Source organism: Citrus sinensis, chromosome 1 (assembly GCF_022201045.2).
Source record: "Citrus sinensis cultivar Valencia sweet orange chromosome 1, DVS_A1.0, whole genome shotgun sequence".
NCBI lineage: Eukaryota > Viridiplantae > Streptophyta > Magnoliopsida > Sapindales > Rutaceae > Citrus > Citrus sinensis.
Window position 1 is genome coordinate 21755776 of NC_068556.1, and position 110821 is coordinate 21866596.

At 34.8% G+C, this 110821-nt stretch overlaps 16 protein-coding genes, 1 long non-coding RNA gene and 1 pseudogene across 26 annotated transcripts; 4 read left to right on the forward strand and 14 right to left on the reverse strand.

Moving 5' to 3' along the window:
* The first annotated feature begins 6865 nt into the window (after positions 1-6865).
* On the forward strand, positions 6866-10470 carry LOC102612821 (peroxisomal adenine nucleotide carrier 1-like). Of its 2 annotated transcripts, none has more exons than XM_006489267.4 (5): positions 6866-7328; positions 7882-8113; positions 8816-8962; positions 9369-9583; positions 9710-10470. In XM_006489267.4, exons 1-5 carry the CDS (start codon positions 7186-7188, stop codon positions 9987-9989), a joined length of 1017 nt encoding a protein of 338 aa, XP_006489330.1. In that variant the 5' UTR covers positions 6866-7185; the 3' UTR covers positions 9990-10470. The 2 variants fall into 2 exon arrangements, with proteins under 2 accessions (XP_006489330.1, XP_006489331.1); XM_006489268.4 differs by having other exon boundaries at positions 6871-7328; positions 9423-9583.
* Positions 10471-10769: 299 nt separating this feature from the next.
* Positions 10770-13115, reverse strand: LOC102612520 (uncharacterized GPI-anchored protein At3g06035-like). Its single transcript, XM_006489266.4, has 2 exons — positions 12744-13115; positions 10770-11508 (listed from the first exon to the last, which is right to left on the reverse strand). The coding sequence occupies exons 1-2, from the start codon at positions 12817-12819 to the stop codon at positions 11006-11008; spliced, it is 579 nt and encodes a 192-aa protein (XP_006489329.1). The 5' UTR covers positions 12820-13115; the 3' UTR covers positions 10770-11005.
* Positions 13116-15667: 2552 nt separating this feature from the next.
* LOC102612220 (glucose-1-phosphate adenylyltransferase large subunit 3, chloroplastic/amyloplastic) lies at positions 15668-19387 on the forward strand. Its single transcript, XM_006489265.4, has 15 exons — positions 15668-16000; positions 16437-16550; positions 16624-16797; positions 16876-16968; positions 17043-17126; positions 17242-17297; positions 17475-17568; positions 17652-17764; positions 17851-17923; positions 18015-18095; positions 18216-18302; positions 18535-18639; positions 18724-18830; positions 18932-18992; positions 19068-19387. Exons 1-15 carry the CDS (start codon positions 15770-15772, stop codon positions 19167-19169), a joined length of 1575 nt encoding a protein of 524 aa, XP_006489328.1. The 5' UTR covers positions 15668-15769; the 3' UTR covers positions 19170-19387.
* Positions 19388-20048: 661 nt separating this feature from the next.
* LOC102611725 (DEAD-box ATP-dependent RNA helicase 58, chloroplastic) lies at positions 20049-23398 on the reverse strand. Of its 5 annotated transcripts, none has more exons than XM_006489263.4 (10): positions 23097-23395; positions 22877-22970; positions 22564-22677; positions 22308-22430; positions 21722-21826; positions 21374-21532; positions 21204-21272; positions 20914-21003; positions 20500-20640; positions 20049-20355 (listed from the first exon to the last, which is right to left on the reverse strand). In XM_006489263.4, exons 1-10 carry the CDS (start codon positions 23345-23347, stop codon positions 20080-20082), a joined length of 1422 nt encoding a protein of 473 aa, XP_006489326.1. In that variant the 5' UTR covers positions 23348-23395; the 3' UTR covers positions 20049-20079. The 5 variants fall into 5 exon arrangements, with proteins under 5 accessions (XP_006489326.1, XP_006489327.1, XP_024948158.1 ...); XM_006489264.4 differs by having other exon boundaries at positions 22564-22673; positions 23097-23151; XM_025092390.2 differs by lacking the exon at positions 21204-21272 and having other exon boundaries at positions 23097-23397.
* A 2247-nt stretch (positions 23399-25645) lies between these two features.
* On the forward strand, positions 25646-28839 carry LOC102611424 (E3 ubiquitin-protein ligase RHF1A-like). The gene is made up of 8 exons (XM_006489262.2): positions 25646-26058; positions 26433-26479; positions 26575-26637; positions 26759-26861; positions 26978-27276; positions 27693-27800; positions 27888-28233; positions 28497-28839. Exons 1-8 carry the CDS (start codon positions 25933-25935, stop codon positions 28506-28508), a joined length of 1104 nt encoding a protein of 367 aa, XP_006489325.1. The 5' UTR covers positions 25646-25932; the 3' UTR covers positions 28509-28839.
* A 2576-nt stretch (positions 28840-31415) lies between these two features.
* Positions 31416-33837, reverse strand: LOC102611135 (peroxiredoxin-2F, mitochondrial). The gene is made up of 5 exons (XM_006489261.4): positions 33549-33837; positions 33390-33419; positions 32515-32673; positions 31893-31987; positions 31416-31734 (listed from the first exon to the last, which is right to left on the reverse strand). Exons 1-5 carry the CDS (start codon positions 33768-33770, stop codon positions 31629-31631), a joined length of 612 nt encoding a protein of 203 aa, XP_006489324.1. The 5' UTR covers positions 33771-33837; the 3' UTR covers positions 31416-31628.
* A 359-nt stretch (positions 33838-34196) lies between these two features.
* Positions 34197-37283, reverse strand: LOC102610829 (3-dehydrosphinganine reductase TSC10A). Of its 3 annotated transcripts, none has more exons than XM_025092180.2 (4): positions 36538-37283; positions 35934-36081; positions 35442-35732; positions 34197-34512 (listed from the first exon to the last, which is right to left on the reverse strand). In XM_025092180.2, exons 1-4 carry the CDS (start codon positions 37066-37068, stop codon positions 34487-34489), a joined length of 996 nt encoding a protein of 331 aa, XP_024947948.1. In that variant the 5' UTR covers positions 37069-37283; the 3' UTR covers positions 34197-34486. The 3 variants fall into 3 exon arrangements, with proteins under 3 accessions (XP_024947948.1, XP_015389165.1, XP_006489323.2); XM_015533679.3 differs by having other exon boundaries at positions 34197-34572; positions 36538-37277; XM_006489260.3 differs by lacking the exon at positions 34197-34512 and having other exon boundaries at positions 35434-35732; positions 36538-37282.
* A 3085-nt stretch (positions 37284-40368) lies between these two features.
* Positions 40369-41580, reverse strand: LOC102610339 (hypothetical protein). Its single transcript, XM_006489259.4, has 3 exons — positions 41475-41580; positions 40930-41114; positions 40369-40837 (listed from the first exon to the last, which is right to left on the reverse strand). Exons 1-3 carry the CDS (start codon positions 41578-41580, stop codon positions 40592-40594), a joined length of 537 nt encoding a protein of 178 aa, XP_006489322.2. The 3' UTR covers positions 40369-40591.
* Positions 41581-42621: 1041 nt separating this feature from the next.
* Positions 42622-46669, reverse strand: LOC102610024 (NEDD8-activating enzyme E1 catalytic subunit). Its single transcript, XM_006489257.4, has 9 exons — positions 46224-46669; positions 45954-46117; positions 45442-45644; positions 44479-44711; positions 44333-44395; positions 44181-44237; positions 43928-44049; positions 43633-43750; positions 42622-43164 (listed from the first exon to the last, which is right to left on the reverse strand). Exons 1-9 carry the CDS (start codon positions 46317-46319, stop codon positions 42877-42879), a joined length of 1344 nt encoding a protein of 447 aa, XP_006489320.1. The 5' UTR covers positions 46320-46669; the 3' UTR covers positions 42622-42876.
* A 140-nt stretch (positions 46670-46809) lies between these two features.
* On the reverse strand, positions 46810-52189 carry LOC102609525 (protein trichome birefringence-like 11). 2 transcript variants are annotated; one of them, XM_006489255.4, is made up of 4 exons: positions 51177-52098; positions 49541-49930; positions 48352-48510; positions 46810-47648 (listed from the first exon to the last, which is right to left on the reverse strand). In XM_006489255.4, exons 1-4 carry the CDS (start codon positions 51620-51622, stop codon positions 47282-47284), a joined length of 1362 nt encoding a protein of 453 aa, XP_006489318.1. In that variant the 5' UTR covers positions 51623-52098; the 3' UTR covers positions 46810-47281. The 2 variants fall into 2 exon arrangements, with proteins under 2 accessions (XP_006489318.1, XP_006489319.1); XM_006489256.4 differs by having other exon boundaries at positions 47431-47706; positions 51177-52189.
* A 4995-nt stretch (positions 52190-57184) lies between these two features.
* Positions 57185-61598, forward strand: LOC102608672 (ATP-dependent (S)-NAD(P)H-hydrate dehydratase). The gene is made up of 12 exons (XM_006489252.4): positions 57185-57380; positions 57587-57872; positions 57980-58056; positions 58147-58256; positions 58342-58465; positions 59154-59216; positions 59352-59515; positions 59901-59962; positions 60128-60194; positions 60845-60895; positions 60999-61127; positions 61204-61598. Exons 2-12 carry the CDS (start codon positions 57617-57619, stop codon positions 61229-61231), a joined length of 1131 nt encoding a protein of 376 aa, XP_006489315.1. The 5' UTR covers positions 57185-57380; positions 57587-57616; the 3' UTR covers positions 61232-61598.
* A 214-nt stretch (positions 61599-61812) lies between these two features.
* On the reverse strand, positions 61813-64876 carry LOC102608957 (stem-specific protein TSJT1). Its single transcript, XM_006489253.4, has 5 exons — positions 64539-64876; positions 62804-63044; positions 62580-62700; positions 62381-62490; positions 61813-62164 (listed from the first exon to the last, which is right to left on the reverse strand). The coding sequence occupies exons 1-5, from the start codon at positions 64739-64741 to the stop codon at positions 62129-62131; spliced, it is 711 nt and encodes a 236-aa protein (XP_006489316.1). The 5' UTR covers positions 64742-64876; the 3' UTR covers positions 61813-62128.
* A 9773-nt stretch (positions 64877-74649) lies between these two features.
* Positions 74650-76354, reverse strand: LOC102608377 (probable aquaporin NIP7-1). Its single transcript, XM_025092226.2, has 5 exons — positions 76102-76354; positions 75584-75808; positions 75299-75493; positions 75124-75185; positions 74650-75041 (listed from the first exon to the last, which is right to left on the reverse strand). Exons 1-5 carry the CDS (start codon positions 76270-76272, stop codon positions 74822-74824), a joined length of 873 nt encoding a protein of 290 aa, XP_024947994.2. The 5' UTR covers positions 76273-76354; the 3' UTR covers positions 74650-74821.
* A 9905-nt stretch (positions 76355-86259) lies between these two features.
* Positions 86260-87726, reverse strand: LOC102609916 (probable aspartic proteinase GIP2). The gene has a single exon (XM_006489518.3). It carries the CDS (start codon positions 87723-87725, stop codon positions 86367-86369), a length of 1359 nt encoding a protein of 452 aa, XP_006489581.2. The 5' UTR covers position 87726; the 3' UTR covers positions 86260-86366.
* An 887-nt stretch (positions 87727-88613) lies between these two features.
* LOC102608082 (probable aspartic proteinase GIP2) lies at positions 88614-90060 on the reverse strand. Its single transcript, XM_006489250.3, has one exon. The coding sequence runs from the start codon at positions 90026-90028 to the stop codon at positions 88766-88768; it is 1263 nt and encodes a 420-aa protein (XP_006489313.1). The 5' UTR covers positions 90029-90060; the 3' UTR covers positions 88614-88765.
* Positions 90061-91595: 1535 nt separating this feature from the next.
* On the reverse strand, positions 91596-92984 carry LOC102607786 (probable aspartic proteinase GIP2; annotated as a pseudogene).
* A 2417-nt stretch (positions 92985-95401) lies between these two features.
* LOC102607106 (uncharacterized) lies at positions 95402-97810 on the reverse strand. 2 transcript variants are annotated; one of them, XR_001509188.3, is made up of 2 exons: positions 96923-97810; positions 95402-95933 (listed from the first exon to the last, which is right to left on the reverse strand). It is a non-coding gene; the product is annotated as an uncharacterized LOC102607106 (long non-coding RNA). The 2 variants fall into 2 exon arrangements; XR_003061940.2 differs by having other exon boundaries at positions 96044-97810.
* A 5470-nt stretch (positions 97811-103280) lies between these two features.
* LOC102606815 (probable aspartic proteinase GIP2) lies at positions 103281-104769 on the reverse strand. Its single transcript, XM_006489246.4, has one exon. The coding sequence runs from the start codon at positions 104733-104735 to the stop codon at positions 103428-103430; it is 1308 nt and encodes a 435-aa protein (XP_006489309.1). The 5' UTR covers positions 104736-104769; the 3' UTR covers positions 103281-103427.
* Between the last annotated feature and the right edge of the window lie 6052 nt (positions 104770-110821).

The window sequence follows — 110821 nt, forward strand, 5'->3', positions numbered from 1 at the left end:
GACCATCATGGGAAACATAGTCAATGTATTGTTTCTTTTGCTTGTGAGGCATTGCTGAGTGAAAATTTGAATTATCAAATCTTATAAGTTTATTTGTGCAATTTTTTTTATACATGTGTCATGAACACTAAAGGGAGAAAAATAAAACTTGATGGCTGAATATGTGAGAGACACTTCAATGAGACCACTTAATTAGTTCATACATACAATTTTAATAAGGAATCTCTTTATGCCAGTACAGAGAATATTTTTCAACTTATACATGAAACTGTCTTGTTAAGAATCTTATGAGATCTAAATAATTCTATCAAATCACTGTAATTACTACTATTTAAATAAATAGGCATAACAATTGTATATTGTTTAATCATTATTTATATTCTTCTACAAGTTATTTATTTAGGCTTGTGCCACTTATATTCTTTTTATAATTGAATTGCTATTTTTTATCTGCTTGTAAGATATTTCAATGATCTATGATTTTTTTTATAGCTTAACAAATTTGAATGATTTGTTTGTTTTTTAAACTGAATTGCTAAAAAAAAATTAAGTTGTTTGCATTTTTAATATAAAAAATTTAAAAATTAATATTTTTACATTTGTGTCTTTATAAATTATAAATAATAAACAAACAATAAACATATAAAAAAACTTAAATAAGATAATATATTATCATAATATAAATTATGTTCAATTAAATACAACCTTTATATTCTAAATTAGTATATTTTAATCACCTTTTTTTGTAGTTCTTGATGTTTTTATATGAAAAATATTCATAAATGAATTATAAAGATAAATAATACTAATTTGAAGAAAATAAAAAAATAAAAAATAATAATGGTCTACCACTATATTATCACAAGTTATAAAAATTAGTAATAATACTAATTATTAAATTTTATTTAGGTAAGGATGAAAATTAATTAATTAGATAAGGATGTTATGTTTTAGAAAATATTTTTTAATGATATCATTAAAAAATTTTAGGTTAAGAAAAAAGTTTTAAAAAAATTGGTTTAATAACTTAGTATATTTTCATAATATAAACGAATTATAAAGATAAATAATACTAATTTGAAGAAAATAAAAAGATAAAAAATAATAATGGTCTACCACGATATTATCACAAGTTATAGAAATTAGTAATAATGCTAATTATTAAATTTTAGTTAGGTAAGGATGAAAATTAATTAATTAGATAAGGATATTATGTTTTAGAAAATATTTTTTAATGATATCATTAAAAAACTTTAGGTTAAGAAAAAAGTTTTAAAAAAATGGTTTGATAACTTAATGATTAAAAATTTTCATTAAATTGAAAAAATAAAACAGATTTAATGACTCAACTGATTGAAATTAAATCAATTAAGTCACTAAGTCAAAAGAACAAACAACCCTGTTTTAATATTCACTATTGAATTTATTTAATTCGATAAACAACTAATTAAGTTAACAAGTAATATTAAAGTTGGTGGTGTTGGCTGATGGTTATAGTTTTTTTCCAATTAATTGAAATTTTAAATCACAAACAAAACTAAAAATTAGTGTGTGTATACATATACATACATATATAGCATAAACTAGGGCATTTCTGACATGGGATCAGTTTGTTGTTGAACAAAAAGGAGTGAATGTTAAATCATTCTCTTCAATATACATAAAGCTTATGTGGGTTTCCTTGTGTTCCGTCGCCCAAGGGAATGATTCTTGAACATTTTCTTTATAAACCTCTTCTTTATATACATATATTCAACAAGATCCTAATTTGTTAAGCTGTAGCCATCTTTAATTTAATTACAAGTAGCAGCATCTATATATATAGATATAGTTGGGAATCCAACAAACCATTGTATAAATGTTTGGAAATTTTTGTTTCACTCACGATCTCACAAACAAAAATATCAAACAAATAATAAATTAAAAATAGATCAAGAATAAAACCAATCGCATAATACAAGAATTTACGTGGAAAACTCGTGTATTGGAGAAAAATCACAACCGCCAAAGATGACAACAGAAAAATCTATTATGTGAAAAATCATTATAACCAATCTATTTTTTCTCACACCCAAAACTCCAATAATACTTATCTCTCAATAAATTTACCGTTTCTCTCCCATTAGAAATTGTTTATTTATAGAGAACTCATTGTTGTGTTATGTCAATAAGTGAACCTAATCTTCACATATATAGTGATTATTTCTTTTAGAAGAATATACCTCTTTAATGAGTTAAGTCCAAAGAAGAAATTACTTATTCCGTAAATAGAAATCTTAATTAAAAAAAAATCCTAAAAAATCCTTACTAAAAAGTAAGATGTATTTCCTAACATATAACAACAATTAATTATGACCATCAAGACGTAACAAATGACAAAAATATCAAAGCCGTAATATGCATATAGCTTCTGGAAGGGTTTCATTATTTCCCTTTTATTTATGTAATTGAATACCTCGTATCCTTTGAGCCAATAGATCAAATAATGCAAGTCAAGTTTATTTGTTTATTAAAAATCTTCACAATAACTATACAAGAAAAAGAAATGAGTTTGTTTGAAAGAATGAGTATTTGCTTCTGGCTGCTGAAACATGGTGAATGAAATATACTACCACTAAAATTATATACATCGAGCACAATCGATCATCTAAGAATACATTATTTTTTGTGAGAAAAAATTAAAGCATGTTCAGGTAGCCAACATGATTCAAATCAATTGTAAGCTTTTATTTTTGCTCTGCAAGATGAAAGGAGAGCAAGACGATACAAATCCAACGGCTGAAAATTAATTCGAGAATCAGATCCAATTCTATCAAAGATAGAGCCAGGATCTTTTTTGTTTTTTTTTTGGTCAATTATAACCCGGTACTGGAAGAATTTTGAAACAAGTTTCTCAATCTAACCTTACCAACAAAGTGTTGGCTCCATTGGCAATGGAGTCCCTTTAAGTGGCTTGACTGGGTTTGCTCCCCAGTTCGAGTCGCAGGGAAGTCGCCTTTGTTGGGAGAACATGTGCCTCTCGGTTCGAGCGGAGATTTCTAGTCTGGGTTGTGGTACGGGCTTAAAGGTGCCTTCCACAGTTGGCCCTTCCCATGATATCTCGTGGTAAAAAAAAAAATAATAATAAATAATAATAAATAAATAAATCAAAAGAGAAAGGATTCAATAAGCTGAACTTTAGGAGAGTAAATTTACTTAAATAAGCAAGCCGTGATTTGCCTCCAAACCGCTACTTTTTTCTTTCTTTTCGGGTGGTCAAAATCGTTCAACACGTTGACGCAGCATTGCGAGTAAGGCCAGAAACAACAGCTGTAAAAAGACAGTTCCCTCCCAACCGATCTTCTGCAAAGCAATTCCAACTTGTTGCTCTTGAGATGATAGCTATATATCATGTAGCGGTTCCCAAGAAAAATGATGTCAGAATTGGGGTGGATAATATAGATTCTTGTGTATCCAAATTCACGCTCCGCAGCAGAATGTATAATATTCCTCCAATCATCCATACAAATTGAATGCTTCAATGTCCAGAAACTTGTACCGCCAGCTGCTTTACTGCCGCCATGGCTGTTGTTGTGGTGACGATCATCAAACTGCCAAATCAGTAATTTGGATTCGTTGCGGTTGGCGTAATTCAATACTCCTTTGCACAATTCAATGACTCCACGACCATAAGGATAGTTCTCGTCCGGGACCTCGACGATCTCAACCTCCGTCGGGGCTTCGATATTGTAGCATACAATCGTGCCCTGATCAGTTATGCTATACAAAATGCCACCCCGTGAGTAGACACTTCGCATTACAAAAAAAGGAATATGCCCGGGGGGTTTTAGATTCAGCTTGGAAGTAATCCAAGTTTTGGTTTCGGAAGAAAATATTTCCGCCTCCGACACCATGCGTGCCCTCACAAAGCGAATGATTTTGTAGTGCGACGAATCTCGAGGATCGAAGGCAAGCGCGGCACCACCCGTAAGCACACGTTCACGGGCTTTGGGGATTGCAACACACTGTTTGGTTAAGGGGTTGCACACATAATAGTGATGTTTACAGAGGCTGCTGCCCAGTAGAATCAACCCATTGCAGCTGTCAAATAATTTGTAAGGGAAGTATTCGGATGGTAAGAGACTCGTTAAAGACTCCACGAATACTTCACCATCGTTACCACATCCTTCATTTTTATCAGAATAGGAAAAATAGTTCATACAATCTTTCGTCGAGTGAAACAAAAAACCAGAAAGAGGAGAGGCCCGCAAAATTCTCGGAATACAGACATTAGAAATAAGGTTGCTCCATGCTTTGGATACAATCTTGAACCCAGTAACACTCTTTACGGGCAATCGACAAAGAATCTCAGTTATCAAATCTTCTGGCAAGTTTATTTTTTCCATTATTTTCCTATACCTGTATACCATACAACCCCAAAAACAATGGAGGGAGAAAAATTAATAATACTTGATAGCTGAATCCCACCTATGTGAGAGAGGCTTCAATGAGACCAACTTTATTCATATTAGTTCAGACATGCAACCTTAATCAGGAATCTCTTTATACAGTACGGAAACTACTTTTCTAACTTGTATAAAAGGAAACTAAATTTGTAAGAATCGTACGAGATCTTATATCGGAAAACTAAATCTTTAAGAATCTTGCGGGATCTATATAATGGTATCAAATCACGGTAACAACTGCAGTTTAAGTAAATAAGATATAATCAATGATTGCTAGTCAATCACTAATTATATTCTTATTACAATCCTTTTTTATTCAATTAGTCAAATAAAAATTACTTGAAAACAACTCATTTAGGCTTCTGCGACAAAGCATTATATATAACAAATAGAGTTAATTGGAAAAAGCACTTTGAGGCAGCCATTGGCATGATCCAAATCAATTGGAAGCTTTTATATTAGGTTTGCAAGATGAAAGGACAGCAAGAGACATTACAGATCCAACGGCTGAAAACCAATGCAAGATTCCTTTTATAGGTCTGTACCTAGTCTTATAATTATATTAACCCATATCCTCTTGTGTCCAGTAGTGGAAGAATTTTGAAACAAATCTCGGTATCAATCCTCAAATAACTACATAATTAAACAAAAAATAGAAAAGATTCAAAGAGCTGAACATTAAAAGAGTGTAAAAGCATGTTGTGATTTTCCTCCAAAGACAGGTACGACCTCTGTGAATTTTACATTCAAAGGTTTCGATAATTACAATATTTATATATTTATTCTTTCACAATTATTATTATTAGTAGTTGTTAACATATTCATGCCAATATCAGGTTCCAAGAAACAATATCAAGCTTTTAATTGATAGTAGATTGAATTGGAGTGGAGACTGGCCTTGCGAAGACACTAAATTGATTAGTCCAGAATAGATTCTGTTAGAAAAAATAGCATAATTAAAATGGCCATTTTAAGGCCAATTTTGAGTGAAATGAATATCGGGGAAATATTCTTATAAGGATGATTTTAAATCTCTTCCGTAAACTTCTCACAGCAAATCATAGAACTTTTTTATTGGTACTGGGGTGAATGTGAAATAGGATCTCAAATATCACCTATTGGTTTAGAAAAATACAGGAAAAATTAATTTGGTTTTTCCCTTTTTTATTGCATTAAAATTTAAGTGAAATTAAATCTGGAATGTGTAACAACAATGTCAATCTAGATATTGATCGCAATAGCAAGAGATTAAAGGAATATTAAGGATGATTGTGGCCAGTTTTATGAGAAAAAAATACAACTTAAAAGGTCATTACAAGTGAATTAAAGTTATAGATTTTATTCCAAAATTAAATTCAAATAATAAGTTCAAGAGTCAATATTTAATTTTTTTAGACCAAAACGCCCTCCGCAAATTCAATAATATGGCTTCTAAATCATTAGCTACACACATTAAAGAAAATCCTTCTTTTAAAAAATTCTCTCTTCAATGTGATAGGTTCAAACATTAATTTGAAGTCCCTGAAATAGTGAAGTTGTGTTGTTGAGACTGTTTGAATCTTTTGTATCCTAGGAGATAAATGCCAATATAACCTAAGCATAAGGTGGTGAATCTGTTTTGAGGACACTATAACTTTACGGGTCTCGAGTTTTGCTATAACATTTTTTTGCGAATTATAATAATTTGATGTTATTTTCAATTTTGTCATGAGAAACTAGTAACAAATACGTAAGTGGCTTATTAGTAAGTTTAACTATTTTAGGAAGGTTCTGCCAAAAAAGTTGTACATAGTCTAAAAAGTTTGAATTTTAAGTGTGACTATTTGTGACCATTCTAATCTTTATTTAGAATGTAACTAATGTATTTTTTGCATACAACATAAGTTGTCTTATATCACTTATTATTTGTGTTTTTGTAGCAATCTTAAAAATATTTTTTTAAATGTTGAATTCAAATTATCTCGAATTAAGCCAACATAATCATGTTGATGGGAAATTTGTTTAGTAGGAGGCTAATGTTGAGAGCAGTGAGATTATAGGACAAATCACTTAGGATAAACCTCCTAAATTTTAAATTTCCTAGGATCCCAAGATCTTAGGACAAACTAGTTAAGATAAACCTTAACAATTAAACTTACTATTAAAGATCCTGAGTTAACTTCAACCTTAAAAATCAATCATGAAATCAACTTACAAGTGGAGTAGAATCTTTATGAGGAAGCACCATAAACATGAGACATAAATAGAAGAAATTAGTAAAATTAACGAACCATCACCAGATTTGCCAACTTAACAGAAGATAGCTAGATTTCACGAAGCTGAAAATTGATTGGAGCAATTAAAAGTCTATATACTGAAAAGTCAAAAGGGTGGTAGCTTGTTTGTAAATATTTGTAAAAGCTTTTGAGATAGAAGAATTGTTTATATGTTTAAAGAGAGTGTGCGAAGAGTGCCGGGGCAGTCCCGTTTGCGATACCCAAGATGAATCAAATCCAGACCCAGTCAGCATAAGCCAAGCCAATAAATTTGTTGCTTCAAAAAAAAAAAAATCGTCACTTTCAGCAGTTCCCTCGCTACGCACTCTTGTCCCTCTGGTCTTTCTTAGCTTTAGCTTAACTTAGCTCACCATCCCATTTCTAATCTTAATAGCAGCAGCTCTTCTTACCCAACTGCCTCCTAAATTCATGGACATTTAGAAAGGAAAAAAAAATTCTAAATTCTCAGATAAGACAAAACAAAGATGGGGTTTGATCTCGAATCTTTGTCTGATGCGACTTCAGGAGCCATTGGAGCTCTTGTTAGCACTACCATATTGTACCCTCTTGATACTTGCAAGACCAAATACCAAGCTGAAGTTAGAGCTCGCCATCAGCAGAAGTACAGGTTGCTTTTCTTGCTTTCTTTCTTTTTGGTGCCACATAGTTCTTCTTGATATTTTTATATATTCTACTATTTGTTTTCTTTTAAATGATTTGGGTGTTAGCTTCTCAGTTTGTTTCAAATGGTTTCTATCTTCTGTATATGACATATGTTTTGCTCATACATGAATCTTGATGTTATTTCATTTGTAATTGTTGTGCTTGACAACTAACGTCTGCCAATCACTGAAATCCACTTATTCCTGACAACTAGTGATTTCATTTCACAGCAGCTCTGGGTTGAATGACTTAGGACCTTAAATATGATACATAGCTTAATTGATTCATAATGTGATTATGTTAACTAGTTTGTTTTAGATGTTAAAAGAGAAATAGAAATTGAACTTGAGGTTCTTTGCACTGCAATCACATGTTGTGCTCATTTGTTTCTAGTGACGTAGCGGATACCTTACGTTAAAATTTTACGGCTCAAAATTGAAGTGATTGCATTGTTGACCATTACAGAAGAGCCAGCTCTGAGATAACACTGTTCCATTTATTCGTTCTGTTTTATTCAGGAACATTTCTGATGTTCTTTGGGAAGCTATTTCTACGCGTCAGGTTCTTTCATTGTATCAGGGACTTGGGACAAAGAATCTGCAATCTTTTATCTCACAGTTCATCTACTTCTATGGGTACAGCTTTTTTAAGAGGCTGTACTTACAGAAAAGTGGTAACAAGAGCATTGGAACAAGGGCAAACTTGATTGTTGCTGCAGCCGCTGGGGCTTGTACTGTTATAGTGACGCAGGTCAGTAAGGGATATTTTGAAGCTTTTCTTCTTATTGGCACATGCATCCGTTTTATATGCAATTCATTTTAATGGCTTCTTTATCTATGGTTTCGATTGATAAATGGAAGCTGTCTAGATTAAGATTTCAAGTAGAAATCTGCTGTCACTCTGCACTTCGGGTCCTCTGATTGAGTTGCTGATTAGACATAGCAGGAAAGCAAATGCATAATCCCATGAAATCCTAGGAGAAAAAAGAAATGGAATGACAGAGTGGCTGCCAATGCTATTAAGGATTCAAAAACAATTGCCTATTGATTCATGAATTCAGAACAAAAGGGTATGAGATGAGTTTACAGAACAGATGTTAGTTGACAAAGCATGGAATTTTGTTACTGGTTGGAGATGAGTAATTTCCAACACACCTCAGCAGCGTGTGAACCTCTATACATTTCTCTCCTTTTTTTTTCCCCCCTGAGTTTAAATACAATTTTGACTAAATTTTCATTTCATTATTCATGTAATGTTAGGTAAACCTCAAATTCAAATGCATACTTTCAAATACTCAAAATCAAAACATAGCATCAGGAAATTGCATGTGTTTTCTTGATTACTTTCTAGGCGGCAATCACATTTCCCTCAGTGCCTACAACTTTTAGGTGCCAATGACTACTCCCAAGTTCTTGTGTGGGGTTCTATTATCTAACTTTGATATTCTTTCAGCCTTTGGATACAGCATCCTCGAGGATGCAGACAAGTGAATTTGGGAAATCCAAAGGGCTTTGGAAAAGCCTTTCGGAGAGCACTTGGAGTGAGGCATTTGATGGTCTTGGCATATCTCTTCTCCTGACATCAAACCCATCCATCCAGGTAACTGAACATTCCTTTTCTATATTTTTGTATGCATGTCTCATGTATAGAATAATTGGTTTAATTCAACTTATATTAGATGTTGGAGGTTGTATTAGGACCACTGTGATTTTGCTTTGTGAATCTACATTGTAGTTTATTAAAAAAGAAAAAAGAAAAAAAAAAGAAGAGATTCATGTAAGATTTTAATTTACATTACATTTAGCACTACGACAGGTTTGTAAGTATTGAAGAGCAACACTTGTAGCAAAATAAAAATAAATGGAGAACAAAAGTAAAACAAGAAATAGCAGCTAGCTCATGTGGCTTGTCATTCTACCCTAAACTCTGTTCAAAATTTGTAGCTTCCATTTCAATTTTGACTATATAGTTTCTCTGATCCATTATAAAATATTGGTTTAGGTAGAGATTACCTTGCACGGATAGAAATGAGCTGAAACAAAAGTTTTGTGTTACACAGTACACTGTTTTTGATCAGTTGAAACAAAGACTACTGAGGAGGCGGCTGAAGAGAGAAACTGGAAAAGAGCCATCTCCAGAAGCTCTTCCAGCCTTCTCTGCCTTCTTTTTAGGAGCACTCTCAAAGTGTGTAGCCACCTTCTTGACTTACCCAGCTATCAGGTACAACAGTTTTATTAAGCTAGTCTGCCCCAACAGTTTGGATAAAATTATGCAATACATCCTTTGTCTCAATCATTTGACAGCTATGCTGACAAAATTACAAAATTAAATATGAATTGCGGCCAGGTGTAAGGTCATGCTTCAGGCTGCAGAATCAGATGAAGATGGGATCAACCAAGCTCCACAAAGAAACAAAAATACAGTTTCAGATGCACTCTGTTCCATTTGGAAAAGAGAAGGTCCACTGGGCTTTTACAAAGGTATACAGGCACAGATCCTAAAGACTGTGCTAAGCTCAGCATTGCTTTTAATGATAAAGGAGAAGATCACAAAGACCTCGTGGGTTCTATTGCTTGCACTTCAAAAAGTTCTTTCTACGACCCGTGGTAGACTGAAGAGTGCTTAATCAGTGGGAGAAGTTTATCTTAATATGGACAGGAGGCCAGTTTCTGTTTCCTGAAGAAAAAGTCTTATTGTAGCAGTAAGGACAATAAATTATAATTGGTTTAAATTCCAGTTCTCTTCATTTAGGTACTACACCTGATTCAGCACGAGTAAGCTTATTGAATAAAGAATCATCAGATATGAAGGGAATAAAATGGGGGAGAACCAATATGCAGATTGACTCGAACTCTTTAAGGCAACTGCCTTTAGATTGTACACCGAGCTGGCTTGATCCAGATTCTAAGCCAATTTGTGCTAATTAAGTGTTGTATCACCAAACAGCTGATAAGTATTTCTTAGGTTTTTTAGAATAGATTGTGTTATTGTGTATGTCCTCGATTTCCTTCACTAATTGAGGATTGAAACAAACGGTTCTATGTACCAAACCCATGGAAGCTATTTAGAATTATTTGCTCAATTAAGCATAATATTTCATTTTTACAGTCTTATGGAATTAAGTAAAAGTTTTACTGTAAAGAATGGAAAGAACAGGACCCGGACCCCATATTGCAGCTGCATCAAAATGAGTCAGCTATATGATGATTGCACTGATTCTTATGAAATGTTTGTACAGTGCGACCTCAGGAATAACCGATGGTAATTTGTTGCAATTAAACTCTCATAACCACTGACTGTCAGGAGATTAATATATAAATGCATTGATTGCTTCGGTTTTGGATATTTCGGTGGTTATTGGACATCAGAAATGCATGGCATGGGAACATAAGAAAAGAAAATGAAATATCCAAACAATTCTCTCATTCCCAACCCTCACAACCAAGTTGAAAGGTTTAAAACTTGAAAATACAGTATACAATAAAATGAATTCTGTTATGATGAGTGGGAAACAAATGTCTGAAAATTCCATATTTCCTATTTTATGGAAATGGCCAAAACCATTCTCTGTATCTATTGCAGCCTTTTGAGTCGTGATAGCCAAATAAAAGTAAAAGAGATGGAAAAGAGCCATTAGTCAATTTAAAAGATCATTAAAGCACTGATCAACCAGAAAAGCAAGCAGTAAATCAAACCAATATTGGAAAACAAACTGGCTGCATTGTATGGCACATAGCTCCCTTCAGGTGTACTTGTGGTCAAAATAACAACAATCCAGTTGTCTTCAGAACCAATACCAGCTCCTTTATACTTGGTGTCATTGAGACTATCAGAATACTGAGACTTGGTGAAGTTTGAGAGCACAAGGCTAGGTTCCAAGTTAGGGACGCAAGCGGGCATGACAATTCCATCCCTGGTGTTGGAGACATTCAAGTGGCATTTGGCTAGAAGGTCTGGGTAGTTGGACAACTGTTTCTCAGTGCCAGGCACTGTGTTAGCACCTGTGCTGTTTGTGCAGGGTTGATTCTTGAACTGATCAGCTAATTCATCAGCAAGGCACTCTGCATTCTTATTTTTTGTTAAGGATGTCAGGTTTAAGGATTCTCTATAGCTGTTAAGGCCTTGAAGCAGCGTGTCCTCCTCATCTACAGAGAATAAATAAAATGTCAATTGAGGGAGAGAAGCTTTTCATGTCATAACTTTAGTTGCTTAACAACAAGACAGTCAAGTGTTATATGGACATCAAATCAGAAATAACTTTAGTCACCTGTGAAGATTTATCATCATAAACAAAGGAAGCTAGAGGCTATTACTTAACTTCAATGGGAGAAGCTCCAAGATGTCCAGGAAGCTATATGTATGTAATCCATATGCCATCTCTATTACAAACTTCTAAATAACAATGAGTAGCAACACATTTGGAGCTATATTTTGTCTCGTGGAGTTACAAAAGTTGCAAATCACATCTTTGATACTATCAATCCGTTAAAACCAAACCATATGCAAACAGAATAATGTCTATCATTGTTATTAACTTCAGTTTGCAAATCAGTATTCGTATATCATACAATTCAGTTTCTTCCATTTCGAGAAGTGGTTTATAGATATCAGCTTAACCGAAAACAAGTTCCATTTGGAGAATTTCTGTGTTTCTTATGTCATCCAAGAAAGACAATCAAACAGAAAACAAATCACTAACAATAATATTTGATAACCATGCAACTCTAGGTCTTGTTTAGAGTATCAGAACCGACTAATGCGAATGCAATCTCATTCCTAACCTCACTTTAAAGTTCACAATCTAAAAATCCAAACAAATAGAAGAACTTCGTCAATTTTTCCGTGATACAAACACGACAAGGTACAAGCCATCTATAAACACCCCCCTCGCAGCTACACCTTTTTTGGGTTCAAGTTCCATTTTTTTTTTTAAAATAAAATTGTCTCTCACTTCCCAAGTTCGATGGCATCACCAAAAAGTATGAAGCACATTACCTTTACATCATAATAATGCATCAAGCATTCCACAGATTTTGATCAAAAGCAATCGTTTACATCTTATCAGTATCTGATCTTTAGGGTAATATAAAGGAAGAAAATCACAAGCAACCAGCATATAAAATTGTTGTTACAGCACAATTTTATGTTGGATCTAATGCCGTACTAACAGCGGCAGGCCCTAAAAAAATTAAAGGAAGAATTAAGGGTTCAAATGAAATTTACGCACTTAGTAAAGAGCATTGCTTGGCAAGGCAAAGAAAGCAAATACCCAGATCGACATATGCTGAGCAGATCTCATAAGAATAGGAGCAATTAAGAGAATAAAACAAAGAGTAACAAACTTAGAGAGGGTGACAGAAGCGAAGAGAAGCTTACTTACCAGTGTCGCATTTGACAAGGAGATTCATCGAGAGGAAGGAGACAAGTAAGAGAAGATGAAGCCATGGAGACGCCATTTTCTTGTTACTTCGTGTTGGTGATGGCGATAATGGTGATGAACAGAAGAAACCTGGTGTTGCCAGATGCTTTGCTTCTTTTGAAAATAAAGTGATGAGTCGAGTGACAGCCTGACAGGGATGTTGGATTCTGTAGCTGTCGTTCTTTACAGAAAATATTATTCGTTGGGTCGGTGCTTGAAAGCGAAGGGTTACTGGGAGGTTGTTAAGAGAGTCCAACGACGTCGTTGTCTTCTCAATTCCGTGCTGAAAAGTCTACTCTCCAATAAACTCGTAATTTTATTTCCATCTTATTTAAACGAGAAATTTGTCCCAATTTTCACTCAAGAGCAAGATTGTATCAAGTGGGAGAGCTTACATAGAATGAGTTTGTCATGTATAATCGAAGTATTGATGAAATAAATTTTGTTGGATTAATTAGTTTTTCTTAAATTTCTATTTAAAGAGATTTCTTTTGAAATATTACTTACATTACAATAAGATTATAATATATTGTTGAAGGTTGTTAAAACCTTCGTTTGTCCGAATCAGACAATTTAAAGAACAAACAGATAGAAAGTTAAACTTGCTTATCTTCAGAACTTTGAAACTAATTGTTATCTTTTGAAGAATTTCACGAACTAGATTCGAGCGTGTAACTACAAAAGGTATTTTGACGCCAAAGTCAATGTCGCGGAGAATTTTTGGTCACGTATCTTTCGTTGAACTTTCTTTTTTTTTTTATTTGAACCACGAGGTGGTCCTGAGTGGGCCCCAACTGTGGGAGGCACCTTTAAGCCCTTACCACAACTCAGACTAATCCCCGCTCGCACCGGGTCGGCCCATAAGGAGTAAAGTACTGGCCAAAGTGATGACTCCATACGACAATGGGACTTGAACCCCTAACCTCTCTTAAGGAGTGAGAGTGCCGAACCACTCACACCAACCAACTTTGGTTTTTCTTTGAACTTTCTTTTATTTAACCAAAAGATCATTTCTTATCCGTTTTACTCGTTCAATTTTACTTCATTATATTTGATAATCATTTTTACTTGTATTTATACTCTGAACACATGATTTAGTTAGTAATCACGTCATTCTTTCTTATTAATATTTTTTAGTTTGACCATCGTTAATTATCTCTTAATTTTTTGTATAAAGTACTGTGCAGTTTCCAATTCGCGATCAAAATAAGTTATACCTATGTTGATTTTTAATTCAAAATCAATGTAAGTTGTTTCTGCATTGATCTTTTAATCTGAAATTGGTGTAAGCTATTTCCGTTATATGAACTAATAATATTTGCCGGACACATCGTGCGGTGTAAGTAGGGATGGCAAAAATCCCCACGGGGACGGGTACCCTCGGGGATTTTCCCCATTCGGGGAGGGTACGGGGAAAATTTTTTACCCAATTTTTTATTCGGGGAGGGGACGGGGATGAGGTGGAATCCCCATCCCCTACCCATTTCCCCATTTTAATTTTTAATTTTATTTTTATTTTTAAAATTACTAATAAATAAATAACAAAATTATAAATATTGTTAAAAATAATAAATATCAAAATAGTTGTATGTTGGGAAAGTGGTCACCCTTTGCCGAGAATTAGTTGAAGAGTATTAATTGAAGTTTTCACCAACTGTTTATTGCTTTGATTATACTGGTAGTAGTTCTTCTACTAGATCTACAGGGGATTCTTATAAGAAAGCAACCAAATGGATTATAGGTTTTGATGATTATGTAAACAATGGAGATTGTGCAGTTGTTGTAGATGAATTAGATTCATATTTGGATGAGAAAGTTATACCTCGGATGGAAGATTTTAATATTTTGAGTTGGTGGAAGACAAATGCTAATAGGTATCCTACATTAGCTCGAATTGCTAGAGATATTTTGGCAATTCCAATTACAACAGTTGCTTCTGAATCAGCTTTTAACACTAGTGGTAGAGTTGTGAGCCCATACCATAACAGACTTCATCAAAGCACATTGGAGGCCTTAATGTGCTGTCAAAGTTGGTTACGAGCTTACAATAGCGGTATGAGTTTATTTTAATATGATTAATTTAAAATCGAAAATAAAAAAATGTATTAAACTATTAGTTATTCGGGGACCGGGGACCCTCGGGGATCCCCTGTTATTATTCGGGGAGGGGATGGGGATTCTCTCAAGCAATTCTGACGGGGACGGGGAGGGGACGGGGACATATGTAAAATATCGGGGATGGATATGGGGAGATTGGTCCCCTCCCCTCCCCTCCCCATTGCCATCCCTAGGTGTAAGTGATTATATTTCTTGACACTTGCAATTGTAGTATACGTTTCTTTTTAAAAAGTACAGCTGGGTAAAGCTCAAATTTAATTTTTTTAGTCCATTACTTCTTTAAAATTCGAAATAAGTACTTAGCCATGACATATATTACATTATAATATGATAATATTTCAGTTGTAAATGCGAGTATGTCTTTATTAGTTATAGCAATGATACTGTGCATAGACTGTTGAAGATTATCATTAATGTCTTGCAAGATGTTACTCAAGTTATATACATTTGAAATTTGAAAACAATGTAGGACGTAGAGACAAAAGCATGGTCCCCTTGTTATGTATATTTTCCTGGTCTGAGTTTCCACTCGCAACAAAAAAAATCTAAAGACGGTGTACTAGTAAAGCGCCAGCGAGCTTAAGGATATATATTCCTTGATTCGTAATTATTTACAAACTAAGAGGACACGAACGTGATCCCGATACTTACTCGGACCGCCACACAGAGTCCACGAACACAAAAAATTGGTGGCTGCGATTGAATTTGGATAACGTGTCCAATCTTCCAATAGCGTGCATGAATATGCATTCACATTCCATGTAAGCAAACTCCTATTGAGTCTCACTCTTTACTACATGTATTTTTTAACATACAAGTGCTTTGTTGATAATTTTGAATTACAATTTTCTCCTTGAGAGTTCAAGAAAATGGCACTCTCGGCCGATGGCCGGTTTTCCCTCTCAGCAACCGGCCAGCTACGTGGCGCGACGGGATTGGCAGCAGGGAGCAGGAACTGGAGGCTTGTCAAGTCTTGCAATGGAGAGTTGATGGGCACAAAGCTTAATACGAATGCAAAACATCGAAATGAGGCTGGTAGCAAACTCGTTCAGAAACAAGTTTGCATGACTCTTACGGCTGACATAGCAGGCGAGTCCAAGGTGAGTGAACGATGTGTCGTTTTAAAATGCTGACAGCTGAGATTGTATTAAGCTTTCAACCGAACGACATTTCGTCCGTTGCAATTTTCATTGAACGACGTAATGTACTCTTCCAATTTAAGCAACTGTTACCCCAATGCTATTTTAATGTTATCAATTATTCACTTGATTGAGAAGCTTGATTTTGTAAAGGTCCAAATACTAGTATTTAAACTTATGCAATTTTACAATCACCATAGACATTTGATGGTGTATGCATCATCTTTAGATAATATATAATTTTTTCTCAGCGAATCTGTGATTAGTGATTATTTTGTTAATTAAAAATGTCAAAGTAATAAAATCTCAATTATACATTCTCATAAATTCACAACACAATATCCTTAACTTATAATATGTATCATGCATGTTTGTTTTGTTGGGGGCATGCATGTAGTTAAGAGATTTGGAGATGGAGAAGCGTGATGCACGCACAGTTGCAGCGGTCATTCTGGGAGGAGGAGCTGGGACCCGTCTCTACCCTCTCACTAAACAACGTGCCAAGCCTGCTGTAAGCATCTTTTTTGAGTACTCTTTCTTCATTAAGTTCTAAGCATTGCAAAGTTGACAAATGTGTATTGTAGGTTCCAATTGGCGGTGCATACAGGCTGATTGATGTGCCAATGAGCAATTGCATCAACAGTGGAATTAACAAAGTCTACATTCTCACTCAATACAACTCAGCATCACTCAACAGGCATCTTGCTCGTGCTTACAACTACGGCAGCGGGGTAACCTTTGGAGATGGATGTGTTGAGGTAAAAGTAAATTGTTTGTTTCAGAATGCTTTAATTTCCCTTCGCTAGCTGATGTTTCAATTGACTGGGAATTCACAGGTTCTAGCTGCCACTCAAACTCCTGGAGAAGCAGGTAAAAGATGGTTCCAGGGTACTGCGGATGCTGTGAGACAATTTCATTGGCTTTTTGAGGTACCCAATACTTTATTTTGGTTGATGATTCATGCATATTTGTGACTCTTAACACAATCCCGATCTTGCCGCAGGATCCGAGAAATAAAGTAATTGAAGATGTCCTGATTCTATCTGGGGATCACTTGTATAGAATGGACTATATGGACTTTGTCCAGGTAGAGCATGACATGCAGTTTTACTCGAAAAATGTTCAGAGTTCATACGACATGTGCGTTTGTTAGGATGATTTTTCGTATATTCAATTACTAAGATTCGTTTCTTGATTTCCAGAATCATCGGCAGAGTGGTGCAGACATCACTATCTCTTGTCTGCCTATGGATGACCGGTACGCCCTTGCTTTTAGCAAAATTCATATCAACTCTGAAACATATGAACATTTCAGACTTTGTGGATAAATTCAAATTTAATAGTTTCTGAGTAGCTTCTGCAAATACATCACACAACTTGGCATCTTTACTGTTGCTAACTCAATGTTCATTTACAATGTCTATTTTCATGATAGTCGTGCCTCAGATTTTGGTCTGATGAAAATTAACAACGAGGGAAGAGTCCTTTCTTTCAGTGAAAAGCCTAAAGGGAAAGACTTGAAAGCAATGGTAACGTTATAAGTTTCTGATTCATTTAAATTCTGAATCATGACCCTGGTTTGAGCGTTGTGCTAAGTTTGTGCATGATATAGGCAGTAGATACAACAGTTTTGGGACTTTCTAAACAAGAGGCTGAAGAGAAGCCATACATTGCTTCCATGGGTGTGTATCTCTTCAAAAAGGAGATACTTCTTAATCTTTTGAGGTACCCTAAAATTTTAGCTTAACATATATCAACAATAACCAAGGAGGTGATGTTAAACTAAGTGTTGCTAATAGCTGTTGAATCAGATGGCGTTTTCCAACTGCGAATGACTTTGGATCAGAAATAATCCCTGCATCAGCCAATGAACAATTCTTAAAGGTCTGTGTTTGGTTTAATATCTATGTGAGCGGTAGAATCAAAACTAATTATTTGGTTCAGTCAGAGGCTCTAATACAAATATTTTGACTAGGCTTATCTGTTCAATGATTACTGGGAAGATATAGGAACCATCAGATCCTTCTTCGAGGCAAATCTTGCCCTCACTGCGCATGTAAGTATGAAATCTACATAAAAATCACTTCATCTCATTAGCTTTTAATTAATGTGCACGTCTAAATAAACAGAAGCTATTCTTAAAACAGGGGATCTGACATTTCTTTGTGACTCTCAGCCACCGATGTTTAGTTTCTATGATGCCACAAAGCCAATCTACACGTCTCGAAGAAACCTACCACCATCGAAGATTGATGATAGCAAGGTTAGTAAAAGCTATGTCTTCACCTTGCATTTTAAGCTTCGTTTTCAGAAAAATTATGTTTCAAGCATCTTCTTCGTTGTTAATCTAACTATTATGGGAAAATCGTAAAAGATCCATAGGCAGATAATTATACAAATATTCTGCAAAAGAATTGCTACCACTGGCTGCCAGACCTTGGAAGACTATTAACACATTTTTAAGTGTTTTGACGTTTTTCCAAATTCTGTTGCAGATTGTTGATTCAATCATATCACATGGAAGTTTCATAACAAGCAGCTTCATAGAACACAGTGTCGTTGGCATCAGATCTCGAATCAATGCTAACGTTCACTTAAAGGTTAGTCCGGCAAATCCTCTTTGCAGGAGAATTTGGAAATGTAGTAGCTTGTGCAGTGTAATTTGTATGACCAAATAAATGCAGGATACGATGATGCTTGGAGCTGACTTTTACGAGACAGACGCTGAAGTAGCATCACTACTAGCTGAGGGGAGAGTTCCTGTTGGAATTGGTGAAAACACAAAAATAAAGTATGAACAACTTAAACCTATTTGTCACATTGTTGAAACGAAATACGATTCTTCAACTATCTCTCGTTTCTCACTGCTCTGATAATTATGTTGTTGTGCAGAGAGTGCATCATTGACAAAAATGCCAGAATAGGGAAGAATGTTATTATTGCAAATTCGGAGGTATGACTTGTTTACACATTCTTCCATCAACATAAGATTTTTAAGGATCATATTTCTTACTCCATGGATTTACAGGGCATCCAAGAGGCTGATAGATCTGCAGAAGGGTTCTACATCCGCTCAGGGGTTACCGTCATATTGAAAAATTCTGTTATCACAGACGGATTTGTGATATGAAAGATATTTCCGTCCATCATCTTTTGCTTGATTAGGAGTGCAATCAAGAAAAATTTGTATGAGATGAGATATGTAGCCATTATGCGGGCGAATGAGAAGTATAAATGTGATAAGCCTGAGGACGATTGATGTTTATTGCTGTAAAAACACAATCCTTGATATTCAGGGGCAAGAAGGGGGAAAATGATGAAAGCAAGTTTCTTTTTTTGAGAAGGAAATCACCAAACTGAAAATTAATTAGGCAATAATGTTTTCTTGACAATCTTGGAGAACGCAGAAGTCCAATAATTGCCGTTGAAAGGAAATCCTGTGGGGTTTTCAGCTAGCACATACTTGGGCTAAAAGTTGATAATTGTTTGCATGAATCCTACATGCATTCGCGACTTTGAGGATCCATTAATTTATAGATTAAAGAACGCAAAACAAAATCAACAGTATCTCGCAAAGCGTTTACGATGGGTGGGCCTATTTTTAACAAGGCAAACTTAGACTATTGCTTAAAAGTAAAACCCATATTATATGATATTACAATTAATATTTACAAATTAAATTATTACTGAGTATGGTTTACACATCAATTTTTATGAAATACTGTCCAAATTTAAGCAAGGGAAATCTAGGTATCAGATCAAACAATAACTACTACATATTTACATCTAACCTATTTTTTAGCAAAAACCAAGGTCTAAATAAGAAGATTACCGGCTTGCTTGATTATTACATTTTACGTATATATTGGTTTTTTCTTTCAAATACGTTTTACGTATATATTAGTCCTTCCTTTCAAATTCTCTGTTTCTAAAGATTTGCTATCAAATTTCACTTTCTTGTCTTTTCATATGGATGAGCACAGCAACTTGATGGAATGCAAAAAGCAAGAAACAATAAGCAGATTTCCTCTGATTCTATTTTAACATTGAGTCTGTAAAGTAAGCTCTTCAGATTTAAACTTCAGTTCATTTTCATATCTTTGCAAAACAAACAGCTCCTCTGATGTTATGATACTGGTAACAGTCCATTTCTCGTCTGAAAATGGTTTCCTACCTGTTCTCCCAGCTCGATGAAGATAATCTATAGCAGATCTTGGCAGATCAAAGTTGTATATGTGAGTTGTTTCCGGCAGGTCAATCCCTCTAGCTGCTATATCTGTAGACACAAGCAGATAGCCTCCTCCTTGTCTCACTTCCTGTATTAAGAAATGGAAACAACAACACATGTAAACCCAGCCATTAAGGAAAAATGCACTTGCCTTTACCCAGTTAAAGAACTGAAGCACTAAAGAAGATATTATCCATCCAAAAGAAAAAAGAAAAGAAAAAGCAGAACTTACTAATAGTGAAGCTGCTCGTGAGTTGAAATTCATCTCTTCTTCCAGAAGAAGGACGTCTGAAGAACCTTTGTATGAATTGCTCAGGAAATCGACCAAAAGAGTTGTTGAAGGAGCATTTCCAGCCTTCTTTGACTTCTCAGACTGCAACACAACGCCAATCAAATAATTATCCAAATGATGGCCACTAGCTCTCTTTAGTTGAGTCAATATATAAAAAAAGTACTTAAACAGCATCAAGAAGATAATAGATTTTCAGCATGCCAGATGGAATTTTATTTAAAACCAAGCAATATCATATTGATGATCAATTGATAAAATACCATTGAATAGTGCAAGATGAAACAGATTTTACATGTGTTTTATGATAAAATTCAAAGAGTTAGTTGAACAATTCAAGAAAAGGACACACTGTACCTGCTCACCGACAAAAATAATGCCAGACTCAGGTGCATCAGACTGTATTAAGGATAGCAATGTTTGATACTTCATTTTTTTCCCACATATCTGTTAAGTAAAATGGTATCAGCACCATCTGTGTCTGGTCCAATATATGAATAAGGAACAGACAAATATAGTAGGGTGATTTAGGAGAGAAGTAATTGGGGCAAAAAAAAAAAAAACTGCAGTCAAAAACTCTGAAAATGAGTTGCTAACAGCCAAAGAGAATATGTAGTAGAATAAATATCAAATATAAATTTGCTTACCACAAATCTATGATGCAGACATGAAGGCAATGGTTTTATTGCATTTACATGAACATGAACCACATCACTCTGTAATAAACATCCAAAATCCAAATGCATGTCATACAACCAGTGGCAACATTGTAATACTTATGACAAAGGTTTCATAAGAACTAGAACCAGTGAAAAACCTTGGTCCACTTCTGTTGTATGCAGTTGTGCAAGAACCGTCGGTGCTGAGGAATTGATGCACTGGCGAAAACAGTCTGACGGTTATTGCACGATGAATATGATGCCAACAGCTTTTTAAGAGAACTGACTTGTTTTGATGAATTGAATAAGAAATCAACCTAACAAAATAAAAAATCCAAGCACAACATTACAAAGAGACACTTCATATTTAAGAAATTCTATAACTACAGGAAACATGCTTAATCAAAATTTTGAACCGCCTGTTATTGACTTGATAACCAACAAATAACCATTCAAAACAAACAATAATCCATATTTATATGCTTCTAAAGAAAAAAGCCACTTACCTCATCGATAACCAGAACTTGCACAGACTCCAGTTTGAATATATGCTTCTCAATTAATTGGCACAGACTTCCCATCGTTGCTACTACTATTGTTGGGGGCTCTGCCTGAAAATTTTGACCACAGAATTAAATGCCCCATATCATAAAGACACAGTTTTTTAATGTTTCATGATGCCATCCCTAAAGACAAAAGCAAACATGGACAACTGAGAAATTCCTCATCATTAATGAGTCATAGGCAAGGTTATTGCAAGGTTATGAAGAATATTAAGAACCACAATTGCAAGTTGTTTTATAATAAGTAATAACTGAAAATATTTCTTCAGAGCTATCTTAGCTTTTCTAACACTGAAAAACAAACAAAATTTTCACCAATTTAGACTACGTATTGCAGCATTATTCAATGCTTTTCAGCACAAAAAGCATTTTAAGTCAAGAAGCCAAATTAGAAATATTGGACTGTAAAATATATTTGTCCTCTACCGATTGGAACAACTGCTGTGACTAAATTATCACAGTTTGAGAGATTAGAGAGTTTTAAGGCTCAAATGACAATTGCTTAATATGAAGTCAGAGAATACAGCACCTTAAGCCAACTCTTGTGTCTTCTCAACATTCCTCCATCTAAAAGAGCCATCACAGTACATGGCTTGTGCTCCAAATCAGTATCCGACGGCTTTGCAGCCAAAACCCGAGCAACTTTTGTAACCTTATCCGAAAGAAATAACAATATTACCATGAATCATAAAACAAATTAACCACTTGTTTTATCCATATTTTCAAAAACGCCCTTTACTGCCAAAAATAATTTCAAATTCAAGGTCACAAAATGATAATCTTACTTGCATGCCAAGTTCGCGAGTTGGCACCACAATTACTGCTTGCACAGCAGACCTTTGAGCATTTACTAGCGAAAATATCAACAGCAGGTATGTCAGCGTCTTCCCAGAGCCTGTCTAGAAGATGAAAAGAGGGAGAAAAATACATTAGTGTCGTCAGCAACTTTATTCATTTCTTTAATGAGTAATCTTTAGCTTTGAGCTGTCGTGCTTTAATTCACAGTTGTAAGTAGAATAACTAGCCGTAAATATAAATTTACTCACCAACGATACTTTCAGAATTAATAAATCATGTAAAATTAAGTTAGTTATTAACCTGAGCATGAAGTATGCAATCCCGGCTCGAGAACAGAACAGGCAGCGCTTCGCGCTGTATATCCGTTGGTAAAACATATCCAGTCTCATCCATTCTGCGAGCGTTTCAATTTTTTTTAAATAATAAAAAAAATACTAGCTAACTAGCTTGACTGCTAAGTTTAGGAAAACGAAATAATATATTGATTATTTAAAACGAGTGGCTCGTTTCGGAGACTCACCTGCGAAGCACGTGCTCGGGCACATGACCTTGGCATAATTCACGCAGAGTCAAGGAGTTGTTTCCGGTTCCGGCAGCGAGTTCTTCAATGGAGACTGCCGAAGAGCTGAGAACGGCTCGCAAAGGTTTCCAAGAAATTGATACAGGTAAGAAAGCTCGGTTTGTAAATTCGATTGAATTTGGAGAAGATAATTTGTGATTAACTCTCGTAACAAGAATCGTATGAGTAGCTGAAATGGCAATGGCAGCCATTTTCTCTGTTCTTTCTTGTTTTTCTTCTCACTACAAACTTGTTGAAGTTTGGATTGTAAACGGGGAAATTGCGGTCTGCATTCGCAATGCGTTTGGGCCTTGGGCTCAATTTCATACACAAGCCCAAACATTAAGTTGACTGGTCAAGGCCCGGCCCATCATTTTACTCCGGCCTCCTCGAAACCTGTACAAGAGAAAGAGCGGAAGCCATTTCTGCGGATTCCGGAATTTGAAATTTTGGATCGTGCGAATGGGATCAAAGACTATTAGAGGACGGAGACAGGATCGTCAGCTAGTGTGAGTTGACAACGCGTGCAGGCTCCTCATCGTCATCGAGACAGGATCCAAAGACTTTTTTTTGTTTTTACTTTGATTAATTTTTCAATCTCGCATCTTTTTTTTTTAATTTTCATCGTCAGCGTCGCCGGTCTGCTGGTTCCTTATACATGGTGGCACCCAATTTGGACGGTCAAGTTTAAAAGAATAAACAACACGAATTGATTTTAAAAAATAACCGTGTTTGACTTCCAATATAAGATTTTGTGGGGGAAAAAAAAGAGGGTTCAGTTTCCTTCGACTAGTCGGCATAGTATCGTATTAATTAAAAAAAATTAATGTTATAATGTTATATGTATTGAAAATAATACAAAATATACCAATAAAATATTCTTGTAATAATAGTGTATTTTTTGTGTTATCTTTTTGTACTTATATAACACTGTTGTAATTACAAAATGAATTTTATGTGGTCGATTACTTTATTCTTCGTTGTAATTTAATTTTTCAATGTATTACAAGAATATCATTGTCGATTTGTCGTGTTGTGCTGATCGAAGTTAGTTTTAACTTCTTGTGATTGCGTTAGAAGAATTTAATATGGATAAAATATCTTATTATAAGAATTTAATTTCGTGCACAATTTTGTTCAAAATTTAAGGGTAAATTTCTTTTTTTTTTTCTTTTTTAAATACATAGCAACGAAGTTAGTGTTTGTTCATAAAAAAGCATTTATATGAATCCAATTATTCATTTCTTTTTTTTTGGGAAATTTGTGATGCGGTACCACAGTTGCATCCAGCCGTTGGATGTTTGTGAACCTCACTAATTCAAGTGCATCCAACGGTTGGATGCAACTGTAGTACGGTACCACCATAATTTGATTTTTTTTTTTTTTTACAATCACTTATTCATAAGTTTGACTATCTGTCAATGACGCTTGTTCTAATATTAGATGCGACTAGGGTATCCCATGTGAGGTACCATACGTAGTTCGGCCTCGCTAATGCTTACTAAAAATTACATCCGAATTTGTTATAACTTTATAATAGTTAGTTCTCATACCTCTGTTTTTTTTTTTTTTCAAAAAGAAATTATTATTATTAAACAACTCGTTACGTAAAATCTATATTTTAAACGGTCCTTGGTGGGCCACAAATTAACTGTCATCTTTCTCTAATTTCTGCTTTCTTTTTTGGCCGAAAGTTCATGCCTTCTCATTTTCTCAAACTTTATGCATTTGTTGATGACTTTCGACGTAACCGAAAAATGAAATGATTTTGTATTTTGAATCAAGTTAAAGCATGATGAGTCTTCAAAACCAAGAGTGCGTTCTCGGTTTCATGTGGGATGCAAGGAAGATAATTGATTAATTAATTATTGGATTCTAGAATTCGAGTTCGTTAATGACTTTAAAGTAATTGTTGGTCTGACCTAGCGTGAAAAGTTATAAGACACTTTTATTATTGCTTTTAATAAAATTTCCCACAACAAATAAATATATAATGCCACCAATGTCATAACCTAATAATAATAATAATAATAATAATAATAAGATTATAATTAACAAGTTTCATGATATGTATAATTATTGAAAGTAATACTAATGATTATAATCTTACTCTCAATTATTATATGTTATTTATCTATTAAATAATAAATTTCATAATTAATAATTTTATTATTTTATTATTTAATAATTAAAAATTATAACAGTTAGTATTCAGGTTGAGACTTAACTATTAAGATCACTAACATTATTATTTTTTTAAAATATAGATGATGGCATTTATAAAATATTTAGCGCAATAATTAACCTGCTAACTTGATTAGAAAACAAAGGTAACAAAATTTGTTAATTACGGAAAGAATTTAAATAAGAGGAAATTAAAATAAAAAAATAAAAAATATGTCAAATAATCAGGAAAGATTGCAAGCCACATAATTTGTGAAAATAAATAAAAAAAATGAAAGAAAAAGAAAAAGAAAATAAAAGAAGAAATTGAAAAGGAAAGCAAAGGGGGAGAGTGAGGAGTGGGGTTGGGGGAGGAAGATTGATTCCATTCAAAACAAAAGCGTCTGATTCGGATAATTTTCCTGCGCTCTTTTCATATTCTTCCTTTTACTTTTCTCTCCATAATTCTTTTCTTCTCTTTGACCACCCGCTCTCTCTCTCTCTACACTTTTCTAGGGTTCCTTTCCTTGCTCACATTTCTCTCCAATTCCCCTCCATTCATTCATTCCTTCATAGACTCACTCGTCGTCTTCACTCAGAGTCTCTTCCCGTTCTCTCACCCTCTCAATTTCAAATGGCCAATTTCACAGCTTCATCCTCCGCCGGATCATCGTCGTCTTCCGTAGCTGCCCTCGATGATTCCTTCGAAGACGCCTGCAGTATCTGCCTCGAGCCTTTCTCCACTGACGACCCCGCCACTGTATGAAAAAAATCTCTTGCTTTTCTTTCTTTTCGATGTTTGCTCTCTCACCACCGCTTTTCTTAAAATATGCAGTTAAAACGTCGCCGTACTTAACTGTTGGATTAGCATTTCTGTCTGAAAAACTATTTATTTGGTCTCCATTCGCTGATTCTTTGAAATCATTTTTTTTATTTTGCCCGCTCGAACACACCATGGGATTGATATGAATTGTTATGGTCTCTGTCGTTTGATTTGCGTTTTTCTGTTTCTGGAATTATTTGGTTCATTCAATCATGAGACTGTTACTTGAGGATTTGAAGTAATTGGTTAATCCAAATAGAACTCTAGGTTTGAAGAAGCAATAACCTTTAATGCAATTCTGCTTGTTTCAGGTTACCAGCTGCAAGCATGAATATCATCTTCAGTGTATTCTTGAATGGTAAGCTCTTGTAATTATGTTTTGGTTGTATTCCACTGTGATACTCTATAACCTGATAAATTGAATAACTCTAGTTGAATCCGTCTCTCATTTAGGTCACAGAGAAGCAAAGAGTGTCCAATATGTTGGCAGCAATTTGTCCTGAAAGAACCAGCCTGGTACATGACGTTCTTTTTAATAGCTTTACTTCACCGCATTCAGATGTCTTTATTTGTCCAGCGTCGAATGATGAAGGAACATAGTCTCCGTTTGATTTTAGTTTGTCTTTCTATACTGTAGCCAAGAGCTTCTAGCTGCCATCGAGAGTGAAAGGCTTTCCAAGTCAAGGCCTATAGCTTCTGCTGCTCCTGTTACTTTCCCTGAAGATTTTGATAATGGGCCGGTGATTATTTAGTTTGGTTTCAAATTAAGTTGTCGACTTTTTATTTTGAAAAAAAATTTGTTTGGCGAGATAGAGTTTATTATTATACCTCTAAGATGCGAGATGGGATATTTCAGGATGGTACTTACTTTGATTACGATGATATGGAAGCACGTATTATGCAGCATCTAGCTGCTGCTCGCTATTTTCGCAGAAGAGAGATGCAGAGATACCCTGCACTTGATGCTTCCCAAGTGGTTGATTCTAGTTCTGCTGCAACTGCTTCTTTAATGCTGCCAACAAATGCGAATTCACCTAATTTTTGTCATGGGTCATCTGACACTGATATCCCAACTTCTGTCATAAGATCAACTGACAATGCTCAACCTCCCTCATCTGATCCTGGTACTAACAGAGATGGCCCTTTTAAATCCAGGTATTTGTTCAGAACTCAAAAGTCCAATTATTTTCCATATTTCAGATGTTTTCAACTAGCATTTGGCTGGCAAAGCCAAAGAGGTTCTTGAAAAGGATAAAGAAAACTAGAATTGGCTTGGAATGCTAAATTATTCCTGTAAAAGATTTTTCAGTGGTGCAGTGAAATAATAGTCAGCTTGGGCGGAAGTAAGAATGATTTCTACCCACTTATATAAGCTGATCTGCATTCTTTTTTCCCCATTTGTTGTTATTTGTATTTTTGAAACACTTGTTGTTGTCTTCTTCTTTTACAAGTGGATCCTTAGAAAGCTTTTGCTTCCATTGCACACGTTTTTGTAATCATACATTCATTTCATAGATTTCCATTGTTTATATATATGTTTCATATGATTCAATGGATCATTTTTGTTTCAGAGTTTTCTTCAGACAGTCACCACCTGATAGTCCAAGGAGGCCAAACCCTTCTGAGGTATTCTCCTTCTCAGAGTCTGTAAAATCGAAATGGTCTGCTGCTTCAGCCAGGTAGATTTTCTGCAACTTGGTTCCCTTTGGGATTGGTATTTTATATGTTTCAACTTGTCCATCTGAATTGTGTTTGTTTCTTAACAGATACAAGGAATCAATCTCAAAAGGTACCCGCAGTTTAAAGGAGAGGCTGCTTTCTCGGAACACCTCAGTTAAGGAATTAAGCAAAGAAGTTCAGCGAGAGATGAGTGCAGGAATTGCTGGTGTTGCAAAAATGATAGAACGCCTAGATCTTGCCTCAAAGCGAAGTGGAACCCCTGCCCCTTCTTCTGCTAATGCAGGGGGGCCATCCAGTGCTTTATTTAAAGGAAAGGGTGTACAAGAGAGTGCCGTGAACAGGAGAAGTGCAGAAGTTGCTCCTGATTTAATGTCAGCTGCACCCTCAAATGTCACTGGTACCAATTCAGCTCAATTGGAAGTAGCACATCAGGTTATAGAACTTCTCCTCTGCTGCTCTGTTGCTCTTTTTTTTTTTTTTTTACTTTTTGATATCTCTTTATTACTTCCAAATGCTGTATGGCCATTTGACTGCATAGAACACCCCATTTTGAAATAGCTTTGAGATCCAAGCTTGCCCATACTTGGAGAAAGTGTAGAGAAAAGAAAGTTTACCTTTATATCAATTTATTTAATTTTAATAAAAAAGATGTGACTCATGGCTGGTTATGATAGACGTTCTTTTTCTGTTGGCAGAGAGGACTCTGATGCTGAAGAATGGGGGACTCGTTGCTAACCTTTAATATGTTAATAGCAATGCAAGTGACGGCAGTGAAGAAACCAACATGGTCATTGGTCGGCGTCCTGCATTGCCACCGTATACAGACTAAAAACTTTAGTCAGTCAGTAAAAGCTATTTCAGCACTAGCCTGTAGAGTTACTTTATTATCACTTTTATTTTGAGGAAATCAAGGTAGAAATCCTAGAGAATTGGGCATTTCCTCCACTGGCTTTTATTGATTGCACTTTCTATTTTGTTAACAAACTATGTTCTGCTCTGCCTTAGACTGATATAATCTATTTTCAACATTTAGCTTTACCGTAATCGTCTTATAAACTGATCTAGCATTACATTATCAGGTAAGCTTTATCCCCATAGCTTATCACCAACTATATATTTATATTGGTGAGGAAGAGCAGATACAAAAACAACATTATATATACACGAAATCGTCGTCTCTGGACACTTTTGGACCTGTGGTTGTGACCTGATTTTATTCAGTACACTCTTTCTGTCCTTCACCTGCTCTTATAGTATTACACAATGCACCGGGTACAGAGTACACCCTTCCAATGGAAAAAATAACGCGCGGTTTATATATATCTATATATATATATATAAATATATATAGTACTGTTATTTACCCCGAATTTACACCCTAAATGTAAAACGCTACTTTTGGTTTCATTTGCTTTTGAAAAGCACGTGTTTCAGTTTACTTTTTCCTTTTAATTGCCAGCACTTGTGTTTCAGCAAGGAATACTGCAACGCAAATGTGTTTGCTTCCCAATTCATCACTTCATTACACTGGCTGAATCTTGTAATCAATCGCATGTTGACTTGTTAACGAATTTACAATAAGATTAAAGAAAAAAATTAAAAAAGTGAACAACTGCAGTTTATTATTCTTCTCCTTAATCATGTATGTAACTCATACATACAAATACAATGAAATCAATCCATCAAAATTGTTCCATGCACAGGAACACAGAGTAAACAAAAACAATTGGCGACTGTCGTGTAACAGAAAAAAGTAAAGGAGATTTGTGTGGTTCGTCAAAAAAGCAAGAAAAGGGATATGAGGAACTGATTTGTTATCTAACAAAGTAAAAGAAACAGAGAGAAATAAACATGTGTGTGTAACAGAGAAAAGCAAAAAAAAAGAAAGTGTTAAACTGAAACACGTGCTTCTCAAAAGCAAATGAAACCAAACGCAGCGTTTTACATTCGGGGCGCAAATTCGGTGTAAATAACTTTTTCCATATATATATAGGATCACGATCAACTCACAAGATCATGCATGACTACCAAGCCACCTGCTTGGTACATAACTTGTGAGCAACTTCAACGATACAATACAATATAGGATGCCTTTGGAATAAAAATTGGATAATTGTAATTTTTAAATTATAGTATTAAAGTGTTTAATAAATATTAGTTGTTATAGTTTGGAATGTATGTTAATATGATTTTTCAGTTGTATGATGGGAAATCTATTATATCTTTAATAATTTTATTAAAATTATTATTAAAATTTTATATTTACTATATATTATTAATTTTTATTTAATAATTACAATTTTTTTTTACAGTAACTGTAACTTAAAAATTACAGTCCTTCAATTCAAAATCGGATCATAGGCATTGTACCGTAAATATACAATGATAGATCGGTAACATGCTCGCCAGGCCGAGCTAGCGAGCTGCCCTATTCATTGGCGCTTCGCTCCCTAGTGTCTTGATCATGTCCTCCAGCGTGGATGCTACCTGCAACAGGGTCCACACAGGCCCCAGTCAATGGCTACATACCACAATATCTAATACCGTTGGATTGCTCAGTATAATCGTTCACTAATTGATGTTAACTTCATGATAGAGCTTCCTTCTCTCATGTGCTTCAAAGCACGCCGGGACAGGAAGAACTGGGAGAAAATATTAGTTCTAAAGACCCTTTCCAACGGGGTCTCGGTGATACCATCATCCAGAAAGAATTAGTCATGTTCTGCTGAGCTCAGCTGCATTATTCACCAGAATATCAACCTTCAAACTTCCCGTACCCATTGACAACTTGATCAATTGCCCATTTGCAATTCTCATCAAATCCGACATGGCAGGTACAGCGATGGGTCTTTTGCATATCACTCGTCTTAGCAACTTGTTATCACTCGTCTTAGTAACTTGAAACATCAACAGCAGTAGTAAAATTATTTTAGTAACTTGAAACATCAACAGCAGTAGTAAAATTATTTTAGTAACTTGTAACATTCTATTCCGATTCTAAAATAAAGTAAATACATCGTGACAATATAATTCCTTTTGATTTCAATTCTTACAGTTCGAATAAATATTTTATTCTATTCTTATTTCAGCTCATTCTCATTTAATGCATTCTCGTTACCGATTAGTAAACGTTCCATAAACTTATTGCAAGTCCTCATATATGTATATATATACAATTTTTAAATTCAAAAAATTTAAAAATAGATCAAATTCCAGCCGGCCACTTCATCAGAGGCTGATTACATGACAAAGCACAACAAAGCTGGCGATAGTGGGTTGGGTTCAAGAGCAGGCATTTATCGATTTGGTCAACAATAAGAAAGGTCGTATGACTGAAATTTTTTGGATAATCCCCGAGGTCCAAAACCAACGCAAGCATTTTTCGAAAGTGAGATTTCAACACATCTCCAGATTTTGTAATGTCATGCTCATGCTTTAGCCAAATTTGCTTTCGTGAATAGTACAACTGATCTATGGCTGCGTCCTATGCCAGTAGAAATAGTTCATGTATTCACAGCGTTGAATGAATAACAGTGCTAATTTCTTATTAAAAAAAGGGGGGAAAAAAGACAAGAGGCATCTATCTTTAAAAGCAAATGAAAAACAAGAGGCAATTCTCTCAAACTGCTTTTACCATAAACTTATTCACAATGTAGGAACAACCTTATTTTTAGAGGGTTAACAAAGTAAGAAAGATAAACACTAAAACTAGATTGGAGCAACATTTCCAAGTTATTATTCGCGGACCTTCTCTGCTAAGAGTAATTGAAAAACATGCTATACGCATACAAAAGCTTGAATCGATGGCAAACGATACTGAAACATATTTAGATCTGTCCCAAAATGACATCAGCACCAGAAACCTTCATGTTCGATGGTGCTTCCTCTACATTAAGAGCCTTAATCTTCCCATCCTCTACATATGCTGACCACCTGTACAAAAGAAAAGTGAAAAAAAAAAGGCATTATCTTAGTAAGTGAAATTATGAAGTTAAATCTAAACAGACTATTCATGTCTTGATTGGATAATATTTAGCAAATAAGGTAATAGACTTGTTAAACTTTAGTATATTAAATAATTCAAAGAATACCTTTCAGAGCGAGGACCAAGCAAAGCAGCAGAAAGATCTTTTCCCAAGTCCAAGCTCTTGTGGAAGCTTCCATCAAAGTCACCATAAAATTCAATCTGTTAAAAGCATGAACAAAAAACACATGATATTACTAATGGCATATCAACCACAAGTCATTCAAAATAAAGAAAAATAAATAACAACGCAAGTGCTGTATCAGCCTAATAGGATTTTAAACTATAGTATTTATAACCTGCATAACTCAATGATTCAGAAGACTAATCAAACACTCTGTACTGAGGGAGTGGAAACGATAACAAAATCTACAACCAAAACCTGGTATTTTGTCTCCTTCGACTTTAGATGTTCTAGGTACTAAATATAGGGTAGACTTGGTCTAGAACTTATTTTTATTGCCTTGGACAAGGAGGATATGCTGAAGACAATTATAAGAGCCATATCAACCACACCCCTCATTAAGGAAGAAAGCAATTGAGAGGAAACATATCTGACTAACCAGTTATAATACTCAACTAAACGACAAAAATTAAACCAATAATATTATAACAATTGTGAAATAAAATCGCTAAGGCACCAAAATTCTCTTGAAGCTAAGAGAATAAAAGCAAAGCAAATAACTTACAACATCTTTGGCTTGAAGTTTCTCTGCCCAGCCATTCATAACGTATGGATCATTAACGGCCACACAAATTACAGAATCAATCCCTTTAGCCTTGAACTTGTCAATGTTATTCTTGTAACTAGGGACATGCTGATTTGAACAAACTCCCGTATATGCACCCTAGAAGATGGTAAGATGCCAAGCAAAACATAAATCAAGAATAAAAGATATTTGTCTATGTACAGATCAGTATCTTTTGGGTAACTTTATCTCTTCCAAAGTCTAAAAGTAAATTCTACAACATCTATAAAACGAATTTTACCATCATGTTTGAAGAAAATGTTGTGTTAAGTCCTTAGTGGAGCATCAGCATTTTTATTCTATGAACACAAAAACAATCATGTCGGTTCAAATAACAGAATTATATATTGTCCTGTGAAAAATTATCAAACAACCTTGTATTTACTATAACAAGAAAAATCAATAAATCAATAGATAAATAAAGATAAAATGCTTTGTGCAGAAGCTCTCAAATTCCACTTTATTCATTTAGCTCAAGCACTAAACCCCAAGCAGGAAACATATTGAAATCACATTGACAAGTTTCAACATTCCATTTCAACCAGGGAAAATTGGTCCTTTACTAATTATAACAAGTCAGCTAATTATGCCACTAAGAGAACAAACTCTTGCTATGTTAAGCTTCCGCTTTTAAGCAAAACTCCTTTTAGCAAATGGGCCACACTTATCACACTAACCGTTCCATAAACTCAAGCATCAACACAGACTTCACAAAATCATACACACACTTATTAATTGTACCAACAAGATCCACCGAAATTGTTCATCAAACAAAAAATTTATGTAAAAGTATAATTTGTTATGGAGTAACTTACAGGGAGCCCGAAAATGACTACTTTCTTTCCCTGAAAATGTGAAAAATAAAACATAAGTTCAGTCAAGTAAACAACATCATAAAGAACTTTACTTTAAAAAGAAAATAAAATGAAATGAAATTAGAAACCCAATTAAAAAATGAAAAGTAAAGAAGGAACCTTGAAAATGTCTTTAATAGGAGTGGTGGCGAAATTGGAAGAGACACCTTCGTCCCAGGTCCGAGCTTTCTGGAGAGAAACATCCTGCGCGGCAGAGACCATGTCACTGCCCACTGCAACCGACGCATACGCTCTTGATGACGTGGGGATTCGAAGGCTATCGATCACTGACCTTATAGCATAAGGGCTGCTTCGCTTCAGTATAAGTGACGCCATGCTCATGATGATAGCGTGCTTTCTCGATTGTCGTGTTCTGCGGTTCTGACTTACGGGGATGGTATTGAAGTATTAACTATTAACCGGTCTTTCAAAATTGGGTTTATAGTCTATATACCGATGGGCCTCGAAGTGACCAAATGAGTCCACCAATTGTAGCCCCTTTGCCCCATTTTTTTTAATTTTTTTCTAGGAATATGAATATCATCTCATGTATGTAAGTGTAACAGCTTATGCTGAATATTTTTACAAATTGTATTATTTATCTATATGTATTAATATTTTATTATTTAAAGAAAATTATTTTTTCCAAATATTTAAAAATAAACTCAGGTCATTATTAGCACAATTTGCATCACAATAAAGATAAGATACCTAAAAACTTTTTTATGGCAGGTATAAGTAGATTTGTAATGTAACAACATCAAAAAGTAATATAAAGAATTACAAAATTGTTTTTTATTTGAATAACTGATTTCAATTCCAGCCCATAATTCTTCTTATTAACGGTCTAATGACTCTCAAAGCTGCAGAGTTGATATGTTCTATGCATTTCAATTACAACGCATTATCCACCTGGATGGTTGCCCATATTCCATCTGCCTAATATTAGAAAGTAGAAACCAGAGGTGGCATGGAATCTTGTTTCTTCAAGACTGATCCTGAAATCAGTTTGAAGTCCGAAACTCAAACTCTTAGAGATGTTCACCAATCGTAAGGACTCAGAGGTCTGCATGATTAACACCTGCTGCAATCCAGCAACAACATGTAGCCATATCAAACACCAAGGGCTTCTAATTCCCTGACCCTGAAATGAAAAATCATTCAAGACCATCGCATTTCAGCAACAACTCTCATTTCCAAAAATGAAAACAAAACAGCATCCTAAATAGAATAAAATCTATCAGTTGAAGAGATCATTCCTTTCTACACTTCAAAACCATATCAAAATGCAAACATTGCAAAGTATTCTCAGCACTTGAGTAAGACTATTGACAGTCATAGAGAGAGGGAAAAAAAATTACCAAACATAGTTATTCTTCATTGGCAATAAGAAACATAATTGCATATAGTATTCTACCTCTGATACCTAGAAGATGAAATCATTCACTTTTTCCTGTAACAAATCTAATGTAGCTCATTTTTTCCTTTACTAACTTTTTCGATATAATCGTGCATTCACTATCCAGCGGTTTTAATTGTAGATATAGATCCTAGCATGCAGCTTAGCAAACCCTCAACCACCATATCCTAGAGTGAAGTTCATCAAGAAGGGAAAAAAAAAAAACTGGCAATTATGACTTAAGAAAAGATGATAGCAATTACAGACCAGTTTGAATTTGGGTAAGAAGTAGATTTTACTCATACTTTATGTCCTTGGCAGATATCAACGAGAAATATTTTTTTATCGAAATGAAAATCATCAATAATAGCAGAAAAATTCAAACACATCCCATGGTGAGCACAATGAATTGATACAAAAGAAGTCCAGTCTACTGTAATACTTAAACGACCAAGCAAAACCAAGGCTGTTTTGAATGCATTAATGATAAAACTGGAACAAATACAGATCTCTCAGTCATCTGCACTTCCTTTTCTTAATCACTTTAAAGGGTACACTCTAGTCGTAAAAGAGAGGATAGCAACAGTGAAATTATAATTGTGTAGATTACTTACTTTTCCCTTGTGCATGCCACTTTTCTATGCTTCCGTACCAATTCCACTGGAAGCATAGAGCAACAAAGCGAATCAAACCAGCGGCAACCACTTCAACAAATGCCATCAGGACTGATCTCTGCGGAGACAAACCAGCAGTTGCTATGGACAGCAGGAATCCCTCAGAATTGCAAGGCACAATGAAGCTACCAGATTTGATGCCATCTAGAGCTTTCTTGGCAACTTCATCAGCTTTCATTGCACCAGATGAGGCAGCTATAATGCTGGTGAGCCGTGGTCTTCTCTTGTTTTCTGCAATCAAATTGCAACCTCTAAGTTACAGCAAAAGCACAATGAAAATCTGCAAAATCAGAACTAGTTACGATTTGATGACATATTATTAGTTCCCAACCTTAAAGGCATTACGTGCTGTGGGATTACCTAGCAATTCAGCTGAGAGAAATACAGAAAAGACCACGAAACATAAAAGAAGTTTACAATTAGAAACAGTACCTTCCTCTAGACCGGGAGTTTCTGTGTCCGGAGGAAATATAAGAGAGACATGAATGTCATCTGCAATAACCTCTTGTTGTAATGCTTCTGCTAAACCCCGTAGGCCAAATTTACTAGCTGAATAACCTGTGTAACCATAAATACCCACCTATCCACAAGAGAGCACCAAGTAAGCAAAATTGCCCTGATAGCTCGCGCCAACTTGTCACATGGTACCCACCATGGCCTTTGGCAGACTGGCTCGCATAATTTGTTTTCATTTATTTCCTTCATATTGGTATTTTTGTTAGGCCAACACTTTCATGTCACTGTCACATCAATTTATACAGATATATGTTGCATATAGTGTTACTGTTATAGGGAGAAACTACCTAATTAAAAGAATAAGTACCTAACTACAACTACGCTTACAGCATTACAAATGTATTGTCATTATTACAAGTTATTGATTACTAATCACAAGTTTATCGCTACATGTACAAACTTAAGTTTTAGCATGGAATGCATAACAATGACATGAAAACTGGAGAAGCAGTAACAAAATTTTGTGACGGTCGTAACGTATAACTATCCTGGTATTAAAGAGAGACCACTTTTATCCTACCTGACCGGCCTGAGAGGACATTAAAGCGATGGAAGCGGGGCCACCATTCTGCCTCTTCTTTATCAACGGCAATGCAGCTTTGATCATATGGAAACTTCCAATGATATTGACATCAATCATGAGCCTCACCTCATCCAATGACTGCACCTCCAATTCTCCAGGCACGAATACGCCTTGATTGACCACCAACACGTCGACGGGCCCGGCCTCATCGAGCGCCGTCTTAACGGCGTCAAAATCCCTAACGTCCGCGGAATATGTGGCCACCTCGATTCCGGTGGCGAGCTGGATCGATTGTTTCGCTTCTTCTAGTTTTTCGCCGGACCGTGCCAGGATGGAGACCCGGGCCCCTTCTTTTGCGGCCTGATGCGCCAGGGCCAGGCCGATGCCGCTGGATCCCCCAGTGATGAACACGTGGCGGTCTTTGATTGGGATCCTGACGGGCTTGGGACGGACGATGAGGTACAGTAATAGGAGGAGAGTCAGTGGCAAGAGGAGGACGAGGAAACCAAGAAATGAAAGAGCCGCCATTGGATGGTGGCGATGGAGTGTAAAAGCACGGCGATGATGCGTTTGATCTGTGAGAGTGCTGGAACTTTGACTCTTGCTGGCCTGCTGGGTGTAGCGCGGTCTTGTACATATGTTGATTCGCCCGTCTAGATCTTGCCACGTAATTGACGGTTACATACTTTCACGCAGATTCCGATGAATTGAACCAATCTAACATACGACTTGTCGCTATTCGTGAGACATTGTTGACATGGACTTTCGCTATTCGTAAAACATTGTTGACATAGAGTTTAAGGAATGGATCCCTAAGTTACACGCGTATAACTTATAATTTTCTCGTATGAATAATAAATGGATCCACATCATTCATTATTTATGTGAGAAAGTTATAAATTATATGTATGTAACTTAGCATTAGTCTTAAGTAATTCAATATTAAAAAATACTTGCGATTTAAGCTGGACGGACTGCGGAGGTAATAATTAACATGTGAATGACATATAATTTGTAAATTAGAAAGCAATACGACATGTAGCTTCAATTAAGCGATTTTCTTTTTCTCTTAAAATTGTTCATATATACGTGCGTGTGTGTATGTATCGGAGTTTGGATACATATATTTTATAGTATAGTCCAAAAATCTGCTAAGCGTTAGCTTAAAAACCTATTTCCACAAGTATAAGGGGAGACATTGGTATAAACATAATTTCTTTTTGAATAGACTCTCTCGTTCATTAATTAGATTTATTAGGCAAGCACTTTAGTTAAGAGATATACAAAGTGAAAGTTACGAATAAAAGATCATACACCAGACGTAGTTAAACCCTTTTTCCATAGACAATGACAGGGGAACTAGAAGAAATATTCCGTGTATCTGTAAGAGCTAAAAATAAATATAATTTTGGGATCAAATAACTCATCTACTTCTAATTATTGTTATTTTGATAATAATAAGAAGCTTTTTGAGACCCTCTCTATTCTATTCATGTTCCGTCTTCAGCAAACAATTAATTGCAAAAGATAAACAAAGCTATAAAAAGCCCTCCTGTCTGTCAATTACCTAATTAACTGGAAAATGGAAACAAGGTACAAGTCTTCTCCCTCCATCTTACGTACTTGACCTTCACCGACAACGACGAGTACTGATTTTTAGATTGCATCTTTATTTTAAAAGCGCATGCATGCGCACGCATTCGCACACACATATAATTATTCGTAAGTGCGGACACATTCATTTTTATTAATACAGACACGTTGTTAAGTTATACAATTTAATAATACTAAAAACTGATTCTATTAAGTTATATAGTTTAAAAGTACGTCTGTATAGAAAATAATAAGGGCGCTCAAACTAGACAAATACTATATATATATAGAGAGAGAATCCTTTTCTAATATGGATGCACTTTTTTTTTTTTTTTCATGTAAACACGCTCTTAAATAATTTAAGAGAATTAGTTTTTAACTCTCTTAAACCGATATAAACCACCTCTCTTGAGTGTCTAAAGGGTCAAAAGTTATCTTAAGACTTAAACGCTAAATCTAGCACACTCTTCCAATTCTTCAACTATACATACACTTATTGGTCCGCCCAACTTGTGCCGTAACCACTAATCAGTTAGCTGATAACTGATAAATTAATACACCACTTTAGTTCTAGCCTCCGTTTCTGTTGTTAAGAATATTTTTCAAAGCAGATTATTTATTCCACGTCTGAACATTTAGACTGCGTCATATTCGAGCTATCAACCATCTAAGCAGGGTTTTGACTTTTGATCTTAAATATCAATATATTTAAGGGGGAAATTTTTGCCTTGCTTGACTGGCTTTCCAAAGCCATTAGCTGATTATTGTAGACCAGTACAGCCAGTAGCTTCAAATTTCTTCTTCAAAACGGTGAGTGATAAAATTGATTAGCCTGGAGACATGGAAAAGTCCAGGTTGCTGGCCGGGTAAGGAACTAGAGCAAGAGCATGCAATTTTATTTTCTTCAGAAAATATTGAGTGCGATCTTCAAATTCTGCTGTTGCTGCATCACTAGATGTGCCCACTGGTCTCCTATTTTTTCTTTATTTTGTGAAGCTAGTGGGGTGTTTGAGATATGGAGAACAAATTGTGTGGGAACTCACTAGATATCCATCATTTTCATTTTAATAATTCACCGAATGTTTGATGTGCTAATCTATACAACTTATTCAGCACTAGATTTTATCTGCTTTAAACAATATTATCAATAATATATAACATCAAGGCAAATATTCCCCAGCCAACAACTTTGTATTCCTTTTTTTTTCCCCCTTTATATCTTCTCTTTGGAGTGACATTAGGGACCCCTTTAAAATTTAAACCATGAGAGTAATTTAGAGGAACCAAATTAGCCATCTAATTGATTAGGTTTAATTTGGGTTCTAAGTTCTTCACACATTAGGATCTCAAACAAAAGCGAAAGGCAGATGAAAGCATGAAGGGTTGTCATTTTGGGAAAAGGAATATGATGGTGTATCAAAAATGGAAATTAAAAAAAAAAATGAGCCCTAAAAAAGATTATGGAAACCATGAATATTGATGGAAAATGACTTCAACAGGACCCCGCGTACATATGTTTGATTTGAGGGAAACCGCACTGGCCTAATGCAAAACTAAACTATAGGTGATGAATTAATGTAGACGCATCAAGGTCTAAATTAATTTAGTGATACTGCTGTTCGAAGAAATATTTATCATCAATGATTGTGGCACATTAAGTGCAAACCATTTTTATAAAAAGTACTTTCATGGCCACTACTTATACTATGAAAGCAAATGGGGGAATTGGATTCTTAGCTTTATTAAATTTTAAGTTTCTTTCCACACACACAGAGACCCCAAAAAAAAGAATAAAAAGGTGTTATCAACCAAAGCAATATGATTAAAGAAGATTGAAAGACTAGATGATTACTAATATCATGATTACAAGGAAGAACTCTTTCTTATTACCAAATCGCATTTTTACAGCTAGCTTGCAAGTTGATACAGCCTTAATAGAATCCAAAGATATGAACGGGAGCAGATTTAAGATATGTTGTAAATATCTTTCGATTTTGAGCTGTGTTTGCAACTAGCCATTCCCTTCCAATATTAGACACTGGTGGTACAAGAAGTTGTTTTTCTCTTCTAATCAAGTGTTCAATATCCAGTGGGATGTTTATATGATATAGCTAGCATGAGGAAAGGTGAAGGAATCACAAGAAGAACTGACACAACTGGCTAGTAGAACACTAAATAATGAAAAAATTAATCGCTTGCTTATACTGAACACATGAAAAGCTTAATCCTATATCATAACCGATAACAACCAGACATTTTAATCTCATTATTAAGAGGTAGAAACTTTACTTTGTGTACTAGGTGCCCCAAGGCCAGCTAAAGAACAGCTTAATTTAATTCAATGTACATATCACTGTAAAAATATGTAAACAAATTATGAAACCATAATAAAATCCTCGCCTCAGCACTTTATTGATGAAGGGATTAATTAGTTATGTACTATTAAAGTAAACAATTCTTAGCCCTTGTTGGTGTTAAAAGAATTGTTATAAGATACTTGATGAGAATCAACTGTTCTTGCTTTATTATGTTGCCTGTGAGATTTTGATGAGTTGCATGAACTGAATCTTCCTTGTCTGTGCTTCCTTCTAGGTTGTGTTGACTGAGGGATAAAAACTCCAGTTCCTTTGCTCTCTCTTCTGCAGCTTTGCTCATGGTAAAATGGAGATGGTGCTGCTGCTGCATAGCTTGCTCTGGAGAAACCCTGAAAAATCTAACCTACTTTAGCTTAAGCCCCTCCTGCATTCATACACTACACTAAAAGCGTCGATGAATCTACAAGAAAATTACATGTACCTGGAGGGAAACTGAAGGGCAAGTTGCAACGGGGTCCTCCTCGTCGTCGTCCATGATGAGCAGAGAGATTTGCTTGCTCAAGTCTGCAAAGAGCAAATCGTCTTCAACTTCCATAGTTACTGAAACAAGCTTCCGCTTCACTGGAATAGAAATTTTGTTTTGGCAGAAAGAGCAGAGTAGGAGAACTTAGATTTTGCACATATGCGATCTTGAAACCTCAGCCGTTTTTTCTTTTCCCTTCCTTTTTTTTACCCCTCCCTTCTCCAATGCATGGGATATAAGGGTTATAAATAAGCCAGGGAAAGGGAGAAGAGATGATGGTTTTTTAAGTTAAAAGTTAAAATAGAATGTGCATGTGGGATGGCGGGGTCCTCAAGTGGCAGTTGGCCAATCTGGCTAAAGGCCCACAGGAATCATGGAGTTGTGTTGTGATACTATCCAGTTGTGGGATGAAAAATATAGATGATGCTGAGGGAAGCAGCAAGCAACAGCCCACTCCCCAGATATCTAATCCAAGATAGGCTCAATCTCTGATAGTATTATACTTGGTTGTAAATGGGTGGCTATATCAGTTTTATCAACTTTGCCATCCTCGCACTTATGGGGAACAAGGTATGGTCCAAAAATACGTAGTCCACAAAGATCGTACATGGGTTACCCAGAGCTAGACATCCCGATACAGTAGTTGTTTGATCGTTCTCAGCTACAAGTTAGTCAAAGGATCTATCTTTTTGAAACCCTGTTTGTTTTGTAGGACCAACTCATTAATGTGACCTCTAAACCTGAGCTCTCCACATGATCGATGGGTCGTCACATGTTACTGTACACCATAAATGTTATATCTGCTGGTAAAATAATGAGAGAGAGAAAGGATCACAATCACATGCATTAACAACCGTGTGAGTCTAATCAGGCGGCTTATTCTTTGTTCTATGAACGTCACCCTAAGCCCACCTACATGAACTTTTCTTTCACTAGAAAGCAGAAACTTGAATTACAGAAGATAAAGGAGTCATTTGGTCCACACGTTTTGCCGGCTGGCAAAGGGACCCGCCCATATGCAATAACATGATGGTGCATGGATCGATTTGATGTTCTTTCCAAATCTTTGATTTTCATTTTCGCATTTATTGGACGTAACTTTAATCGTTACGTTTAATTCCTTGTTTCTCGGAGCGGAAATTCAGTTTGCGAGAAATTATATAATTCATTAAATAAATAATATTATAATATGTGTATATTTAATGTAAAAAATTATTATATAAATTATGATTATGTTAAATTTAAATACACATTACATTCATACATTAATTAATTATAATATATCAAAGATATTTTAAAATATCTCCCAACATAATATTTATAATATTTAAGAGGTATTTTAAAATTTCTCCCAGCAACCACCGGCAGGCTCATGGCTTATGCTAATCTTGGAAAAGCCGGCATCAACGCTAACAATTAATTCAATGTATTAAGCTAGGAAAAGACATTACGCTTGAAGGATGCTTGGGCTTTCCTTCTTCACTCACAATGCTGTCTTGGATCTCAAATCTCCAGAAGATTATGATGCCCAGGTAAAAACAGGCAAATGAAAATGCTTGATGTCACAGAAGAGTGTTTTTTAGCCTCCTACTAACTTTGTTTTCTCCTTTAGCACAACTTAAAGTTGACCCCAATTGTGAGATAAGATCATAGGACTATATCCAAATGCCATAAATGAACTCAAAAATTGTGTTTGCGCATCGATGTTTCCTTGGTAACATAATCACATCTAGAGAAGATCTGTGGTAGAACAGAATGTAGAATTAAAATTGTTACCAAGTACAAATGTAACCAAACTCGCCCGTTCAATTCCTAGTTTTCACTAAAGATAACTTGACAGGCACAGCATCCATGTGGAGCTTGGAAGAGCGCTGGTTTCAATAAAACATTGGGGCAGCGTGTAAATTATGCCCCACCAGCCATATCCATATCTGTAACCCCATCAACTCCCCTGAATACAACACGCAATTTCCTCAGGCACGAGGTTTTCTTATCACTCTGGCCTGTTACACCAGTGACATGAAGTATATCCTTTGCAACTTTATCCATAAGGTCATAAAGTGGTAGGCTTAGGTTTGATCGGGTCATCTCTTCCAGAACTGGAGGAGCCTGCATGTACAGATTCTTCCCTTGGTATGTGACACTTGCTTTTGCTAACTGCAGCTTAGGATGCTCTTCAAGTAGATTAATGAACTGCAAAAGGTACAGTTAACACACTATGTAAACAAATAGATATTACAAAAAGCAGAACTTTGTTGTCAGCTTCATGCACTTTATACAAAAAACAAGCCAATGGGAATCATAATAAATCAAAAAGGTCAAGATCTGGAGGTTAGAGCAAAATTTTCACTTTGTTCATGGACCATGACTAGCTATCACTCTGCACTTGACAAATTTTTAGAACTCCCCATGGGCCCACCTCTCAAAACAAAATATTGAAAAAAAATAGTGGAAAATAAAATACTGTGATGCCATAAGTACCCTGAGGTAAGCCCTATTTTCTCAAGCCAAGACACTGCAGCTGAATTAAGTGACCAAATATGCAAAATGCGGAAAGATCCCATATATCATCAGAAAGAAAAGAACAGTTATGATGGGAAACAGTATTGCCAATGAAAACAAACACAACAGAAGATAGATAGCCAAGATATAGAAAATGACCTTTTCTAGAGTAACTGAAGTGTCCAATTCAATAAGAACACCTGGACCACATACAAGACAGTCCTTGTCCTTCACGAATTCAGTAACTTTTATGTGTAGACCTGCAACACCATTATAACTGCACAAATATATATATTTTTTATAAGAAAAATTAATACAGTCAGCGCACACTTGTAGGTACAGAGAAAAATCCAAAACCCTAAAATCTCTCTCCTTAACATTTTACTTCCAATATTAAGAAAGTAACTACATAAAGAATTGCATTGCTGATGCAAAAAAAGAAAGCTGGGCATACGTTAGATAATTCGATAGAGTTTTGCTGCATCCTGATGCAATCTTCAATGTTTCAAGAGCACATGCTGCTGATATAATTGCATTGGTGGAAGCAATAGCTGGTATGATGTTTTTCACAACACCCTGTAAACAAATCAAGAACTTATAGTCTGTAGCAGAACATGGTATCAAAGACTTAAGACTCTTGAATGTGATATTCAGGAAGTGTAATTTCAAACAAAATTTACTTTTTATCTTCATAGAATGTACTATACCTGAGTCAGAGAATATGTAACTCCAGGAATGCCAAAAAGCTCAGCTCTCTTGACGGCCTACGGGGAGGGGGTATCGCTAGGCATTAGTCGGGGGATCAATAATGAAAATCAATATCAATAGAAACATCACTCAGTAGCTCCATATAGTTAACCTCGGAATAGACCCACTGCATATGTTCCGGGTCATCTGGATCAAAAGACTTTCCACTGTGCACCTGAATTAAGAACCATTATAATATAAGCAGTAAGCCAAATCATCACTTGAAGATATAAAGAGCAAAAAATGACAACATATTACCTCATCCCACTTGATTAAATGGGCATATTCAATACAATGAGCAGCTGTTCTAGGGGTTTCCGCAAGAGTGCATAAAGGAAACTTCACTTGAGGGGGGAAAAGCCAGATGGTACACTCAAAGCACGGTGTGACTCCTGGTATAATAACCCTTGCATGACCCTTAAAACCTTCAGTACCCCCATCTACCATGGGTTTGATTGTTTCTTCTCGTGGCTTGTCATCAGTCTCATATTCTGAATTTATGGGGATGAAAAAAAGGTGAGACACTACATAAACTCAAGCAGAATATAGGGTGTACTTTGAGAATGACGATTTTCAGCTTTAAGGAAGCATGAGATAAGATATTGAGGTTAAATTATTAGATTCATAACTTGGAGGTGGTATCATACAAAAGAATATAAATTTCAAATATGAAAATATAAAGGTCCAAAAAACCCTGACAGGCATAGATGAGGAATGAGTGAATCTCTAGGCAATTGCCTAAGCAGTTACTCCAACGTATATAATTAGTGGAAAACCCAGCCGACATAAAGCCACATCTGTCACACCCATATTGGTATTGCTCTGCATAAACTGCATTCATCTGCGGTCACTCTAAGGACGAAATTTCCTCATGTGCATGCCACAAGTGTCAGTGTCAGGGCTCCTATGGCATTCGTGTCTAATGCCATGCCTCATAAAGTATGCTCATTAGATGAGTCAAACCATAGAGAAATTTAAAGGAGGAAGAGGAGGAAGAGAAAGTTGACTCCAAATATCGCCTAAATTGATAAGTGAAAGAAATTGAACTATTTTTGTAGGAAAAAAATAATAATAATAATTCCAACATCAGCGGAGGTTAGTAGGTTCTAGACTACAAGCAAAGCAACTCATCAGAAAGAACAGCCAAATACAGGCACCAAACAGAATCGGGCATGAATGTAGAGAGACATACAACATGAATGAATAAGTTAAAATACGCACCAAGAAAACTACATGCTACAGCATTTATATAGCTCCGAGCCTCGATGGAATCGAGACCAAGGACAATGATATTAAAATCATTGTAAAATGAAATGTCTTTATCCTCAATTCGGCAAAAATGTGGGACAATATTTACACCACTAACTCTCTCCATGACACGCTTTGCTGCCACCTCTGCCTTTGGCTTACCAACATCTTCCATCCTACAGAAACAACAGCAAAATTACAGTATAATTTTCAACTGATAAATTTTATCGCATATGCAACCTTCTTCATGAGTACCTAATCCTTCCTACCTTCACTTTTTAGACTTTAAATGGGAGACATGTTGAACGAACCAAAGCTCACAATTTTATTCTTAAACAATAACATGTCTTAAGCTCAAGTTTTTGGCAAAACATATTATCTAACAGAGCAACAAGTAGCTGAATATCATCAATCTGGGTCTAATTTCCAAAAAATAACAGAACAATAAAAGAAATAGTCATGAGATTGAATTAAAGTTGAAAAACCTGAAAAGAAACTGGCGATTGAGATTCGAAACTTCGATACGGTCCATATCAATGACCTCTAGGTTTTTAAAACCCGATAAAGCTAAGTCTTTCAACAATTCGCAGCCCAATCCACCGGCTCCAACAACCAAAATTCGCGCATATTCTTGTAAGTCATCTCTCAACTGCAACAAAAATAATTGCAAAAAAGAAAAGGTTAAAAAAACGAAATTGCAGGCACATCGTTTCTTAAAATGTCGCAACGAGAAATTTGGAAGAGAGGCGGTTTACTTCTGCGCCGGGTTCGAAAGTGGGGCCCACGAGATTGCCGGCTCGGAGTAAGAGCTTGTCTAGGTCTCGGGATCGGCTCGGTGCCGTGTCAGCCATTTGCAACAATTCTCACACTCGCTTACTATCACTGTATTTGGTTCTGATTTAGCCGTTGCGAAAATATGCTGATAGCTTGGCTTTGACGCTGGGTCTGTGAGTGGGGAGTGTCAGCTGTGAAGCTTTTAAACCTCCGCCTTCTTTGCTCTTTTTTGTAATTTTAGTTTTGAGTATGGACCGGAAAACGGGCTCATGGGTTTGAGATTTTACCCAGAATTTGGGAGCGTCGCAGAATAATCATATGCTTTATGAACCAAAGTAGCTTTGAAGTGATTTACTTAAAAGAGGAGGATTCATTATGACATAAAGACCCATCAATCAATCTTTATATGATATACACATTCCATGTACTTGCTCTCAATTTATCAGGACGCAAATTCAAGGGAAATTTTGGAAAATAATCAAAATTTACTAGCTATTGATTATTTTTGCAAACTGCCCACATCTCTCCTGTGGCAAAAACTGTCCCTCGTTAGCCTTACACTGCGAATTTTTCATCAAGCAACAACTATAAAGCAATTGGTAAAATTGCAATTATAACTGTCTTTACACTAGTCTTTGAGCTATACTAAGTCAGCAAAAAATTTACAATTACATGTTATTTCTAAAAAAAATAAAAATAAAAATAAGATGAACTAACAAAATAAAAATAATACAGTTCCATACTCCAATCCAAAGAATCCCTGTCCTCTCACCAGCCCCTAAAACTATGCCTCCCTCCTTTCTTATAAACAGCCAGCCATTAAATGGAATAGAGATCAGTTCGGTCCCTGAAGCTAATCTGCATCAACATCAAAACCTCAGAACTGCATCAGATCCCTTGCCGCAAAACTATAACAAAACTCTCTTTACATGTTATGTCCCTTTTTGATTTGCTGGATAATATAAATCACACTATGTGCAGAAAACTCCCATCTGCCACAATGGCATTGGCATTCAACTAAAAAGACTTTCCTCAACAATCAAGCCTGTGAGCTATAAGTTGATGTGTTCGATGCATGAGTAGTCTTGCACTTTAAGAATAGTGCATAGAGTAGCTCATTCCAAGAATCAGGGACACCGGGCAGGCACCAGTGGCTGCAGTCCTGCCGATGAATGGGTGCAGGGCTTGCTTTGGGACCCATATAATAGAGAGATGAATGCCCATCTTTCCTTTGAGCAGTCATATAGGTTACATTTAAAACATCAAATTTCCATGTGCTTGTGTTAGCTGATAACACATCAGTCACCATTTTGAACTGGACCCAAGTTTCAGGTGGCACCAAAGACGTTCCAAGTTCTGGCAGTGTCTCCATGTGACAACTTCCCCCAGTCCTCCAATCTCCACCTCTGCGATGTGTTTGCTAATTTAGCTCCCAAGTATGGAAAGCATAATTTCACATAAAATCTAAGCAAAGGTTAGAATCCTAACCCACTGTGTCTATGACAACCTTTGTCATATCAAGCATCGGTATAAAGGATTAGACTAAGAATAACTTTGTGATAGGATAGATATAAACAGAATCATAAAGGATTAGACCAAGAACAACTTTGTGATGGGATAGATATAAACAGAATCATAAAGGATTAGACTAAGAATAACTTTGTGATAGAATAGATAGAAACAGAATCCTAATTCCCAAGTAACACCATTAATTCCTATCTTGCAAACTGATAGCAGAAACAATCAATGGGTTAACAAAAGATGAATGTGATGTGAAAGCTTAAGTTGTAGCATGGAATATTGCATCAACATGTCAATCACATGCACAAAGACAACATATTTTAACAAGCCTGCATAGTTGAGCAGTATGGACTATCCTGGCATAATCCTACTGACGTAAAAATTCCAGCAAATTCAAATAAAGAATGTATTGCTCAAGAACTAGTATGAGTTTGAATTTGATGCTCAATCCAATTACAAGATTTGAGTATTTTGCTCGGTCTCGAGACATAACAATCTAACACAGTACATAACTCTTGCGTATTGAAAGAATCAAACATGCACAATTCAAGGAAATCAGTGGAGGAAACGGATAGTATTGAAACAAACCTGAAGTGTACAGGAGCAAATGTACGAAAGAAGACCTGTGTCTTGCTTGTATTAACTTCATTGTGTATCCATTTCACCACAGTTTCTATGGACCTCCGATACGCATGCTCTACCTTCATCTCGATCTTTACCTCTGCTCCTTCTTGAAAGTAACAACCCCTGATCAATCAATTGAAAAGGAAAAAAGAAGGTTGGAGTCGGTAATTTTTTGTTGAAACTCAAATTAAAAGCATATAGATACACTAAAAGCAGCTACATGGTTGCCACCAACAATTACCCATGTATTTCATGGAACATTTAACTTCACGCGCATGAGATAAAATCCAAAAATTAACATCCCATATCCGTTGAATGACACACACAAACACACATGCACAGAGATGTATATAAGCAAATCTAGACAATATATGACTTAATAATTGACAATATGAAGGGTTCATTGTTGTTGATATAATTAGGAAAAGAACCCATGGAAGCCACCATCATTCTTTTCAAGGAATCCAGATATCATTTCTGTACTACATTGCAACCATCTTAAACAACCAGAACTCGAATAATATTTAGATTTCAGTCCTTTCCTCAACAGTGTCGAGCCTTCATAGATTATGCAAAAAGCATAAATGAAAAATTCCAAATAGAAAAAGAAATGTAGATGACAATCTTTCACAGCCATCCATTGCACAGATAAACCAGGAAGAAACTAGGAAAAAACTGCCTAAACCATAAAAGGAGATTTTCTTATGGTAAAGTTGTTGGAAGGCCACTGGTATACAACCTATCATTCATTTAAACCTAGAGTTCACTAGATAATCTCAATCCACAAGGACCATCCATCATTATCTCTATTTATAAATGTCACCAATCACCCGGGATAATATTTGCCAATGATCACCATAAGATAGATCATACATATTCATCTTGAATTAGGCCATTGATTATGACATCATTTCCAAATCTGAATATGCTTAAACCCAAAAGATCAGTTCATCAATTCAACATTAAATCTGAGGAGTCCCTTTTATGATATCCTTCAATGACAAGAACTGCATTAGCCTTTGGAAGAGTTCATCCAATATGAAATTATTCTATTGAAATTTTATAAATTTTCAAAAGGAAACATCTATCATATAGAAAGGAACAATAAATAAAAATAAAGTAAGAATTTAGAAGAGTTAAATGATTACTTTACCCCCTTATGGTCTTCTCATAATTCCACCAATGCCCTGTGTTGAAGACCAGCACATCAGCATCTTTCCACTTCCAAGAGTTCCAATCCATTTGATCCACTTTAAGGGTTGTCTTAATCTTTTCTGATGATCCAGCGGGAGGCCTGCTCTGCAGTACAAGAAATGGAGCTCTGTAGTACTCCACAGTGCAATTATAGTCTTTAAATTTGAAGACCAAGAACCCTTTATGCTTTGTTATTGGGCTGCCATTCACTTCATAGATTGAATCCTTATTGGGAACCACAGAAGAGAGCATGCAGAGAAGTGATTCCCATTGATTCCTACCAATTGAGTCGCCAGCAAAAACTAGCCGTTTGTTCCTCAGTTTCTCCAACATCAATTTTGGATCGAATCTATTTTCAACAGTGGCAAAAAACCCACAAAAGGAAAAAATGATAATTGGGAAATGAAATGCTGAAAGTTGAAAATAAAGCAAAACCATAAATCAAGACCGATAGTTACAATCACTGTTGGGGAAAAATTAAGCCATTGATGACACAGAGACAGAACAACACTATGAATACCTCACACAACCAATCACGCATAAAATTATAAATTAACTAGGGTCCACATGTTATCTTTTCATTTACTGCAGAAGGTAACCAAAAACACAAATCCTAGGCAGTTAACTGACAGAAAATATTACCAGCAAAAGAATTTCAATATTTAGAAAAGAAAAAAGTTTTTTTTCTTGTTTGATTAAATGCCTGGGATCACAGTCCTAAAGTTCACAATTGATTTTTTTTTTTTTTTTTTTTTTTTTTTTGAAAGGTCAGGAGTGAGGTTTCTCAACACAACCAATCACGCATAAAATTATAAATTAACTAGGGTCCACATGTTATCTTTTCATTTACTGCAGAAGGTAACCAAAAACACAAATCCTAGGCAGTTAACTGACAGAAAATATTACCAGCAAAAGAATTTCAATATTTAGAAAAGAAAAAAGTTTTTTTTCTTGTTTGATTAAATGCCTGGGATCACAGTCCTAAAGTTCACAATTGATTTTTTTTTTTTTTTTTTTTTTGAGAAAGGTCAGGAGTGAGGTTTCTCAACAGAGGAAACCAACCAAAACTAGGACACGAACAGGGAAACGTGTGATTAAGAAGAAGTTAAAAGAGAAAACCAGAGGAAAAAAGACGAGAGAAATCATGATCAAGCATTCACGCCAACTTGGCTATGAAATTCAAATTTTGTCTGTTTTTGACTGGGGGTATGCAATACCGAAAAGATATAATTTTCAAATGCCACAAATTACAAAGGCTTGACAATTACTTCTACAAAGACATTCAAAATAAGCCAAACTAATAGACACAGACAAACAATTAAACCAATAATAACAACAATAATAAAATCCCAAATATGATACCCTGCCCGTTTGGTTCTTGAGAAAATGCAGAAAAACGTCATATACAGTACTAACAGGCCTCATGTTTCCAACAGTTCATATCTCTAGCTTATGAAAAATTCAACTCCATCACATATTCATTATACTTATTTGAGTATAAATCATTGGTCTTCAAATGACTAAAAGACAACTTTCAATTTGATTACTAAAAAGCTTGTGAGGGGGAAAAAATTGAAAGGGAAAGGTCAGCATACCTTGGCAAATTGCAATATTTTGGTTGCCATCTCCACTTGGTGTAAAATAAATCAGGCCTCCCATTTTCAGTACACCGAAATCCTTCATCCAAAAACCTACAATCTTTAGACTGATACAAAGGGTACTTCTCATCCCACACCCAATCACCATCAAACAAATCACATCCACTTCCATTCTCACTCAAAAATTCAACTCTCGTCTTATCCACCATTAACGCTCCGTCAACTTTCAGCCACTTGAACCTCTCCGATTTTCCCGGAACTCTATACCCTTTTTCCACCGCCCGGTAATCCAAGTAACAGAAACAAACTATTACACACACCGTAACGAAAAAAAATCCAAGAACCCCCACATACGGCTCTATTAGCCTCAACCGCTTAAATTTCTTGAGAAAATCATAACTTTGAAACGCTTCATTGTCATCCTGAGATGGGTTCTTAGACATCGGTAATAAAAATCAAATTTTGCAGTCTGGGTTTCGTTTCTTTTTGTCACAAAAAGCAAGAAAAAGTATATATACATCAAAAAAAAGGGAACAAGTGTGATGTGCAAGCAAAATAACACTCATAAGTGAGCCATTCTATGAACCGCTTTGCTTGGTAGTTCAGTTTTGTTTATGTAATGAAAAACGAGAAGGCCAGAGAAAGAGAGAAACAGATGGGTGTGAAGGAAGCAAAGGAGCCTTTCATGGAGGAAGAAATTATATACGTTGGCAACTTTTCTTCTTGTTTGATCTTAGCGGTTACTTTATTACAACGAGAGAAAGAGAGAGTGCTGCGTTTTTGGTGTGAATAAAATAAATAAACAAATGATTAATTTATTTGATAAAAACAATCATGGGATTTGAAGTGGAAGACTCTGAAAAGTGGGGAAGAGAAGTGCTTGAATCGTGGGATTGTGGGAACATTAAAAATGGCGAAAGAAATGGCTAACGGATGGGAATATGATGCTCCTCTATTTAGGAGACAGGTGTTGAGTTGTCATTGGGCAGTGTTGATAAACGCGGTTTGAGTCCACGGTTTAATGTCTGAAAATTATGACGCCGTCGACGAACGCTGCTGTAAAGCGGATTATTAATTCGTTTTTTGTTTTGTCTTAAGGAATTGGAAACGAAAAATAAAAAGAAATAAAACGTCTCTTGCTGTTTAGTGTGATTAGTTGTTAGATCCTGTGCTGTAATAAGCTTTTCCACTCTATAATCGTGAGGGCGAGAGGACAATGATTAGTATTATTACGTTAATTTTTTTTGTTTTTTTTTTAACATCAGCTTTATTACACCGAACATAACAGTGCAATAACATAAGTTGGGGCCCGAATCGGTAGTACAAATGTGGTTACTAATTCGCTAGAAATTAGCTCAGATTCGAATCAGTTTCAAATTCAGTTCTGTGTTTAAAAGAATCTGAAAAAAGAAAGAAATTATCAAATCAAATCGAATTCATTAGTTGCGATTAGTTCAAAAAATTTTAAATGCCGATAAAAGGTGTTATAGAGTTATTCCTATATAGGATACAATTTGCCCATCCATCATTCTAATTGACTTTTTAATTTGATATAGATGTGCTAAAGTTCAATATTTATTATTTAGGATTTAATTCCTCCATGTTTTTTTAGTTTAAATTAGAAGGAAACAACACCATTGTACATAATAAATAAATAAAGGAGATTGTTATTTTTCTCTGCTGAGATTAATATATATTATTTTTTTATTATTTTTGTAATACCTAATAACCCTTAACATTAAAAATTTTTAAAGAAAAAAAGATAAATAGATATTTACTTGATATTTTTTCCTTGAGAATATAAAATATATATTTATTATAAGTGAAGATGTTTAAAAATAACAAAAAAAGAATTTTATTATTAATTTCTTATTCAAACTGAAACTTGTATTTATTTTAATTTTTGTTTCTATAATTTTTTATTAAAGATAAATATGAAAAAATAAATTTAAAAAATAAGAAAAATACTGTAAAATTATAGTGTTATGGGACTATTATAAAAATTATAAGAAAATAAATGGTATATGTTAATTTTAGTAGTGAAAAATTTGACAATTTCTTAAAAAACAATAATGATAAATTTCGTGACAATTAATTGAGTAGATTACTGATTACACAATTATTATAACATATCTAGATGGATTGTTTCGATTTAGATGTTTTGACTATCATTTTATTTTTTAAAACCTAAAATAAAAAAATAAATTCAAAATTGTATTAGGAGGCGTGACGCCGTGATCTACTTGAGTGTCCAATTGACAGCAGTGGATGCCAGGCCAGCCCAAGCCATGAACACGATAATTTGTGGGCGTACGTGTTGGTTTTGATTGAATGGGACCCGAATCGATTGATTCGATCTGTTTTGATGGGATTGTGATTTATGAATTGACATTATGACCGTTAACAACTGATGGGACCCATAATAACAATAAAAATAATAATCCCAATAAATTATCACGTTTCGATAATTCTTAACGTTTGTCTCAAGCATTTTCTTTCACCGTCCCAGACCAAAAATCCTGTTGATATAATTCAATAATAATAATGATCAAAGAAGGGCAGCTGAAGGAGGCGAAGAATTTGAAGAGGTTAGAGACATTGCGTTTAATAAATGATTAAATAAAGAAATAATATATGCATATGTGACGTGTGAGAATAATTAGAAAGTGCAAATGAATGCTTAGGGAGATTAATTAGAAGCATCACATGCCACTTGTCTGGGACAGAATGAGATATTGTTCAATATAAACCAATAGCGTACCCGCAAAGCCATGCTCATATTTATGGAACTCTCCTTTTGAGATGCCCAATTTTTAGTATTATTTTTTTTCTTTTTATTCTTCAGAAAAAGTTTTATATTAATTAAAATTAAATGGAGGGCTGGAGTTGGATCTCGTGGACAGACAGAATTTGACATTCAAAAGACTCTCAATATGTGGAATGAAATTGTTTATTCTTTCTTCCATCTCCTATGCCGGTGCCTTGGAATGCCTTGGAATGCTGATTATTGGGCTTACTACCGCAAGTCCGATTGGTTACGAGTACTATTTCATGAGTTGTGTTTAATATAGAGAAAGACGAGAGAAATTTATCTTTTTCTCTCTTTACTCATCCATTCTCTCTCTTTCATTTTCTTTTTTATTTCTCTCATCTTTCTCTTCACTAAGCATTTTTCTTATTTCATTCATGTTTTAGTCCTCACTCTTACATTGTGGGAAAATGGCGATGCAATTTCGACGATTGAATGATTAAATCTTCATCTGAATATTAAATCCGAAATAATAATCCATAATGATGAGTGAATGTCGAACAGAACTTAAAAAAAAAATCACAATCAAAATGTGTCCTTTGTCAATGCTAGCCTACCTGCCCATTTGAAACCCTGTGAAAATGACGGTCATGTAATTAAAAATACTGATGCATTTGACGTAGGGATGGCAAAACCCCGGGCCGGGTCCGGGTATTACACTGACCGGACCCTGCCCACATGCAACCGGTCCAGGTCCGGGTCCGGGTCGAATTTTAATCCGGGTACCCGAATTTTATATTTTTTAATATTATATGTGTATATATTTATTATTTTTTGGTAATTTTATAAGTTTTAAATTTATTTCAATAAAATTTGACATGAAAATATAAACTTTAAGTGTTTAAAACTTTATGTATAATAAATGAGTCAAATAAATATAAATATTTAAAATAATATATATTCTAGAATATTTTTTAATAAAATCCGGGTTCTGAGTTTATCAAGTGATGCCCAAGACCAACCCGACTTCATACCCAGCCCGTAATGCCTGGGTACGGTCCGAGTTCGGACCGAACGGATATTTTTGTCACCTCTAAATTTTGACGCAAACATCAAGCAGGCCTAACCCGAGAGTGAGGACTTTCCTGCTATAATAAAATCCAGTCCAAGAGAGCCCGGACCAACCTGGGCTTCAAAAATATGCACAGGCCGGGGTTGCGCTCTGTAAAAGCTCGGCTCGGCCTTGCCATCTTTCTCCAATGATCTTGAACAAATGAGAGATAGATCTATAATTTCTTTGAGGAAGAAGAGTAGGGAAAAAATGATAGAAAGATTTATGAAACAATAAAACAAGATCACTAAAAAATGACACAGTGAAAAGGTATGAAACTTGGTCCCTGAAGTAACAAGCTGAAATTATGGACAAGAGGTGCAACGGTGTGCCCTTCTATTAAATTAATTAAATCTCAGGGGTTCATTTTGGATAACCAAGGGAGAAACAGAGAAAAGAGAAAGGTAAATTTCTCTCCCCCATTCAACACAACAGGAGACTGAGTTTTCCGGTTTCATTAGCCACCTTAAAAGGTTAGGAGAGAAGAGAAACTACATTGAAATAGGAACACACCAACCACATAATCCCATTTGTTAAAGGAGTCAAGCCTACATAATGTTGCGGCAATTCCTTTACTTATCAAGGGAATGTCATATCAATGCATGCCGAAGAATCCAACAGATATATAATGAGTTTCAAAATCATCAAAAGAGTGCATCGAAATCCCTTCTCAAGTAGAATTGTCATTTATAAGGCAGCCAGCCATAAGCCGGTAGGTATAATCTCGAAAGAAACAATCACAACTTGAGGGAAATTTTGACAGTATATTAAAGTTGACATCTTTTTTTTCCACATCATCGAGTAAACAGTCGCATGAAGAATTCAAAACCAAGCTTCAATTTCATCACTCGTGGCCAGCTGGAACCATGAACTTTCTCCAAGATGACATTTACCTCTCAAATTGCCTCTCAACATTATTTAACTGCCTCCTTTTGTACTATTCAATCTCCTTCCTCTTGCACAAGCCTTCTACCTTCCACCTAACAAAGATGTAACACACTGATCATCTTGTCCATGCCAAGAAACACATCACAAGTAGATGGCATAAACCACATACAAAAAAACTGAACCACAACCATTTGCCTTCTTCAGTCCCAATTTCCCTCATTATCACCTTCATAAGTTTCTCGCCAATCCAATACATTTTTTCATTACTTGAAATAATACAACAACCACAATACCCCACAAAACTTTTGACTACATAGAAACAGCACATCCTCTAAGAAACTATTAAATTTTCCAAGAGAATGCCACACAGCGAAAAGTTTGTCAATAATGTACAAACAACACAAAATGACTAAAATCCATCTCAACTTCAGCTCAAAATTCCAACTTTATCACTAAACTACAAATGTCTCTTGTCAATGAAATATGAAATCAGAAAGAAACTGCTTCAAATTATTGTCAAAGAGGGACTATTTCTAACAGATGCGGGTAGAGAAAATGATATAGCCGTCACCATATCCATGGCCACAATTTACATTTTAAAATCAATTACATATACATAGATGACCAAATATAGCACACTAGTGAAGAAAGAAAAGAAATTGGTTAGCCAAACCAATCAATATGATCACTAGATATTGAAGTGCCACTAGAACAAGCATTAATCTTTATTTTGACTTCCTTCACAAGACATTAAAGTGCGTCACAAACACCATAACTGCTGAGAAATTTAAAAAGATTAACTAATCTTACATCACAAATTGAAAGCACAGATTTTTTTTTTTTTTTAGTTGAACAAATGGAAAAGGAAAACTAGCTACCTGATGCAAAGTTGTTTGTATAGATATTATGAAGATTGTTCTTCAGTAGAGGTTGTGGAATTCTGTTGACGAGCTTCTTGTTCCTGTTCCTGCAGTTGCCGAGCTTTGAGTAGAAAAGGCTTGAAACCAAGCTCTAAGCTTAAATACCCAAATGCCAAAAATCCCACCACCACTATTCCTGATCTTATCGCGTTCATTTTCGCCCTTTCCCTCATTCTCCTCCTCTTCGCTTTGTTTTTTTCGCACCACACTCTTAGTTCTATTAGATTCTTTTGTTCACTGTTTTTGAGTCTCCATTTTTAAGATGCCCAGAGTGGATATATATACGCATACATGCATATGTGTATCTCACAAAACGTTGTCGTTTAGTGTGACTTTATATTTTTGACCGATGAGTTGATCCAACGGTGGATAAGTGAAGTTGACGTACACCTCAAGTCCAATCCGTCCCTTCCCAAAACCATTAACTTTGGGTTGATCCAGTTGGTTCGGTGCTCGCGTTGGTTAATTGTTAACACTTCCTCCAGCTGCCCCCTAAAGACGATCAGAGAATTTAGCCTTCTTTTGTTTAACAGGTTCGTTTCTTTTTCATTTCTTTTATTTCCCTTTGTTTGTAACTAATTTATATGAATTAATCGATCCTCGTTCTCCTCTGTGTATTACGTTTCACACCACATTCTCTGTGTTAGTTGATGATGAAGAAGAAAAAGAATAGTGTGAAAATTACTTGTTTGAAAAGCTGAATGCAAAAGTTTTAAGTGGCTAATAAATTAATTTGCAGGCTCATTTGAACAGAAAGTAGTACTTGCCCATGTTAATTAGATATGGCGTGAGTACCGGGTTCGCATCACTGGGTTCTGTGAAAAATTGTATGCTGGCTTCTTCGGCTGTTTTTAGAAGGCAACAGTTTTTGATAAGGTCTCTTGGAGGCTATAGTGATCACATTGAGCCGAGAAGAATGCAAGATATAAGATCAATGAGTGGAACTACATTTGAGGCTGATGCTGAGAATGTTATGAGAGAAATTACTCCTGTCCTCGACCCTAGTAAACATAAGGGCCAGGCTGGTGAGCCCCGAAAAATACGCTTTATCTTTTTCACCTTATTATTGTTTTTTCTTCCTTTTTCATTTTCCTGTTCTTGTTTGATTGCCCTTGTAATTTAACTCCATCAGGGAAGATAGCTGTGATTGGCGGGTGTCGTGAGTACACTGGTGCACCATATTTCGCTGCTATTTCGGCTTTGAAAATTGTCAGTGCTCTGCTCATATTTGCTTTGTTGTTTTAATCCTTTAAAGCCAGCTAGTTTTGAGTGAGTGCAATTGTTATGTGTTACTTGTAGGGTGCAGATTTATCTCATGTGTTCTGTACAAAAGATGCTGCTCCCGTTATCAAAAGCTACAGTCCGGAATTAATAGTTCACCCAATTCTGGAAGAATCTTATAACATTAGGTGACTTTTTGTAATTTATCCTTTGCTCTTTACAACTTATACACCTTTGGTAATGAGCATGGTTCTGTATTTATTTATGATGAAGTGGTTTGGAGGATGAGGAGAGAAGACGCATCTCAAGCAAGATTCTTGCTGAGGTTGATAAATGGATGGAAAGATTTGATTGTCTTGTTGTTGGTCCAGGCCTTGGAAGGGATCCATATCTGCTGGTTTGTTGTTCTTGACTGACCCTTTCTAATTGTAATTTGTGTCTGAATATTGACTTAGGCTATGTGGTTTGCCATGTCTGCTTAGGAAATAGAGATCAATTCATAATCTATATTCTGTTCTGTGTGAAGCTTGTCCACATCCAATTGCACTTTTAAATATTATGTCCATCTGGTGTGAGAGTAGATATGATCATGGTTTTACTCTCAGGATTCTACTTTCTCGGTGTAAATATTAACCATTTGTGGACAAAATGATAGGCTACTTTTAGGTTCAAACTAGTACGAGCATTCACTCTAATATAACAGTGCCCATGACTTCCTCACTTTTTCTTTGCTAGACCAACACCATCCACATGCACATTTCCGAGCGCACATATATGCAGAAGTTTCAGGCAATTGGTTGCAAATAATTTCAAAGGAGATAAATGCCTAGAAATTTTAATGACCTATGGTTGGACTGTGACCTCATACTCTTAAATAAGAGAAACACAAGCTTCAGCTTGAGTTCTAAATCCCTTATCTTTTCCATTAGGATTCAAAGGACCATGTTTTCAGATACTTCATCTCTTCTTTCTTTTATTATTTCCTACTACTATTATTATTTTGGGCTATACAGTATGCCATCTTTCATATACTGTTCCTTATTTCCTGTTTTTTTATGCCCATATTGCTAACACTTGCTGTCCAGGAATGCGTGAGTGAAATCATGAAACATGCAAGACAGTCAAATGTTCCAATTGTAATAGATGGGGTAAGTAATTAGTAATTGGAAGTATGAAAATCATCTGCTAAAGATGTTTGCTTGATGATTTCATTGTTCTCTGTATATTTAACTGTATGAAATTCACCTTAGACCTCAATTACTTACCTCATGGATATTGCCCAGGATGGACTTTTTCTTGTAACAAACAGTATTGATCTTGTTAGTGGTTATCCCTTAGCTGTTTTAACTCCGAATGTAAATGAATACAAGCGTCTGGTTCAGAAAGTACTGAATTGTGAAGTGAATGACCGAGATGCTCCTGAGCTGTTACAATCTCTGGCCAAGCAGTGAGTTCTGCTCTCAAATTTCTTGAAATTAAATTATGAAATTAGATCTATCCTAATGCATCCATCTGGTATAATATTTGTGAAAAGTGTTTTGGAATTTGTTCTATTTTTATTTTTTTTCCTTTAATTTTAAGAGACAGGACCAGAGAGGTCCACAATGTAGATTAAATTTTGTGACCTCATGGTTGGACAATGGACATATAAGTTACTGGTTTATTTCATTTCATCTCTTAGATTTTAGTGCCAATAAAGGTTTTGAGAAATCAGAGCCTGGAGGTAGTTCTGAAATACTTATTTAACATAATTTATTATGTTTTTGTCTCTTCTTAGGGAATTGTTTTATAGTGTTTAAAATTTCCTAATACAAAGTAGCCTCATTTGCCAGGATAGGTGGTGTAACTATCTTGCAGAAAGGAAAATCTGATCTCATTAGTGATGGTGAGATAGGTATGTAGTTAAATGATAATTTGGTTTAATTTGTGTACAAAATTTCCAGTTGTTTTGATAAGTTATATGCTGGAACAGTTTAAGGTCTGTCTTATAACTTTCTGATTGAGGAGTAAATTAGTACCATAAAATTGCTTTGATACTTATGGATGTTGCTTTATGCAGCCAAATCAGTGAGCATCTACAGTTCCCCCAGGCGTTGTGGTGGCCAAGGTGATATCCTATCCGGAAGGTAATTGATTTTTTCTCATCTTCGGCCAATTAATTGCTTTCTGAAAACTTTGATGATGTTTAGATCACTTCTTTACATTGTGTAGTGGAATTCTTATTTCCTTTGCTTCGTTTCAGATGTTTGCTGAGCCTTCCTTATTTTCCTTGTCTTATCTAATTCTTACCCGTTTCTGTCAATACTTGTGAGATTTCATAGCAGTTATTCTTTGTGTATAGTTCTTATCCATTTCCATCTTGTTGTTGATCATATATTTTTATGAATCTCAACATAGCAACATTCTTCCACCTTTGTCTTCTCTGCCCCTTGTGTTGTATGGTCCTCAATTTGGGTGGGTTATGTGTGTATTTGGGTGCTGAACCAGCATCATTGATGGAGAGTTCTGAAAAGTTATAACTCAATTTGAGTACAAATATTATCAATCTCATAAATATTACCAATAACTCTGTGTGAAATGTGAAGTTCTTATAGCGAGAGTAGTTTCTTCAGGTGATGGCATGTTTAGGTGTTTAAAAACTTGATTTGAAAATGATAGATGAGGCTAACTTATACATCTGTGTCAAGAACTCAGCTTTTGAGAGCACAATTGCATTTATTTTGTTGGACTGATGGAATCCATTTTCTTCTCTTTCCTATTGTTGTGTTTGGTGCAGTGTTGCTGTGTTTTTATCTTGGGCCCGAGCCAAAGGAAAAGCCACCACCAGGTTGTATTATAATTTGTCTTTCAAACTTGGCAGGCAGCTTTTTTGTTTTCTGTCTCTCATCTCATGTTTGGCAACTTATTGTTTTTTAATGAGATTGTTGCAGTCAGATGAATCCAACGGTGTTGGGTTGCATTGCTGGATCTGCTCTATTGAGAAAGGCGGCATCTCTTGCTTTCAAAGACAAGAAAAGGTCAACTCTGACCACCGACATCATTGAGTGCTTAGGGAGAAGGTAAATATCCATGACAAAATTATAAGAATGTTCTAGCAAAGGCAAGTTCAGTAAGTTTTTACTTGAATTGTTGCAGTTTGGAGGATATCTGCCCAGCCTGTTGATACTATAAACTTCTAGAGTGGCAAATCCACACCACTATGTCATTTTGGAGGTTAGATTCTTGCAAGCGAGAACCGATACTAGTTCAAGTCACCTAAAAGTTTTTAGGTGCTAGTGTGTGTGTAGATATATATATCATTTAGAGAATGCATGACAAACTTTTCAATGTTTTCTTTGGAGTAATAAGACACGCATTGAATTCTATCGAATAATTTGTATTGCATTTTGTGCTAGCTGAATTTTAGATGTTAAAAGTTTATCACGTCTGTATTTTATCATTTGGGTCAATCCGTTCAAACTTATGGGCTTGTATTCAGTCTCATCTAATTACCAATTTTTTCAAGGCATTGGTTAGCCGAAAATCGTTTACATATACCATTGAAGAAACTTGCTGGCATCCATCCCTCTTGTCATATTTGATTATTTGTTTTTCTCTTATATGCAGTTCTACCAATTCATATTTTGTTGCAAGTAATTCCTGGTTCGCCTCATGCATTATTTTAGTCTTTAGACCAATAACGCACTGTTAATTGGCAACAGTAACAACGGGATGGCTGGCATTCATTACCTAAAAGACTTGATGTAGTTCGAACACTGGGACAAGACTTTATTAAACAGCAAACATAACTGTACATTGGACAAGACTGGATAAAAGGTTAATTTGAAAGCAAACACCTAAGAAACTTGAAAGGAGCTATAGCTACAAAGAAAGCTGGGTGCTACATTTCTCACAAGCATACACTATTTCCATTCCAGTTGATGATTTTTTGCTACACTCATTTTGTTATTCACATGGACCCTCTTGCAGCTTGCATCCCCACAAACTTTTTTTCCCCCAAACCGCGGATTTTTAACTGTTGGCTAATATCTCAAGTGGAGAAGAAAGATCTTCTAACCTTCTACTCTGTGGCTGCAAAAACTGCTGGCCCTTCCACCTGAAATTTCACCCCACGAAATCGACATATCCGTTGAATGTAATTGAGATATATAATATAAGTGTGGCTAAAGTTCGTTTTAACTTGAGTGAACTGCTTTATTAATTCCCAAAAAAGAGCTGCTTTATAGCTGGTGGAAATAGACAGTTGATGGTTACCGAGACCAATCAATGAGAAACCTTTAATCAGATTGCGATAATGTCAAGATGACATTACCTTAAATGTAGCACCCCAGATCTCTTCTTCCGCAGCAGGAACCGCAGTGATCTTGTTCTTTGGATTCTCAAAGCTTCTCAGTCCTCCAACTGCTGTTGAGAAGAAACAACCTGAAAAATCCGAAAGGCCAACCTTGTGAAAAATTGCAGTAAACAAGCAGCTTCAGTAAGGCCACTGAAATTGTTTAGCTAAAACCCACCTTGAGGGAAAGAAGCAAGTGACTTGCCGCAAGCACCTTTGAGCAAGTCAGCATCATCAGCAAAGGCAACATGTCCATCAGCAGTGATTCCCCAATAAAGAGGAACCTTACCAAATTGGTCCTGCCACAGTTGTTAACATTATTAAAAAGTTGCTATCCAAAACCAACCAAAGCGATAAGCTTCACATAGGTTTTTTGGTAGGTAAGAAATTAAATAAACCTACAGAAGCCACAAACAAGGTGGAGGTGGACTTGTCGTAGACAATGAAGGCAAAGTACCCACTAAGGTGGCCAACGACATGGTTCGGTGGGTAAGGGGCCCGATCACGCAGAGCCTTGTATGCCTCAATCACCAAGATCACTTCATTTGCCGACTTAGCTAGTCCATATTGCTGCCTCAGGCTTCCCAAGTTATCAAGTGCTCCCTCAAACAAGCAAAAGATCTCATCTTTCACAGCAAATGATCTGCCATGCACAGCATCCACAGTCAAATTATTAATCTTATGATTCAAATGTTATTACAAATAAGTCGGTGTCCCTACTCCCCAGTCCCCATCTAATACGTTTCCTTATCCTTATCCTTTAGTTCTCCCATAAATAAAGTTTATTGGGTACCACCACTAGATGCAACCATGAAAGTTACTTTTAATGTTTAAATTTTTTTTAAAAAAAAATTAATTTAAATAAAAAAATCAAATAAGATATCATTAATCAAACAATTCAAATTTGCCATCATCTTCGTGTTCGCAACTTGGCTGAAAATTTCGCTATAAAAAACTACCAAGTTAATACCCTAACAGAAGATTGAAATATGTTATATTTTTTTATTCAAATTTTACCAAACATAAGACTTAAATAATATTTTCTAACGTTGCACACGAAAGTTCTATTTTTTCCTAGAGTTGGACAACCAGTCTCACTGTAAAGTCACAGGCAGCAACTAGTAGAAAATGTCACTTAGGTTAGCAACCACTGACCGTTCACGTGGTCTGTCGTCCACGTGTACGCTCAGATGATCAGTTCATCGGAATATCTGCCAAACGCAAGACGAGACATCACGTGTGGCGTGTGACTATTCACTTCGAGACAAATCCACGGTAAGAGAATCCGGACGCCATGTAAGATGCCATAACATCTCCCGCTTGGATTTCCCTACGGGATCGACATCAGTCGATGGCCCGCACTCAAACAAATAATGGCCGTCGAAACTGATTTCTTATTTGTTTTTCAGAAAAATCTCTTTTTCTCTATCGCTTATATTTTAGCTGAAATAATGTATAATAAGTAAGAGATTCTACAGCCAAAATTATAATATATATATATATATATATTGTAGTTATATTAAAGAAATTATCTCAAAATTTTCAAAAAAATCCTCAATTAATTGTAATAATTGAGTAAGTACACACTTATATAATTCATAAATCATATTATGTCACGCCATATCCATAAATCAACTAACCTCGCGTGAGGTTTGCAAACATGTCATCTCTCTAATGAAACACCTCTGTGTAAATGGAAGCAAGTCCGGTGCCACTTCAGTTTTATATAGGTCCGGGTCAGACAAAAAGCACACGAACGCAATAAAAGGTCAAAAAAAAATATTTCATTTTTTAGTAGAGAAGAGTAATTGTGCAATCAAATTGCTTTTGTTATTAGTTATTATTTTTTCAGTTTTCAGAAATCAACCGGTCAGCAAATCCAAAAGTGTGTTAGTGTAGCCGTGCAGGCATATCGCTAACTTGATCAAACGCTCTGCACCGTCTGATCCGTAAATAATAAAGCTAATGATTCCGGATGTCCGACAGAATTAGAAAACAATTCCTTAAACTAGTCATTTCTCTGTCAGAGAAAAACTCCGACAACTTCAAGGTACCAAAACCAACTCTGTAGCACGAAGATCAAGAACAGAAACGGTGTCGCTTAAATTATTAATAGAAACTTTACTGTTGTCTTTACCTTTGCCGTAAAGGAGACTCGTTCTGATGAGTGTACGCGAGGGTGACGTTGTCCCCGACCTGTACGGACACAGCAGACGAGTTGGTCTGGAGGAAACGGTCGACCAGTGCCGTCGATGTGGTCTTCGGCGACGGAGTCCGGCTTCCGGCCGCCACCAGCTCCTCTGGAGGTGAAACGATCGCGCTGCTGAACACTCCCAACATTTTAAGCTACCAAATTTCCTTTTCTCTCGCTTTCTCGCCCTAGAAATTTCTCTCTCCTACAAGAAAACTTTGATCCGTTCGGAACTCTTTGGCTTTAACTGGAAAGTTCAAAGCTCGGACTTGGGATTCCGAGCTAAAGAGGATGCATTTCAATTTATAGGAAGATAGGCGAGGGTAGTTTCGTCATTTGAGGAGATATTTATTTGGCTTTTTAATTTTTATTTGTTTTATCGTCCAATGGAAGTAGAGATGGTATGGCGACGTGTGGGTCCCAGCATGTGGACGATAATTCTTGAGCGTGGATGATGACGTGTAGTGATGTGTGGGGCCCACATGATGGTTTGTCTTCTAGCTAAGCGTAATTATGTGTCAAGCCGCTAAAGCCGCCTCAGCAACCGTGAAGAGAACTTTTTATCCGGTGAAGTAACGACCAGAGAGTTAATGTTTGGTGGACTATTCATGAACACTTGTTAATCGTTCGATTTTTTTTTTTTAAGGGGAAATGAAGGCCATTGATTTGAGGTTATCCAGGTAATTAAATTTGAGAGTGCGAAATAAATATAATTTTTAAAAATAATTTTAATAGCTACGTTACTATAAATTTTTCTGCCATATAATAGTAGAATCAAATCATTTAATTTAATTTTTAAATTACAATAATAAAAAGTTATTTGTTCAATCAAGAAAGTTATTACGATCATTTATCTTTTTAACCTAATGAAAATTTTTAATCATTGAGTTATTAAACAATTTTTTTAGTTTTTTATTCAATCTAAAAAGTCTGAATGATGTTATCAAAAAAAATTTCTAAAATATTTCTATTTAATTAATTAATTTTTATCTTTACCTAAATAACATTTAATGATTAGCATTATTTCCCATCTCTATAACTTTTGATAATGAAATGGTAAATTATTATCATTTTTATTTCTACAAGATAGCATTAATTCATTTTCATAATTTTTTATTTATATTCTTCATTTAAAAGCATTATAAACTACAATAAAATTTATTAACATATATTAATTTAAAATATAAAGGGTTGTATTTAACTGAACATGATTTATATTATGATACTTTATTATCTTATTTAAATTCTTTGAAATGTTTTTCATCTGTTAAACATTTATAATTTGTAAAGCACAAATGTAAAAATAGTAGATTTTAGATTTTTTTTAGTTAAAAAATAAACAACTTAATATATATTTTTAGTAATTCATGTCAAAAAATATATCATTCAAATTGAAACATTCAAAATTCAATTTTATTCATAATTCAAACTTATTCAAGTTCATTCAAATTTTCAGATAAAAAAAAAAACACTTAAGTTTTTATCAGACATTGCATAGATAACTTTTAAGATATAATTATTAATCTTAATAACGAACGGATGTAATTACATCATAGGAAATCCTTTGTTTGACGGAACCGAATTGATTTGGTTGACATTGCATTTGGTTTCTACTTGGGATGAATGAGAGTGACCAAGACAATGGATGTTGGATGAGGTGATGAAATCAAAATTCCTATCCTGCTCAAATGGACTTGGAGGTTTTGTGGCTGATGACGCTGCTGTCACAGGTGTACTATGCCTGGTGAGTTTGCTTAAGGTCTTACCAAATCGAAGCTTATGCTTCTCTTGCCAAATATTAAAGCATAAAAATGGTCATTAGACTGGTAACGTAATTAACCTACTTAATTATCAATGGGTCTTTGGTCCAGTAGGTGTTGATGCTGAGATCTGCTCGTCCTTGGACCGACCAGATTCTTTCACCAACGCTTAAGTTATCGACTGTTGCTCGAACCACTAAGGCCGGGATCACCCTCCTTTCTCTCACTAGACCTGCGTTCACCAAAAATGGATCAGAGACGTCGGTGGTTTTGCCGGCGTAAACCCTCCGATGCCTAAGTTAGCACAAGGTGTTTACGGGAAAACAATATAATTTGGGTTCAAGAAGTTTGTTCGAGATCTGTAAGAAAATAGTCTCGTTGCAATTTGGCAGCGTTTTCCCTCTCTTAATTTTTTTCTCCCTTGTCTTCTTCGATGTCTTTCTTTTTTATAGCCGCCCTTTGTCCCACGTTTTTCGTTTGCCCCTTATCCCTCCTTTTTCGGGTGGTGGTAGCCCCTCATGGGACTCTAACTGTTAGATTGTGGGCAAACGTGGATCTCGCGTGTCCTTCAACCGTTCTGGGAGAAGCGCAACTACCGCGATTTTGTGAGATCGTGTTCCCGCTTTCCTGGGGATGAGTATCGGCTCGGCGTATACTTCTGGTCGGTATGTTTTCCTGGTCGCATTCATCTCGGGTCGGCTCCTGTTTAACCTCGTGTTCTGCTCGTACCATATAGCTGAAACGATCCGTGCCGGGGCGGAACCAGTAGCATGGCCGACCTGGTGCCTTTATGTACTCAACAGTAGGAGAATTTTTGCACTTATAATATTGAGTGTAAAAATTTGAGCCTCCATAAAAGTATTATGGGGGTTAATTTCAATATTCTCTCAATTATCAAATAATTGAGTGGGGCCAGTCTATCCTTCACGAAATGTAAATAGAGTGGACAACTCTCGAACATTTAAGAGAATTTAAAGAATTTGGGCAGTGCTTCAGAGGAGTACATGCTACGAAGAATGTTTCAATTGTATAATTTGTTGGTAAATAATATTTGTAATATCTAATGTAATATTAGTAACAGTCTTGTATAACAGTATTAAAAAAAAATAAGGTACTTAATTTATGTGCTTCGGAAAAAAGGTTGTGTTCGGAAATATATTTGAATGCGCATGAGAAGTCGATTATGAAGTTAAAAAGAGATTATAGAATTATCCAGTTTGTTCCCTTACATATTGGTAAATCTTTTTCCAAATCAGTTGTTCTTAACGTGCACGTATATATGTTTCCCTCGCAATCACGAACTCTTTAATGAGTTTGTGGATTTATTGGAGACCAATCAAATGTTTCTCGTTAACAAAATTAGTAAATACCATGGAATCAATCAAAAGAGACTCCAAGAAATTTCTACTACATAAAACATTTCAGATTCCAGCTTCAAAAGTTGAAAAGTACATAATTATAAGTGTTCTTATTCAATTTGGCTACAAAAATAGAAAGCAAATATTCATTCATTTGCTTCCTCCTTGCATTCTAGACAAATTATTTTATCTCTGTTCAAACTCCAAGCAAACAAAACCATGGATGCAGTCTAGAGTTTCCTGTGTTCTGCGAGCAACTTGAACCTAAATTAATAATTTCTACAAAGTGGCACTTAGTGTGGGCTCTGAGCATCAAAACTTCTTTATTATTTTAAACTTCGAATTTACACCTGAAGAGACGACCAAGACTGCCGATTCCACATGCTAAGGATTATTTTTTTTTCTTAATCTTTTAACATAACTATTAAGTTAACCAAATGCATGTCGTCCTAGTCACCTCAAAGCAAAAGGAATATTTAGTTGATTATTTTTTTTTTAAATTTTATATTCCCTTCCTAACAAGGAACTTTTCTCAATCAGGAATCCAAAGATTGTATTGAATATGTTAAGAAAATGAATTAATTTTTGTAATTATCGTCAGCAGAAATATTGACAAATGTTGTTTTTTTTTTTTTTTTGGGTAAATATCTAACAATGAATCCGAGATGGATAAATTCTCTAATTTCACTCCAATCTTATCGTGATCGAAATTTTGGGCCATCGACTACGGCTAGGGATGGCAAAAATCCCCACGGGGACGGGTACCCTCGGGGATTTTCCCCATTCGGGGAGGGTACGGGGATAATTTTATACCCAATTTTTTTTTCGGGGAGGGGACGGGGAAAATTTTTTACCCAATTTTTTATTCGGGGAGGGGACGGGGATGAGGTGGAATCCCCATCCCCTACCCATTTCCCCATTTTAATTTTTAATTTTATTTTTATTTTTAAAATTACTAATAAATAAATAACAAAATTATAAATATTGTTAAAAATAATAAATATCAAAATAGTTGTATGTTGGGAAAGTGGTCACCCTTTGCCGGGAATTAGTTGAAGAGTATTAATTGAAGTTTTCACCAACTGTTTATTGCTTTGATTATACTGGTAGTAGTTCTTCTACTAGATCTACAGGGGATTCTTATAAGAAAGCAACCAAATGGATGATAGGTTTTGATGATTATGTAAACAATGGAGATTGTGCAGTTGTTGCAGATGAATTAGATTCATATTTGGATGAGAAAGTTATACCTCGGATGGAAGATTTTAATATTTTGAGTTGGTGGAAGACAAATGCTAATAGGTATCCTACATTAGCTCGAATTGCTAGAGATATTTTGGCAATTCCAATTACAACAGTTGCTTCTGAATCAGCTTTTAACACTAGTGGTAGAGTTGTGAGCCCATACCATAACAAACTTCATCCAAGCACATTGGAGGCCTTAATGTGCTGTCAAAGTTGGTTACGAGCTTACAATAGCGGTATGAGTTTATTTTAATATGATTAATTTAAAATCGAAAATAAAAAAAATGTATTAGACTATTAGTTATTCGGGGACCGGGGACCCTCGGGGATCCCCTGTTATTATTCGGGGAGGGGATGGAGATTCTCTCAAGCAATTCTGACGGGGACGGGGAGGGGACGGGGACATATGTAAAATATCGGGGATGGGTATGGGGAGATTGGTCCCCTCCCCTCCCCTCCCCTCCCCATTGCCATCCCTAACTACGGCCAGGATGTGATGAGACGCGGTGGATAATGACTTAACGTCGGACCGAGCTATCTAGAGAGGGTAATCTGTAGGTGGTGGCAATTTAGATTAATGGTTGTGTTTGTCGGTGTTTTAAATTTAAGCTAACACAAATGTTTAAGCTAACACAAATGTATTCGTGATTCGATTATGTTGGAATCGGTTTAAGTTTTAAGGTAGAATCGCTTTAAGGTCAAAGGGTTTTACTATGTTAAAATCACTTTAAGGTAGAACACTTCTTTGTAACTATATGATTAAGGTTATGATATATTTTTTTACTATTTATAACTTTACTTATGTGGTTATAATTCGTATTCTACCTTAGAGCAACTCTAAGGTGGCTATGGCCACGTGATCAATTTATTGATGGTATTAATAATTTCAAACTTTAATGCCATTTATTTATTTATTATTATGTCTATCTCTTTAACAAAATTTAATATATTTAATAAAAAAGTATAATCATATTGTAACAAATCACTTTTTTCTTAATAAAATTTTTAAATAATTGAGTTTTAAATGTATAACAAAATACAATTCCATTAATTAAAATATAATTAATCAATATAATTTAAGTATCTAAATTCATTGATTTGCATCGGATTTTGACAAATTAATTGGCCGTGTCGGATTTTGATGGCTTTGGTTGATGGACCATTGGATTGTGATGCGCATCAAATGTGATGGGGCTTGGTTGAAATTTTCGTCCGGTCTAATCAAGCGGTTTAAACATTAAGCCCCACCTAAAAATGGAGGAGTATTGAAAAGAGAATCTTGCAGATGAACTTTAAAAAATTCCAACAAAATAAAAAAGCACTTTAAAAAATAATTAATGACGTGTAATGTGAATGCTAATTCAGTGGGACAGCTTCGCCCATGGTTTTATCTCTGGCTCCACGGTTTTGGAATTTTGATTGCTTGCGTGATTCCATTTCTTTTTCACTTTCTCTTTTTGGAAGGGCATTTTCTTTAATCTTAATGATCGAAATTTATTTTCTTACCTACAAGGATTTTTCTAAGTTTGGGGGATAAGACTGAAGAAAATGTAAAATCTTTATTATTTTATGTATAAAATTGATTTGAGGATGTAATGGGTAATTGAAACATAACTTATAATGGAACTTGCTTTAGTTTCTAACCTTTCAATCAATCAATTCTCCCCACCAAAAAATAAAATAAAAAAATTTCAAAGTCGATACAATAGCGTGGAATTATGTTTAATTTTTTTGTTCAACTAATTTGTGAGTGTAACACAACAGCTCGCACTTATATAGTTTTTTTTTTTTTTTTTGGTGCAAGACGAGCACTTAGTAACGGCTAAGGAAGAACAGAACGGGTGTAAAATTTTTAATTAAAAGAATACTCTTTTCACCCCTAAATTTAATATAATAATTCATTTCATTCTTATTATTTAATTAATTTAATATTATTTAGTGTTATTATTATTTATTTATTAAGTTATCTTTAAATTTAGAACAAATAAAAAAAACATAAATTTCACAGGCACTAGAGTAATTCTTTTTTTCTTTAGCTTGTCCTTAACTTTAGTATGGTCAAGATAAAAAAATAAATAATCAATCAATATTGTTATTCTATCAAAGTAAACACAAACTTCTTCATTTATTTAAAAAAAATACACACTAAAAACATAAAAACACATTAAATATACTACAGAATAAAATGGTCTACATAGGAGTGTTTTTTTTTTTTAATCTTTTAGCTTATCCTTGACTTTAATATGGAAAATGATTCATGATTGAAATATTATTATTATTATTATTACCACCACCCTTAAATTTTAAGTTTATGTAGAAAGTCAAATGTTATTTAATTGTTCTTGAAAGTTTTATTTTAAAATGATTTGTATTTATTTAATTGAAAATTTTATTTTGCCCACAATGAATTATAGAATAAACTAATTGTAAATTTATAGAAGGTTGTTTTGGGTTATTGTTTGAAAAAGAAGAATGAAATGCGCTATTGCTTAAAAAGTAAGAATGAAATGGACTATTGCATTAAATCCTATAAGTAAAGAGAGATTTTTTTCCTTTTTAATTTATTGAGTGTAACCTACTATTGAGATCTTAATTAGCTAATTTATTATGGACAGGGAAATTCATAAGATGTAAATATCTTGTATTGCATCACAATCAATGGGCACTTTAAACCAGTCCCATATGTATTTCTTACCAAACAAATTGGCCAAATAAAATAAAAATTGCGGATTAACATTATCTAACCTAATGAAGATTGTGAAATGTATAAATTAAGAAGAATATTGATTGAAAAAACTAATCATAGATCAATAATTAAAACTTCGAGGTCTAATATGTTGTTAATGAATAACTTAACAACAAGTATGATAGGAAATAGTTGGTGAGGAGTGGCTTTGGGTCCAATTGTGACGTTGAAATGTTGATGTACAAATTAAGTAACAATTTTATAATACAAACAAGAGAAAGTTGGATAATAATGAACAAAGGGAAAAAGTTGCAAAAGCACAACCACTTGTTGCGCACAAACGATAAAAACATTGCGCAAAAATCATAATATGTCAAGGGCAAAGCGATGGCCACAACTTCTTTAAAATCTCCATTGACCTTGGGGCCGGGCATCATCTCCACCATACACAATTTTGGGAAACAGATTTTGAGGTGCCAAGAATATTGAAAGATACCTCAGATTTCATATGGCCAAGAATCATTCTTATACGAATTCCCATTTGGAAATTGGAATGTCAATCAAATTGTTTGATAGATTGCACAAAGACTTTGTAGTAGTCTTTAATCTGTACAATTTAGAACTTGTAATCATTTAAATCAAACAATGAATTAATTAATTAATGTATGATTTTGTGTGTTGAAGATAATTTTGATATGGTGAAACTTGAGATGTCGGATTTGAATGGACGGTATACTATTTGTGACTATCACTAACTTACAATGAGACAAATAAATTTCGTAGTTGTAAAGTTTACGGTATTTTCACCAAATTTTGATGTTTTATGCATTGAAAACAATATCAATTCGAAGTTCATCTAGTGTTCTAGAAATTATACATCCTTAGGATTATTTTATTTTATTATTCCTAGTATTAAAAGGAAGTAAAGCCTTAATAAAGCTACATAATTTTTTTTTATTAATAACGTATTCAGAATTTTGTTCTTTAATTTATTGTTTTCTTTTTCGTCATCAGTGATATATAAACTAGTCATTTAGGGTGGGGTGAGTGCTGCCTCATAAGTCATAAGTATTTTTTTTACAGTTGAAGATTTTGTATACTTTGGATTCTAATACTTTTAAGGTTACTTTTGAAGTTGAGTTGATGGGCCTAAAGTCTCAGCGTACTAAATGGGGCACTGATACTGTTTAATTATTTAAATGTCGCTCTTAATTTCTTTGTTACGTAGTTAAAGAAAAAAAAAAAAATCAAAAAGTAGAATTAATAAGCCAATTAGAAATGGTTCAACTTTGTCAAATTGTTGCATCATATCCAGTGTGTTGGGAAGACAGATTATCTTCAGGCATTTGTATCCTACTGCATGTCTTTTATTTACATGGAGTAGTGTATCTGCCGCTTGTTGGTGCTTGAAATTATTATTTATTTTTCTTTTTTAACCTTAAATAGAGGAGTGACCCATAAAATATGATCTCGAGTAAAATTTTTAAATTCAGATAGCGAAACTTAATTTGTTTAATTTAAGGTGGGATGGTGTTGGGTATATGTCTGGTAGTATGATTAGAGATTGAAAAAAAAAAAAAAAGGCACATAATTTTTGTTTTTTGTTTTTGGTGAAGCACATAAAATATCTTAAGATACTAAAAGAAAAAATCACTCAACCAAATAATTGATTCTTACAAATTTGTAGTGCATTCTAGATTCTTGTTTATTGATTACACTATCATGAAACGAAAAAAATCTTGAATTTTTTAAAATATAATTTCATTTTTTAATTTTTTAAATAATTCTAAGCTTTCTAGACAATTCCTTGGTCTAATCAAAGCGGCCATTCAGTTGCATTTTGGAATGGTTGAATAAAATTTTGGGGAATCGAGAAGACCCCATCTCTTTTTGTTATGGAAATTTGATTAATAATGCGTATAGTATTATCCTTATCAATTGTTTATAATTATCATATTGTTTACACGTAGGCTGACACAAATCCTCCACTAGGGTTTCGTTTCCGTCTTTCTGATTACGGTGGGTGGTGCCCATAACCATCATGTTGACATGACCTGACATAACGCAACCAGGAAAATAATAAGATAAATTCTTTAATATTTGAATGTTAACGGGTGTCTATCTTATTTATATTTTATAAAAAATAAATTGTTTTTACTCAATTAATTAATAATTGAGAAAATACTGAAACTAATCTCTATAATACTCTTACGAAAATTCGAACCCTTACACTCAATTTTATAAGTGTGAAATTTCTCTTATTAAAACAAAGACTCATTAATCAATACGGGCAAACTTTGATAATGAAGTTCAAATATTTTTCTTATTGCTTGCCGATGTCTACAATTTTTAATATGGATAAAGTTTCGATAATGATTTATGATTCAACGAGAATCTTACAATTAAATTTTGAACGCACGTCATTCCAAACTATTATTGAATAGATTAATTTATTTAAATTTATGAGAAATTTAAAAATATCTTTTAGATATTATGTTAGTTATATAATAAATAAATAAATAATGTTATCGTGTATTTATTTTAAAGAATCAGCGTATGACTGATGATTATATATAAATCAATTATATATATTATGTATATATTAATTGATTATATTACCTCATATGTATTTTAAAATTCTTCTGAAAAATAAGTGGATTGTCTTGATAATTTAAACTTAAAAATATTTATAAAAATATCTATTTATATTTTAGCCCTTCATCTTTATAAAATTTGAACACAGGTAACTAGTCAAATAAAATTGAAATTTATATCACTTAATTTTATATTATTATGACAAACTTATTTGATGGGAATATGATTTTCTTTTTCTTTTATAAAGAGGATTATTTCCTTACCGAAAAAGGCCTCGATTCCATATGTTGGCCCAATAATATTTTTCGAGAGTGACTGCTTCGCGCATTAATGCACATACACATCACGGAAATGCATCATGTAATAATACATAGTTAAATATTCTGATGAGAAAGATCCTGTATCACAGTAAAATGGTGGGTTCAATTTAATTCTATTTTAACTGACAATATCACAAAGCACCAAGGGCTATCAACACTTAAAATAAATTTATTCTGTTGATTCCAAATCTGAAAATACAATTTGGTAGATAAATTTACCTAATAAACAGCTGTTCAAGCACACTCAGATATGGCTTTTGAACTGTCACCTAACAAACATAAAGGAGTGACTAAGTAGACTGGTGTTAGGGGAAGTGCTGGGGCTACAAGCCCGGGGCCGGAGACGGAGAAAACGATACACGAAACCGCCTGCTACAGCTCCAATTGTGGGGCCAATGATATAAATCCATATGTCGCTGAAGTTCCAGGACACAATTGCGGGTCCTAGTGATCTTGCAGGATTCATTGATCCTCCGGAAACAGGCCTGAAATATGAAGGCAACAAGTTAAGAAATGAAAAAAAGTGCTTCCAAGAAATAGTCCAATGTTATGTTTCTTGGTACTTACCCTGTAATAAGCACTGCAAGTCCAATCGCTACTCCGACAACAAATCCTGATAAATTGCCAAACTGCAGTTTTTTTAATTCAAAATCCAAGTTATCAGCATTAATCTTTTTCTCTATAAAAAAAAGTATAGAAACTGATTTGAGTCACATTAATGCATGTGGAAAGTTCAGCTTACGCATTGAGCTTCACAGGCCAATGATGCGGCGAGGAACACAATAATGGAAGTGGCAAGGAGCTCAACCCAGAAGGCAGAAACGCAGTGTTGAGCTGGTCTAGTGATCATGAGATTAGATTTTATGCCATACACTAATATTCCAATGTATGTTCCCAACACAGAACCCGCTGTTTGAGCCATTATATAAAATGGAACCTGTTAATTAAGCAAATAATTATCAGTTTCAAGTTTGTTACTTGATCACTCTTATTAAAGAGTAGAATTTGTGTAATTAATAAAAGTTACCTTCGACAAAGGAAAATGACCGACGACTGCAAAAGCAATAGTGACGGCAGGATTAACATGTGCACCTGAGATTGGCCCTATACTGTAAACCAAAACGATTATTGTTAGCCCTGCTGTGGCTGCATATTCCAGGAGTCCCACTTCTCCTCTTGTCAAAACTGTGCTTGCCATGATCCCACACACACACAACATCAATATGAAAGTCCCCACCAGCTCTGCTATAACCTGCATTTTATCAAACTCTAATCACTTCCTACATATATATTCTGGCAAGGAAATTGTATGCCCGATTCTTGTGCAATGCCTAGAAACGTTCTGAGTTTCAAGCATGTTACCAATTAACTTATGCCGCCTCTGTGATTAGAGTCTTACTTAATACGCCTTTACTATAAGATCTTCAAAGTGGTAGATCTTTACTTTGTATACAAAAAGAATGCCTAGGCCAAATGTGGTTCGTGCCCACAAGAGAAAGATGAAAATTAGAGGCTTATTATTATTATTATTATTATTTTTCTTACCATGCGTGCAGGGTTTAGATCAATATCATGTGGAATGCAGAGTAAACCCTTGTTCCTTATCGACATTGCATTTGAGCCCGTCTCTGGATCATCCCCAGACTGGCCGCTGGTTGATGCACAAGTTGATATTTCAGAACATGATTGCTTATCAAAACAAGGATTCATTTTCATGATCAACCTTTCATTAGCTCTCTTGGAAAATTGATAGGTCAGAAACTTTGAGTCTTAAATAACGCAGACAAAGAGGTGCAAAGATCATGCACAATATACAAGCTGAATTGTTTCTTGTATGTGATTGATGTATATATACATATAATGGAATTAACAAAGTCGGGTATTAATTATTAAAAATAAAACGACAGAATGTGTTTGTTGTTCACACAGTTTTGGCCCCGTGGGATGTTAAGTTTGGAAGGCGATACAAGTGAGACCTTCAACACAATTCATGTGTTAGCTCTCAAGTGCTGCAATGCAAGAGAGACTAGTTTTCAACTTTTATGCTAACCATTTTGTTCCCAACAATTAATCTCAGTTTTGGTTAGCTTTACTTATTCTCCTCTTTCTCTGTGTTCATTTTCTTATCATTGTCTTAATGTGCAACTAAAACTGTATCTGGAGCTATTTTGCTTTATTAAACTTTGAAAAAGGTACCAACAAACGCGTAGATCAACTGGTATATGGTCGTTTTACCTTAATTAAGGTCTTCGGTTTAAGGTTTGGGAATGCAGCTGCATTAAATACTTGTTGGGAGAGTTTTGCAGCCCTAGTGGTCGTATTCGACTCGAATCTGAATTAGTCGGGATGGTTTAATATTATAAAAAAAAAAAAAAAACTTTGAAGAAGGTCTAGAGTGTTTGGTTGAGGGCTACTTTTACTGGACAATTTTCTTATCATTCTCGTATCAATGTGCAACAAAAAGTAAATTCATAAACTCCCCCTTTTATTTAACAACTACAACTTACTAGCTATAAGCTTAATTGTTGCACCTTAAGCCAAGGATATATCGACAATTTAAATTAATATGATTATAGCATTTATTATCACATGGCCAAAGGCAGGTCGGGGTTAACTTACATAATTATGTAACAAATATTATTTCAATGAGGATCGTTTGTTATATGCTATGTATCATAACAAGGTACCCAGATGCATAGGTAACAGTGAATGTTCTCACCTTAGATCATCACTAATTTGCCTTTTTCAAATTTATTCATTTAATTATTATTAATGTTAATAATCTCTGATGATGCTCAATTGACAGTTTATCATATAAGAAGCAGATGTGGTTCAGAACTATAATTCATTTTTTATTAATAAAATTTTCTTTCATGCCGTTGATGCTTAGCCAAAAACAAGTTTACAACTGTGATGCAAATATAATTCTTTAACATATCATCTAATCTCCTAAAGATTTTGTTTAAATGAAATTTTTTTAAATGTTGTAGAAAATTTAAAACGAAACTATGAGGATAGAAAGCCACCTCATCACTTTTGACGTGGGCTAACAAATTCATAAGTTTTATATATATAGATCCGAAAATGACAATTTGTTAACTTAATCTTTATTTGGTATTGAGGTGTTAAAACTTTAAATTACAGTTGTTATAAAAAAAATTATAACTATAAAATAAAAGTTAATAATGTGTAGTGAATGTAACTTTTAAATAATAATTTTAATAAAAAAAATAAAGATATTATCAGTTTTCATGATACAAGCGAGGAATCAAATCAATTTAATTTTTAAATCAGAGCTGGTATAGTATTTATCAAATATGCTATTGCAACAACTACTACACAATCTTAATACGGCCTTATTCTAAACTAAAGTGTTGGAATCAGTATCTGTTGCAAGTTATGACGATAGTGTTGTTCCAACTACCGAGAATATATGACAGAAGATTGTTCTGTAATCGACTCAAATTGGCCATTTCCTGACTCTTTCAAATGGGACCGACATCTTTATGCCATTAGAAGATAATGCTTACAAATATAGTAATCCGAATCACAATTATTCTTAAAATATCTTCAGTTTCGTCACTTCCAGGAAAAAAGGAAGAGGAAAAGATTAGTGCGTGTTGGGTGGCTTATAAGGATTCTGGTGCGGGAGCATGTGGACTATCAATTTCTTGTGCTGCATGAAAGCTCTGGTCAAGAACCTTTGCCCGTTATTGGGATTGATTGAAACCTAACATGTGAAACACCTTCCTCTCTGTGGATTGGCTCCATTGAGTACACTGTCACTTTTCCTGTGTCAACATTAACAAATATCTTCTAATAAAATAGCTCACAAAGCAAATAAAATAAACATGACTAAGGAGGGAATTACATGTAGAAATGATGTGTACCCCAAACTAAGTTTACTAGACTGCTGGGCTGCACGAAATCACAATAACTAAAGTTTTTACCTTGACAACTAATTGCTCATGTTATCTAATCCACCTATGCTTAATGCTTAATTACTTTTTCTTGACAGTTAAACAGGGGCGGAGCTCAGGGAAAAATTCTATGGGGGCCAAATTTGAGCTTCTAATTTTTATATTATTATATATTAGAGAATTAGTGAACTTTAGTGGGTTTGGCTGATTTGTTTCTTATTATTTTGATGCTATCATTAGTTGACTTAACGGTAAAATTATAATATTATCTAATTTATTAACTTTATACATTAATTGTGCAGGGGCTAATATGAACATTTTACACTAACTTTTTATATTTTATTTATAAACTCTAAATTTTTTTAAAATTATGCAGGGGACATGGCACCCTCTTGTCTTATACTAATTGGCATAAAAGTAACAACATGGTTCCAAATTATCAAAAGATTTCCAAAGTTACTATGCATATATGTTTATCTAACCTTTTTTTTTTTTGGGCTGAAAAAGTTTTTCTAACCATTTATAACATGAGAAGATTGCAAAAATGGAAAACCTGTGGGCTAAATTCCAGCCAGGATCTCCAGCATGCGGGCTCAAAATGATTTGTTATTGGGCTTAATAAGAGGCCAGTGGGCTTCATAAATAAGTAATAAAAATAAAATTGGGAGAATTGAAGGAGCGGAAAGATTCAGAAATGGTAATGAGTAGAGGAGGAGAAAAAGAGACAAGTGTGGTAAACGGGAAAAGGAAAGCCAAGCCCGGTCACCATTAAATTTATATCGTGGGTATGTAAGTTGGCACTTTCTGCTCGTTCTGTCCTTTGTCCATTAATGGAATTTTGGAACGAAAGCTCTAGTGAATGTGAACTGAATTTGGACTCAACTTTCTATTTGGCTTTGACCTTCTTCGGTTACCGATCGAAGGAATGTACAATTACATGAAATACAAACGTTCCTTTCTCGATCATCTTCTTTCGACAATTGCTTTTAGTTTCTTTCACATTTCCAGACATAATTTGCTTTATTTAATAAATCATGAGTTGATAAAAAGCTGAAAGACTTTACAAAATCATGACATGGTCTATCAATGCCAATAAATGAGTTATCAATTACCGAAAATGTAGTAGTTTATATAGTATTCTAATAGTCCTATAAAAAATTTTAAGTGTAAATTTCTACAGGTTTTAAAATATGGATTTGAGCCATACATTATCGTCTATCTATTATTTACTACTTTACTGTAACTAGTTATTGCATAGTAGCTGACCTTTCTTTTTATGAAAAATGAATCAACATAACATCCGTAGCATCAAATTAAAAAGATATAGCTGTTATTATCATCATTTTTATAGTTGACATGTCGAATACAAGGGTCCTGCTATGTTAACAAACACGTATGGCCGTACGAGTTATATATAATATAAGTGTGTATAAATATTTGTATGTTAGGATGATGAGTTTCATAATTTTGATTACTTTCTGCCTAATCACTTTCCTTAATTTTAATAAGTTTTACCTAAAAATGACCATACTTAGCTTATTTATAATTTATTTTCAGTTGACTCGATCTTATCACTATAAACATTATTATAGAATCAATTCCTTACGGCCCGTCCCTCTTCATTTATATTAATTACTAGTTAAAGAATAAACGAATCTCCCTAATAACTACTTTTAGTCAATTAATTGATCAGCACAAGCTATTATTTAAATTGTAAGAGAGATTGTAACATTTTTAATATTTGGTTTGATATTCTGGACAAAAACGGTTTGCTGTTTATGGAGAAAACGGCTAACCGTTTAACTCCAGAGAGCATGTTTTATGGTTTAGAGAAAATGGCTCACCGTTTATGGAGAAAACGGCTAACCGTTTAACTCCAGAGAGCATGTTTTATGGTCTAGAGAAAACGGCTCACCGGTTATTGAGAAAACGGTTAACCGTTTATGTACAGAGGGCAACATATTTGACATTTTAGAATAAAACGGCTCACCTTTTATTGAGAAAACGGTTAACCGTTTATTTCCAGAAAGGCGTCAACTGGAAAACGGTTGACAAGCTTGAAAATTTCAAGTGTTAATCGTTGCAAATTCAAACCAAAAGAGTTTTTTTTTAAGAAGTACCATTTCGAATGGTTGCATTCTTTTGAATTAACATCTTCTTCATAAAAGAAATATACACATTTTGGTAATATCATCAGATTTTGCAGGTTTCATATATGTTCTGGAAATACAATCTTATTTGCTAGAGATTGTATTCAGGATTTGATATATCTTGGGGGTAATTTGCCATTAATACTTTATAGCAAACCAAGATTGGAAAGGGCAAATAAAACCTTAAAGGAAAGTGTGCAAACACGTCTCAAATCCTAAGAAATTTTCTTTGTTCTTTGCCTCCATATTCTTATTACTCTTTAACAATCTTTAAGGTTTTATATATACAAATGGAGGCTGAGAAGTGTTTGACATCATTTCTGAATCCTAGTGTCCATCTCGATCGTTTTGATGGAACTAATTTCACTCGTTGGAAGGAAAAATTGTTCTTTCTTCTTACTGTTCTTAAAGTGGCATATGTTCTTGATCCGAAATTGGAACCATTTCCAGAACCAAGAGAAGATGATACCGAAGTTGTTAAGGCTGCAAGAAAACATCGTGAAGATGATGAATTGATGTGCCGAGGTCACATATTCAATACGCTTTCTGACAGGTTATATGATCTATACAATTCTATGACTTCTCCGGTGGAAATTTGGAATGCTCTTGAGTACAAATACAAAACGGAGAAAGAAGGTACCGACAAATTTCTTGTATCTAAATATTTTGATTTTATTATGGTAGATACAAAATCCATTCTTGATCAAATACATGAGTTACAAATTATTGTTGCTAAGCTTCGAGAGTTAAAAGTTGAAATTTCTGAATCATTTCAAGTTGGGGCTATTATTGCTAAATTGCCTCAAAGTTGGAATGATTATAGAAAGAAACTCCTTCATAGTAAAGAGAACATAACTTTAGAAGAATTGCAAAAACACTTGGTAATTGAAGAAGAGACTAGGTCTCGCGAATCCAAGGATAAGCATGATTCTACTAAAGTTAATGTTGTTGAAGTTAGTAAATTCTCAAAGAATTTTAAAGTCAAGAATGACAAGAAATTCAAAAAGTCCAGCACACAAAATTTTTCTGGAAATTGTTTCTTTTGTGGTAAGAAAGGACATCGCCAAAGTGATTGCAGATTCAAGAAGAAAAAGGAAGAAGTGAATTCCCATAAAGCTAATGTGATTGAAAACAAATCTGAAGAGATTTGTGCTATGGTTTCTGAAATGCAAATTGGCATGATTACAAAAACAAATATGGCTGAAACTAAGTCCTATGATTGGTGGCTCGATTCGGCTGCAACAATTCATGTTTGTAATGATAAGAAATTTTTCTTATCATACAAAGAAGAAACGGAAGGACAAATAGTTCTCATGGGGAACAATAATACAGCCATAGTAGCAGGGAAAGGAGTAGTTGAGATCAACTTCACTTCTGGAAAGAAAGTCACATTGTATAATGTCTTTCATGTACCTTCCGTTAGGAAGAATCTTATTTCTGCTAGTTGTATGTGTAAGCATGAGCTTAAGATTGTGCTTGAGGATAATACTTGTATTGTGTCAAAGAATGGATTATTTGTTGAGAAAGGGTATTCTTGTGATGAAATGTACAAACTCAGCATTAATAATAATAATATCAACTTAGCTTATATTGTTGAGTCTTGTGATGTTTGGCATGCTAGATTAGCACATTTGAACTTTAGATCTTTGAAATACATGTCTAAGCATGATTTGATTAATTGCAATGATGTTAAAGGTCATAAGTGTGAAATCTGCATCCAAGCTAAATTAACTAAGAAACATTTTCCTAAAGCTGAACGAAATACTCAAATATTGGATTTAATACATATCGATATTTGTGAGTATAATGGCATGTTAACAAGAGGAGGTAAGATGTACTTTATCACTTTTATTGATGATTGTTCTAGATACACTTATGTGTATTTACTTAGAACAAAAAATGAAGCTTTTGATAAATTTAAAATTTTCAAAGCTGAAGTTGATAACCAAAAAGATAAGAAAATCAAAATGGTTCGTAGTGATAGAGGTGGTGAATATTTCTCAATTGAATTTAATAATTATTGTGAAGAAGTTAGAATTATTCACCAAAGATCAGCTCCATTTACTCCTCAACAAAATGGTTTGGCTGAAAGGAAGAATAGGATCTTCACGGATATGATAAATTCCATGATCCTTAATGCAAAACTACCAAAGAATTTGTGGGGGGAAACATTACTCACTGCATGTCATATTCATAACAGAATTACATCTTTGAAAACACATATATCTCCTTATGAAATTTGGAAAGGAAGAAAACCAAACTTGATGTATTTAAGGGTCTGGAGTTGTTTAGCTTTTTATAAAATACATGACCCTAAGTCATCAAAGTTGAGTGCTAGAGGTATAAAAAGTGTTTTCGTAGGATATGCTGAAAATTCCAAGGCTTAGGTTGTTAGATTTAGATTCTAATATGATTGTGGAATCTAGATATGTTGAATTTATTGAGAATAAATTTCAACATGATTATAATATTGAATTAGAATCAAGTATTGATCAACCATGTGTTAATACTCCTAGTACCTCCACTAATAATAATAAAAGGAAAGAGTCTATGACATCTTTCGAACCAAGGAGGTGTCAACGTGAAAAGAAAGAAAAGAGTTTAGCTCCGGATTTTATTTCATCACAAGCACTACTCTTCTTGGTTGAAGGGGATAGAAAGAATGTACTTAACAAAGTACCATTGTTGTTAAATATTGAAAAAGATCCAAAGACATTTAGCGAGGCTATGTCTTCTAGAGACGCTTCTTTTTGGAGAGAGGCGGTAAATGATGAAATTGATTCAATTATATCGAATCAAACATGGGTCTTGGTTGATCTTCCTCCAGGATCTAAACCAATTAGCAGCAAATGGGTATTTAGAAGAAAGTACAATAGTGATGGTTCTTTGCAAACTTTTAAAGCTAGATTAGTAGCCAAAGGGTTTAAGCAAAGAAATGATATTGATTATTTCGATACATATGCTCCGGTAGCTAGGTTAACTTCTATAAGAGTGCTATTTGCAATTGCTTCATTGAACAATTTGTATGTGCATCAAATGGATGTTAAAACAGCTTTTCTTAATGGTGATCTTGATGAAGAAATCTATATGGAACAACCTGAGGGATTTATTTTGCCTGGAAATGAGAAAAAGGTATGCAAATTAGTCAAATCTCTTTATGGCTTAAAGCAAGCACCAAAACAATGGCATGAGAAGTTTGATTCGGTAATTTTATCACATGATTTTAAGCATAATAATGCTGATAAATGTGTATATTTTAAATTTACGAATGATATTGGTGTGATTATATGCTTGTATGTTGATGACTTGCTTATCTTTGGAACTAATATGCAAGGAGTAGATGATACAAAGAAGTATTTAACTTCACAATTTAAGATGAAAGATCTTGGTGAAGTAGATACTATCTTAGGTATCAAAGTGAATAAACATAGTGGGGGTTACTCGTTATGTCAATCTCATTATATAGAGAAAGTGCTTCTTAAATTCAATTATTTAAAATTTAAAGAAGCTAATACCCCATATGATTCTAGTATTAAATTACTAGAGAATTCAGGCCGAGTAGTAGCACAACTAGAATATGCTAGTGCTATTGGTAGCTTGATGTATGCTATGCATTGTACGAGGCCTGATATAGCATTTGCAGTTTGCAAAATGTCAAGATTCACGAGTAACCCTAGCGTTGAACACTGGAAAGTAATTGGTAGGATACTTGGTTATCTTAAAAAGACCATTAATTTGGGTTTGTTTTATAATGATTATCCTGAAGTACTAGAAGGATATTCAGATGCTAGTTGGGTAACTAATACAAGAGATAATAAATCCACTTCTGGTTGGATTTTTACAATTGCTGGAGGAGCGGTTTCTTGGGCTTCAAAGAAACAAACGTGCATAACACATTCAACAATGGAAAGTGAGTTTATAGCACTTGCGGCTGCAGGCAAAGAAGCAGAATGGCTGAGAAATTTATTGTTTGATATAATGTTGTGGCCACAGCCGATGCCATCTATTTCTTTGTACTGTGATAGTGAAGCTACATTGTCTAGAGTTTATAATAAAGTATATAATGGAAAGTCTAGACATATTAGCTTGAGACATAAATATGTGAAACAATTAATAGCAGATGGTGTTATTAATATTGTTTATGTTAGGACTAATAAGAACCTAGCAGATCCTTTAACAAAAGGTCTTTCAAGAGACTTAGTTAAGGATACATCTTTTGGAATGAGATTGAAACCTTTACATAATAAAGTCACCAAAGACGGTAACCCAACTATGTAGTAGTTATACCACTACTCCATAGTTAAATGGGTAATAACAAGTTGTTGTTATGTGACTGGTTTGGCACCGAGTAATAAATAATCCCATTCGAGAGTTTCGGTGTAAATAGCTACGAGGTTGAGGTTGAGTATTTACTCTTAATGAAGTTCAAGTCTTATAGTAGCTAAAGACATGATTTGAAACTTCACCTAAGTGAACATAAGAAATGGTGCCGTTTCTAACAAGGTAATTGTTTAATCTTGTAAATGTTCATGAATCCAAGATAGAGCACAAGGCCGGAATAGTGCTAACTATTGGAACACAACTTTGAAATCTGGGATAGCTTATATGTGATGTATCTCCGGTATTTACTTAAGAGACAAAGTTTAATGCTTAGCACACTATTGTCTTGTAAATGCTTTGAAATACACTCACTAATTAAAGGTTAAAATCGAAAGATACCTTTTTGTATGTATAAGTTGATCATTAATAAATCTGAAAAATATTACAATCTAGTGGGGATTGTAAGAGAGATTGTAACATTTTTAATCTTTGGTTTGATATTATGGACAAAAACGGTTTGCCGTTTATGGAGAAAACGGCTAACCGTTTAACTCCAGAGAGCATGTTTTATGGTCTAGAGAAAACGGCTCACCGGTTATTGAGAAAACGGTTAACCGTTTATGTACAGAGGGCAACATATTTGACATTCTGGAATAAAACGGCTCACCGTTTATTGAGAAAACGGTTAACCGTTTATTTTCAGAAAGGCGTCAACTGGAAAACGGTTGACAAGCTTGAAAATTTCAAGTGTTAATCGTTGCAAATTCAAACCAAAAGAGTTTTTTTTAAGAAGTACCATTTCGAATGGTTGCATTCTTTTGAATTAACATCTTCTTCATAAAAGAAATATACACATTTTGGTAATATCATCAGATTTTGCAGGTTTCATATATGTTCTGGAAATACAATCTTATTTGCTAGAGATTGTATTCAGAATTTGATATATCTTGGGGGTAATTTGCCATTAATACTCTATAACAAACCAAGATTGGAGAGGGCAAATAAAACCTTAAAGGAAAGTGTGCAAACACGTCTCAAATCCTAAGAAATTTTTTTTGTTCTTTGCCTCCATATTCTTATTATTCTTTAACATAAATAGCCAATAAATTCTCTTATCATGAATGTAATTGTTTCAAGAAGTTAACCGAATATCCTCATTTATATATATGCTCAGAAGGTGCTTATAAGTATAATATATATAAAAGCATGTGCCACAATTTGTGCTAATAAAACAGTCAGCTTTTTATTATTAAATCTATCAAACTTTCGGATTTTACTGCAACTTGATATTGAAATATTACATGGGTGGGATCATGACAAAGCTACCATGATCGTTTATTGAGGTTGTGAGCTGTAACAAGCATAAATAAATAATACAGATCATACAATCGTATCAATGATATGATATTCGATATTCTTTCTAAGCATTTGATGTGAAGTTGAAGTTGGCACAAGTTGTTTGGTGGAACAGGAGAGAAGAGCTGAAGCCTAGCCTTGATGTGGCCAGATCGAACTGTAGAAGATTGTCCTCCAATTGATGCCCTCCGATCACAATTGAAGTCCTAGGGTTTACTCCACCGTCCACAAAACCTAGGCACAACACATCATCTCTGACTTGTACCATAGAATTTGCACCGAAAATTCTCCAGATTACAGTATTGCTCTGTAACACCAAATCAATCTGAGGCACTGCTGGGCCGACACGTGTGCTACCAACGAATGTAGAGTTGAAGCATGCACCAAACGGTGCCACTGGTGTGACTCTAGGGATATTAGCTACCTCTTTGATGAAAGCTCGAGCTAGAGCATTGTAAATTGAAGTATGCAGCACTGTGTAAGGATTGACGGTGCTGATTTTCGTACCGCCAAAGCCTTCTTTATCGATGGATAGCAATGATGTGTTCAATGGGACAGTGTTTCCGTTGATCTTGATCGATTTTACTCCAATGAAGTATTCAGCTGAGGGTTCACCTTCGAAGAAAGCGCCGGCGGTACTCACAGGATTGAGTATAAGAGGGGTGTAAAAGAGAGACTTTGAGAAATCAATATCGCGGGGAAGGAAAAAATATGGCCCGTCACCGAAGAGGACGACACCGTTTACTCTGGAAGAAGAACTTAAGCAAATGGCAAACTTTCGATCAAAGCTAAAAGCAGCAGAGAATTGTGAAGGAAGTGATATTCTAGTTCTTCCAAGGCCAGCCATGCCCTTAACTCCACTAGCAAGACCTTCTAGAAGAAACGTTGCTGCACAAGCAAATGCAAGGTTAGGCACTGAAACGACCCGGCCCAGATTCTTGCCATCAGTTGATTGTATAGATACAATATCTGTAGCAAGCTCGCCGCTTGTGCCGGTGTTTGTTATTGTGTTATCTGGGAGGTGAGCGCACGTGTCATTGTTGCAGCCTGGCCTTGGGGGAGAGAAGCAGGATTGGACACAAGACTTAGACCGAGCAAGATTGCATTGAGCCGAGCGGCAACGGACGGGTTTATAAGAAGACGAGACATAGCCTTGGTCACAATCAACCCAAAGGAACTGGCCACCAAGATCAAGGGTCAATTTCACTGGCACTAGGGGGGTTCTTTGGTTGATTTGAGTGACGTATTGGAGAGTTGATGCATCCTTGGTGACTGGAAGAAGTAGTGCTTTTGGTCTAAATGATGTTTGGGCTAAAGAGGGAGTGATGAAAAGGACAAGAGAGCAAAAGAGAAGAAGATCATTATAGGAGATGGCCATGTTTGGCTTAATTGAGTGCTTCGGAGAAGCCGGTGCCAAGTGCATATTTATAGCAGTATTAAACATGTTATTTATAATTTATGGTCAGACTGAGAGAATAAGAATTAATAATAATAATTTGGTTAGTTTTGTAAATTTTCTTAGAACGTGTTGATTGAAAATTGAATGTAATTATTACATAAAATATGCCGCGGGTTGGAGACGTCAATAATGGCGACAAGGCGACATGCAAAACCTCTAACTTATCCAGATTGCTGAAGTGCATTAACTCGAATTTTGACTTTGACTAATCCAGCTCATTGGTCCTGTAAAATTATTAGTTAATTACATTTGATGTTGAACTTTTATTATTATTTTTTTTAATCTTGTTATTGTCGTATACTATCAGCTTGTACGCGTAGTTTTCAAAACCGCTGACCTGCATGAACTGAAATTCATGAAGTCAATTTCTTAAGAAAATAATAAATTCATAATTACTACTATTTGTTTTTACTTTATTTTATTTTTTATATTTTAATCATTGCTTAAAAGCATGAACTTGCGTGCACATAAACGTTTGTGATCAGATTTGCGCCGAAAGAGAAATTTAGATAGCATAGATCATAATAAAGCAAAGAAGAAAAACCAGCAGGAAGACTATTGAAGAATTCTACCGCCTATTTTTATTTAATTATAAAATCCTTATCTAAGCTATGTGCTGCCAAACTTCTTTAGATTTTGTGAGCTATACAGCTAGAAGCATTATTGACCCAGTAGTTTCTATAGTGATAAAAAAAAAATTATCTTGTAATTTGTAAATTAAAGATAATAAAGAAATTGACTCGTTACAAAATCTTTCAAATCAGAAATATGGATAAGACTAGAAATGAGTTCTGGGGGGCCTCCCAATTTTGTAAGGTCACAGATATGATTATCACCACAATTCGCAGCATATACTTCAAAAATATATCTTTTATTCTCTTAATAATAAATTAAATTGATCAAGTGCAGCAAGGTACATTATTTGGTCTGACCATTGCGTCGAATCATTGGTCCATGACCATTTTATTCATCACACAAATAACAGGCAAACATGCTTAAAATTATTATGCAATGGATGTAAAGTTGAAGGTGCAAGTGGCTCGCTCGAACAGTAGTGAGTCGCTGAAGCCAAGTCTTGAAGTAGCTAAATCAAACTGAAGCAGATAGTTTTCCAGCTGGCGCGCTCCAATGACAATGGAAGTCCTAGGGTTTACTCCTCCATCCACAAACCCCAAGCACAACGCATCGCCGCCAATCTGCACCATTGAGTTTTGTCCATGGATACTCCAAACCACGTTCTTGTTCTGCAAAACCAGATCTATTTGAGGCACGACTGGGCCTATACGGGTGAAACCAATGTCTTGCAGTCTAAAACATGCCCCGAATGGTGCCACAGGAGCCACTCTGGCGACTTTAGGCATGGCACTAGCAAAGGCTTGAACAAGAGCCTTGTAGATTGAAGTTTCCAGGACTGTGTAAGGATTGACGGTGCTGATCTTTGTTCCACCAACACCTTCGTTATCAATAGATAGCAATGTTTTGTTTAATGGGACAGCTTTTCCGTTAACATGAACGGATGTGACACCAATGAAGTATTCAACTGAAGGCTCACCCAAGAAACCTGAGGCCGTGTTTACTTTGTTGATGAAAAGCGGGGTATATTTAAGATTCTTGGAGACATCGAAATTATTAAGATCATAATAAGGTCCATCGCCAAAAACGATGGCACCATCATCAAAAGGACTCAAGCAAAGTGCGAATTTTCTTTTGAGGCTAAAAGCAGCAGCAAGTTGTGAAGGCAACGCAACTTTACTCCTTCCAAGGCCAGCAATACCCACAACGCCACTAGCAAGGCCTTGTAAGACAAATTCTGAACCACAAAGGAAGATAAAATTAGGCACCGTAACAGCTCTACCAGGATTACGGCCGTCGGTAGACTGGATGGACAAAACATCTATGCGTATGTCACCATGTGTCCCAGTGTTTGAGATGGGGTTATCCGGGCCAGCGCCACAAATGCCACCTCCACAAGCTTTAGCATTAGCAAGATTGCACTGAGCTGAGCCACAGCGGGCTGTTTTATTGGTAGATGACACGTAGCCTTTCTCGCAATCAACCCAGAGAATGTTGCCGCCAAGATGGACAGTTAATTTCACAGGCACAAGAGGGGTTCGTTGCTTGATTTGGGTCACATATTGAAGAGTGGCAGTGTCTTTTGCTACTCGGAGAACCAGGGCTTTGGGGCGCAATGATGTTTGGGCTGTGATGGGAGATAACGAGAAAATAAGAAGAGAGCATAAAAGAAGGAAACTCTGTGCGACCGACATGTTTATATTCTTAATTATTTGTGTTTTGCTCGTATAGGGATATGTCCTATTTATAGGATTTTGGGGCTCGGATCTCTTAAATTTGTCACCAATATTTTATTTCCCCCCTTTCTGATCAATTATTCACTTAATGCAAGTTGTATTCGGCTGGGTCAAGGTGGCTGGAAGATTTCTTCTAGATTGGCAACTTAGGTTGGACCTGTCTTTGTTCTATGCACCGCTTACATTACCTCCTGCGTGGGGCATTGTTGTGGCCACTACATGTCGTGCTTCGTTTTGGCTTTTTTTTTTCAGGGGCTGATTATGTTATTGAAATAAAAAAAGAGTAATGATACAGCCACAAACTTTTGTACAAACTTATTTTGTACAAACTGATGTGGCATGATAAGATTGGTTGAATTAAATATCACTTGGCCCACATGATTTATTTTTATTAATTTATATTTTCATTCAACCAATGAATTAATGCCACGTCAGTTTGTACAAAATAAGTTTGTACAAGAGTTTGTGGCTGTATCATTACTCATAAAAAAATGGTTTTTGTTAAACAATAATGTAATCTAAAATTGAATGATATATGAGTTGGAGTAACTGGCCCATTTAATGCTGCATCAATGGAATGGATCATAAAATTACTTATTAGTATACAAAAAACAAGCTGGGTTCTCTTAAGCTAACCTTTTTATTTACACTAATGATTTAAATTTTTATTTGTTAAACTTTTGTCAACTTAAATTTATGGAATCCACTTTTCTAACGCTTTCAATAATAAACCAATTTATTAACTATAATGGATTGATTGTATATTTATAACTTTTTTTTTAATTTTCAAGGAAAATGATAGTTAGAAATGTTTGAAATTAATTTTTTGAATACTTTTATTATTTATACGATAAAATGAAATTATTAATTAAATATTTGAGTTTCTGCTATGGATGACAGATTGACAGTTGGGTTCAAGCCTTATTTCTTTAGGAGGCTCAAGAACTGAAAGGTCAAAGCCTAATTTATAATGGGCCGAGCCTATGCCATTTTGACATAGACTGGGCCATGGTTTGCCCGGTCCCAAGTTTTTTCTTTTTATTAAATAATTAACTATTATATATGAAGATAGTTTGTACTCATAATGTAAATATTAGAAATGATACAAAAGACAAGGGGCCGTATGATATTAACCAAAAGAGAATCCTCATTATTGATTCGAACTCTTGATAGATTTTCCATGACTCGTTTTATTTCTTTATTGACAATTAAAAATTTTATTGAAAATGTAAATAATAAAAATAATTTCTAAGGGAAACGAACTGTCATTCTTCCAGCAACTAACTAAACAACATCCGATATCTCTGGATTCAGTACTAGTATATATAGCATATTTCTGCATGTGCTAATTCGTGAATGAATAAGTCGGCTTTTTATAAATAAATAAATGCATCACAGACTTGTTTTTCCTTTTTAATACAATCTCCATCCATAACGCAATACTCAAGTCAAGTGGGTTCATGAAAAGCCCAGTGACATTAAATCATTCCTATAATCTCCAAAACGCAAAACTCAAAGTGGGGTATTCATGAAAAGCCACATGAAAATTTATTATTCTAAACACAAAATGAGCACAAACAACTGAAATGAAGATTAAAGATTCTCTAAGCATTAGACGTAAAATTGAAATTGGAGCAAGTTGTTCGGTGGAAGAGAAGAGAAGAGCTGAAGCCTAGCCTTGATGTGGCCAAATCAAACTGCAGAAGATTATCTTCCAATTGATGCCCACCTATCACAATTGAAGTCCTAGGGTTTACTCCACCATCAACAAACCCTAGGCAAAGCACATCGTCTTTGACTTGCACCATTGAGTTTGCGCCAAAAATACTCCAAATCACTTTGCTACTTTGCAAGACTAGATCAATCTGAGGCACAGCTGCTCCAGCACGAGTGCTGCCAATGTGGGTAGAATTAAAGCATGCCCCAAATGGTGAAACTGGTTTAACTCTAGGGACTTTCGCTAACCCTTTGGTGAAAGCTTCAATAAAAACTTCGTAGATTGATGATTCCAACACCGTGTAAGGATGGACAGTGCTGATCTTGGTTCCACCGAAACCCTTTTTGTCAATTGATAGCAAAGATGTGTTCATAGGGATGACGTGTCCATTGATTTTAATAGACCTTACTTCAATGAAGTAATCAGATGAAGGAAGGTCTGTAAAAGTAAGAGCTGCTGTTGTCACAGGATTGAGGATAAGTGGGGTGTAAGTGAGAGACTTGGAAACATCAACACCAGGAAGCATAACATAAGGGCCGTCACCAAAGAAGACAGCGCCGTGGGCTTTGGTAGAGGAACTCAAGCAAATGGCAAATTTTCTCTTAAAGCTAAAAGCAGAAGAGAACAGGGATGGAAGTGAAATTTTAGTTCTTCCAAGGCCAGCCATACCCGTAACACCCTTTGCAAGATCTGTTAAATGAAATGAGTCAGCACAGACAAAGAGAAGCTTAGGCACTGAAACGACTTTACCCGGATTCTTGCCATCAGTGGATTGGATAGACGCGACATCCATGGACACCGGACCGTTAAAGCTAATGCCGTTTATAGTGTTTTCAGGCAGGAGATTGCAAGTATTATTGTGTCACCCTGGCCTGGGTTTAGTACCAAAGCACTCAAAACAATAAGGTGCATTAGCGAGAGAGCATGGAGCTGAATGGCAAGGAGCAAATCTATAGGAAGATGATACGTATTCTTTTTCACAAACAACCCATAGAAACTGACCACCAAGATCAAGGGTCAATTTCACAGGCACGAGAGGGGTTCTTTGTTTGATTTGAGTGAGGTATTGGAGAGTTGATCCATCTTTGGTAACCGGAAGAACTAGTGCTTTTGGTCTAAAAGACGTTTTGGCTATGGAACGAGAGATGAAAATGAGAAGAAAGCAAAAAAGAAGAAATTTGGAAGAGAGAGCCATTTGGTTAACGTGCTGTGGACTGTAAAGCAGCGAGCAGCCAAGATATTTATAGGCATTTTTTCAATTTAAAATTCTTATTTTTTTTTAAATGATTTTAAACGTAGAGAGGATTCAAATTTGGTTGGTAAACTAAAATAAAGTGTTTGAAAACCACCTAATTAGGCATTGGAAATTCAAATAAACTTAATCAAGCTACTTAAAAATCATTTGGCAAACGATCCGTTAGGCTTTAATCTAGTGGTTAGAACCCAAACCTCACAATTGTGAGGTCATGAATTCGAACCTCACAATGCATTGTGGGGGTTTAATTTCTTTCTCAATTTGAGTGAAAGTAATTTTATCCATTTCGAAATGTGAGTGAAGTAGACGTAAGGTAAAAATTTGAACACCACTTCATAATAATTGATGTAAAAGAATCTCAATAATAGTCTGATTTGTAAATATCAGTTGTAATATCATGTAATATGAGTTGTAATATAGTTTCATGTAATTGAAAAAAAAAACGCTTGGCGAACACTTGGGGCTGTGTTAGCTTCTTAATTTTCTTTTGATGAGCCTTGACATAATGAGGGATTTTATTAAATAAGAAAGAGTAATCGGCACATCCATTTAGGGGGACATAATGCGCCTCAATCTTAAGATAAGCCATAGCACTGAAAACAACATCGTGAAAAACTATAGGAAAAAAAGAAATTCAAAATAAAAGCATATAAAAAGAAACAATATTTCAGAAAGTGATTAGCATCTTAAGACAAGAATTGTTGAATCTCTAAGTGAGGATTATCCCCCCCCCCCCAAAAAAAAAAAAAAAAACTCATCATGATTAAGATGTAGATTAGCAAGACAATCTGCAGCATTATTGTTCTCCCAAAAAAATTGTGAAGCAATGAAAATCCATGATAAAATGCTTTATCTTACAATTTACCCATATGTTTCTAAGACTTGAAGACTATGTTTGGATGTAGAATAGAAGATAGCATTTAGACTGTAATTTGGAGGATAAAACAATTAATCTAATCCAAGGTTATGCTTGGTTGTCAAGACTAGTAAATTAGTCCAAATTTTAGTCTTAAATTCATGAGATTATTGATCTCCACTTTCACATGTGTTTAGGTTAGATTAAATATATATTTTAATTCAAATTTACTACCTATATCAATATTTTTTGAATAAAATTTATTTTAACTCGAATTTAATTGAAGATTAGATATCAAAATTTTAATTCAATAATTTAAACATAAAAAATTATATAATTATCATTTACAATAATATTGAATATAAATATTATATTAAAAAATAGAAATATAATTTGAAAATAATTATACTATTTATTTTTTTTGTTTCATTAAATAATTTATCCGACATTATACCAAATAAAGGATAGTAATATATAATTTAGTTAGTATAATCTAATTCAATCCAATCTTAAAAGTTAATCTAGTGTAATTCTATCTTTGAGAACCCAAAACAATTTCAAGGACCTTAATTAAAAAAAAAATTTAACAATAAACAATAATAAAAAATGAATCACATTCTATACGTTAATTTCTTAGTTGATTGATAGTGAACATTTTCAACATACAAAATTACAAGTTGACAAGTTGTAATAAATTTGGGTTGTCTAAATTAAAACAAGATGCTAGTGGGAAAACCAATAACAAAACACATGCGTGAACGGGGAAAGTTCTGTTCACTTAAAAAAAAAAAAAATTTCAAAAACGACTGATTAATCATAATCACAAGAAAATTAACATTTAAAATGGAGAGTATATAGCTTCAGTACGGGAATGGGATGTAGGAACACAACTGCTAAAGCTGAATAGAGAGTAATTCAAATAGGAAGCACATCGTTTGGATACTAATAATCTAATAAATTTGACCATTTAAGCATCGGATGGTTTGTCTTTGTCTTTGTCATTGCCATCGGCGCCATCGTCGTTGTTTTGGTCAACAATGTCGTCCGGATCGCGAGCAGGATCGGATTTATCCATGGCGGCTCGAGCCTTGTTGAGGAACGACTTGAAAGCCAACTCAATAGCTAGCCATCCAAACGCTAGTTCTGTTCACATCTTTGTTTTGTTTTATTTTATTACAGTGTCTTGTGGGTTAATTTGTGTCTAAGATCTTCGATTATTTATTTTTATAACTATACATTGTTCTGCGAACTAATATTATAACAATCAACACTTCATACCTTCATTTCAAAATAATACAATATTTTAAGGAATTACAAAAATATTTCAGGTTGATCACAGATCTCTAGATGACAAGCCTGAACGTCGATTTTATCATTCTCTTTTAGGAATTATCAAAATTATTCAAGTTGATAATGGATCTCTAGCTGATAAGCCTGGACGTCGATTTTATCATTCTCTTCAGTCTTCATTTTATATCACTATAGCACGTGGCCTCGTAGAAATAAAAAGAAAGCTCAGTTCACATATAGCACGTTAACTGTTAAAATTAATCATGAAAACTAACCACGGACCATGAGTCCATTATTCAAATTGTACTATTGATAAACTTAGCCGAATTCATCCTAGTGAATCAAATGGACGTGAATTTGAAGTTGGAACAAAATGTTCGCCGGAGCAACAGCGAATTGCTGAAACCAAGTCTTGAAGAAGCTAAATCAAACTGCAGAAGGTTGTTTTCCAATTGATACCCTCCGATAACAATTGAAGTCCTTGGTGCCCCTCCGTCAACAAACCCCAGACACGACACATTATCATCATTGCCAACCTGGACTATCGAATTTGCTCCAAGGATGCTCCACAACACCTTGCGTTGCTCTGCAAAACGAGATCGATTTGAGGCACAGATGTTGATCCAATTCCAAATTCTCCGGAGTTAAAGCATACTCCAGACATCAACTTCTGGTCCATAATTACGCTTTAAAACCTCTAGCGCCATGTAATATAGACTTCCAACTATCTCGTTGAATTGCTCCCCTGTAGAAAAGAGAAACCTTCAGGTAAGAACAGTATAAGATAAAGGAATGAAGGTGAAAAGAATAAATAGCAGGCAGGGGCATGCAATTGCTAATTATATAGCACATTACTAGGCCTAAAGAAGACCGACAACCCAAAATCAATTGCCTTTAAGGAAAAACTTTTCTTCTTATTAACAAATAGAATTTTTTTTGGGTTGAGATCACGATGCATGACTCCATGCTTATGACACACCTGCAGTGGAAAAATCATACAAGGAAATGCAGGTTAGAAGAATGAGGTCACTAAAAACATAGAGCATAACTTCTGAAAATCATAGAATTAACACGAGAAACAGAGTCTACAAGTTGATCAAAAAATACATGTACAAAGAATCGATGAGAGAAAGAATTGTCATAAGTGGCTCAGTACATGGTAAGATGCACAGAGATAAAACATTTAAGCCCTAAGAAGTAACCGATTTCAGAATAAACAAACAAATTCCTGTGCATCCATATAGATCATAAGAAATTTTAAGTCACTAACATCTGAGACTGAATGAAATAAGAATCAATTAAACAGCGCAAAAAAAAAAAATATATTGGCAAGCTTAATACCAGATAAAGAAAGAGAGAAAAAAAAATGGAATAAACTAAGTGAAACCTTCCCGATGTCCATTTGATAAGGGAACTTAAATTTAAAATTTTAGACAGAATATCATCCATCTCTCCAAATAAAAACACTCAAACATAGCATTTATGAGGAAAGAATAAAAAAAAGTAGAAGCTTATGGGGAGAAAAAGGAAAACGTCCCAACTCCAAACAAGTTTTGATTTTAACATTTGTATAAAGCCTGAGTCACTACCTATAAATTTCATACCTTAACCAATTTAACTACAAACTGGTAAAAATAAATTGAATGCCATGCACTGCCAATTCAATTTAAGGCCATAAACATCAAATTCCGCAGCAATGCCAAACACAAAACACATAAAAGACCAGAAACCAACTTGAACAACTTCAACAATGGTCTTCATAACTGCAGCAGCAACTCGCTCAGTGTAATGCCCTTTGGCGACAATCCTATCAACCAACTCTCCTTCCTCACATAGCTTCATCACAATGTGCACAACGCTATCATCCTCATAAGTGTCGTTCAATGACACAATATTCAGATGCTTAGGTAAATGCTTCACTGATAAAGCTCTAGTGAAGGATTCATCAATGGAGTCAAGAGGCTGTAGCCTAGATTTATACGGCAAAGGTGAACCTTTGGTGATGGATTGTCGACATAATTAAGAAGCGGCAGCGAGCTGACTGAAGAGATCGAAAATACGCATCTGGAAAGTAAAATAAATTGAACAAAGCTTGAAAATTTGAACAAACACCCAAAAATTTGAACAATTTTTACAAAACAAGAATAATCAAAACCTAACTCTAGCAAAGCTTGAAAATTAAAAACCAAAACAAACAAGAACATCGAAATCACACAAGCTAACCCTAAATAGCGCGAACAAATCAAAGCTTGAAATTATGAAAACACAATCGAAATCAAGGCATAATGGATTCACATAAGCGACGAGAAACAAAATGCAAACGAGAAATTAGAGCTGAGGAGTGGCTAAGAGGCCGCTATTGAAGAAGCGCTTGCTACACCAGTGCTTGCTACTACTGTTGATGCTGCTTCAACCTCTTGTATTGCATTTTCCTTCAGAATCGAAGGATTTGTAAATTGTTTGGTTCCTGAGAAAATTTCGTTAAGGTTTCTTGAGAAAATGAAAGAAAAGAAAAAAAATGAAGAAAATGAGAGTGTGATAAGAGAAGTAGAATTTTATTTTCTAAGTGTGTATTCATTTAACACTTAGGACAAAAAAAGAAGAAAGAAAGTTTAAAGTACCCAAAACGGTACGGTTTGGCTAGCATTTTTTTTTAATTATTAAAACACACCTTTTGTTTTTTAAATAAAATAATGTATAAAATTTGGGTCAAATATGGTCAAAGTAATTTTTCTATCATAATTTCTTGATAGATTAAATTTCTATCACGATTCTATCATAAGTTCGTGATAAATGATAATCATATCATAAAGCCATCATAAATTTATGATAGAAAATATTTCTATCACAAAACCATCATTAATTTATGATAAATTGAAAATTATGTCACAAGTCTATCATAGTTTTATGATATACCCAGAATCTGTCATAAGTTGTCTGTCATTTGTTAGCAGTTTTCTTGTAGTGTAAGCAAATGGAAGAGAAATGTCAGAAGCTAAATTTTGAAAATTGAACATGGAAAAAATGAGGTTTAACAATGATGTAGAAGTTAGAATTAACTGTGGAGGTCAAATCATGGAGCAAGCACCATATTGATGCAATAGTTTGTGCTAAAAATAGAAGTTATTGGAGATGTACAGAGGTCTATAGACACCTAGAGACGTGCCAGAAGCACCACACATGGGCATTCTTAAAAAGGTTAGCCAATTTATCCTCTTTGTTTTGGCTATGCTTTGGAGATTTCAATGAAATACTATGGCGTCATGAAAAAATAGGAGGGAACAATAGAGAAGCTAGCGTGATGCAGATGTTCAGGGACGCTGTTAGAAATTGTAGCCTGGTGGATTTAGGTTGTAAAGGGCGTCCCTTAATGTGGTCAAATAAAAGATACGAGCAATAAAAGATACGAGCCACATTTGATTGTGGAGAGATTAGATTGCTTTTTGTGTAATCAAGAATGAAGAAACGTGTTCTTAGAATCGGCAGCTGAAACAGTAGAGACATGGACATCGGACCATAACCCCATTTTGATGGAAGTGATGGCAAAAGGGAGGGGCTTAAGATATAATAGAAGAACTTTTCCTTCAGTGCATTATGAGGATTTTTAGAGCTCCTATGATAAATGTAGAGAGATTGTGGAACAAGAGTGGGTAGAGCAAAGAAGATGGTATAGTGAAGATGCAGTTGAAAGCTTCAAAAGAGCAACAAAGGCAACAATGACTCACCTACAGTGGTGGAACAAAGAGGAGTTAAGGGACAGAAGTCAGAAGTTAAAGAAGATGATTAATGAGTTGAAATGGGCAAAGTAACAGAACCAACACTATGAAGAAGAGAAAAGAATCAAGAGCTTAGAAAAGAAGATTGATGCTTTTCTGCTAAATGAAGAAATCTATTGGAAGTAGAGATTAAGAGCAGATTAGCTACGAGTAAGAGATAAAAATACGAAGTTTTTCCATGCTAAAACTTCATGGAGAAAGAGGAAAAATAGAATTTGGGGAATAATTGATGAAAATAGAAATTGGACAGAAGAAGAAGAAGATGTAAAAAGAATGTTTTGCAACTACTATACAAATTTATTCACTATAACAAACCCTTTACAAGCCCAATTGGAAGTTGTTTTGCAAAATATGCCTAGGAAGGTCAAAGAGGAGATGAACGAGGAACTGGACAGACCTTTGACTGCCGAGGAGATATCAGTAGTTCTATCCCAAATGTACCCAACCAAGCTCCCAGACCAGATGGATTTCTAGTAGCCTTTTTTAAAAAACATTGGAAATCAATAAGCAAAAGAGTGCTGGCAACTTGTCTTTATATTCTCAATGAAGGTGGTAACATAGCGTCTCTCAATCATACTTACACTGCACTGATGCCCAAGGTTGAGAAGCCTAGAAATGTAACAGAGTTTAAGCCTATTAGCTTATGTAATGTAATATATAGAATAATCACAAAAACCATAGCTAATAGCTTAAATATATGCTGCATGTCATCATCTCAGCAACACAAAGTGCCTTCATACCAAACAGACTCATAACGGATAATGTTGTCATAGGATATAAATGTTTGCACAAGATAAGGCTTAACAGAGGGAGGAAAAATAGGTTAGTAGCCTTAAAACTCGACATAAGTAAGGCATATGATAGAATTGAATGGTGCTTCTTGGAAAATACTATAAAGAGACTAAGATTTTCACCCAAATGAATTGAATTGACTATAAGATGTATTACACCTTCGTCATTCTCAATATTGATAAATGGAGTAGCCAAAGGAATGATTCTTTCACAAAGAGGATTGAGGCAGGGCTGCCTCTTATCCTTATATTGCTTTATTCTTTGTGCATAAAGCTTTTCAAACTTGCTACAACAAGCAGAAACTCAGAAGCTGATCCAGGGACTGAAATTCAGCAACAACTTGGCAATCACTCACTTGCTCTTCGCAGATGACAATCTTATCTTTACAAGGGCCACAACTGAAGACTGCATAAATATGAAGCTCATTTTTGACAAATATGTAGCTGTCTCGGGCCAAATTTCAATTATGAAAAATTGTCAATGTTCTTTAGTAGAAACACTCAAGTAAGGCAGATTGAGGATATAAAGAACAAATTCCAGCTCAGTGTTGTGTCTAGGCATGAGAAATATTTGGGCTTGCCATTATTATTGCCCAAAAGATTAATTATATACATTATTATTATTTTTCCTTTAATTTTATGATGGATTAAGTATTTATTGTGCCAAATTCATTTGTTTGTTTACAATAAATCAAAATTTTAAAATATAAAATATGTATAAAATTAAATAGAAAATAATTTAATTTATAAAATTAAAAATAAGATTTGATTAAATCATATTTATTTCCTAAGAATTTCACCTTACCCTAACTATTATTATTTAGTTAAGCATAATTGAAAAAAGAATTATTAAAATTAAATTAAACATAATTAAAAGTAATAAAAACAACTTAAATTAAAAATAAAAATAAATTTATTAATAAAATAATTATACAAAATATTAAAAACATACTTGGAAATCAAGATTATAGGGAGATGGAGAGATCCGAGAATTTGAGAAGAAGAAAGATGTAGAGAGATGATTAAAAACATAAAAATGAGGCTCTATTTATAGAAAAATAAATTCGTAATCCAGTGTTTTGCGGTCCATCATAAGCTTCATGCATGTACTCCTCACAACCATTAGATCAAGATCCAACGGCTGGTCAAACTTCAAAAGTCAACATCACACGTGGCATCATTTGACTTGTCTGATTTGGCCAAAGAACGATTGAGATTTGGCGGGTTAATGGGTGGATCAGTTCGACCCGAATACAAAGATTTGGATCCTACAACTTGCTTCACCAACCATTGCCACGTGGCACAATTATGACTATTGAATCATGAACGGTTGATATTTAGTGAAAATTGCCAACTATCTCATGCACTCATATCTATTGTAAGCTCATTTCATCATCCAATCAGTGCTCGATCAACAGAAAAAGTCAACTTTTTTTTACACAAGCCTAATTTTAAGTCGATCTTGACTGATCTTAAGGTTTTCAGACCTTCGGAATCCAAATTTAACCTCTATTTATCTGTTTGAAGACTCGAATTATGTGAAATTAATATTTTACATAATAAACATACAAAAATACACAAAATTAGATATATTTAAAACATTATTAATAATTCCTAATATATTGCATAAACACAAATATAAATTATAACATAGGCACAAAATGATATTATTATCGCTTGATAATTAAACAATTTTTAATACTAATCAATATCAAATTGGGAAAGCAAGCTTTTCTCCAGCAGAGGGAAAGAAGTTTTAATCAAAGCAATCACCCAAGCAATCCCTGCCTATGCCATGAGTGTTTTCAGAATTCTATTAAGTTTTTGTGCAGATATTCAAAGAGCAATAGCTTGGTTTTGGTAGAACTCAAAGGAAGATCATAGAAGCATACATTGGGCCAAGTGGGAGAAAATGAGTACTTCCAAAAGAAAAGGGGGCATGGGGTTTAGAGATCTATTAAGCTTTAATCAAACTTTAGTAGCTAAGTAAGGATGAAGGTTGATCCAATTTCCAGACTCCCTTATGGCAAAAGTCTTAAAGGCTTTGTACTTTAAGAAGACAGACTTTTTAAATGCAAAATTGGGGCATAAACCATCTTTTATTTGGAGGAGTATTCTTTGGAGTAGACAAGTGCTGCATCAAGGTCTAAGATGGAGAATAGAGAGTGGAGAGCAAGTCAAGATTTATAATTGTAACTGGATTCCTAGACCTTCAACTTTCAAGATAGTGTCAGCTCCAACCCTGCCACTGGAGGCTACAATTCCCCTCTTAATTAATGCAGAGCACAAGTGGAATGAAGCATTAATCAGACAACACTTCATACTTAAGGATGCAGATTGCATCTTGAAGATTATATTGCCAAGAACTCCAAGACCAGACCAATCTATATGGGCTTTATGACAAACATGGAAATTACTTAGTAAAGAGTGGCTACCAAGTTGCTCTGAGACTAAAATTCCATGACTGTCCAGACTCATCAAAAACAAGTTCATCCAAGTGGCATAGAATCTGGAAATTGTATTTATCAGAGAAAGTTCAAATATTCATGTGGAGGGCAGTACGAAATCTGCTTTCAACAGCAGAAAACCTGTGGAAAAGGAAAATTGTGCAATAGCTGTGGTGTCAATGGTATGGCAAACAAGGTGAAAATGTTTCTCATGCCCTCTTAAATTGTAAAGCATTTCAGAAAACTTGGAGGATCACAGCATTTGCAGAAGAAACCCAAGCTTTTGCTAACAAAGATCTGTTGAGCGTGTTTCAAACTGTAGCAGAGAAGAAAAGCAAAGCAGAAATGGAGCTCTTCACAGCTTTATGTTGGGCTACCTGGCACTTAAGGAATCTTTTTGTCTTTGAGGGAAAGAATGAAGATCTCAAGTATCACTGGCCAAAGCAGAAGCAATAGTGGAATCATATAGGAAAATTAAATTCCCATCACTGCCCTCCTATACAAGGCAGACTTGCAGAGAAAACCAGAACTGGAAACCTCCTCCAACGGTGTGGTTCAAGGTTAATGTGGATGCAGCAACAAAGTTAAAAGAGCAAGTGGCAGGCTTAGGAGTGGTGATCAGAAGCTTGGAAGGAAACTTTGTAGCAGTAGCTCAGAAGCAAGTCAGATACTTCGGAGATGCAACTGCCGCAGAAACAGAAGCAATTAAGCTGGGAATAGAAACTGCAGAAGCTGCCAATTGTGTGCCTTTGATAATTGAATGTGATTGCTGAGAAGCTGTGGATCTGGCTTTAGGAAGAAAAAGCAGTAATACTGAGATCTGTTGGACCATTTTGGACATCCAGGAAAAGCTAAAGGAACTACAGAACCTCACACTGCAGCGCGCCTCTCGGCTTCATAATGGCACGGCCCATTCGATTGCCAAAGTAGCTTTAGAAAGTGTGGAACCAATAATGGGGTTCATCGAATGTCATACACATCTTTTGTACCTTTTTCAAAGTTGATTTAATGAAAGCTAAGCTTTTATTCTAAAAAAAAAAAAAAAATTTCTCCATCCGAAACGCAATATTCAAGTGGGTTCATGAAAAGCCCAGTGACATTAAATCATTAATATAATCTCCAAAAGGCCAAACTCAAAGTGGGGTATTCATGAAAGGCCACATGAAAATTTATTTATCTAAACACGAAATGAGAACAAACAACTGAAATGAAGATTAAAGATTCTCTAAGCATTAAACGTAAAATTGAAATTGGAGCAAGTTGTTTGGCGGAACAGGAGAGAAGAGCTGAACCCTAGCCTTGCTGTGCCTAGATCAAACTGCAGAAGATTATCTTCCAGTTGATGCCCACCTATCACAATTGAAGTCCTAGGGTGTACTCCACCGTCCACAAAACCTAGGCAAAGAACATCCCTTTTAACTTGCACCATTGAGTTTGCCCCAAAAATACTCCAAACTGCTTTGCTACTTTGCAAGACTAGATCAATCTGAGGCACAGCTGGTCCAGCACGAGTTCTGCCAATGTGGGTAGAATTAAAGCATGCCCCAAATGGTGAAACTGGTTTAACTCTAGGGACTTTCGCTAACTCTTTGGTGAAAGCTTCAATAAAAGCTTCGTAGATTGATGATTCCAACACCGTGTAAGGACGGATAGTGCTGATTTTGGTTCCACCGAAACCCTTTTTGTCAATTGATAGCAAAGATGTGTTCATAGGGATGACGTGTCCATTGATTTTAATAGACTTTACTTCAATGAAGTAATCAGATGAAGGAAGGTCTGTAAAAGTACGAGTTGCTGTAGTCACAGGATTGAGGATAAGTGGGGTGTAAGTGAGAGACTTTGAAACATCAACACCAGGAAGCATAACATAAGGGCCGTCACCAAAGAAGACAGCGCCGTTAGCTTCGGTAGAGGAACTCAAGCAAATGGCAAATTTTCTCTTAAAGCTAAAAGCAGAAGAGAACAGGGATGGAAGTGAAATTTTAGTTCTTCCAAGGCCAGCCATACCCGTAACACCCTTTGCAAGATCTGTTAAAAGAAATGAGTCAGAACAGACAAAGAGAAGCTTAGGCACTGAAACGACTTTACCCGGATTCTTGCCATCAGTGGATTGGATGGACGCGACATCCATGGACACCCCACCGAAAAAGCTAATGCCGTTTATGGTGTTTTCAGGCAGGAGATTGCAAGTATTATTGTGGCAACCTGGCCTGGGTTTAATACCATGGCATTCAAAACAATAAGGTGCATTAGCGAGAGAGCATGGAGCTGAATGGCAAGGGGCAAATGTATAGGAAGATGATACATATTCTTTTTCACAATCAACCCATAGAAACTGACCACCAAGATCAAGGGTCAATTTCACAGGCACGAGAGGGGTTCTTTGTTTGATTTGAGTGAGGTATTGGAGAGTTGATCCATCTTTGGTAACCGGAAGGACTAGTGCTTTTGGTCTAAAAGACGTTTTGGCTATGGAAGGAGAGATGAAAAGGAGAAGAAAGCAAAAAAGAAGAAATTTGGAAGAGAGAGCCATTTGGTTAACGTGCTGGGGACTGTAAAGCAGCGAGCAGCCAAGATATTTATAGGCATTTTTTCAATTTAAAATTCTTATTTTTTTAATGATTTTTAAAGGTAGAGAATAGGGATGGCAATTGTACCCGCAAACCCGCAAATCCGTCCAAACCCACCCGCCAAAACCCGCCCGTTGCGGGTAATTTTACCCGTTGCGGGCGGGTTTAGTATTATAAATTAAAACCCGCATATGGATGCGGGTGGGTTTGGTATTAACCTTATATCCGGTGGATACCCGCATGGATATCCACCAAACCCGCAATATTTTTTCAAATATTTTTAATTTAATTTTAATCTAAAAATGTATAAAGAAAATAATGTCATTAATTAAATTACCAAATAGTCAAAGGCTCAAAGTTGTGTATGTGTGTATGTGACCTATATCCTATTCTAAAGTCATAATCTAAAGAAAACTAAAGGCATTTTCCTTCGAATTAGTATTTGAAAATATTAATCTTAATTATTATTATAGGCATTGTGTTGGATGGGTGCTTATGGTGGTGAATGAAATGAATATCTTCTCTTGGAGCTTGTTTTAAATGATAATATGAAATGTAATTATTATTTTTAGATACTAGTTTGTGTTTTTTAAATGGATTTGTGTAATTTATACTTAAATTTGAGAATTTGTGTTGAATTGATGTGAAAATTTTAATTTTTCATTTACATTATTTAAATATAAAATTGAGTATGTTATATGGAATTTAAGGTTATTATTATAAATTTATATATTAAACATTTGTGATTTTAAATACGGAAACCCGCAAAAAATCCGCCGGATACCATTGCGGGTTTGGTAATTGTTAAAACCCGCTGCGGGCGGTGCCCATTGCCATCCCTAGTAGAGAAGATTCAAATTTGGGTGGTGAACTAAAATAAAGTGCTTGAAAACCACTTGACTAGGCATTGGAAATTCAAATAAGCTTAATCAAGCTACTTAAAAATCACTCGGCGAACGAGCCAGTTAGAACCCAAACCTCACAATTGTAAGGTCATGGGTTTGAGCCCCCACAATGCATTCTGGGGGTTTAATTTCCTTCTTCAATTTGACTGAACTAAAATAAAGTGCTTGAAAACCACTTGACTAGGCATTGGAAATTCAAATAAGCTTAATCAAGCTACTTAAAAATCACTCGGCGAACGAGCCAGTTAGAACCCAAACCTCACAATTGTGAGGTCATGGGTTCGAGCCCCCACAATGCATTCTGGGGGTTTAATTTCCTTCTTCGATTTGACTGAAGGCAGTTTTCTCCTTTTCGAAATGTAAGTGGAGTATACATCCCTTGAATAATAGAGAGGGTAAAAATTTGGGCGGTGCTTCATAAGATGTAAATTAGTCCTAGTAACAATTTGATTTGTAAATATCAATTGTAATCTCATTTAATATGAGTTGTACTCTTAAACAATAATCTCATATAATTTAAAAAAAAAAACACTTGGCGAAGACTTGGGGCTATGTTAGCTTCTTAATTTTCTTTTGATGAACCTCGACATACTGAAGGATTTTATTAAATAAGAAAGAGTAATCAGAACATCCATTTAGGGGGACATAATGTGCTTCAATCTTAAGATAAGCCATAGCACTGAAACAACATCGTGAGAAACTATAGGTAAAAAAGAAATTAAAAATAAAAGCATATCAAAAGAAACAATATTTCAAAAGTGATTAGCATCTTAAGACAAGAATTGTTGAATCCCTAAGTGAGGATTATTCCCCAAAAAAAAAAAAACTCATTAAGATGTAGATTAGCAAGACAATCTGCAGCATTATTGTTCTCCCAAAAAGTTTGTCAAGCAATGAAAATCCATGACAAAATGCTTTATCTTACAATTTACCCGTGTGTTTCTAAGACTTGAAGACTATGTTTGGAAGTAGGATAGAAGATAGCATTTAGACTGTAATTTGGAGGATAAAAAAAATAATCTAATCCAAGGTTATGTTTGGTTGTCAAGACTAGTAAATTAGTTCAAATTTTAGTCTCAAATTCATGAGATTATTGATCCCCACTTTCACATGAGTTTAGGTTGGATTAAATATATTTTTTAATTCAAATTTACTACCTTTATCAATAGTTTTTTAATAATTTTTTATTTTAACTTGAAATTAGGTATCAAAATTTTAATTCAATAATTTAAACATAAAAATTATTTAATTATTATTTACAATAATATTTAATATACATATTATATTAAAAAATTAGAAATATAATTTGAAAATAATTATACTATTTATTATTTGTTTTTGTTTCATTAAACAGTTTATCCGACATTATACCAAATAAAGGATAGTAATATATAATTTAGCTAGTATAATCTAATTCAATCTAATCTTAAAAGTTAATCTAGTGTAATTCTATCTTCTAGAGTCCAAAACAATTTCAAGGACCTTAATTTTTTTAAAAATTTAACAATAAACAATGAATCACATTCTATACGTTAATTTGTTTTCTTTTTTTGGTTTTAAACCATCCAATTTCTTGTGACCGCATTGAGTCCCGACTAACGCGGATTCGGGGTATAATCACAGTTAAGACTCCTTACCCCTCCCAAATAGTTGTATAGTGGGGATCGAACCCAAGAGCTCTTACGTTAATTTCTTAATTAATTGATAGTGCACATTTTCAACATGCAAAATTACAAGTTGATAAGTTGTAATAAATATGGGTTGTCTAAATTAAAACAAGATGTTAGTGGGAAAACCAATAACAAAACACATGCGTGAACGGGGAAAGTTCGGTTCACTTTTTTTTAAAAAAAATTCAAAAAGGATAATTTTTAGATACCTCCCATGAGGTTTACCCTTACTACACTTGGAGAGAATGTATGCATATATTGACACATAGCACCCCTGGTCGTGTATTAGCGTTAAAGAACTGTTTGGTTGTTAAGGGCAATAATATAATTGCAAAATTTGAATTTTTTAAATCGTTAAGAAGCTATTGACTGATTAAACTAACACAGTTGAATCTGAGGGAGTCATCTCCACTTCTTCTCATTGGCATGGTAAAGTTGGTCATATTTTCTCTTTATTTATTTCCATTTTCTTCTTATCTATAAAAGGATATATACAAAGACAAAGCTGCAATCATTGTAAGAAGACCGCCAGTATGAACTTTTTTCCTAAATCTGGAAAAATAATTACAACTAGATATTGAACTTAGAATCAGTTGCTACAGGAATAGAAAAGAAATATTTTGTTTCCAAACACATACATAACTAGAAATTAAAAAAAAAAAAAAACACACACACACACACAATATTTTTTTCCCTCTCCCATGGTGGGTTACAGTTTATATAGAGAAGAACAAAAGGCAAGCAACAAAGAAAAAAGCAGTTCCTAAGAAACTCTATACAGACCAAAAAAAAAAGAAGAGCATTTATGCTAGTGAGCAAAACCCTTATGAAGTTTTTTGAACTCCAACTCAAGCGTTGAAGAGTTGTAATTTCTCACAAACTCAACAACCCTTTTCCTCTCTCATAGTTAAAGTGCTGCAATAGTTATTAAAGACTGAAAAAAATTAATATCTTGAGTCTTATTTGCTGAAACCTGCATGAAAATCACATCTTTTTTAACAAAAGAAGTGCCTTTGAACAAGTCTCGTCATGCATGACATAAAAACACCTTACTCTCCAAAAGAAAACATAAACCATCATTAACTGACAAGAAAACAAAAGAGAGATCCAACATACCCATTAAATCTTTCTGTCTCAAGTTGCAGTTGCAAAAGCACTTGAGTCCGAATAACAAGGAAACACCATGTTTGTTAAATCTATATCTATGTAGGCATTTTCCTTTTTCCTCCCACGCTTTCGATTATCTGAAGAGGAAGCGTCATGTTAATTTTAGAAAGCAAATTGATAAGGTCATCTTGGTTTTTAAAAGCAGACACTGCTCTTCACTTCATTTGTAAAATAACTATTCAGTTTTTTATATAATCATTGAATAAAGAAACCCAATCAATTGAAAAAAATATGAGAGGGTCATCTCTACTTCTTCTCATCGGCAATGATTGCAATGATTCCACTATTCATATGCATTTGGTGCCAAAAAACAACAAATGCTCTGCAACTCTACAATGCAAGCCAAGAAGCATTGTCAAGTCTGCAACTCTGCATTGCTGCAAGTATTATCAGTTATTGTACTGTGCATTGAGGGCATTATTGTACTTTCATCAACAGAGCAAACGGCACTTTAACACTAAAACATGGTCAGGGGTGCTATATGTCAATATATGCATACATTCTCTCTAAGTGTAGTAAGGGCAAACCTCAGGGGAGGTATCCAAAAATTACCCAATTCAAAAACGACTGATTAATCATAATCATAAGAAAATTAACATTTAACATAGAGAGTATATAGCTTCCGTATGGGAATGGGAGGTTGGAACACAACTGCTAAGCAGAGACCCATATCTTTGTGCTTCTGATTGTAGTATTAGAAGATGCGTATCTTCTTTTATTTTATGGTAGATATATCTCTTTGTTTTCACCATGTGGATGGAGTTAAATAAGCATAGAGTCACTTTCCACCATAAGTGGGGGGAACCTTTCTTGCAAAAATAGAAGCACATGGTGAGGAATTTTAATCCCAAATTTTGTAACTAAAAATATCAAACAAATAATAAATAAAAAATTAGATGAAGAATAAAATTAATCACACAACACAAAAATTTACGTGAAAATCTCTTATATTAGAGAAAAATCACTGCTGCCAAGGATAACGAGAGAAAAATTCACTATGTGAAAAATTATTACAATCACTCTAATATTTTTCCTCACACCCAATCTCTCAATAGACTTACCATTTCTCTCACACTAAAAATTGTCTACTTGGAGAGAACTTATTGTTATATTATACAAATAACCAAACTCAATCTCCCTATATATAATGATTATTTCTTGTAGGAAAAGTATTCATTTTCTTATACTAGTAGTATTCCTTATTTAATAAATCAAGTCCCAAATAAGAAATTACCTATACCTTAAATAAGAATTCTACTAAAGAGAAAAATATTTTAGCAAGTCTTTCTTAAAAAATAAGACATATTCCCTAACATCATGGTCTCTACACAATACGGTGTATAATTATCAGAAGCATCTGAAACACACTCCCATTGTCCCACAAATAATTAACCCTAATTGTTATTATTAGTTTTAGAAAGACAATCAGCGTGGACCTTAATCCAACCAATATTAGGTGAATGCAAAATAATTAATTTAAGAGTAAGAATTGCTGCTAATTAGTAAGAATGTATAAAAATGTACATATGCTCTGTACGTATAAATTATATATAGTCTGCTAGCATGACAAGCTTTCACGTGTTTAGAATTTAGAATTTTATCATTGGCCACAATTATAAGATAAAGAGTAAGTGGAATCTCTCCTTTGAATTATGAATGTTCTATTTGAGGTTACAGTAAATAGACTTGCGTTAAAAAAATTGTAGAAAAATTTGTATCCTTAATATCGTTGTTAATGACACATAAAGCATAATGACAGATGCATACTTTATATATTTGTTTTGGTAAGGGACGGCCCGTTCGTGCACAAAGTAGCCCAGTAGCATGTGTTTTGAAATAATTTTTCCTGGCCACATAGTCTTCTAATCTCAGTACATATATAAAGTTGAAGGGATGACTAATATATATATATATATTTCAAGTTGACAGTAGAAGACGAGGCACAAGCCAATAAGAAACATGGGCATGAAAATCTTTCTAAGAACAGGAGTTCCCACCTTTGGACTTTGGTTTATTAATAAACTCACCGGCATTTAGTTCCTTTTTAATATTATTTATGCTCTTTATTAAAAGCAAATGAAGACATAGAAGCACCGGAAATTTTTGAGGTTTTTTTTTTTTATTACATGAGACTATTGCTCAAATTACAACTCATATTATATGAGAGTATAACTGATATTTACAAATCAGACTATTACTGGGACCAACTTACATCAATGCTAATGGAGCTCTCCACTCCTCACTCATGGGTAAGGAAGGGACCAACTTACATCAATGCTAATGGAGCTCTGCCCAGATTTTAACCCT

Excerpts from the sequence above, each read along its gene's own strand:
- LOC102612821 (XM_006489267.4), top strand. The coding sequence starts at position 7,186 with ATGGGGTTTGATCTCGAATCTTTGTCTGATGCGACTTCAGGAGCCATT. Across the intron at positions 7,329-7,881 it reads CGCCATCAGCAGAAGTACAG|GAACATTTCTGATGTTCTTT; the intron begins GTTGCTTTTCTT and ends TGTTTTATTCAG. Across the intron at positions 8,114-8,815 it reads GTACTGTTATAGTGACGCAG|CCTTTGGATACAGCATCCTC; the intron begins GTCAGTAAGGGA and ends ATATTCTTTCAG.
- LOC102612520 (XM_006489266.4), bottom strand. The coding sequence starts at position 12,819 with ATGGCGTCTCCATGGCTTCATCTTCTCTTACTTGTCTCCTTCCTCTCG. Across the intron at positions 11,509-12,743 it reads CCTTGTCAAATGCGACACTG|ATGAGGAGGACACGCTGCTT; the intron begins GTAAGTAAGCTT and ends TATTCTCTGTAG.
- LOC102612220 (XM_006489265.4), top strand. The coding sequence starts at position 15,770 with ATGGCACTCTCGGCCGATGGCCGGTTTTCCCTCTCAGCAACCGGCCAG. Across the intron at positions 17,127-17,241 it reads ACTATATGGACTTTGTCCAG|AATCATCGGCAGAGTGGTGC; the intron begins GTAGAGCATGAC and ends CTTGATTTCCAG. Across the intron at positions 17,924-18,014 it reads CCAATGAACAATTCTTAAAG|GCTTATCTGTTCAATGATTA; the intron begins GTCTGTGTTTGG and ends TATTTTGACTAG.
- LOC102611725 (XM_006489263.4), bottom strand. The coding sequence starts at position 23,347 with ATGGCTGCCATTGCCATTTCAGCTACTCATACGATTCTTGTTACGAGA. Across the intron at positions 22,678-22,876 it reads ATTGCATACTTCATGCTCAG|ACAGGCTCTGGGAAGACGCT; the intron begins GTTAATAACTAA and ends TTCATCTTCTAG. Across the intron at positions 21,004-21,203 it reads GTCTGCATCATAGATTTGTG|ATATGTGGGAAAAAAATGAA; the intron begins GTAAGCAAATTT and ends TTTACTTAACAG.
- LOC102611424 (XM_006489262.2), top strand. The coding sequence starts at position 25,933 with ATGGCCAATTTCACAGCTTCATCCTCCGCCGGATCATCGTCGTCTTCC. Across the intron at positions 26,638-26,758 it reads GTCCTGAAAGAACCAGCCTG|CCAAGAGCTTCTAGCTGCCA; the intron begins GTACATGACGTT and ends TCTATACTGTAG. Across the intron at positions 27,277-27,692 it reads GATGGCCCTTTTAAATCCAG|AGTTTTCTTCAGACAGTCAC; the intron begins GTATTTGTTCAG and ends TTTTTGTTTCAG.
- LOC102611135 (XM_006489261.4), bottom strand. The coding sequence starts at position 33,770 with ATGAGCATGGCGTCACTTATACTGAAGCGAAGCAGCCCTTATGCTATA. Across the intron at positions 33,420-33,548 it reads CTATTAAAGACATTTTCAAG|GGAAAGAAAGTAGTCATTTT; the intron begins GTTCCTTCTTTA and ends TCACATTTTCAG. Across the intron at positions 31,988-32,514 it reads AACTTCAAGCCAAAGATGTT|ATTGAATTTTATGGTGACTT; the intron begins GTAAGTTATTTG and ends TGCTTTTAACAG.
- LOC102610829 (XM_025092180.2), bottom strand. The coding sequence starts at position 37,068 with ATGGCGGCTCTTTCATTTCTTGGTTTCCTCGTCCTCCTCTTGCCACTG. Across the intron at positions 36,082-36,537 it reads TGTCCTCTCAGGCCGGTCAG|GTGGGTATTTATGGTTACAC; the intron begins GTAGGATAAAAG and ends TCTTGTGGATAG. Across the intron at positions 34,513-35,441 it reads GTGGCATGCACAAGGGAAAA|CAGGTGTTAATCATGCAGAC; the intron begins GTAAGTAATCTA and ends GCTGGATTGCAG.
- LOC102610339 (XM_006489259.4), bottom strand. The coding sequence starts at position 41,580 with ATGTACGATCTTTGTGGACTACGTATTTTTGGACCATACCTTGTTCCC. Across the intron at positions 41,115-41,474 it reads AGCCACCCATTTACAACCAA|TTCTCCTACTCTGCTCTTTC; the intron begins GTATAATACTAT and ends GCAAAATCTAAG. Across the intron at positions 40,838-40,929 it reads GCCCTTCAGTTTCCCTCCAG|GGTTTCTCCAGAGCAAGCTA; the intron begins GTACATGTAATT and ends TAGATTTTTCAG.
- LOC102610024 (XM_006489257.4), bottom strand. The coding sequence starts at position 46,319 with ATGGCTGACACGGCACCGAGCCGATCCCGAGACCTAGACAAGCTCTTA. Across the intron at positions 46,118-46,223 it reads CTTTCGAACCCGGCGCAGAA|TTGAGAGATGACTTACAAGA; the intron begins GTAAACCGCCTC and ends TTTTTGTTGCAG. Across the intron at positions 44,050-44,180 it reads TTACATATTCTCTGACTCAG|GGTGTTGTGAAAAACATCAT; the intron begins GTATAGTACATT and ends ATTTGTTTACAG.
- LOC102609525 (XM_006489255.4), bottom strand. The coding sequence starts at position 51,622 with ATGTCTAAGAACCCATCTCAGGATGACAATGAAGCGTTTCAAAGTTAT. Across the intron at positions 48,511-49,540 it reads TATGAGAAGACCATAAGGGG|GGGTTGTTACTTTCAAGAAG; the intron begins GTAAAGTAATCA and ends TTGATTGATCAG. Across the intron at positions 47,649-48,351 it reads TTTGCTCCTGTACACTTCAG|AGGTGGAGATTGGAGGACTG; the intron begins GTTTGTTTCAAT and ends AACACATCGCAG.
- LOC102608672 (XM_006489252.4), top strand. The coding sequence starts at position 57,617 with ATGTTAATTAGATATGGCGTGAGTACCGGGTTCGCATCACTGGGTTCT. Across the intron at positions 58,466-59,153 it reads GAAGGGATCCATATCTGCTG|GAATGCGTGAGTGAAATCAT; the intron begins GTTTGTTGTTCT and ends CTTGCTGTCCAG. Across the intron at positions 61,128-61,203 it reads ATTGAGTGCTTAGGGAGAAG|TTTGGAGGATATCTGCCCAG; the intron begins GTAAATATCCAT and ends GAATTGTTGCAG.
- LOC102608957 (XM_006489253.4), bottom strand. The coding sequence starts at position 64,741 with ATGTTGGGAGTGTTCAGCAGCGCGATCGTTTCACCTCCAGAGGAGCTG. Across the intron at positions 63,045-64,538 it reads GAGTCTCCTTTACGGCAAAG|ATCATTTGCTGTGAAAGATG; the intron begins GTAAAGACAACA and ends TGTGCATGGCAG. Across the intron at positions 62,165-62,380 it reads TCTGGGGTGCTACATTTAAG|GTGGAAGGGCCAGCAGTTTT; the intron begins GTAATGTCATCT and ends GTGAAATTTCAG.
- LOC102608377 (XM_025092226.2), bottom strand. The coding sequence starts at position 76,272 with ATGAAAATGAATCCTTGTTTTGATAAGCAATCATGTTCTGAAATATCA. Across the intron at positions 75,809-76,101 it reads ATCTAAACCCTGCACGCATG|GTTATAGCAGAGCTGGTGGG; the intron begins GTAAGAAAAATA and ends GATAAAATGCAG. Across the intron at positions 75,494-75,583 it reads GTCATTTTCCTTTGTCGAAG|GTTCCATTTTATATAATGGC; the intron begins GTAACTTTTATT and ends CTTAATTAACAG.
- LOC102609916 (XM_006489518.3), bottom strand. The coding sequence starts at position 87,725 with ATGCACTTGGCACCGGCTTCTCCGAAGCACTCAATTAAGCCAAACATG.
- LOC102608082 (XM_006489250.3), bottom strand. The coding sequence starts at position 90,028 with ATGTCGGTCGCACAGAGTTTCCTTCTTTTATGCTCTCTTCTTATTTTC.
- LOC102606815 (XM_006489246.4), bottom strand. The coding sequence starts at position 104,735 with ATGGCTCTCTCTTCCAAATTTCTTCTTTTTTGCTTTCTTCTCCTTTTC.